This window comes from Bufo bufo, chromosome 1, assembly GCF_905171765.1.
Source record: "Bufo bufo chromosome 1, aBufBuf1.1, whole genome shotgun sequence".
In the NCBI taxonomy this organism is placed as follows: domain Eukaryota; kingdom Metazoa; phylum Chordata; class Amphibia; order Anura; family Bufonidae; genus Bufo; species Bufo bufo.
The window spans coordinates 677,284,237-677,428,415 of record NC_053389.1 but is presented as its reverse complement, the minus strand read 5'-3'; the positions used below and the strand labels follow the sequence as shown (position 1 = coordinate 677,428,415).

The 144,179-nt window shown below is 45.3% G+C and overlaps 2 protein-coding genes across 2 annotated transcripts; both read right to left on the bottom strand.

The window, feature by feature from the left end:
- Window positions 1-9,196: 9,196 nt before the first annotated feature.
- Window positions 9,197-14,611, bottom strand: SERF2 (small EDRK-rich factor 2). Its single transcript, XM_040414106.1, has 3 exons — window positions 14,387-14,611; window positions 11,203-11,305; window positions 9,197-9,689 (listed from the first exon to the last, which is right to left on the bottom strand). The coding sequence occupies exons 1-3, from the start codon at window positions 14,391-14,393 to the stop codon at window positions 9,626-9,628; spliced, it is 174 nt and encodes a 57-aa protein (XP_040270040.1). The 5' UTR covers window positions 14,394-14,611; the 3' UTR covers window positions 9,197-9,625.
- A 51,159-nt stretch (window positions 14,612-65,770) lies between these two features.
- LOC120986680 (peptidyl-prolyl cis-trans isomerase FKBP8-like) lies at window positions 65,771-139,452 on the bottom strand. Its single transcript, XM_040415362.1, has 9 exons — window positions 139,161-139,452; window positions 137,725-137,796; window positions 134,629-134,798; window positions 128,092-128,180; window positions 116,071-116,288; window positions 113,487-113,659; window positions 112,312-112,389; window positions 98,991-99,137; window positions 65,771-66,037 (listed from the first exon to the last, which is right to left on the bottom strand). Exons 1-9 carry the CDS (start codon window positions 139,450-139,452, stop codon window positions 65,951-65,953), a joined length of 1,326 nt encoding a protein of 441 aa, XP_040271296.1. The 3' UTR covers window positions 65,771-65,950.
- Window positions 139,453-144,179: the final 4,727 nt, after the last annotated feature.

Sequence of the window (144,179 nt, the reverse complement as noted above, 5' to 3'; positions counted from 1 at the left end):
TCCTGGTTGAACAGGAAGCCTTTTCCTCTGCCTCTGGATGTCTGCCAGCGGTGCGTACTTTCTTTTTTTTCTTGCCTGCCCCTCCTTTGCGTATAAAAGGATCGACGCTGAAAAAAATATTTTGATTCCATGGGAAAACCCTTTTTCCTGTCTCGCATGGGATGCTGCACAGTCTGGATTTGGATGTTGCATCCCCAGACCAGGATCTTAGCCATATTGTTCTTCTGGCTGAGTTAGACAAAGCAGCTGATCTAGCCGCCAGTTTAACCACATCTGCAGAGGCGTCAGCAATAAAATTTGAAGCCTGTTTTAGGACCGGTAAAGAAGCCAGAATATTTTCCCTTGGGGTACCTGAGGTTATGTGCTTTTCCAATTGAGATAACCAAAGGGACAAGGTTCAAGCTGTATAGGTTGCGGCAATCCCTTGTCTAAGAATAGCCGTGTTTGCCTCCCAGAAACTTTTCAAGATGGACTCACATTTCTTATCCATAGACTCTCTCAAATGTCCTACGTCCTCAAAGGGTAAAGCGGATTTGAGATTCTTGCTACTGGAGCATCAACTTTAGGAGTTTTGTCCCAGAGAGCAGAATCCAGTTCCTCAAATGGCTATTTTCTCTTGAACAATTTAGAAATCCCTGATCTTTTTTCTGGATCTTGCCATTCATTATTTATTAACTTCTTAGGGCTCTTTCACACTTGCGTTGTCCGGATCCGGCACGTACTCCACTTGCCGGAATTACACTCCGGATCCGGAAAAACGCAAGTGTACTGAAAGCATTTGAAGACGGAACCGTCTTCAAAATGCTTTCAGTGTTACTATGGCACCCAGGACGCTATTAAAGTCCTGGGTGCCATAGTAGGAGCGGGGAGCGGTATACTTACAGTCCGTGCGGCTCCCGGGGCGCTCCAGAATGACGTCAGAGCGCCCCATGCGCATGGATGACATGTCCAATGCGATCACATGATCCATGCGCTTGGGGCGCCCTGACGTCACTCTGGAGCGCCCCGGGAGCCGCACGGACGGTAAGTATGCTGCTCCCCGCTACACTTTACCATGGCTGCCAGGACTTTAGCGTCCTGGAAGCCATGGTAACCATTCAGAAAAAGCTAAACGTCGGATCCGGCAATGCGCCGAAACGACGTTTAGCTTAAGGCCGGATCCGGATCAATGCCTTTCAATGGGCATTAATTCCGGATCCGGCATTGCGGCAAGTGTTCCGGATTTTTGGCCGGAGCAAAAAGCGCAGCATGCTGCGGTATTTTCTCCGGCCAAAAAACGTTCCGTTCCGGAACTGAAGACATCCTGATGCATCCTGAACGGATTTCACTCCATTCAGAATGCATGGGGATAATCCTGATCAGGATTCTTCCGGCATAGAGCCCCGACGACGGAACTCTATGCTGGAAGACAAGAACGCAGGTGTGAAAGAGCCCTTAATTGTGTCATGTACTGGAAACACCCTCCTCTTTTTTTCTCCAAGCCCTTTAAATAATTGATCTTTTTAAATGTCTTCTACATTAATGGTGGCACGTATAGTTTTTAATAAGGCTTCAGTTTCATCCACTGAACACAGCAGCCTTCCAGAATGGTCTTCAGAGGACGCAGAACTGAATAGTCAGTTAATTCCCATTCATCCAGCTCTAAGCCCTCCTCCATAGACTGATGAGGATCTGATTTATAGGTGGAAAGTCTCTGTGGTAGATTAGATAACTTGGTATCTATGGCAGAACTAACCTCTTATTTAATGAGTTCTATAATAAAAGGGCTTTCTTCTGAAACTATCTTCTCTGTGCATCTGACACATATCTGCTTTTTGTATGAGGAAGACAGCAGTTTCTTGCATAAAGCACATTTTTTGCTTTTTAGTAATGGTTCTGCAGATTTCCCAGCGGTCTTGCCCTAAAACAGAGGGAATCCTGATGAAAATAGACTGAGTAAGAACCACCACCAAAGGCAAAAAAAAGAAGAAATACTATTGAAAAAAAACTTCTCAGGCATTGACACCATCACCCAGTGCATTAGCCAAACACATGAGGAGGAAAACAAATTAATCTTATCGGGCTGAGGGCCCTAGGAGGGTCAGAGATATTTTTCCCCACATCTGCCTCAGGAGGGAGAGACATCCTGCGATCACCACGGCAAACACAAGGCTCTGTGTCGGCCTCCATTTTTAAACTGGCCTGCCACGCTATTTCCGGCGTCACGTGATCACGTCACTGCGCCGCTTCCTCCCTGTCCAAAGCAAGAGGAAGGCCCGGCCATAGACTTCCTAAGATGCGGGCCTAATCCTCCTGCCTGCTGATCCCACTCAGCCATAGCAGAGCCTGGGGCTGCCTGAATCCATGCAGGACTTACACCAAAGCACCGGTAGGGAGATAAGATAGCCTCCCTCCCCCGAGTCCTGCGCTCCGCTACAGCCCTCCTGAGAAGTTCTCAGGGCCAACAAACCAAAGGCTGTGTGTCTTTCCAGGGGCAGAGAGGGAAAAAAGAGACCCCTCTGCCTGTGAAGGTCTCCATCCGTCCTGGGGACAGGAAACAACTGGAGGAGGTAAAGGGGCAGGGGCTTTTAAATTATTGGTCTCCATGTTGTTTCCGGTCTCTGGGAGGCGGGATATCCTCCTGCTAATGCCGTTGAGGCGTATGAAAAAAATAGGTATTTCCTGCCTATAGCAAAATAACATGCTTTAAATACATGTCACCATGAAAATGCAGTGTAATCTGACAGCAGCATGGTATAAAACAGGAGGACCTGAGCAGAGCGAGATAGTCTTGTGGGAAAATATTTAGTACAACCTATACTCATTCTGGGCTTTAAAGTCAAAGAGGCGGACCTATCCGTGATTGACAGCTATCTGTATACACAGTCATAGAGGAAAGTCTGTCAATCACTGACAGGATTGCCTCCTGGACCTCAAAGCCCAGAATGAGCACATAGTATATAAGGCCGAAAAAAGACATTTGTCCATCCAGTTCAGCCTGTTATGCTGCAATTTGATCCAGAGGAAGGCAAAAAAATATAAAAAATACTGAGGTACAAGCCAATTTTCCCCACTTCCTTCCCGACTCCAATCAGAATAATTCCCTGGATCAACGACCCCTCTCTAGTAGCTATAGCCTGTAATATTATTACACTCCAGATATACATCCAGGCCCCTCTTGAATTCCTTTATTGTACTCACCATCACCACCTCCTCAGGCAGAGAGTTCCATAGTCTCACTGCTCTTACCGTAAAGAATCCTCTTCTATGTTTGTGTACAAACCTTCTTTCTTCCAGACGCAGAGGATGTCCCCTCCTCACAGTCCTGGGGATAAATAGGGGTCAGTACAGAGATCTCTCCCATCATCTGATATATTTATACATAGTAATTAGATCTCCCCTCAGTTGTCTTTTTTCTAAAGTGAATAACCCTAATGTTGATAATCTTTCAGGGTACTGTAGTTGCCCCATTCCAGTTATTACTTTAGTTGCCCTCCTCTGAACCCTCCAGCTCTGCTATGTCTGCCTTGTTCACAGGAGCCCAGAACTGTACACAGTACTCCATGTGTGGTCTGACTAATGATTTGTAAAGTGGCAGGACTATGTTCTCATCACAGGCATCTATGCCCCTTTTGATGCAACCCATTATCTTATTGGCCTTGGCAGCAGCTGCCTGACACTGGTTTTTACTGCTTAGTTTGCCGTTTATTAAAATTCCTAGATCCTTTTCCAGTGTCACCCAGTGTTTTACCCTTTAGTATGTACTGGTGACTTGCATTATTCCTTCCCATGTGCATAACTTTACATTTGTCAGTGTTAAACCTCATCTGCCACTTATCTACCCAAGCCTCCAATCTATCCAGATCCCTCTGTAGCAGTATATTGTCCTCTTCAGTGTAAATTACTTTACACAGTTTAGTGTAATCTGCAAAAATTGATATTTTACTGTGCAAGATCATTAATAAATATATTGAAGAGAATAGGGCCCAATACTGACCCCTGAGGTACTCCACTAGTGACCCTATCTGAGTGTGTACCATTAATAACCACCCTCTGTTTTCTATCATTGAGCCAGTTACTTACCCACATACAGACATTTTCTCCCAGTCCGAGCATTCTCATTTTATATACTAACCTTTTATGCGGTACAGTGTCAAATGCTTTGGAGAAGTCCAGATATACGACGTCCATTGATTCGCCGCTGTCAAGTCTAGAACTTACCTCCTCATAGAAACTGATTAAATTAGTTTGACATGAGCGATCCCTCATGAAGCCATGCTGATATGGCGTTATTTGCTTGTTTTCATTGAGATCCCCCAAGATAGCATCTCTTAGAAAACCTTCAAACACTTTACCCACAACAGATGTTAAACTTACCGGCCTATAGTTTCCAGGCTCTGTTTTTGGTCCCTTTTTGAATATTGGCACCACATTTGCTATGCACCAATCCTGTGGAACATTCCCTGTCAGTATAGAGTCTGTAAATATCAGAAATAAGGGTCTGGCTATGACATTACCTAATTCCCTTAGGATAAGTGGTTGTATGCCATCCAGTCCTGGCGATTTTGTCTATTTTAATCTTTTTAAGTCGCTGTTGTACTTCTTCCTGGGTCAGACAGGGCACTTTTAATGGGGAATTTAGTTTTACATTCAGCATTTCATCTGACAGTTTATTTTCTTCAGTGAATACAGTGGAGAAAAAAATATTTAATAGCTTTCCTTTCTCCTCATCGCTCTCTGCAACTCCCCCCTCATTGCTCTGTAGGGGGCCGACACCTCCTGATTCATACTTTTTACCATTTATATAATTGAAAAACATTTTAGGGTTAGTTTTGCTGTTTGGCAATGAATCTCTCGGTCTCTGTATTGGTGGCTTTTATTAGTTTTTTTACATATTCTATTTTTTCCTTTTCAGTGCTTCCTCGCCACCCTCCTGTTTTAGTGATTTAAAGTGAACCGGTCACCTGGATTTTGGGCATAGAGCTGAGGACATGGGCTGCTAGATCGCCGCTAGCACATCCGCAATACCCAGTCCCCATAGCTCTGTGTGCTTTTATTGTGTAAAAAAAAACCTGATTTGATACATATGCAAATTAACCTGGGATGAGTCCTGTCCCTGAGATGAGTCAGGGACAGGACTCGTCTCAGGTCAATTTGCATTTGTATCAAATTGGTTTTTTTTTACACAATAAAAGCACACAGAGCTATGGGGACTGGGTATTGCGATCCGCTAGCGCCCATGTCCTCAGCTCTGTACACAAAGTCCCTATAATAGGTTCCCTTTAAATGCTTTGTCATTTAATGCTTTCTTTACAGTTCTATTTATCCACATTGGTTTCTTCTTGTTCCTTAACCCTTTATTCCTATAAGGCAGCGGTGGGGAACCATTTTGCTGCCAAGGGCCATTTGGATATTTGTAACATCATTCGGGGGCCATACAAAATTCTCAATAAAAATTTTTTACTGCTGTATTTGGTCAAACATATAATTGACTTAGGGATAAGTTACAGAAATTGCACTTCAATTAAAATAATCTAGAGGGCTGTATTTTTGCAGCACAAAATAGCGCCTGCACTATATATATACAGTATATTACATACAATACAGGCGCCATATTGACCACACATAGCAGTCTAATTTTTAAGTTCAGAATGTTACTTATTTGACATTAATGGCAGGAAGCTAAACCCAGGGGGTCCAGAGAGGGGTTCACCCAGCTTTCACTCTCCCTGCCTCTTTCTTCGCAACTGTCCCTGCCTTTGTCCATTTCTCAGCAAAATATCTGCCCCCACCTCCATCAGCCTGAAATCAGCCTCCTATCAGACCCCCCAGGCCTACATCAGCCTCAGATCAGACTCCCATCAGACCTCTAAGCCTCAGATTAGACCCCAATCAGACCCTTCCTAGCTTCAGATCAGACCCCCAGCCTCAGACCAGACCCGGATCAGACGCCCAGCCTCAGATCAGCCCCCATCAGACCCCCCCAGGGTCAGATCAGCCCCTATAAGACCCCCCAGCCTCAGATCAGACCTTCATAATACCCTCCCTAGCCTCAGATCAGCCCCCATCAGACCCTCCCCAGCCTCAGATCAGCCCCCATCAGCCCCCCTAGTCTCAGATCAGACCCCTATCAAACCCCAGCCTCAGATCAGACACCCCCAGCCTCAGATCAGACCCTCCCAAGCCTCAGATCAGACCCCCATCAGACCCTCCCCACCCTCCTTTAGCCTCAGATCAGCCCCAATCAGACATCAGATCAGATACTGTATTTAAGATAAACAAATAAACTTACCTCTCCAGCTCCGTACGGCGCTGCCTCTTGGCAGATTCACTTACCCTCCCTGTTCTTCTTCCTGCCGCACTATATTGTCACCTCACACCGCACAGCGTCAGGTCATAGTGCACGTCTACGTGCACTGCGTCCTGACGCTGGATGTGTCAGGACACAGTGTGGGGCTGAAAGAAGACCAGGGAAGGTGAGGACAGCCAGTGCAGTGCTGTTCTCACCTTCCTGTGCCTCCCGTATGCTAATGACCGCTTCCATAATGGAAGGGGTCATAAGCATTTTCACATTATGTTCTGGCAGGGGGCCGGGGGCCACATGAAATGATACCGTGGGCCGCATACGGCCCTCGGGACGGAGGTTCCCCACCCCTGCTATAAGGTATGTACCTCTCACACTTAGATTTTAGGATGCTTTTAAAAATATCCATTTTGTGGCGGTATTTTTATTTTTGAGGACTTTGTCCCAGTTAGTTAGGCCTATGGCCTCTCTTAATTGGCTAAATTTAGCTTTTTTTGAAGTTTGGTATTTTTGTTCCTCCCTGCAGAAACGCTCGTTTGAAGGATAATTGGAAGGTTATTACTTTATGGTCACCATTTCCCAGGTGTCCCCCAACCTGCACGTCTGTTGTTCTGTCAGGTCTATTGGTTCATACTAAGTCCAGTATGGCCGTCCCTCTAGTCGGGTTCTGAACCAGTTGGGAAAGGTAATTGTCTACATACATGCATACAATCAATGGATTATGCAGAAAACTCAATCAAGATGACAGATACGAGCCCTTGCTCCGCCCAAAATTGATGACCAAACTCAGATAATGGTAGTATTGCAACAAAACTTATAAATTATTGGCTTGATATCAAACTAGGGAATACTAGGATTCCCAACAGAGTTTCTCCTATATTATCCCGTTTGTTCAGTTATATGCATCGTAACTGAAATCAGAGAAAATACTGATGTAGCTACTAACGTTAGCCAGATACCCGCTCATTTGCAGATGTGTAAGTATCAAGCCAATTAATTTAGATCAATACTACCTAAAACAAAAATATACATTACCCAAGGGTCAAGTGATGTGCAGAGTCTTGGGGCAGCCAGCTCTCAAGAGTTTTTCCCGATAATCCAAATGATTCTCCAGAGATCTATAATTCAAATGTTTCCTTGTTTTTTTTTTCTCCTGGTAACTGGTTTCTTAACCCAAAACTTATCAGATGAACACACCCTCAGAGTTTGGAACTTTCCAATCATTGTTGGATGGGTGTGTGCATTGATAAGGAGCATGACGTCATAATACTACCCAGAATGCACTTTTGCTACTGATGTAGTATTAACTGCTCATATCTAGGTGGCACTGTTGTATAAGCAATAGGCATCATACAATTAAGGGTTAACTCATACATGCCTGATATTTTCAATACTTCACACCTCTGACATCCGGAGGCCTTGTCTCAGGGCCGAGGGACAAACTTTGATACATGAATGTATACTTTGAGGAACATCTAGACAATTCTCACACTGTGGAATTCATATTCAGATAGGAAAAACAATGAAGCCTCAGAATCTGCAGGTGCGGTGTATCTTCTAACTTTCTAAATGTATAATATATTGTTACTATAACACTAGCTTTTGAACAGCACAGTAATCTTCTCATGGACTTACTTTGGCCTACATGAAAATCCATACAAAACAGTGAATATAAATCAACATTGCTCTTAAAGGCAATGAATACCCATTATAACTAAAATAAGTAGATATAACTGTTTACACTTATGAAAAAGCACAACAAGGCGGACACCCGAACGCAGCTTGCAGCGTTCGGGTGTCCGCGCGGAGCTAAACGGATACGTCCAGACTTACAATGTAAGTCAATGGGGACGGATCCGTTTGAAGTTGACACAATATGGTGCAATTTATTTTCAAACGGATCCGTCCCCAATTGACTTTCAATGCAAAGTCAGGACGGATCCATCTGACTAACTTTTAGACTTAGTTTTTTTTCTGAAATATAATGCAGACGGATCTGTTCTGAACGGATACCATCGTTTGCATTATAGGAGCGGATCCGTCTGTGCAGACACCAGACGGATCCGCACCTAACGCAGGTGTGAAAGTAGCCTTAGTCTGATTAGTTTAAAGCGAACCTTTCACCTGGATTTTACTTAATAAACTATTACCAGTACCTTATAGATTATCCTCATTCTGTTTCAATGCATTCTTGTGCCGCTTTCCTGGGATGTATATTCATGAAAAACTTATAAAGTCCTCGTCTCCAGCTCCTGAAGTCACGCTAGAAGTCAAGGGGGTAGCCCTTCCCTCACTCCGGGCTGTAACTCCCCTGCCCTAACCCCTCCTCTAAGTAGTGTAACTGACACCCGGCTCAGTCGCCGAGACCTCGCTTGTACAGGCGGCGCATGCGCCGTCAGCCTCAGTAGCAGCGCGATCCCGTAACTGAATCGCGCATGCGCCGTCCGTCCCCGATGCCTGCCTGTCTTCTGTTCCTCAGGCGCGTGCCTGAGGAACAGAAGACAGGCAGGCATCGGGGACGGACGGCGCATGCGCGATTCAGTTACAGGATCACGTTCGAGTCCGCGCGATAGGCGGGATCGCGCTGCTACTGAGGCCGACGGCGCATGCGCCGCCTGTACAAGCGCGGTCCCGGCGACTGAGCCGGGTGTCAGTTACACTGCTTAGAGGAGGGGTTAGGGCAGGGGAGTTACAGCCTGGAGTGAGGGAAGGGCTACCCCCTTGACTTCTAGCGTGACCAGGAGCTGGAGACGAGGACTTTATAAGTCGTTTTTTTCATGAATATACATCCCAGGAAAGCGGCACAAGAATGCATTGAAACAGAATGAGGATAATCTATAAAGGTACTGGTAATAGTTTATTAAGTGAAATCCAGGTGAAAGGTTCGCATTAAAAAATAACCACAAGACATCGTCCACGGAAAAGAAGTCACTTTATTAAATATTTGACTGGGTCCACTGTGAATACAAAATGACAATTTACTTCAAATCATGGTGAAGTGCTTGTTCATCTTTGATTTCCATCAGAACACATTTTCTAGAGCTGACTTAACCAATGCTAGATCAGCATGCAGACAAAGCCAGGAGATTAAAAAAATGATGGCCAGAATTTTGTGCAAGGTTGGGATAAAGTGATATATATATATATAATATGTACACAAGGCAGCATCTATGCTACTAATTTATGACAGAAGGAAAAGCCTGGAAATGATGCACAGTGGAAAAAACTCTGCATTGGGGCAAACAAAGCCTTTGGCCAAATGTTCTTGTTCAGGGATTGGGCTATGTATCGTCTCGTCATCGTCGTTTTCATCCACCATCCACCACATGCAATTCTCCAATGCTATTTTGGCTCGTCTTTTTTCTCGGATGCCTTTTTCTGCTTCTCTTGCATTATCTGAGCATCTCTAAAATAAAAAAAAAGTGAAAAATCATGACTGAAAGAACTGTGTTTATGTGCAGAATTAAGGGTTGTCCTTAAAGTGGTCAGGAAGTGGGATAAGGTGTCCGATTGCTGGGGGTAGGGCTGTGTAACTAATCAAATTAATTTGCTTTCTTTCAGCATGACTATGTTCATTTTTTATTGATTTTTTTTGAAATTATGATATAGACCTTTTTACTTCTGGAGCGCCGAATTAGGAGAGTACCTGCAGGTCTTTAAGTCCTTGACGTCCACGTTATTAATCCAGACGAGCCACAGTTCTGCACTCCAAATCACAGCGGGAGCTGGCACTGATGGCGTTTCAAGAACACACTGCTGCAATCCCTACTAGTTACATTGTATACCCTGCTACAGTCCTCCCTGTATATACACCCTCCTCCAGTCCTCCTTGTATATACACTGAACACCCTCCTGCAGTCCTCCCTCTATATACCCTCCTGCAGTCCTCCCTCTATATACCCTCCTGCAGTCCTCCCTCTATATACCCTCCTGCAGTCCTCCCTCTGTATTGGAATGCATTGGCTGTATGAGTAATACTGTGTGTATTACTCATACAGCTTCCTTCTTTAGACATCGCGCGGCCTTCCATGCCATCGGGTCCCCCCCACAGCCGCATGGAGACCCGATGGCACCGCCGACCACCGCACCAGGTAAAAGCCGCAAACCGCAGGTCTGAATTGACCTGCGGTTTGTGGCGATCGCCGATACGGGGGGGGGGGGAATCGCATGACCCCCCCCCCCCGGCGTTGTGACAGGATGCCCGCTGAATGATTTCAGCGGGCATCCTGTCACAATTAAGCCCCGCCGCAATCTACTTTTAAACTTAGGACGTACCGGTACATCCTGAGTCCTTAAGGGGTTAAGACTGTGCCACGGGGCAGTAGTGTGCCACATAGCAAAAATGCAGCGTTTGCCATGGCTTCTTGACCGGTACAGGTGTACTTTACCTGGGCTTGCCATGAAACCACAGCAATCTGCTGTGGTCTTGCAGCGTGGAACACACTACCACCCTGAGGCCACTGCTCGAGTATCCAGCCTAAATGTTCTAACAGGTTATAGGAAATTGACACTGGCAAGTGGAGGGTCTGTTCTAGCCAGTACCCATATAGAAGTGTCCACGGCGCTCCATAAGATATGCTCAAGTGAAAAGTATGCCTTCCTCATGAAAAGTTTCAGGCAATGTCCCACACAGTAGTTGATATATAACTACAGCAGACGTTTCAGGTACATGAGACCTTCTTCAGCGGTAAGAATCTGTGGCGGAAAGCAAAGTGGGCTTTCAGTTTGCATGAATAAAGAACACTTTTCACTTGGGAGTGATTCCTGGAGCGGATATTACATCCAGGGATCACTGCCAGGCGGAAACGCTAAAAGGGTTTCCCCCTGGCAGTGATCCCTTATCTTTTGGCCGTGAAATCAGATATTACATCCACTCATCTGGAGACACTGAATCCTCCCTTTTCACATACACACATTACCTCTCCTTTCGTGCAGCTGCTGACAATCCGTCATCTGGCTTTTTCCCCTTGTCTGTGTTTTTTTTCATGTTCTTTGCTCGGGCAAGTTCACGCTGGTTTCCACCTGCAGAAGCAGAACTTATTACTTCTTCAAATGATGGATCCATGAGAACGGCTTTCTCGGGAGTGTGCGTAAGCTGACACTTGTTCCTATAGCAGTGATGGCTAACCTCCGACACTCCAGCTGTGGTGAAAACTACGACTCCCAGCATGCTCCATTCATTTCTATGGTGTTTTGAGAACAGCCAAGCAAGTGTGCATCTTGGGAGTTGTAGTTTTACCACAGCTGGAGTGTTGGAGGTTAGCCATCACGGTCCTATAGTGTAAGAGCATGCCCACCGATGATGGACTGCACGGTGGTCGTAACACCTGGATATGAGCAGTGTATAATGTGATGTGATGAGGGGGGCCTCCAACAGTAGATGTCATCAAGAATGATTGGGCATAATCCTCTGACTCCATAGGAGATCAGCCGCTCCTATCTTCCATTGGTTTATTCCCCTCTCAATATTTTGCATCTAAATTTTTAATTATAAACTAACAGTATCCTTAACCCCTTCCCGGCCATATATGGCGCTGGCCAGGACATCAAAGATGGCATCCGCTCGCGAGGGAGAGGGTGTACATGATCAGCAGTAACTCCAATTGCAGACTTTTAACCCTTCACATGCTGTGGTCAAATGTGACAACAGCATCCGAGGGGGAAGGGTGTAGGAAACGTGTGCTTCCGGGTGTGATCCAGTGAGGGAGTTTCTGTCCTCCTGAATAAACAGAAGCTGCCAAACATTAGTTCCTATGGAGCCTCTGCCAAATCACCCCCTTTCCCCCAAAATGTAAACAAAAATAGGTAAACAATAAAAAATACACATCATGGGCATCACCGCGTGCGAAAACGCCCGTACTATTAAAATATCCCATATGGCAAACAGCGGAATGGGAAAATATATATATATATATATATATATATATCTCAAAATGGCCAATTCGCAGTTTTTTGGTCGCTTCACCTCCCACAAAAAAATTTGTATAATTGAAAAGTACAGATCACCCCGCAAAAAATGAGCCCTCACACAGCTCCGTACACATAACTACAAAAAAGTTATAGGGGTCAGAATTAGGGATGAACGAATTTCATATTTTAAAATTCGTTTTCGGTTCGGATTGTGGTATAATCTGAATTGCATCATGGATTCCGTTACCACAGACCATAACGCAATTCTGTGACTGAATGTTAGGTTTTAGCACTGCACGTCTCCCATAGAAGTGACTGGAGAGATCTGCACGCCAGCACAGCCACCGCTCCATTCTCCACCTGGATGTTGCTGACTCATTAGAAGGGTTGGGGACGTGCCCACACGTCCGTAAAAATGGGTCCACATCCGTTCCGCAATTTTGCGGAATGGGTGCGGACCCATTCATTCTCTATGGGGACAGAATAGATGCGGAGAGCACACGGTGTGCTGTCCGCATCCGCATTTCGGGAGCACGCCGCCAATCTGCCGGTCCGCGGCTCTGGAAAAAAAATAAAACGTGTCCTATTCTTGTCCGCAATTGAGGACAAGAATAGGCATTTCTATGGGGGTGCCAAACGGGTGTATTGCGGATCTGCAATACACTATGGACATGTGAATGGACCCTCAAAAAACATATTCCTCCGCCGCACTGCAGGGCTGACACAGCCGATCACTGGCCTCAGCAGTATACGTCACTGGACCAGAGAATGGTAAACCTATTTAAAGGGATCTTCCTGTCCTTTTATATATCTGATCAGCAGAGGTCCGTCACCCCGCTAACCAGCTGTACTGTAGTGGTTCCGGGACTACACCGCTCTGTCCACTGCTGCTCCGACTGACGTGAAGACATAGTAGTCACTTCCATCCCCTACGCAACGAACAGAGCTACTCCACTGATCAGATAGTGATGGCCTACCCTCAGGATAGGCCATCAACATAAAAAGGAGTGGACACCCCCTTTAAAGGGAGCCTATCACCTACTTTAATGTTCTAACCCACTCTTATCGCATTATCGCTCAGTTCCCCCTCAGTACCTTTATTGTATATGTCCCGTATAGAGAAGCTTAAAAAAGAAAAAAGTTGATAACGATATGCTAATTAGGTCTCACAAAGGCCCCTCGCCGATATGCCAGCCTAACCAGTCCTTTAGCCTGCCCTGCCCTCCTAGTTCGGCAGTGGACGGCACAGGCCCTAGATCTCAGTGGCAGAGGAGGGGCCTGGGCACAGGGGGAGTGGTTAGGCGGGCACATCGGCGAGGGGCCTAGGCACTTGGGGCCATAACGCCGCCCCTGGGCACTTGTGAGACCTAATCAGCATACCGCTATAAACTTGTTCCTTATGCTCCTCTACGTGGGACATACACAATAAAGGTATTGTTTAAATGAGGGGAACAGCACAATATCGCTAGGATATACCCCCATTGTCTGATAGGTGCGGGGCCCACTGCTGAGACCCGCACCTATATCAGAGCAGGGTAGGTGGTGGCCGGAGGACCCTGGGTTTTCCGGGGTCCGGCCACCACTAAGCGCTCTCCCCAGAGTAGTGAATGGGAGCGCACCACCGCACTTGCACAGCCACCGCTCCCATTCATTTCTATGGGGCTGATAGAAATAGCCACACCAGCGCTTGTCTGCTGTCGGTGGCCCCTAGAGATGAATGGAGGGCAGCTGTGCATGCGTCCACCACCACTTTCAGGGCTCCATTTCTGGCGTAGGTCCCAGCGGTGAGACCCGAACCTATCAGACAATGGGGGCACATCCTAGCGACATGCTCCCATTGTTTGAGATGGGTATACCCCTTTAAGCCTTATCCTGCAGCTGTGCCATCAATGTCTAAGGTAGGAAGACCCCTTTAGTATGTAGAAATGCACTTTGTCTTGGCTCCACTCACTACATAAGAAATCCAGAGGAAGCCGGGGGGACACTACAGAGACTGGCCGCAGCATCTCCTCCCATGCAGTAACGGGACTCGGAGCACCCTCCCAGCCGCCCCCGGGCATCCAGGCCTTGGCGACGTGGCACGCAGGCCGCAGCCTCCGGCCTATAGGCTCTGCGCCCATAACCCATTCTCGCAGCTGCACCTTCTGCGCCCATGTGGTTGCATAACCGTCTTCATTCCCCTCATATACTCACGGGTCATGGCTCCGGTTCTCTGGGACTCGCTTCCCAGTCCAGCACCAACTTCCTTCACAGTCCGCTCGCTGCGGTTCACCGTTTGCCGATCACTGATTGGCTAGCCCACATCACATGACCCAGAGCAACATTCCCGCAAAACAACTATTTCCAATGTGTAACCCAAAGGCCACGCCCCTTAGGAAGGTGAAGCCAGATCAGCGAATGGGAGCGTCCACAGCCAGTGTACGCGTGGTCACGTTGTTATCTCCGGGAGTTTTATGGTTAAACGTAGTCTTCTGGGAAGCGTCACGTGTCACCCTCAGATGGTAGCGTGTGGTGTTCTTGTAGTAGGCGCTAGAGGGCAGCACTGCAGGTGTACTCAGGACTTCATTGTTTCCACACTACCAGCAGTTTGTAGATGGAGGCTCCGTGACCGAATCCCCTGTGTCCATGCAAACCAAATGGCTGTTCTTTTCACAACATCCTAACCATTTATCTCTTACCTGTCTTTTCTCCACAGTCCTCTTAGGGCTCATGCACATGAACGTGTTTTTTATTCTCCATGTCCGTACCACTTTTTTTTTTGCAGCCCATATGGGGGCCACAGAAAAAACGGAAATATGTGCATTCTGTGTTCCCATCAGGGATGGACTGGGACAATAAAGTGGCCCTGGACTTCAGCCAGACCGGCCCACTTTATTTTTCCCAAACACACTAAAAAAAAAACATAAGTAAAAACATTCCACTGTAAGTATAAACAGGTTTTTTATTTTTACTCTTAATTTAGAAAAAAAAAAATGCATGCCAACATTACAGATGCCTTTAGAATGACATGTGTAAGTTACACTCCATGGCACTTTTATGGAGGGGATCTGTGGATGGCACTGTTATGGAGGGGATCTGTGGATGGCACTGTTATGGAGGGGATCTGTGGATGGCACTGTTATGGAGGGGATCTGTGGATGGCACTGTTATGGAGGGGATCTGTGGATGGCACTGTTATGGAGAGGATCTGTGGATGGCACTGTTATGGAGGGGATCTGTGGATGGCACTGTTATGGAGGGGATCTGTGGATGGCACTGTTATGGAGGGGATCTGTGGATGGCACTGTTATGGAGAGGATCTGTGGATGGCACTGTTATGGAGGGGATCTGTGGATGGCACTGTTATGGAGGGGATCTGTGGATGGCACTGTTATGGAGAGGATCTGTGGATGGCACTGTTATGGAGGGGATCTGTGGATGGCACTGTTATGGGGGGATCTGTGGATGGCACTGTTATAGAGGGGGATCTGTGGATGACACATACCGTATATAGCATCTTATGCTATGTGTCATCCACAGATACCCCTCCATAACAGTGCCATTCACAGATACCCTCCATAACAGTGCCATCCACAGATCCCCCCCCATAACAGTCATCCACAGATCCCCCCATAACAGTGTCATCCACAGATCCCCCCATAACAGTGTCATCCACAGATCCCCTCCATAACAGTGTCATCCACAGATCCCCTCCATAACAGTGCCATTCACAGATACCCTCCATAACAGTGCCATCCACAGATCCCCCCCATAACAGTCATCCACAGATCCCCCCATAATAGTGTCATCCACAGATCCCCCCATAACAGTGTCATCCACAGATCCCCTCCATAACAGTGTCATCCACAGATCCCCCTCCATAATGGTGCCATCCACAGATCCCCCCCATAAGTGTCATCCACAGACCCCCCCCCCCATAAGTGTCATCCACATGACAGACCCCCCCCATAACAGTGCCATCCACGGATCCCCCTCCCTATAACAGTGCCGTCATCCATAGATCCCCCTCCCCGCCACTCACAGTAGTATACATTAATAAATCGGTATCCTGCAGGCTGCAGACAGTAACTTTAATTTTAACACAGCGCTCATCTCTTTACTACCTTACATTCAGCTCCCGCCTCCAGCCTCCAGTAACAAGTGCGGGCGGCAGCGCTCACTCACTGACGTCACGCGCCTGCGCCGCCTAGTGGGAGGAGCAGGCGTGTGACGTCAGTGAGTGAGCGCCGCCCCCACACTGCCTGCTGTTACTGGAGCTTTACCCCCCTGATGGCGGCCCTGGCCGGCCCATAATTCGATCGGCCCACCGGGATTCTCCCGGTACTCCCGATGGCCAGTCCATCGCTGGTTCCCATGGTCGTTGCCCAAAAAAATACATTACGGACAAGGACAGAACTGTTCTACTAGGGCAGTGATGGAGATCCTTTTACAGACTGAGCGCCCAAACTGCAACCCAAAACCCACTAAGGCGACTTTCACACTAGCACTAAAGCTCTCCGGTATTGAGTTCCGTCATAGGGGCTCAATACCGGAAAAAAAAACGCTTCAGTTTTGTCCCCATTCATCGTCAGTGGAGAAAAAACTTGACTGAACAGAATTCTCCAAAATGCAGTCCGTTCTGTTTAGTTGCTTTCTATACCAGAGAGAAAACCACAACATGTATTTTTCTTTCCGTCCTGGGATGCGGAGCAAGACGGATCTGGCATGACCCCAATGTAAGTCAAAGGGGACAATCTGCCACAATAGAAAACTTTGCTGTGTTGAAAGTCAATGGGGGACGGATCAGTTTTGGCAGTGTTAAAAATATGTTAAAGATAGTACAACCGGATCCGTTTTTGCTGAACCCTGCCGGATCCAGCAAAAACGCTAGTGTGAAAGTAGCCTCATTTATCACAAAGTGCCAACACAGCAATTTAACCTGAATACCACAGTCCAATATAGAATATCTTCCATGTACTTTATCATTTAGCTATAATATCCTGCCTACATTCAGTGTGCTGCCTGTGCTGTTCATAGTGCGCCCTGCGCTGATGAATGGCAGGAGAAGTCTAAGGCATATTGGTACACCTGAGGGGGAAGGGGGGGGGTCTGCCCCGGGTGCCGACTCTCAGGGGACACAGCATAGTGAAGTGTGCTCGCCTGCCATCACGTGCCTGGACACAGGTGAGTATTTAGCTTTTTTTTTTTTTTTTTTTTTTTTTTTGTGCCAACTTTGGAAATTACAGTGTGGGGGCAAATTACTATGTGGGGGAAAATATAATGGTGGGATACTGTGTGGGGGCAAATTATTATGGGAGATATTACTATGTGGGGGCAAATTACTGTGGGGGAAACTACTGTATGGGGGCAGTGTGGGGGAAATTACTATATGGGGCAGTGTGGGGGAAATTACTATATGGGGCAGTGTGGGGGAAATTACTATATGGGGCAGTGTGGGGGAAATTACTATATGGGGGCAGTGTGGGGGAAATTACTATATGGGGGCCGTGTGGGGGAAATTACTATATGGAGCCGTGTGGGGGAAATTACTATATGGGGAAGTGTGGGGGAAATTACTATATGGGGGCAGTGTGAGGAAATTACTATATGGAGCAGTGTGGGGGAAATTACTATATGGGGGCAGTGTGAGGAAATTACTATATGGAGCAGTGTGGGGGAAATTACTATATGGGGCAGTGTGGGGGAAATTACTATATGGGGGCAGTGTGGGGGAAGTTACTATATGGGGGAAGTGTGGGGGAAATTTCTATATGGGGCAGTGTGGGGGAAATTACTATATGGGGCAGTGTGGGGGAAATTACTATATGGGGCAGTGTGGGGGAAATTACTATATGGGGGCAGTGTGGGGGAAATTACTATATGGGGCAGTGTGGGGGAAATTACTATATGGGGGCAGTGGGGGGGAAATTACTATATGGGGAAGTGTGGGGAAAATTACTATATGGGGAAGTGTGGGGGAAATTACTATATGGGGAAGTGTGGGGGAAATTACTATATGGGGAAGTGTGGGGGAAGTTACTATATGGAGCAGTGTGGGGGAAATTACTGTATGGAGCAGTGTGGGGGAAATTACTATATGGGGAAGTGTGGGGGAAATTACTATATGGAGCAGTGTGGGGGAAATTACTATATGGGGGAAATGTGGGGGAAATTACTATATGGAGCAGTGTGGGGGAAATTACTATATGGGGCAGTGTGGGGGAAATTACTATATGGGGGAAGTGTGGGGGAAATTACTATATGGGGCAGTGTGGGGGAAATTACTATATAGGGGAAGTGTGGGGGAAATTTCTATATGGGGCAGTGTGAGGAAATTACTATATGGGGCAGTGTGGGGGAAATTACTATATGGGGGAAGTGTGGGGGAAATTACTATATGGAGCAGTGTGGGGGAAATTACTATATGGGGCAGTGTGGGGGAAATTACTATATGGGGCAGTGTGGGGGAAATTACTATATGGGGGAAGTGTGGGGGAAATTACTATATGGGGCAGTGTGGGGGAAATTACTATATGGGGCAGTGTGGGGGAAATTACTATATGGGGCAGTGTGGGGGAAATTACTATATGGGGCAGTGTGGGGGAAATTACTATATAGGGGAAGTGTGGGGAAAATTTATATATGGGGCAGTGTGAGGAAATTACTATATGGGGCAGTGTGGGGGAAATTTCTATATGGGGCAGTGTGAGGAAATTACTATATGGGGCAGTGTGGGGGGAAATTACTATATGGGGGCAGTGTGGGGGAAATTACTATATGGAGCAGTGTGGGGGAAATGACTATATGGAGCAGTGTGGGGGAAATGACTATATGGAGCAGTGTGGGGGGAAATGACTATATGGGGCAGTGTGGGGGAAATTACTATATGGAGCAGTGTGGGGGGAAATTACTATATGGAGCAGTGTGGGGGGAAATTACTATATGGGGCAGTGTGGGGGGAAATTAATATATGGGGCAGTGTGGGGGAAATTACTATATGAGGCAGTGTGGGGGAAATTACTATATGGAGCAGTGTGGGGGAAATTACTATATGGAGCAGTGTGGGGGAAATTACTATATGGAGCAGTGTGGGGGAAATTACTATATGGAGCAGTGTGGGGGAAATTACTATATGGAGCAGTGTGAGGAAATTACTATATGGGGCAGTGTGGGGGAAATTACTATATGGGGGCAGTGTGGGGGAAATTACTATATGGAGCAGTGTGGGGGAAATTTCTATATGGGGCAGTGTGGGGGAAATTACTATATGGGGCAGTGTGGGGGAAATTACTATATGGGGCAGTGTGGGGGAAATTACTATATGGAGCAGTGTGGGGGAAAGTACTATATGGAGCAGTGTGGGGGAAATTACTATATGGGGCAGTGTGGGGGGAAATTACTTTATGGGGCTGTGAGGGGGGAAATTAATATATGGGGCAGTGTGGGGGAAATTACTATATGGAGCAGTGTGGGGGAAATTACTATATGGAGCAGTGTGGGGGAAATTACTATACGGAGCAGTGTGGGGGAAATTACTATATGGGGGAAGTGTGGGGGAAATTACTATATGGGTGCAGTGTGTGGGGAATTACTGTATGGGGGCAGTGTGGGGGGAAACTACTGTATGGGTGCAGTGTGTGGGGAATTACTGTATGAGGGCAGTGTGGGGGAAAGTACTGTATGGGGGCAGTGTGGGGGAAAGTACTGTATGGGGGCAGTGTGGGGGAAAGTACTGTATGGGGGCAGTGTGGGGAAAATTATTGTGGGGGGGCAGTGTGGGGGAAATTAATATTTGGGGCAGTGTGGGGGGAATTACTGTATGGGGCAGTGTGGGGGAAATTGCAGTGTGGGGGAAATTACTGTGTGGGGGCAGTGTGGGGGAACCTACTGTAGGAGGGCAGTGTGGGGGAAATTACTGTATGGGGGCAGTGTGGGGGAAATTACTGTATGGGGGCAATGTGGGAGAAATTACTGTATGGGGGCAATGTGGGAGAAATTACTGTATGGGGGCAGTATGGGGAAAATTACTGTGTGGGAGCAGTGTGGGGAAAATTACTGTGTGGGAGCAGTGTGGGGAAAATTACTATGTGGGGGTGTAACGTTATACTTCCCTACTTCGTGAGATTGCCCTACCCTCGTCACTTCCGGTCGCACCGGACATGACGTGAGGAGGTGTGCAGCGCCGCGCAGGCGCACAACGACGGGTTAGGGAAATTTCACAGCAAAGTGTGCATGCGCTGGGAGCCTCGCCGGCAGTTAGGATAGGGAAAAATTATGGGCCAGTGCGCAGGTGCGGTGATCGGATGGAAGTTCTCAGCTGGACAACGGCCGACACTGCGCATGCGCTGGGAGCCTCACCAGCGGTTAGGGTAGGGAAAAAGCACTGGGCCGTACGTAATTTTTCCCTTCCCTAACCGCTGCATGCGCACTCTGCTGTGAAATTTTCTGAAATTTCCCTAACCCGTCATGTCCGCTGCATACCTCCTCACTTCATGTCCGGTGCGACCGGAAGTGATGAGGGTAGGGAAAGCTCACGAAGTAGGGAAGTATAATGTTACACCGGCAGTGTGGGGGAAATTACTGTGAGAGGGCAGTGTGGGGAAACTACTGTATGGGGCAGTGTGGGGGAAACTACTGTATGGGGCAGTGTGGGGAAAACTACTGTATGGGGCAGTGTGGGGGAAATTACTGTATGAGGGAAGTGTGGGGAAAACTACTGTATGGAGCAGTATGGGGAAATTACTGTGGGGGAAACTACTGTATGGGGGCAACTACTGTATGGGGGCAGTGTGGGGGAAATTACTGTATGGAGGCAGTGTGGGGGAAAACTACTATATGGGGCCAGTGTGGGGGAAATTACTATATGGGGGCAGTGTGGGGGAAACTACTGTGTGGGGGCAGTGTGGGAGAAATTACTGTTGGGGGCAGTGTGGGGGAAACTACTGTGTGGGGGAAATTACTGTGGGGGGGGCAGAGTGGGGGGGAAATACTGCAGGGGAAATTACTGTGTGGGGGCAGTGTGGGGGAAATTACTATATGGAGCAGTGTGGGGGAAATTACTGTGGGAGGCAGTGTAGGGGAAATTACTGTATAGAACAGTATGGAGAAAATACTGTGGGGGAAGTGTGGGGAAAACTACTGTATGGGGGCAGTGTGGGAGAAATTACTGTGGGGGGCAGTGTGGGGGAAATTAATGTGGGGGCAGTGTGGGGGAAACTACTGTATGGGGGCAGTGTGGGGAAATTATTGTGTGGGGGAAATTATTGTGTGGGGGAAATTATTGTGTGGGGGAAATTACTATATGGGGGCAGTGTGGGGGAAATTACTGTGGGGAAAACTACTGTGTGGGGGAAATTGCTGTGTGGGAGAAATTACTGTTGGGGCAGTGTGGGGGAAATTACTGTGGGAGGCAGTGTGGAGGAAATTACTGTGTGTGGGCAGTGTGGGGGAAATTACTATATGGGGCAGTGTGGGGGAAATTACTGTGGGGGAAGTGAGGGGGAAACTACTGTATGGGGGCAGTGTGGGGGAAATTACTACATGGGGCAGTGTGGGGGAAATTACTACATGGGGCAGTGTGGGGGAAATTACTATATGGGGCAGTGTGGGGGAAATTACTGTGGGGGGAAGTGTGGGGGAAACTACTGTATGGGGGCAGTGTGGGGGAAATTACTGTATGGGGCAGTGTGGGAGAAATTACTGTGGGGGCAGTGTGGGGTAAATTACTGTATGGGGCAGTGTGGGGGAAATTACTGTATGGGGGCAGTGTGGGGGAAATTACTTTGAGGGGGTGGCAAATTACTATGGGGCAGTGTGGGGGAAATTACTATATGGGGCAGCGTGGGGGGGCGTTGCTATTGGGGAGGCACTGTAGGGGCAATTCTATTATTTCTGGGGACACTATACAGGGATTATTGGTAAAGACGGCCCTGGGTGGTACTGTAGTAGACTGGCACCCTTCTGGAAGTCCCTGAATGACCTCTATGGCCAGGTCAGCGGCAGTACAGCCAGATGGACTCTAGAAGGGGCGCTGTTTTCTATGTTTCCTGGTTCTAGCTCCACGTTGAAAAAAGGCCTCCTGAGATTCTTTGTGCAAGCCGTTCGCCTGATCATACCTAGATACTGGAAATCCACTTTTTCTCCTCAGTTTAAAGACTGGCTCAACACTTTTGAGACAATTCATAGAATGGAGGAGCTCCTAGCGGAAGATACAGGCGATACTAGAAAATACTTAAAAATTTGGACCCCTTGGATTTTGTTCAAGGGTTCCAGTGAATTTCAATTATGGTTGAGCAGGGTTGATTCCAGTATTTAAAGGGACACTGACAGGCCAAAAAGCATATTTAGGTATATATATGACAGTACAGGTCTTATAAAGTGTATTAGAATCATCTAAGTATCCCCCCTGTCCACCTTATAAATACAGTAAAATGAAGTTTTATAACCTGCTTGAATCGTGTTCAATCTGCCCAAGGGGCAGTGTTTCATCTCAACTTGCGCCCAGCCAGCCTCGCCACAACTGCCGTTTGAAGCGCCGCCCAGCTGATCAATATTCACTTCGCTGGGCGGCGCACTAATCCGCACTAATCATATTGCGCCTGCGCACTAATTAGCCCCTTTTGAGATGTAACAGAGCAGCGCTCTAAAGCGCTGCTATGAACTGTGCCCGGCGCATGCGCATAAAGCAGAGGCTGCATCGGCCTCTGAGAATCAGACTGTGCGCAGGCGCGATGCGATCCCGGCCAGTGAGGGTGCCGGGCTGATGCGCTGAAGGTGAGCCGGAGGCCGATGCTCATAGTATTGTATTGGGCATGCGCCGGATCTTGCGTCGGGGACACTAGTAGCCGCCCAGCAAAGTGAATATTGATGAGCTGGGCGGCGCTTCAAATGGCAGTTGTGGCGAGGCTGGCTGGGCGCAAGTTGAGATGAAACGCCGCCCCTTGGGCAGATTGAACACGATTCAAGCAGGTTATAAAACTTCATTTTACTGTATTTATAAGGTGGACGGGGGATACTTAGATGATTGTAATACACTTTATAAGACTTTATAAGACCTGTACTGTCATATATATACCTAAATATGCTTTTTGGGCCTCAGTGTCCCTTTAAAGGAACCATTTTTCACTACATTGCTTTGTAGGACTCTTTGGATTTTGTTCAAGGGCTCCAGGGAATGCTAATCACGGTTGAGCAGGGTTTATGTCAGTATTTAACCTCTTCAGGACACAGGGCGTACCGGTACGCCCTGATGTCCTGGTACTTAAGGACACAGGGCATACCGGTACGTCCTGAGAATTTCCGATCACCGCAGCATTCGGCAGGCACTCTGTACCAATGCCCAGGGGGGTCTTGTGACCCCCCGATGTCGGCGATCGCAGAAAACCGCAGGTCAATTCAGACCTGCGGTTTTCTGCGTGTCCGGGTTATTCGGGTCTTTAATGACCCGATAACCCAGAAAGGACGGTGATCGGTGGTGTGATTATACACCACCAATCACCGTCCTGCGATCCTGTGAGGTGGTGATCACGCCACCTCTCAGGATCGCCTGCGATTGGTCCCCATGCGGCATGTGGGCGGAGCGCGGCAAGTTTGAATCTCCGCCGCTGCTCTCCTCCCTCATTCCGGTCCGTGGAGCCCACCGACTTGTGAGCTTTTGGTGCCATCAGGCACCTTAGGAGGCAGGGACAGGCAGGGGCAGGCAGGTAGTGGGAGGTGTAGGCAGGGGTAGTTAGGGCAAATTTAGGGATAGATTAGGTAAAAAAATAAAAAAAAAACTTTTTTGGTCTGTGAGCCCCCTGATCGGGTGTCTGGGGTCCACAGCAGTTAGCTGTGTGACCCTAGACCCCCTCCCCCAGGGGTGCTGCAGATTGCACCCCCCCACACACACACACACACACTTTTTGGAGGTGCAAGGTTTTTTTTTTCTTTTTTCTTTGCATGCGCTATCTGTGGCCGGCACTCTTTGCGTCCGGCCACTGTTAGCGCATCGCCCACCCCGCCACACAGCGCATTTGTATGTATTTTATTTTTTTTACCCTTTTTTTACCCTTTTTTTAGTTAGGGATCTTTTTTTTTTTTTTTTTTTATAGCTATAGGGTAAGTGCGTGAATACCCGTGCCCCACACACACGCACACCTAATAAAAATTCACATGCACGCACACGCAGACACACACTCCCCTATGGCCCGCCGGACGTTCTCGGCCGAGGAGGCATACACCCTCCTTGCCTCCGAGTCCGAGAGCCCCAGTGAGAGCCCCAGTGACACGTTCCTGTTGTCATCCGCATCCTCCTTATCATCAAGCGATGATGAGCCCCCAAGGCGGCGGAGATGCCGCCAGGCGGATCGAGGGGACCCCCATGCTAGGGACCCTGTGGCCCAGCCTAGTACGAGCAGCTTTGGAGCTCGTACTAGTTTTCCGGCCCACCAGGTCAGTCCACCTGAGCCCCCTGCAGGTGGACTTGTCTGGTGTACCCCAGAGAACTTTAAGCCCGCAATTCCTGATTTTGTTGGTGAATCAGGAATCCAGATTTACACAGAGGGCTTCACTGAATACGACTTTTTCAGTCTTTTTTTCAGTGAGGAACTGGTAAATCTGATGGTGGAGCAGACGAACCTGTACGCCCAACAGTTCGTCGCTCAACACCATGACTCGTTTTTAGCTAGGCCCGGTGGCTGGACCCCGGTCAGTGAAGCCGAGACGAGGACGTTTTGGGGCCTCGTGCTGCATATGGGCCTAGTCAAAAAGCCCAGTGTCAGGCTGTACTTGGAGTGGGGGCGTCCTCTACCAGACCCCACTCTACAGTATGGCCATGACACGTTCCCGATTTGAGGCCATCTGGAAATGCCAGCATTATGCAGATAATGCAGCATGTCCCCCCCCAAGGTGATCCTGCCTATGATCGCCTGTACAAAATCAGGCCGGTCATCGATCACTTCGGGGCCAAATTCATGGAGTCCTATGTACCTGGAAGGGAGGTCGCGGTTGATGAGTCTCTCATTGCGTTCAAGGGGAGACTCATTTTCCGCCAGTATGTTCCCTCAAAGCGGGCGAGGTATGGCGTGAAGCTATACAAACTTTGTGAGAGTACCTCAGGGTACACTTACAAGTTTCGTGTGTACAAGGGGCGAGATTCCCGTATTGAACCCCCAGAATGTCCACCCACTCTGGGTGTTAGCGAGAAACTTGTGTGGGACCTTATGCACCCACTGCTAGATAAGGGTTACCACCTATACGTGGATAACTTTTATACTAGTATCCCCTTGTTCCAGTCCCTCGCCGCCAGATCCACGTTCGCTTGTGGGACTGTGCGGAAAAATCAGCGCGGCCTCCCTGCCTACCCCCTCCAGGTACCTATGCCCAGGGGTGAGACCCGTGCCCTTACTCAGTGTGACACGTGCCCCGATCATCCGGGCCTCTGCGTTATTGGTTGCTTCAGGGAGTACCACACTTCCATGGAGTTCTAAATTTATAATCCCCTTCACCAATTTAGCCACTGACTATTCAAAAAAACTATGGTTCTCAGACTTGAGACACCCAAAAAAAAAAATTTGTAGAGCAAAAAAAATAAAAAGTAGACTTACTAGATAGCGCAGCTTCAGTAATAATCTCCTCTGCAAATATACCCCTAACCCCCCAGATTAACACAGTAAAAAAATAATAATAATAAAAATAAAAAAAACGGTGCAAAAAAAGATTTTTTTTTGTCACCTTACATAAAAAAAGTGTAATAGCAAGCGATCAAAAGGTAATATAGCCCCCAAAATAGTGCCAATAAAACCGTCCCCTCATCCCGCAAAAAATTAGCCCCTACCTAATACAATCGGCTAAAAAACTAAAAATAAATGACTCTTAGACTATAGAGATACAAAACATTTCTTTTTTTGTATCCAAAAAGATAATATAGTCTAAAACCTTAATAATTGTAAAAAAATAGACTTATTAGGTATTGCCGCGTCCGTAATAATCTCCTCTGTAAAAATACCCCATGACCCAACCCCCCAGATTAACACCGTAAAAAATAAATAAAAAAAAAACGGTGCAAAAATATTTTTTTTTTTGGCACCCTACATAACAAAAAGTGTAATAGCAAGCGATCAAAAAGTCATATAGCCCCCAAAATAGTGCCAATAAAACCGTCCCCTCATCCCCCAAAAAAAGAGCCCCTACCTAATACAATCGGCTAAAAAAATAAAAATAAATGACTCTTAGACTATAGAGATACAAAACATTTCTTTTTTTGTATCCAAAAAGATAATATAGTCTAAAACCTTAATAATTTAAAAAAAAATAGACTTATTAGGTATTGCCGCGTCCATAATAATCTCCTCTGTAAAAATACCCCATAACCCAACCCCCCAGATTAACACGGTCCAAAAAAATGGTGCCAAAACAATTTTTGCCACTTTTCCATTTCAATCCGTCGTTTCCGGTAAAAACCAAGGGTTAACAGCCAAACAAAACTTAATATTTATTACCCTGATACTGCAGTTTACAGAAACGCCACATTTGTGGTCGTAAACTGCTGTATCAGTAAAAGGGAGGCGCAAAAGGAAAGGACCGACATGGTTTCTGGAAGGCAGCTTTTGATTGCCTTTTTTATTGACACCATGTCCCTTTAGATGCCCCCCTAGAGTAGAAACTCCCTAAAAGTGAACCCATCTAAGAAACTACACCCCTTAAGGTATTCAAAACTGATTTTACAAACTTTATTAACCCTTTAGGTGTTCCTCAACAGTTTATGGCAAATGGAGATGAAATTTCAAAATTTCAATTTTTGGTAACCTTACCTCACAAAAATGTAATCTAGAGCAACCAAAAAACATATGTACCCTAAAAATAGTCCCAAAAAAATGCCACCTTATCCCGTAGTTTCCATAATGGGGTCACTTTTAGGGAGTTTCTACTGTAGGGGTGCATCAGGGGGTCTTGAAATAGGACACGGTGTAAATAAACCGGTCCATAAAAATCAGCCCCCCAAAACCCACACGGCGCTCCTTTCCCTCTACACCCCGCCGTGTGGCCGTACAGTAGTGTACGACCACATATGGGGTGTTTCTGTAAACGGCAGAGTCAGAACAATAAAGATACAGTCTTGTTTGACTGTTAACCCTTGATTTGTTAGTGGATAAAATGGGTTGAAAATAAAAAGAAATTGGCAAAAAAATGAGATTCTCAAATTTCATCCCCATTTGCCAATAACTCTTGTGGAGCACCTAAAGGGTTAACATAGTTTATGAGATCAGTTTTGAATACCTTGAGGGGTGTAGTTTCTTAGATGGGGTCACTTTTAGGGAGTTTCTACTGTAGGGGAGCATCAGGGGGCCTTGAAATAGGACACGGTGTAAATAAACCGGTCCATAAAAATCAGCCCCCCAAAACCCACACGGCGCTCCATTCCCTCTACACCCCGCCGTGTGGCCGTACAGTAGTGTACAACCACATATGGGGTGTTTCTGTAAACGGCAGAGTCAGGGCAATAAATATACAGTCTTGTTTGACTGTTAACCCTTGATTTGTTAGTGGAAAAAATGGGTTAAAATGGAAAAATTGGCAACAAAATTTAATTCTCAAATTTCATCCCCATTTGCCAATAACTCTTGTGGAGCACCTAAAGGGCTAACATAGTTTCTGAGATCAGTTTTGAATACCTTGAGGGGTGTAGTTTCTTAGATGGGGTCACTTTTATGGAGTTTCTACTCTAGGGGTGCATCAGGGGGGCTTCAAATGGGACATGGTGTAAATAAACCAGTCCAGCAAAATCTGCCTTCCAAAAACCATATGGCGCACCTTTCCCTCTATGCCCTACTGTGTGGTCGTACAGTAGTGTACGACCGACCACATATGGGGTGTTTCTGTAAACGGCAGAGTCAGGGCAATAAAGATACAGTCTTGTTTGACTTTTGACTGTTAACCCTTGATTTGTTAGTGGTTAAAATGGAAAAATTGGCAAAAAAATTAAATTCTGAAATTTCATCCCCATTTGCCAATAACTCTTGTGGAGCACCTAAAGGGTAAACATAGTTTGTGAGATCAGTTTTGAATACCTTGAGGGGTGTAGTTTCTTAAATGGGGTCACTTTTAGGGAGTTTCTACTGTAGGGGTGAATCAGGGGGGCTTGAAATAGGACACGGTGTAAATAAACCGGTCCATAAAAATCAGCCTTCCAAAACCCACATGGCGCTCCTTTCCCTCTACACCCCGCCGTGTGGCCGTAGAGTAGTGTACAACCACATATGGGATGTTTCTGTAAACGGCAGAGTCAGGGCAATAAAGATACAGTCTTGTTTGGCTGTTAACCCTTGCTTTGTTAGTGGAAAAAATGGGTTGAAATGGAAAAATTTGCAAAAATATGAAATTCTGAAATTTCATCTCCATTTGCCAATAACTCTTGTGGAGCACCTTAAGGGTTAACAATGTTTGTAAAAAATCTGTTTTTAGTACCTTGAGGGGTGTAGTTTCTAAGATGGGGTCATTTTTGGGTGGTTTCTATTATATAAGCCTCACAAAGTGACTTCAAACCTGAACTGGTCCCTAAAAAAATCTGTTTTTGAAAATTTCTGAAAATTTCCAAGATTTGCTTCTAAACTTCTAAGCCTTGTAACGTCCCCCAAAAATAAAATAGCATTCCCCAAATAATCCAAACATGAAGTAGACATATGGGGTATGTAAATTAATAATTTTTCTGGGAGTTATTACTATGTATTGTAGAAGTAGAGAAATTGAAAGTTAGAAATTTGCTAATTTTTCCAAAATTTGGGTAAATTTGGTATTTTTTTATAAATAAAAATGAATTTTTTTTTTACTCCATTTTGACAGTGTCATGAAGTACAATATGTGACTAAAAAACAATCTCAGAATGGCCTGGCTAAGTAAAAGCGTTTTAAAGTTATCACCACATAAAGTGACACTGGTCAGATTTGCAAAAAATGGCCTGGTCCTTAAGGTGAAATAAGGCTGTGTCCTGAAAGGGTTAAAGGAACCATTTTTCACTATATTTCTTATCAGGTATCAGTCCCTACCCCCCCCCCCCCCTTTTTCCTCCTTATGTGTCTCCCGTCTTGTATTTGTGTATCATTGCACCCTGTTGGGGACTCATTACGCATATACACTCACCTAAAGAATTATTTGGAACACCTGTTCTATTTCTCATTAATGCAATTATCTAGTCAACCAATCACATGGCAGTTGCTTCAATGCATTTAGGGGTGTGGTCCTGGTCAAGACAATCTCCTGAACTCCAAACTGAATGTCAGAATGGGAAAGAAAGGTGATTTAAGCAATTTTGAGCGTGGCATGGTTGTTGGTGCCAGACGGGCCGGTCCGAGTATTTCACAATCTGCTCAGTTACTGGGATTTTCACGCACAACCATTTCTAGAGTTTACAAAGAATGGTGTGAAAAGGGAAAAACATCCAGTATGCGGCAGTCCTGTGGGCAAAAATGCCTTGTGGATGCTAGAGGTCAGAGGAGAATGGGCCGACTGATTCAAGCTGATAGAAGAGCAACGTTGACTGAAATAACCACTCGTTACAACCGAGGTATGCAGCAAAGCATTTGTGAAGCCACAACACGCACAACCTTGAGGCGGATGGGCTACAACAGCAGAAGACCCCACCGGGTACTACTCATCTCCACTACAAATAGGAAAAAGAGGCTACAATTTGCACGAGCTCACCAAAATTGGACTGTTGAAGACTGGAAAAATGTTGCCTGGTCTGATGAGTCTCGATTTCTGTTGAGACATTCAAATGGTAGAGTCCGAATTTGGCGTAAACAGAATGAGAACATGTATCCATCCTCTGATGGCTACTTCCAGCAGGATAATGCACCATGTCACAAAGCTCGAATCATTTCAAATTGGTTTCTTGAACATGACAATGAGTTCACTGTACTAAAATGGCCCCCACAGTCACCAGATCTCAACCCAATAGAGCATCTTTGGGATGTGGTGGAACGGGAGCTTCGTGCCCTGGATGTGCATCCCTCAAATCTCCATCAACTGCAAGATGCTAACCTATCAATATGGGCCAACATTTCTAAAGAATGCTATCAGCACCTTGTTGAATCAATGCCACGTAGAATTAAGGTAGTTCTGAAGGCAAAAGGGGGTCCAACACCGTATTAGTATGGTGTTCCTAATAATTCTTTAGGTGAGTGTATATTTAATGCTGTATACTCTTCGCTTGTCCTATTTCTCGACAGTGTACATCATCTCCCAAATGTGAAGTCCTTACAATTGTCTGTTCAGTTATGTATGCAGCCTCGACCTGCAATCAAGGTCTGTTTATGTTGTATCACATCATTTTCTCTGATCTTACTAATAAAAGTAATTGAACAACATATTCGTCTGAAAGAGCGCTAACTGTCTTTTTCTCCACGGTCCTATTTCAAGTGAGCCATATGGAATGTCAGGGTCTGTTGTGACGATTGGATTTGCACATTAAGTTCTGTTAGTTTTGTTTACAATTGCGTTCAGTGTTTCAGTTTTTTCATGCGATCAGTTTTTTATGTGCTTTTCACACGTGTCAAATAGGGCCAGGGCTGTGTGAAAAAACGCACAATACAGAACATGCTGTGATTTACGCAAAGGTAGTTAGTGATAACGCTCATGTGTACAGACTCATTGAAATGAATGGGTCAGGATTCAGTCCGGATGCTATGTGTTCACTTCACGCTTCGCTTCCGGACAGAAAACTCTCTTGTGTGAAAGAGGCCTTTCAGTCTCCCTACTTTCCACAGTCTCCTCTACAGTTCTTTCAATGACTGTCTCTCTCCTCTAAAGTGCTCTCACTCACTGCCCCTCTCTTAGGCCCCTTTCACATGAGCGAGTTTTCCATACGGGTGCAATGCATGCCTTTAGGCGTTCCACAAGAATTAAAGGAAAATGGAGATCAAATTTTTAAATTTCACTTTTTTGGCAGATTTTCCATTTTAATCCAATTTTTTCTTTAACACATCGATGGTTAACAGCCAAACAAAACTCAATATTTATTACCCAGACTCTGCGGTTTACAGAAACACCCCACATGTGGTCATAAACTGCTGTATGGGCACACGGCAGGGCGCAGAAGAAAAGGAGCAGCACATGGTTTTTAGATGCCATGTCCCATTTGAAGTCCCCCTGATGCACCCTTACAGTAGAAACTCCCAAGAAGTGACCCCATTTAGGAAACTAGGGGATAAGATGCCAGTTTTATTGGCACTATTTTTGGGTACATATGATTTTTTCATCATTCATTATAACACTTTATGGGGCAAGGTGACTAAAAAATTGGTTGTTTTAGCACAGTTTTGTTTATTTTTACAGTGTTCACCCGAGGGGTTAGGTCATGTGATATTTTTATAGAGCTGGTTGTTACGGACGTGGCGATACCTAATATGTATACTTATTTTTATTTATTTCACTTTAACACAATAATAGCATTTTTTTAAACAAAAAAAAATGATGTTTTAGTGTCTCCATGTTCTGAGAGCTATATATTTTTTTATTTTTTGACCGATTTTATGTAGGGGCTCATTTTTTGCGGGATGAGGTGACGGTTTTATTGGTACCATTTTGTGGGACATACGCCTTTTTCAGTGGCGTACATACAGGGGTCGCAGTTGCGACCGGGCCCGGCACTCCAGGGGGCCCGGCCGCCTGTGGACCCCTGGCCCCTGCAGTAGTGCGAGTGCGACTCAGGTGGGCCCGCGGCAGCCGTAGGTGACAGGGAGATGAACGCTTCCATTGTGGAAGCGTTCATCTCCATAGTGATCTGTATCGCCGTCCTCAGGACAGCAATACAGATTGCTGTGCTGCGGCCGGGCAGGGGAGGGAGGCGTCTCCCTTCCCTGTTTCTCTGATAGGCTGCCGGCACAAGGCCCGCAGCCTATCAGAGCGGTGCAGGCGGCGCGATGATGTCATCGCGCCACGCGCCGCTTGAGCAGTATAAAGCGGGACACAGGCCAGAAGAGGCCTGCATCGCATCGCTGCTAAGGAGGTAAGTATAAGGGTTTATTATTATTTTTTTAATACCGGACTTTACTTGGGACATGAGGAGACACTTGATACTGGAAAATGGGAGGGGGGGAAGGAAGGTTGGAACTTGATACTGGAAAATGGGGGGGGGAAGGAAGGTTGGCACTACTGGAAAATGGGGGGAAGGAAGGTTGGCACTTGATACTGGAAAATGGGGGAGGGGAGGGAAGGAAGGTTGGCACTTGATACTGGAAAATGGGGAGGGGGGAGGGAAGGAAGCTAAGGAAGGTTGGCACTTGATACTGGAAAATGGGGGGGGGGGGAAGGTTGGCACTAGATACTGGAAAAAGATGGGGGGGGAAGGTTGGCACTTGATACTGGAAAATGGGGGGGGGGAAGGTTGGCACTTGATACTGGAAAATGGGGGGGGGAAAGGTTGGCACTTGATACTGGAAAATGAGGGGGGGGAGTTGGCACTTGATACTGGAAAATGGGGAGGGGGAGGGAAGAAAGGTTGGCACTTGATACTGGAAAATGAGGGGGGGGGGAGTTGGCACTTGATACTGGAAAATGGGGAGGGGGAGGGAAGGAAGGTTGGCACTTGATACTGGAAAATGGGGGGGGAGGAAGGTTGGTACTTGATACTGGAAAAAGATGGGGTGGGGGAAGGTTGGCACTTGATACTGGAAAATGGGGGGGGAAGGTTGGCACTTGATACTGGAAAATGAGGGGGGGGGGGAGTTGGCACTCGATACTGGAAAATGAGGGGGGGGTTGGCACTTGATACTGGCAAAATATTGGGGGCACTATTAGGGACCACAGGGCACAGTATTGGGGTAGTAGGATGTTTTGTCCAGAAGATGGTAGGATGATGGAAAAGTAGTAAACTAAGATTTTTTTTTTGTCAAACTGCAGAGATTAAAAATGGTGGTCTGGTCTGAAAGGAGAAGACGAGGACAGAGAACATCTACATCGAAGCAGACGTCACTGGATGTAAGAGGTACAGGCACGATTTATGGGTGGGGCTGTGTGTGTGTGTGGTTGACACAGGGGCCCCATAATCTCCTATTGCCCGGGGAAATGCCTCTCCCGAGACCGGGGGGGGGCCCATGGATCAGTTTCGCACCGGGGACCCATGGATTGTGTGTACGTCACTGGCCTTTATGATCACTGGTGTTGCACTTTTTGTGATTTGTCTTTTTAATGGTGTTTATCGGACTGGGTCGATCATGTAATATATTTATATAGCCGACCGTCACGAACGCGGCAATACCAAATATGTCTATTTTATTTTATTTTTTCTATTTTTAAATTATTTTTTTTATTCCTTACATGGGGAATTTTTTTTTTTTACGTGTGAAACCTTTTATTTTTATTTTTTTTAACACTTTATTTTTGTATTTTTTATTTTACACTTATACAAGACCTCTGGGGGACATTTACTTCACTTTTTTTTTTTTTCACTGTTGATTTCTCCTGTAACTGGGGCTGACATAGTAGCCCCAGTTACAGGAGAAATGCACCCCCCAGAGAGGCTGTACAGCCTCAGTGCAGGGCTGATCGAGGTCTCTGAAAGACCTCACAGCTCCGGCACTCCCCCGCCTCCAGCGGTCACATGACCGCCGGGCCGGAACAGGAAGCGCATAGCGCTTCCTGCGCTGTGTATACAGCGATCTAGAAGGCAGGGACACCTGGGCACTGTCCCTGCCTTCTCTATGGGTTGCCCTGCTGTCACTGACAGCGGGCAACCCGATCAGCAGCTGCACGAGGTGGTTAAAAAGTGTAAAAAGAGAAAAGTTTTAAAAATATTGAAAAAATAAAAAAAATCAAATAACCCCCATCTCCCCAAAAAATAAACATCATGGGCATCGCTGAGTGAAAAAACGCCTATAGTATTAAAATATTTACCTTATACGGCGAAACCGGAAAACAAAGTCAAAATGGCCGAAGTTGCTGATTTTTGGTCTCTCACAATTTTTTTTATAAAAAGTGAACAAAAAGTCATATACACTTCATTGGTATCAATGAAAAGTACAGATTGCCCCGCAAAAATAAAAAAGTTATGGGTTCAGAATATGGCGATTTATATTTTTTTTTTCAGTATTAAAACACAAGAAAAACTATACATACAGGTGAAACTCGAAAAATTGGAACATCGTGCAAAAGTCCATTTATTTTAGTAATGCAAATTAAAAGGAATTGCATTAAAGGGGTATTCTCATCTTAGACAATGGGGATATATCGCTAGGATATGCCCCCATTGTCTGATAGGTGCGGGTCCCACCGATGGGACCCGCACCTATATCAAGAACGGAGCGGGGAGCGCTGTGGCTGGAGGACCCCAGATTTCCCTGGGTCCGTCCACCACCAAGCGCTAATCCCCGCCTCTCCCATAGAAGTGAATGGGAGCGTGCCGCGCATGCGCCGCCCATGCTCCCATTCATTTCTATAGGGCAGACAGCAATAGCCGAGCCAGCGCTCGGCTATTTTCGGCAGCCCCATAGAAATGAATGGAGGGCGGCTGCGCATGCACAGTGCGCTCTTTTTCACTTTCAGGGCTCCGTTCTTGATATAGATGCGGGTTCCAGCGGTGGGACCCGCACCTATAAGACAATGGGGGCATATCCTAGCGATATGCCCCCATTGTCTGAGATGAGAAAACCCCTTTAATGCAGCTTAAAATTAGAATTTTGTGAAAAGGTTCAATATTCTAGGCTCAAAGTGTCACACTCCAGTCAGCTAATTAATCCATATCCCCTGAGCAAAGGGTACCTCAAAATTGTGACTTTGGGGTTTCATAAGCTGTAAACCATAATCATCCAAATTATAACAAATAAAGGCTTGAAATATCTCGCTTTACATGTAATGAGTCTCATATGTTAGTTTCAACTTTTAAGTTGCATTACTGAAATAAATGAACTTTACATGATATTAAAATTTTTCTAGTTTCACCGGTACATGGTATCGTTGTAATCGTAAAAACCCGGAGAATGAAAGTAACAGGTCAGTTTTACCAGATAGGAAAGGCTGTTAGAACAAAACCCATAAAACTGTGGCGGAATTAACCCATAAAACTGTGGCGGAATTGTATTGTTTTTTTTTTATTCCGCCCCATTCGTATTTTTTTTCCTAATTGCCACTACATTGTATGCAACCGTAAATGGTGCCATTAGAAAGTAAAACTTCTCCCACAAAAAACACTATACAGTTGCAAGAAAAAGTATGTGAACCCTTTGGAATGATATGGATTTCTGCACAAATTGGTCATAAAATGTGATCTGATCTTCATCTAAGTCACAACAATAGACAATCACAGTCTGCTTAAACTAATAACACACAAAGAATTAAATGTTACCATGTTTTTATTGAACACACCATGTAAACATTCACACTGCAGGTGGAAAAAGTATGTGAACCCCTAGACTAATGACATCTCCAAGAGTTAATTGGAGTGAGGTGTCAGCCAACTGGAGTCCTAACAATGAGATGAGATTGGAGGTGTTTTTTACAGCTGCCCTGCCCTATAAAAGACACACACCAGTTCTGGGTTTGCTTTTCACAAGAAGCATTGCCTGATGTGAATGATGCCTTGCACAAAAGAGCTCTCAGAGGACCTACGAATAAGATTTGTTGACTTGCATAAAGCTGGAAAGGGTTATAAAGTATCTCCAAAAGCCTTGCTGTTCATCAGTCCACGGTAAGACAAATTGTCTATAAATGGAGAAAGTTCAGCACTGCTGCTACTCTCCCTAGGAGTGGCTGTCCTGTAAAGATGACTGCAAGAGCACAGCGCAGACTGCTCAATGAGGTGAAGAAGAATCCTAGAGTGTCAGCTAAAGACTTACAAAAGTCTCTGGCATATGCTAACATCCCTGTTAGCGAATCTACGATATGTTAAACACTAAACAAGAATGGATTTCATAGGAGGATACCACAGAGGAAGCCACTGCTGTCCACATTTACAGTTTGCGCAAGAGCACCTGGATGTTCCACAGCAGTACTGGCAAAATATTCTGTGGACAGATGAAACCAAAGTTGAGTTGTTTGGAAGAAACACACAACACTATGGGTGGAGAAAAAGAGGCACAGCACACCAACATCAAAACCTCATCCCAACTGTGAAGTATGGTGGTGGGGGCATCATGGTTTGGGGCTGCTTTGCTGCGTCATGGCATGGACGGATTGCTATCATCGAAGGAAAAATGAATTCCCAAGTTTATCAAGACATTTTGCAGGAGAACTTAAGGCCATCTGTCCACCAGTTGAAGCTCAACAGAAGATGGGTGTTGCAACAGGACAACGACCCAAAGCATAGAAGTAAATCAACAACAGAATGGCTTAAACAGAAGAAAATACGCCTTCTGGAGTGGCCCAGTCAGAGTCCTGACCTCAACCCGATTGAGATGCTGTGGCATGACCTCAAGAAAGCGATTCACACCAGACATGCCAAGAATATTGCTGAACAGAAACAGTTCTGTAAAGAGGAATGGTCAAGAATTACTCCTGACCGTTGTGCATGTCTGATCTGCAACTACAGGAAACGTTTGGTTGAAGTTATTGCTGCCAAAGGCGTTTCAACCAGTTATTAAATCCAAGGGTTCACATACTTTTTCCACCTGCACTGTGAATGTTTACATGGTGTGTTCAATAAAAACATGGTAACATTTAATTCTTTGTGTGTTATTAGTTTAAGCAGACTGTGATTGTCTATTGTTGTGACTTAGATGAAGATCAGATCACATTTTATGACCAATTTGTGCAGAAATCCATATAATTCCAAAGGGTTCACATACTTTTTCTTGCAACTGTATATATATATATATATATATATATATATTTGTCTAAGGGGCTTACGGTAGTACAGTGAAGAGCCCTGGGAAAGCAGGGAATGAGTGCAGTCGGTTGTGGTGTGCCGAAACCGAGGATGAGGTAGGCCTGAGAAAGAAGAGGGCCTACCCAAGGAAAAGATATGGAAGAAATGAGTTGTAAATGAGTGGAGTGGTGGGAGGGTCAAAAGCTCAGACCTCAATGATGCAGGAGCCAGGTAAGGGGAGTGCCCTAAATAGGCTGGAGGCGGACCTCAGCCCCTCCCACAAATCCAGGCAATCTGCCTTAATACTTGTGTAAGGGGCTTACGGTAGTACAGTGAAGAGCCCTGGGAAAGCAGGGAATGAGTGCAGTCGGTTGTGGTGTGCCGAAACCGAGGATGAGGTAGGCCTGAGAAAGAAGAGGGCAAAAATGGAAATAAACCAGTTTATTGTAGCGAATTGATGTATCAATAGCTTGACCCGACATGTTTTGGAAAGCCACTCTTAACTCTTGTGTTGGATTGGGAATGTATTGCGCGTAAGCGGATGACTCCCAGCGCCCCAATTCCCTGATGACATGAGTGAGGATGTTGGCACTGGAGGCCGTGAACGTGGCTCCAATGCGAAAGGAGTGCCCTGAGTAGTTGGCTGCGTTGAGGCCTAGTTGTGTGAGGGATGACCCGGCATGGGTCATGAAGGTGGTGGTGGTGAGTACCGAACCATGTAGTTGAAGTAGCGGTTGAGAGGGTAGAACTTGTGACGCTGATTGTAAGCATCCAGGACCCTGACTGGACACCATCTGTTGTGCGTGGGGTAATATGAAATGTTGACGGGTAAGTGCTGACTATTCTTGGAGTGAGGTAAGAACAGGATGTAGTGACCCATGTGTTTTGACACGTGGGTGACAAGAAGACAAGGTGAGGTTCGGGTCGTGGAGGCTGTAGTGAATTTCCCGGAACTCAGGAATCCGTAGAAGGCCAAGTAAATTGCCGTTTTGATGATGGAGTTGGCATCTGTTTCAAGAGGCGTGGCGTCCAGTAAGTCGGATAATGCTTTGAAGATATGATTGATTATGGGTAGCCTCTGGGCTGGACGTGCGGGTTCCGTTTCCTGAATCCTCTGAGTATGGATTTGATCTGGTGCGAGGACATGAAGCTGATGTTATTGGGGTGTATGATTAGCATATGATGTTGAAATGCCGGTGAGATATAGTTTGATGGTGTTGTATGACATTTGAGTTTGAGGTGGCAAAAGAAGCCAACCCCGGAAGAGACGTCATGACAAAAGGGTGCGTGATGTTGTGTTCCAACAGGAACCTGTTGAATAGTGTGAACGCTCTGTCGTATGTTCTATGTGTATTGTCTGATAGTGCTAAGTGGGACAAAGACTGGCTATGCCGCATGATGCCTTCTAATCCAGAATGAGCTGTTTGAAATGATGGAGTGATGGAGGCCGTGGGTGACGCTGATGGGAGAGCTTGATGAAATGCCTGAAATTTGACGCGAGACAGATTGTCAGCTGCCGTATTGCCCACCCCCCGGGACATGGAAACAATGTAAGAAGAAATTATTGCAAGTGGCCAACCAAGGAAGTCTCCGCAGAAACCTCACGATTGTGAGAGATTTGGAACGATCCTGTTGATGAACTGGCAGGTCGTATGGTTGTCTGAATAGCACCGGACCAACATGTTTGCCCATGAATGACCCCACGCTACGGCAGCCGCCGCGATGGGGTAGATCTTGAAAAGCGCTGAGGCAGTGGAGAATCTCTCCAAACCCCGGACCGCAGGAGGCCAGCTGCCCCACAGCCAATCGTTCCCAAAAAATGGCCGCGAAGCCTGTGGTAGATGCCGCATCTGACCAGATAGAGGAGGAAGAGTCCGACGGCTGAGGGAGAAACAAGCTCCCGCCATTCCAGGTGGACAGAAATCTCCCCCACATGCCCAGACCTGCCGCAGCGTGGGCATCCAGGGACAACCCGTGCGAGTCGTGTAGGAAAAAAGGGGAGAGGTGCAGGAGCCGTGATATAAATGAGCGACCCTGAGGTGGATGCGCATGGCAAAGATCAGGGAGCCCAGCAGGGACTGCCGTTTTTTGCGGCTGCCGGTGCTGAGTTGAAGGTAGTTGTCTATGTGGGCGAGAATGTCCTGGATCTTCCCGGATGGCAAACTGGCTTGCATTGAGGCTGAATCCAACTGGGTACCCAGGAAAGGTGATGACCGTGTCTGGCCCTTCTGTCTTCTTGGTGGCGACGGGTACCCCAGGTTCCTCCTCCGGTATTATGTGCGCCGGGCTGACTTCTTGGTCCTCCAGGCTAACGGTCGACGTGATCACTGGCAATCCGGCCGGCGCCGGTGACGCTGCCGGTGGTGGCCCTGCCAGGGAGAGGGTCGCGGTGACCGATTCCAGCCTCTCCAACCTGGCGTTGACTTTAGACATGGATGACATTTAGAGAGGACAGCATGGTATGTATATCCCCTGTGCTGGACTGGCTAGGTCCTTCCCCTGCCTCCCTGTTATCGATTGGTGTGCGCAGCAGCCGGAAAAGCTCTGCTCTCCTCGCCGTGGCGGGGAAGGGAACAAGCCGTCACCTTAACTACGTCGTTATGCGCGGGATTGTCCAGGATCTGATGGGTGCTGGACTGGCTAGACCGTCTCCCTGGGTAGCAGTGACGGATCTAGCAGGGGTGCCAGGTAGGGAGAAGTTCTCTATCCCTTCCAGAGACATGGTAAAACAAAACAGTTGATTAGCTTGGGGAAACACAGGATCGTGCTGGCAAGCTAGCTAGGCCGGATGGCGAAAAAATGATACTTGCATGGTGACAGATGAGGCCCTGCTAATTTGCCAAGCGGCTTGAGAGGCTCTACCTATGATTTGGCGCGAGGGGTTAATGAGGCCACTTGTGGTAGTGGCAGGAGCGTTGGCCTCTCGGTGACTGTAAGACAGGACTAGGGGAAGGGAGTGACAGGTGAGGCCCTCTCTATGCAACACGCGAGGCGGCTTACTAACGAGGTGGCGCGTTGGGCGGGTGCCTCTGTACGTTTGAGGCGGGGTGTCGGCCTCGCGGGACCACTAACTGCTGGCGAAGCCAAGAAGGGGGTAACCTAGTGGGATGATGGTGCCCCTAAAGCCAGCACACTGACCCTAACGGGATCATTCGAAATGTAAGGAAGACTTTTGTTAAATGAGCAGGTGAACGTACCTGGTGGTAAGAAAATTCTCCGGATACATGGTAGTGCAAAATACAATATAGGTTGACCGCCTGAAAAAGGGGGGAGGGTAGACATAAAATAGTGTGATGAAATGTGACAATGTACATGGTACATATGCATGACCCTGAGGATCATGATGGTTGTTCATGAAATGATAGCTTGCGCCTGGTGTGAGAAGAGACCAGCGCGTGGCGCATGGCCATGCACAAGTGGGAATGTGCGTTTTGCAATCCAATGGAACGTATTGGTCTGTGTCCTTTAATTCGGGTTTTATATATTTTTTTTTTTTTATTGACGGGACCATCCGAAATGTAAGGAGAAAATCGTTTAAGAGCAGGTGTACGTACCTGGTAACAGAAAGTAGTATGACGAGAGTGGACTGTGGTATAAACATTAGCATGACCCGAGAGGATCATAACGTGAATATGCAATAATGCAGCGCCTGTGCGGGTGATGTGCGAAATGAGGCCTGTGATTTATTGCGTGGCGGAGCGTGTGATCGTGCGGACTGTATGGATTTCCCGTTTTTTTTTTTTTTATTAATTAATTAATTAATTTATTTATTTATTTTTATTATTATTATTTTTTTTTTTATCCTGGGGCAAAGTGGTGGGTTTATGTTTATGTGTGGGGGCTGTTTGACCTAATGGCGGTGGGGTGTTTTAACAAGGAGGGTTTGTGTGCAAGGCAAACAGGCTGGTTATTTCTGAAATGACAGCTTGCGCCTGGTGTGAAAGAGACCAGTGCGTGCCGTGTGGCCATGGCCAGGCGGAAAGCGCGTGCCTGCAATTTAATGGAACATTTTGGACCGTGTCCCTGCAATTCCCACCTATTCATTGATTTGATGCAATGAATAGGTGATGACCCATCCGAAGGGTAGATCATCGTTAACAAAAAGGTGAAGAACCACTTTGAGACAGTCACTTTGCCGCTGAGCGCGTATGTGAAATTATGCCCTTCCAGCCAGACGAGCATTTATAAGATCATGCATGATTTTGGACAGGAGGACCTGGCTCATGATCTTCCATGTTTATTCCAAAGGTGTTAGATGGCCTTTCCCTTTCTTTTATTGGGGCTGCTGGGGTGTGTATGACTGGAGGGGCGTGCTGGAAGGCTCCCCTGCCGTCCGACGGCGCCCCCCCCGCAACAGATGCGGCGCGCACGGCCGCCGGGATACCGCGCACGCGCCGACGGAATCGCCGCGCATGCGCAGAACCCCGGCCGCGCACGCGCAGACCAGGCACCAGGACACGGCCGGGCGCCATCGGCCGCGCGGCAGGAGGAGCGGTAACCAGGCAGGCGGTGGTGGGGAGGGGATGTCAGGGCAGCGGTGAGCCCAGTGGAGGTGAAATGAATGGGGGGTGTGCAGGTTGCACCGCCGCTGGCCCCCGTGACTGCGCACGTAAATGACCGGGGGGGGGGGGGGGGCCACGAACGCGTAGGTGAAGTGAAAGTGAATCATGTGGAACATACTTGGAAGATTTGTGACTGTGTGTGAGGAGTGACATTTGGAGCATGTGAAATGAAAGCCATTTATTTGTGAACCCATTCGTCCGGAGTCCCCCCCCCCCCACGGCCGCCGGGACACCGCGCATGCGCCGACGAAATCGCCGCGCATGCGCCGACGAAATCGCCGCGCATGCGCAGAACCCCGGCCGCGCATGCGCAGACCAGGCCACAGGACGCGGCCGGGCGCCATCGGCCGCGCGGCAGGAGGAGCGGCAACAGGCAGGAGGTGGTGGGGAGGGGACGTCCGAAGCAGCGTGCGTGCGAGGGTGTGAGCAGTGTGGCCCTTTCAGCTGCGCAAGGTCATGTGAGCAAGTGTGTGATTTTTTGGGCCCTGCTGTGACATGAAAGGGAGGGGGGGGGCCATGAATGTAAGTGAGTTGCAGGGTGGTTTGCTGAACTGGAATGGGAGGAAACCAAGGAACAATAACCTGGGCTGGCTTGCTGCAGGGTGGTGACTGGAGTAGGGCTGCTGTGGTCGTGTCCCCTGTGCCTCGTAAAAGGCACGACAGACATGAAATGCAAGTGACTTGTGAGCGAGAAACCGTGACATGAGTGAAATGATTGTGAAATGGAATGGTACAGGGGCAGGCACCGGGACGCGGCCGGCAGGAGCAGCGGCGGAACAGGAAGGAGGCGGTGGGGAGGGGATGCTTGTGGCAGCGGTATGCCCAGTGGAGGCGGACATGACTGGAGGGTGTACCAGGTGCACCGCAGCTGGCACCTGTAGCCGTGCACATGAACATGAGTAGGGGGGGGGGCATGAATGTGGATGATGTGGGGTGATATGAACTGACCCAGAAATGGGGAATGAGCCCGGAACCACCAGGGTGCTGACCGGAGTGTTAGTACTGTGGGAAGACGCCAGAATAAGACATGAGAGAAATGAGATGCCGGTGATTGATGCGAGAAGCCGTGACATTGGTGCAGCGTGTATGAGATATAACAAACCGAAATGGGGGATTAACCCAGGAACCATTGGCCGCCTGCTGCAGAGCTGTTGACCGGAATGGTGGTACGGTTGTGAACAAATTGTGCATGAACAGGCGTGACAGAAATGAATACAGGTGACTTGTATGAAAAATCCGTGACATTGGTGCGCGTTTGATGAATGAAATGAACCGGTACAGGGGGCAACCGCGCGCCCCGTCTGTACCGTATGGATGACTCAGAAACCACTGCCCGCATGCCGCAGGGGTGTTGACCGGAGTGGTGATACGGTGCAGATAACTTATGCATGAACAAGACATGACAGAAATGAAATGCTGGTGACTTGTGCGAGAAAGCCATGACATTAGCGCAGCGTTTGGTGAAATGAAATGAACAGAAATGGGGGATTGCCCAAGAAAACGACTGCATGCTTGTCGCAGGGGGGCCGACCGGAATAGTGGTACGGTGTGGACAAATTGTGCATGAACAAGGCGTGACAGAAATGAAATACTGGTGACTGTACGAGAAAACAGTGACATTGGTGCAGCGTTTGGTGAAATGAATTGAACCGGTACAGGGGGCAACCGTGAGGCCCCGGCTGCACCGTATGGATGACTCGCAGTTTAACGGGCAAACGTGACCCACAGTGAACCGGGTGAAGCCGGAAAAAATAGAACCGAAATGCTCCAAATCCAGAACGGATGGCAACGAAAACTCCCAGGAATCCAGCGACTCGCAGGTAACACTCCAGGAACTCCACAAGCGACCTCCTCTCTCAAAAGCTCAGACCTCAATGATGCAGGAGCCAGGTAAGGGGAGTGCCCTAAATAGGCTGGAGGCGGACCTCAGCCCCTCCCACAAATCCAGACAATCTGCCTTAATACATACGTATCCAAAAACGAGGCAACACTCCAAAAATAAAGTTAGATGGGGGACCCTTTATTGACCCCTCTGCAACGTTTCAACCGCTCAATGCAGTCTTTATCAAGCATACAAAATGGTGTCTCACAAAGATATTTATACCCAAAGTGCATAGCAACAAAAAAGGTGGCAATTAAACAATCATGTCATATAATAATGTGTAAAATTACATAAAACCGTATAATAGTGAAAATACAGTCAAAGGTAAGGCGCTAATAAAACGCTGATAAAAAATGTGCAAAGTGTTTTTTACAATCATACTTATTTCATCCATAATACAATAATGTGTATATTACACCCAAATTGATCACCTGTTAATACAGACAACAGAAATATAAATAAAAGAAACTTACATAGCAGGGACAAATATACGGCGCCAAGATCCGCGTCCAATAAATGCGACTGCGCATGCCCAGCAACCTAGCAACCAGCACGCAAACCCACCGGGATCAGGAGACGCCAACACGGTCACGTGATCAATCAAGGCGTGGCGTATCCAGGTAGGTGCCAGTGCTCTTCTCCGCTGGGTCTCGCGATGTCTTCTAGGGTCATGTGGGCAATCGCGTGTTGTCACGTGATTGATCGCGTGACCGTGTTGGCGTCTCCTGATCCCAGTGGGTTTGAGTGCTGGTTGCTAGGTTGCTGGGCATGCCCAGTCGCATTTATTGGATGCGGATCTTGGCGCCGTATATTTGTCCCCGCTGTGTAAGTTTCTTTTATGTATATTTAAAACAGCTGTTGTCTGTATTAAACACTTACCGTATATACTCGAGTATAAGCCGACTCGAATATAAGCCGAGGCCCCTAATTTTACCCCCAAAAAAGGGAAAAATTATTGACTCGAGTATAAGACTAGGGTGGGAAATGCAGCTATAATGCAGAGTGTATGTGTATATAATGCACACACTCTACATTATATACACACATCTGCAAGAGGGTGACTCAGATTGATGGGAGTCTGACTCTGACTCCCTGTATTTAATGCAGAGTGTGTGCATTATATACACACACACTCTGCATTAAATACAGGGAGTCAGACTCCCATCAACTGGGCATTTATTTTTATTTTTTTATTTTTTTTTATATTTATCAGGTTGTTTATTTTATTTTTTTTGTTCCCCCCCTCCCTACTTCATACTTGGCCAGGGAGGGGGGGCTGTCCAGGGGGAGGGGGGGATGTCCAGGGGGAGGGGGTCTGTCCAGGGGGAGGGGAGGCTGTGCAGGGGCCGGTACTTACTGCCGGTGTAAATCTCGCGGTCTGCTCCCAGTGTAAATCTCGCGGCCCGCGTGTCTCGCGAGATTTACACTGGGAGCTTAACAGAGGTGCCGCGCGGACGTGCTGGGAGCTGACCGGAGCAGCTGTAAAGGTAAGTAACAGCTTCTCCGGCCCCCAACATGTCATGGTCTGTATTATGGCAATGTAAGTTGCCATAATACAGACCTAGACTCGAGTATAAGATGAGGGGGCTTTTTGAGCACAAAAATATGTGCCAAAAAACTCGTCTTATACTCGAGTATATACAGTAATTGCACAGGTGATCAATTTGGGTGTAATATACACATTATTGTATTATGGATGAAATAAGTATGATTGTAAAAAACACTTTGCACATTTTTTATCAGCGTTTTATTAGCACCTTACCTTTGACTGTATTTTCACTATTATACGGTTTTATGTAATTTTACACATTATTATATGGCATGATTGTTTAATTGCCACCTTTTTTGTTGCTATGCACTTTGGGTATAAATATCTTTGTGAGACACCATTTTGTATGCTTGATAAAGACTGCATTGAGTGGTTGAAACGTTGCAGAGAGGTCAATAATGGGTCCCCCATCTAATTTTGGAGTGCTGCCTCGTTTTTGGATATGTATTGCCTTAGGCCTCATGCACACGACCGTTGTGTGCATCCGCGGCCGTTGTTCCGTTTTCCATTTTTTTTCGCGGACCCATTGACTTTCAATGGGTCCGTGGAAAAATCGGAAAATGCACCATTTGGCTTCCGCGTCCGTGATCCGTTTTTCCAGTCCGTGAAAAAAATATGACCTGTCCTATTTTTTTCACGGACAACGGTTCACGGACCCATTCAAGTCAATGGGTCCGTGAAAAATCACGGATGCACACAAGATAGTCATCCGCGTCCGTGATCCGTGTCCGTTTTTCCTATCATTTTCAATGCAAACTTGACTTATTTTTTTGTTTCACTTTTCATGTCCGTGGATCCTCCAAAAATCAAGGAAGACCCACGGAAGAAAAAACGGTCACGGAACAACGGAAATCCGTTTTGCGGACCGTAAAAAAAAACGGTCGTGTGCATGAGGCCTTATACTGACTGCTGAGCATGCGGTTTTGAGGATTTGCACCCGAGTTTAATTGGTCTAGTGCTGCAGTTTATTTTTTGGTTTTTATATATATATATATATATATATATATTACAGATCATAGCCTTACCCAGGACCAGATCCTGCCCACCACTCTAGTACTAAGGAACCCAGACAGTGGTCATCCAGACTGTCCCACCGACCGCTCCACAACTCTCTCAGGCCTCATGCACACGGCCGTTGCCCGACCGTGGCCGTATTGCGGCCCGCAAACAGCGGGTCCACAATATGCGGGCACCGGCTGTGTGCTCCCCACATCACGGATGCGGACCCATTCACTTGAATTGGTCTGCAATCCGGAGCTGCGGTGCGGAACGGAGGCACGGAACCCCACAGAAGCACAATTTTTTTTGCAGTGCTGACGGATCACGGACCCATTCAAGTTGAATGGGTCTTGATCCGTCCCGGCCGCCACACGGACGTTGCCCGTGCATTGGGGACCACAAATTGCGGTCTCCAACGCACAGAACGGCCGCACAACGTCCGTGTGCATGAGCCCTCACCCCGACCTTCTGCAGTTGCCCTGGATATTACAACCAACCAGAACCCTATTGGGTTAATTACATAGTAACGTAGTACATAAAGCCGAAAAAAGACATTTGTCCATCCAGTTCGGCCTGTCATCCTGCAAAGTTGATCCAGAGGAAGGCAAAAAACCCCTGTGAGGTAGAAGCCAATTTTCCCCACTTCCTTCCCGACTCCAATCAGAATAACTCCCTGGATCAACGACCCCTCTCTAGTAGCTATAGCCTGTAATATTATTACACTCCAGAAATACATCCAGGTCCCTCTTGAATTCTTTTAGTGAACTCACCATCACCACCTCCTCAGGCAGAGAGTTCCATAGTCTCACTGCTCTTACCGTAAAGAATCCTCTTCTATGTTTGTGTACAAACCTTCTTTCCTCCAGACGCAGAGGATGTCCCCTCGTCACAGTCACAGTCCTGGGGATAAATAGATAATGGGAGAGATCTCTGTACTGACCCTAAGATATATTTATACTAAGTAATTAGATCTCCCCACAGTCGTCTTTTTTCTAAAGTGAATAACCCTAATTTTGATAATCTTTCAGGGTACAGTAGTTGTGCTGTCTTCACTATTGCATACTGTTTATTTGTGTGCCTTCAGCACCATCTAGTGACCTTTATCTGTAAGTGCATCTTTTGCCTTGTTAAGTTATGCATATTCATTAGGTCACCTGACTTCCTGCTCACAGTGCTTTCTGGGAAAGAGACAGGCTCCTGCTTCCTTTTCTCCTCACCTCATGGAAGGAGCAGCTGCACATTGTGTGTCTCTTGCTAAAGCATCGTCGGTAAGGGATTAATTAATGTTTTTGTGTAAGTTTTGTGTACACTGTACTGTATATTCAGTTCTTGTGTGTTCATTTTCTTATAGTTTACCTTATCTACTGCCGGTTAATAAAAACCACAGACTACAGAAACAAGTCTCATCTTATTAACTAGTAGAATGGTGATATCTGCCTGTTGAACTGCATACAGACCCCGGGGGTACATGTTGTGAGAACAGGACAGTAAACGACGACTTATAGCGAGAGAGACGCACCTGACTACACAGAAGTCTGTTACGGTCCACGCAATATCTGCAAACGGACACCACAGCGACTTCTATACAGTCCAGTGCTGCAAGGGGATAGCCGCTTCAAGCAATGTAGACACATTAGATTGCATACTGTGACCTGCTCTCTAAGCACAGCGACCGGCATTCCACAGCACAGTAGTCTCCACGCAGTTAAGTGTCTTCACCAACACCATGTCGCGTAGCACAGTATCAAGCTACAAGACAAGATCAAGGAAGGATGGTTCCACTAAGTCGTCTTCCATTAGCAATGCGGCTGCCATTGCCCGCGCAAAAGCAGAAGCCGCGAAGGTCAAAGCAGCCTTTGCCGAACAAGAAATGAAGATAAAAGAAGAAAAGGCACAGCTAGAGGCTTCAATAGACATGCAGAAGGTCCTCTTAGATGCAAAGCTAGAGAAACTCGCCGTAGAGAAAGAAACGGCAGCCGCCATAGCTGAAGCAGAGTTCTTGGAAGCAATGGAATACAAGAAAACCGGAAGTCACCACAGCGTGCTTAGCCAAGAACTCGGCCAGCAAGATCCCGTACAACGCACTTCAGAGTACGTCCGTCAACACTCTAGACCAAACAGCAATGCTGATCCATTCCCAGGAACCGAAGACGTCACCTATGCCACAAAAGAATCATACCGTCCAAAAGAAAGAGTCACGCTCGGAACCCAGTCTTACAAACAAGAGAGCCCAGAGCCACGTGACAAAACTCCAGCTAACTTCCCTGCACACCAAGGAAGCCAGCTTCCAGTCCAGCCTGCAGAGCCACCTTATCCCACAAGACGGTATGATATGGGCTGGCCTAAGTCAGAGACTCCATACAGGTATGATCGCCCACCACACTCTCACTGTGACTTTCCACCTCCAACCAACCTTAGTAGTAACCAGAGCACAATAGACTTTGCCAGGTTCTTTACTAAACGTGAGCTAGTTACAAAGGGACTGGCGAAGTTCAGTGATCGCCCTGAAAACTATAGAGCATGGCGGGCCTCCTTTTATAACATTACAAAAGACTTGGGTCTGTCACACAGTGAGGAGATAGACTTCCTTGTAGATCGGCTTGGAAAAGACTCTGTAGAACATGCCAAGAGAATCAGGGATATTAATATAAACTACCCAGAGATTGGCCTAAAAATGATCTGGGATAGACTTGATGAATGTTATGGTTCTGCAGAGGTCATAGAGGACGCGTTGTTTAAAAGAATTGACGAATTCCCTAAAATATCTAGCAAAGGGTTCCAGAAACTTAGGGATTTAAGTGACCTACTGATGGAATTACAGGTTGCCAAAGCTGAAGGGGATTTACCTGGGCTTGCTTTCCTCGACACTGCCAGAGGTGTCAAGCCCATTGTATTAAAGCTTCCCCACAACCTGCAGGAGAAATGGGTCTCCCACGGGTCAAGGTACAAACATATCCACAATGTGCCATTCCCTCCCTTCAGTGTGTTTGTTGACTTTGTAAGGCTAGAAGCTAATATTCGTAATGACCCTAGCTTTGATCTATCACAGTCTTGTGCCACTCCCTATGACCACAGACCACACAAAGGATCAGTGGCAGTGCACAAAACTAACATTTCACCTGCAGATTCTTACAGGCATTACAGCTCCGCCAGCCACGAAACAGTCAAAGATCCTGGTAAGCAGTGCCCTCTACACAAGAAGCCTCACCCTCTTCTGAAGTGCAGAGCCTTTAGAGAAATGTCCATAAGAGATCGCAAAGCCTTCCTCAAGGAGAACCGCATTTGCTACAAGTGCTGCTCATCAACATCACATATTGCCAAAGACTGTCAGGTTAGTGTAAAATGCACTGAATGCAACAACTCAGATCACAACACGGCCTTACATCCTGGGCCTTTCCCATGGACCTCATCACAGAGTAACGGTGCCAGAGAGCATGGCGGGGAGGAAAGTAACTCTGAAGCTAACCCACCAGCAGTTACTTCACAATGCACTGAAGTCTGTAAAGGACTCATAGGCAGCAGGTCCTGCTCAAAAATCTGCCTTACAAAAGTATACCCAAAGGGCTGCAGAGACAAAGCCATCAATGTTTACACCATCCTAGATGACCAAAGTAATGCGTCCCTAGCCAAATCTACTTTCTTTGACATTTTCAACATCAAAGGGCCCAACACTCCTTATTCTCTAAAGACTTGTGCGGGTACTGTAGAAACAGCTGGGAGGAGAGCTAGTGGCTACCTAATTGAATCCATAGATGGTAAAACGTGTCTTTCCTTACCAACTATTACTGAATGTAACCAAATCCCTGATAATTGACACGAGATCCCTACACCAGAGGTAGCCATACATCACCCCCATTTACAGCGTATAGCCCATCTCTTACCAAAACTCGATCCTAACGCTCAGATAATCCTACTCCTAGGGAGAGATATCTTACAAGTTCATAAAACTAGAGAACAGATTAATGGCCCACATCATGCTCCTTATGCCCAAAGGCATGACCTAGGATGGGTCATAGTAGGAGATGTCTGCTTAGGAAGCATACACAAACCAACCTCCATTAATAGCATGCTCACAAGCACATTAGATAATGGACGTCCCTCTATTTTCCAACCATGTAAAAACAACTTCCTCATAAAGGAACTGCCACATAGTACTCAACTACCTTGTTCTTTCATAGACTCTGTAGACCACGACATAGCTTGTGACAGTGACGAAGACCACTTAGGTTGCTCAGTGTTCCAAAGGACCAAGGAGGACAATCAGGTAGCAATGTCCCACGAAGACAGATTGTTTTTAGAAACCATGCAAAAGGAAATCACTAAGGATGAAACAAATAGTTGGGTCGCACCCCTTCCCTTCAGGCCTCAAAGACAACGTTTGCCTAACAACAGAGAGCAAGTCTACAGACGTTTTGTTTCTCTAAGACGTAGCTTCCACAAGAAGCCAGAAATGAAAGATCACTTCTTTACTTTCATGAGGAAAATATTTGAGAATGGTCATGCTGAGGTAGCTCCCACCCTTAAAAACTCAGAAGAATGTTGGTATTTACCCATATTTGGGGTTTACCACCCAAAGAAACCAGGTCAAATTAGAGTAGTGTTTGACTCTAGTGCTAAATATGAAGGCGTCTCCCTAAACGACGTCCTGCTCTCAGGTCCAGATCTTAACAACAAGCTCCTAGGAGTACTGCTTCGTTTTCGTAAAGACTCTGTTGCCTTCATGGCGGACATTCAGCAGATGTTTCATTGCTTTCTCGTTAAAGAGGAACATAGAAACTTCTTAAGATTTCTTTGGTTTATTGATAATGACCCCACAAAAGATATCGCGGAGTACCGCATGCGGGTACATATCTTTGGTAACAGCCCCTCCCCTGCAGTTGCAACTTATGGTCTCAGACACTCTGCTCAGGAAGGCGAACTAGAATATGGGTCAGACGTCAGACAATTCGTAGAAAGAGACTTTTATGTAGATGACTGTCTAAAATCACTACCCACTGTTGAGGGCGCAGTAAGTCTCCTTAAGAGAGCTCAAGAAATGCTTGCATGCTCAAACCTGAGACTCCACAAATTAGCCTCCAATAGTAAGCAGCTGATAGAAGCATTTCCCTCTCAAGACCACTCAAACGACCTACAGAGCTTAGACTTAGGGACTGACTCCCGTCCTATACAACGTAGCCTTGGTCTCCTCTGGGATCTAAAATCAGACACGTTCACCTTCCAAGTCAGCCAGGAAGAGAAGCCCTTTACCCGTAGAGGTGTCCTGTCTGCCATAAACAGTCTTTATGATCCCTTGGGTTTCACGGCCCCCGTTACAATCCAGGGCAAATCACTACTGTAGGAGAGTACCTGGGGTGGTGGTAAACGGGAGGTACGTGCCAGCGGGGGTCCTGGCCCCGCTGGAGTAAGAGCCGGAAAAGTGCATTTTGCAGCGGTTACGCTGTTAACAACGGATCCGGGCCGGCTCTTATTGGGAGCAGGCAGATATGCGGGCGGGTGCCTGTCTCCCCACGGTCCAGGCCAGGTTTTGCAGGGAAGGGTTAAAACCTGACCAGCAACAAGGGTGTGGTTCACAGTGTGGAGCTTCTGTGTTCTCTGGCTGTGAGAGTGAGGAGTGGAGGTGAGCTGGGCTGCGTGCTGAGGCCTGTAAAGGAGTGTGCAGGGACCCGCAGCTGAATCCAGGAGGGATCCATGTCCTGTGGCTAGGAGCCGGACCCATGGACTTACTTCCCCAAGGAGAAAAGGTGACATTACTCCTGGCTTTAAATAGACTTTGCTTTATGTGACTGAAACAGGCCTCAAGCAGCCTGCAGCAGGGACTTGCTGTGTTTGAACTATTATTTTGCTGTGTGTGACCACCCTCCCTGTGAACTGCACTGTCTTTCACAAATATGCACCGGGTGAATAAACAAAGCATTGTGTTTTACACTAAGACCGGTCTGTGATGCCTCTATACTGCACTCGCTACCACTGCCTACCAGAGCGGATCCCCACAATTGGTGGCTTCAGCGGGCAAACAGCAATGAGGCCGAAAAATTGTGTTGTTTGAACTGTACGTCATATATTAAGCCGGCAAGTTTTGTGGCTCCAGATAAGATGGAGGAAGCCATTAGACACTTGGTGCAAAGTAATGAGGAGGCTACTCGGAGACATGAGGAAGCCCTGAGAGACCAGCGGCAGTTAAATAGTCTACTGGCCCAGCAACTGGCGACTATGCAGGAATCCATGCGTGTGTTACAACAACAAGCCGTCCCAGGGGGAACCGCAGTCCTACCTGCTGCCCGGGATAAGGTGCGCTCAGCGTTAAGAAAGATGGGCCCCGAGGATGATATTGAGGCGTTCCTGATGGTCTTCGAACGCACTGCGGAACAGGAAAGGTTACCTGCAGAACAGTGGGCCGAAGTAGTAGCACCATTTTTAGTGGGAGACGCACAAAAGGCCTACTTCGACCTCAGTCAGGAGGAAGCCAAGAGCTATAAGAGGCTGAAGGGGGAGGTGTTGGCTCGTCTTGGGGTTAATACCTATGTGCGTGCACATCGAGTCTACCAGTGGGCCCTCTCTGAGTCCCGGCCTGTTCGGTCCCAGGCCTATGACCTGTTACACCTAGTAAAAAAATGGCTGCAGCCTGAGACATTGAGCCCCTCGCAGATGGTGGAACGGGTGGTGGTCGATCGTTTGGTGCGGACCCTGCCAAGGGCCATACAGCGCTGGGTTGGTCAGGGAGACCCCGGCAACCTGGATCAGTTAGTAAGCCTAGTCGAGAGGTATGTCGCGACCCAGGACTTGGTGCGGGACTCAACGCAGGTACGGGAATCCCGTCAGGCTCCCTCACAGGCTAGGGATCCGGAAAAAGGGACCCAACCACAAAGGGGGGGGAAGGCTAGTCCTACTCCAGGGAAGAGAGACCGGGGAGGGACCACGGGGATTCAATGTTGGCACTGCCTGGGACATAGGGCAGCGAACTGTCCTCAAACACCTGAACCCATGGACTGCGGGTTCGCTCACCGGTCCTCTTTCTTTGCCCGGCCTGTATGTACCGCAGATGCCTGGCCGGACGCCGATATGCCACCTCTGTGCCAAGTCTTGATCGATGGGCATCCGATTAATGCTTTGCTGGACTCTGGGAGCCTGGTAACCCTAGTGCATGAGTCCTTAGTGTCTGAGACACTCCCAGAGAAGCAAACCCTGTCCATTGTCTGTATCCATGGGGATCGCCGGGAGTACCCCACTGCCAGGGTTACCATGTCCGTGTTGGGCAAAGAGGTGCAGCATGTCGTCGGAGTGGGACGCCAAATCCCTTATGCCGCCATACTGGGAAGGGATTTTCCTTTATTCTGGACTCTATGGAAGAGCGATATGCCTTCCCTTAGGGACAGACGACAATCTGGCCCAGTGCCCGAGGATCCCGATGCGGGGATACCAGCCGTAGGGGTCACCACATCACCTGTAGAGTGTCATCCCGATAGGTTTCCCCTAGAGGTGTTGGCAGGCGAATCCGTGGAAACCCCGTCCATCCCGGACCTGGAGGTATCCCGTGACACGTTCGGGACCGCCCAGCTCCAGGATCCGACATTATTGCGGGCGAGGGAAGGGGTGACAGTGGTAAATGGGGTGGCTCAGCACCCAGGGGCCGACTCGGTGTTTCCCCATTTAGCTTTTAACCAGGACCTGCTGTATAGGGTGGACAAAGTGCAGCACGAGGTAGTGGAGCAGCTGGTGGTACCCCAGTCATACCGCCGTGTGGTACTGGACTTGGCCCACTCCCACGTGCTGGGAGGACACTTGGGCGTAAAAAAAACCCAAGAGCGGATTCTGCAAAGGTTCTATTGGCCCGGGGTTTATGAGGAGGTCAAAAGGTTTTGCCAATCCTGTCCAGTGTGTCAGATGACGAGCCCCCAACCCCACTATCGCAGTCCCCTAGTACCCATGCCCATCATTGAGGTCCCCTTCGAAAGAATAGGGATGGATCTGGTAGGCCCCATAAACAAGTCGGCCAGAGGGCACCAGCATATCTTGGTGGTCTTAGACTATGCCACCAGATATCCTGAAGCGATCCCACTACGTCATACTTCAGCTAAGCTCATAGCTAAAGAACTCATGGGCATGTTCGCAAGAGTGGGGATTCCAAAAGAGATCCTGACCGACCAGGGGACACCCTTCATGTCTAAGGTGACGAGGGAGCTCTGCAAGCTTTTAGGGGTTAAACGGTTACACACGTCCGTATACCATCCTCAAACCGACAGACTAGTGGAGCGCTTTAACAAAACCCTAAAAACGATGCTTAAAAGAACCGTAGCCAAAGACGGAAAGGATTGGGACTTGTTGCTGCCGTACGTATTGTTCGCAGTGCGAGAAGTGCCCCAGGCCTCTACGGGATTCTCGCCCTTCGAGCTATTGTACGGTCGACGGCCAAGAGGGTTGCTGGACATCGCTAAAGAGGCGTGGGAGCAACAGCCCACCCCACACAAGAGTATTATAGAGCATATAGAAAAGATGCAGGACCGTATCGAGACAGTCCTACCAATCGTCCGGGAACACATGGAGGCCGCCCAACTGGCACAGAGCCGGGTATACAACCGGAGTGCCCAGGTCCGGACATTTAACCCGGGTGACCGGGTACTGGTGCTAGTCCCCACCATTGACAGTAAGTTTTTGGCACGGTGGCAAGGTCCCTACGAGGTGAAAGAGAAGGTAGGGCCAGTGAATTACAAGATATCCCAGCCAGGCCGGCGGAAGCCAGAACAGGTATATCATGTAAATTTACTGAAATCGTGGAGAGATAGGGAGTGTCTCATTGGGGACGGCCCAAGCACTGTCTTGTCTGCGGGGAAGATCCCAGCTCCACCCGAGGTCCCGGAGGGCACCTCCACGGTAAAGATAGCGGGTGGTCTGTTTACCAAACAAGCTCAGGAAGCCAAAGAGTTGGTGAGTCGAAATAGGTACGTGTTCTCTGAGCTTCCTGGTCGAACTTCGGTAGTCCGACATGACATCGTCACCGAGCCCCACGTCAGGGTACGGTTAAAGCCGTATCGTGTACCGGAGGCCCGGCGACAGGCCATTTCAGAAGAAGTAAGGTCGATGTTGAGGTTAGGGGTGATTGAGGAGTCAAGGAGCGAGTGGGCCAGCCCCATAGTCCTCATCCCAAAACCTGACGGTACTCTGCGCTTCTGCAATAACTTTAGAAAGCTCAACGAAGTGTCGAAATTCGATGCCTACCCCATGCCCCGGGTAGACGAGCTCATAGAACGGCTAGGGAAAGCTCGCTATTTCTCGGTCCTCGACCTCACAAAAGGATATTGGCAGGTGCCTCTCACGGAGGCGGCAAAGGAGAAGACTGCCTTTGTCACCTCCGAGGGGTTATTTCAGTACCAAGTTTTGCCCTTTGGCCTGCATGGCGCTCCAGCCACCTTCCAGCGATTGATGGACGTCATACTACGGCCCCATCGTCCATATGCTTCGGCATATCTGGATGACATCATCGTGTTTAGCCAGGACTGGGAGAGTCACCTGCCCAAGGTACAGGCCGTAGTCGATTCACTTAGAAAAGCCGGACTGACGGCCAACCCAAAAAAATGTTCGATCGGGTTCGAGGAGGTCCGGTACCTGGGATACGTGATTGGGCGGGGAGTTGTCAAACCCCAGGTAGACAAGGTTGAGGCGATCAAGAGCTGGCCCAGACCTCTTACCACCAAGCAAGTACGTTCGTTCCTAGGGATGATAGGATATTACAGGCGCTTTATCCCCAACTTTGCCACAGTAGCGGCCCCATTGACAAGACTTTTAAAGGGGAGGAAGACTGTGATGGTCCGCTGGGATGAGCAGGCGGAAGAGGCGTTCTCCCGTTTGAAGTCGGCTCTGTGTGGGTCCCCGGTTTTGGTGACACCAGACTTCACACGGGAATTTGTCGTTCAGACGGACGCCTCTGGAGTGGGCCTAGGGGCAGTACTCTCTCAGGAAATCAGTGGGGAGAACACCCTGTTGTCTTCCTGAGTCGCAAACTCACCCCAGCGGAAACCAGGTACAGCGTGATAGAGAGAGAATGCCTGGCCATTAAGTGGGCCCTCGAGTCCCTTAGGTACTATCTGTTAGGGAGAAGGTTCCGTCTGGTGACCGACCATTCCCCTCTTCAGTGGATGAGCCGGGCCAAGGAGGGGAGTGCCCGGGTCACCAGGTGGTTCTTATCCCTCCAGAATTTGAAGTTCAGTGTCGAACACAGGGCAGGCCGCTTACAGGGGAATGCCGATGCCCTGTCCCGGGTACACTGTTGTACGTGTGTCCAACCGCTCAGGATTGAACAGGGTGTGCAACCCTTCAGGATTGAACAAAGGGGGGGGATATGTAGGAGAGTACCTGGGGTGGTGGTAAACGGGAGGTACGTGCCAGCGGGGGTCCTGGCCCCGCTGGAGTAAGAGCCGGAAAAGTGCATTTTGCAGCGGTTACGCTGTTAACAACGGATCCGGGCCGGCTCTTATTGGGAGCAGGCAGATATGCGGGCGGGTGCCTGTCTCCCCACGGTCCAGGCCAGGTTTTGCAGGGAAGGGTTAAAACCTGACCAGCAACAAGGGTGTGGTTCACAGTGTGGAGCTTCTGTGTTCTCTGGCTGTGAGAGTGAGGAGTGGAGGTGAGCTGGGCTGCGTGCTGAGGCCTGTAAAGGAGTGTGCAGGGACCCGCAGCTGAATCCAGGAGGGATCCATGTCCTGTGGCTAGGAGCCGGACCCATGGACTTACTTCCCCAAGGAGAAAAGGTGACATTACTCCTGGCTTTAAATAGACTTTGCTTTATGTGACTGAAACAGGCCTCAAGCAGTCTGCAGCAGGGACTTGCTGTGTTTGAACTATTATTTTGCTGTGTGTGACCACCCTCCCTGTGAACTGCACCGTCTTTCACAAATATGCACCGGGTGAATAAACAAAGCATTGTGTTTTACACTAAGACCGGTCTGTGATGCCTCTATACTGCACTCGCTACCACTGCCTACCAGAGCGGATCCCCACACTACTTAGAGACTTAACTCAGGAGACATTGGATTGGGATCACCCACTTTCCCCTGAAAAAAGAAACATATGGATAGAGTGGAGAAACTCCCTAAAGACTTTATCTAACCTGCATCTTCCACGTTCTTACGCTCCTGTGCCATCCACAGAAGTAAAAACACAAAGACTTTATGTATTCTCTGACGCGTCCGTCAAAGCAATTGCCGCTGTAGCTTATCTTAAAACTATAGACAACAAAGGTCAGTGCCACACAGGGTTTGTCATGGGCAAAGCAAAACTCGCACCACTTCTCGAACATACAATACCCAGGCTAGAACTCTGTGCCGCTGTACTAGCCGTTGAACTAGCTGAATTAATTACATCAGAGATAAACCTAGAGATTCGAGACACCGAGTTTTATACAGACAGTAAAGTGGTCCTGGGCTACATTTACAACCAAACTAGACGTTTCTATGTTTACGTTAACAACCGAGTGTTAAGAATCAGGAGGTCCACTTTCCCAAAGCAATGGCACTTTGTACCTACTGACCATAACCCAGCAGACTTAGCAACCAGGTCAGTTGCTGCCAGTCACCTTAAGGACACAGTTTGGTTCAGGGGTCCTGCTTTTCTATACAACTCAGAACATTCTTCTGCCTGTGACTCATATGAGTTGTTAGATGCAGATTCTGACAAAGAAATCCGCCCTCAGGTATCTGTGCTACTTACTGTAAATTCGTACAATCAGCTTGGTAGCCACCGTTTCATCAGATTTTCCACCTGCAAGTCACTCGTGCGAGCTATCACCTGCTTAGCACACGTAGCCCGTTCCTTCAAGCATGCCCCATTTGTTATGGAATGTAACTGCAAAGGTTGGCACCATTGTAAGAATGGATACTCAGTAAGTGAGCTAGAACAATCAAAAAATCTAATTATTTGTTCCATGCAACAAGAGACATTCGCCAAGGAACTCTACTGCATCAACAACAAAAAACCTGTGTTAAAAGACAGTGTGTTAGTGAAGCTCGATCCAGTCCTTGACGAGAATGGTCTGCTAAGAGTGGGAGGGCGGCTTAAAGAGGCCAAATTTGGGTTTAATGAGAAACATCCTATCATAATACCTGGTCATCATCATTTAGCTTCCTTGCTTGTTGAGCACTACCACAGTAAGATAAAACACCAGGGCCGACTATTCACCGAAGGAGCATTACGAGCTGCTGGGCTGTGGGTCGTTGGTGCAAAAAGGTGTATTAACAAATGTATATTCAAATGTATCACTTGCCGCAAGCTACGCAGGGGTTTACAAACGCAAAAAATGGCCAATCTCCCATCCGACAGGGTTAGCATGGACCCTCCATTTACTAATGTGGGCCTTGACGTGTTTGGTCCCTGGTCCGTTATCACACGCCAAACAAGAAGTTGCCACGCTAGCTCCAAGCGATGGGCAGTCATTTTCAGTTGTATGTCAATTCGAGCCGTCCACATTGAAGTTATTGAGTCTATGGACACTTCTAGCTTCATAAATGCCCTCAGGCGCTTTATAGCAATCAGAGGTCCTGTAAAACAAATCCGCTCTGACAGAGGCACAAACTTTGTTGGAGCTGCTAATGAGCTAAAGATTCTCTCCAACTTGGATAATAACAGTGTAAAAAGATTCCTTAGTGAGCAAGGATGCACTTGGATTTTCAATTTCCCTCATTCTTCTCACATGGGAGGAGCCTGGGAAAGAATGATTGGCATAGCCCGCAGAATCTTGAACTCTATCTTCCTACAAGTGGGCAATGCTAGACTCTCTCATGAATGCCTTACAACCTTTATGGATCCACAGGATTTACTTTATGCTGTTAAAAACAAAGCAGGGCGCACCATAGGGTAATACCGTTGGTAGACAGATAAAATAAATGGTTCCAGTACAGGGCTCACCTTTTGTGGTTGTGCTATCTGTAGGCACAACTCTAGTAAAAGCTTGTCAATACATGTGATGGAGTCACGATTCGCTGGTGGATCTGCAGCCGCGGAGGGATGACTTCTTGTCGGAGATCCCTGAAGTCTCCAAGAAGTGATAGGATACAGAGGTAAAGAGATAAAATATCCCAGGGCGCAAGAATCCAATCCAGATAGTGGTAGTAAATAGAAAACTTATTTATTGCAGAAGTACAACGCGTTTCGGGGAGTAGTTCCCCTTCATCAGGTACATGCAGTGTTATGTACCTGATGAAGGGGAACTACTCCCCGAAACGCGTTGTACTTCTGCAATAAATACGTTTTTCTATTTACTACCACTATCTGGATTGGATTCTTGCGCCCTGGGATATTTTATCTCTTTACCTCTGTTACAACCTTTATGGCCGAAGTCTCTGCCATTATCAATGCCAGACCCCTGGCTCCGATATCAAATGACCCAGGAGATCCAATACTGCTTACACCTGCCTCTCTACTTACCCAAAAGACTGGAATAGTGAGTGCCCCTTCTGGAGAGTTTGGCTCCAAAGATCTCTACAAACGCCAATGGAGACAAGTGCAAGGTCTTGCCGATACTTTCTGGAATAGGTGGAAGAAGCAATATCTTCCCACCTTACAGACAAGAACCAAATGGCACGCAGTTAAGCCCAACCTAAGACCTGATGACATTGTTCTTGTTAAAGACTCTCAGGCTCAAAGAAATCATTGGCCTTTGGGCCTCATTACTAAAGTGTTTCCAAGTGAAGACGGACATGTCCGTAAAGTTGAGGTCAAGATTTTCAAACAGAATGAGACCAAACTGTTTATCAGACCTACTTCCGAACTAATCCTACTGTTATCTGTTGAGGACTCTAGTAGTGACATCGGCTGATGTCAAGCGGGGAGTGTGCTGTCTTCACTATTGCATACTGTTTATTTGTGTGCCTTCAGCACCATCTAGTGACCTTTATCTGTAAGTGCATCTTTTGCCTTGTTAAGTTATGCATATTCATTAGGTCACCTGACTTCCTGCTCACAGTGCTTTCTGGGAAAGAGACAGGCTCCTGCTTCCTTTTCTCCTCACCTCATGGAAGGAGCAGCTGCACATTGTGTGTCTCTTGCTAAAGCATCGTCGGTAAGGGATTAATTAATGTTTTTGTGTAAGTTTTGTGTACACTGTACTGTATATTCAGTTCTTGTATGTTCATTTTCTTATAGTTTACCTTATCTACTGCCGGTTAATAAAAACCACAGACTACAGAAACAAGTCTCATCTTATTAACTAGTAGAATGGTGATATCTGCCTGTTGAACTGCATACAGACCCCGGGGGTACATGTTGTGAGAACAGGACAGTAGTTGCCCCATTCCAGTTATTACTTTAGTTGCCCTCCTCTGGACCCTCTCCAGCTCTGCTATGTCTGCCTTGTTTACAGGAGCCCAGAACTGTACACAGTACTCCATGTGTGGTCTGACTAGCGATTTGTAAAGTGGTAGGACTATGTTCTCATCACGGGCATCTATGCCCCTTCTGATGCAACCCATTATCTTATTGGCCTTGGCAGCAGCTGCCTGACACTGTTTTTTGCAGCTTAGTTTGCTGTTTATTAAAATTCCTAGATCCTTTTCCATGTCAGTGTTACCGAGTGTTTTACCCTTTAGTATATACGGGTGACTTGCATTATTCCTTCCCATGTGCATAACCTTACATTTGTCAGTGTTAAACCTCATCTGCCACTTATCTGCCCAAGCCTCCAATCTATCCAGATCCCTCTGTAGTAGTATACTGTCCTCTTCAGTATTAATTACTTTACACAGTTTAGGGTCACCTACGAAAATTTATATTTTACTGTGCAAGCCTTCTACAAAATCATTAATAAATATATTGAAGAGAAGAGGGCCCAATACTGACCCCTGAGGTACTCCACTAGTGACAGTGACCCAATCTGAGTGTGTACCATTAATAACCACCCTCTGTTTTCTATCACTCAGCCAGTTACTTACCCACATACAGACATTTTCTCCCAGTCCGAGCATTCTCATTTTATATACTAACCTTTTATGTGGTACAGTGTCAAATGCTTTGGAGAACTCCAGATATACGACGTCCATTGATTCACCACTTTCAAGTCTAGAACTTACCTTATAGAAACTGATTAAATTAGTTTGACATGACCGATCCCTCATGAAGCCATGCTGATATGGCGCTATTTGCTTATTTCCATTGAGATGCTCTAAGATAGCATCTCTTAGAAAACCTTCAAACAGTTTACCCACAACAGATGTTAAACTTACCGGCCTATAGTTTCCAGGCTCTGTTTTTGGACCCTTTTTAAATATTGGCACCACATTTGCCATGCGCCAATCCTGTGGGACATTCCCTGTCAGTATAGAGTCCGCAAATATCAGAAATAAGGGTCTGGCTATGACATTACTTAATTCCCTTAGGATACGGGGGTGTATGCCACCTTGTGCTGGCGATTTGTCTATTTTAATCTTTTTAAGTCGCTGTTGTACTTCTTCCTGGGTCAGACAGGACATTTTTAATGGGGAATTTTTTCATTCAGCATTTCATCTGACAGTTTATTTTCCTCAGTGAATACAGTGGAGAGAAAAATATTTAACAGTTTTGCTTTCTCCTCGTCGCTCTCTGCGACTCCCCCCTCATTACTCTTTAAAGGGCCGACACCTTCAGATTTATACTTTTTAACATTTATATAATTGAAGAACATTTCAGGGTTAGTTTTACTCTCTTTGGCAATTAATCTCTCGGTCTCTAGTTTGGCCGCTTTTATTTGTTTTTTACATGTTCTATTTTTTTCCTTATAGTTTTTCAATGCTTCCTCGCTACCCTCCTGTTTTAGTGCTTTATATGCTTTCTTTTTGTCATTTATTGCTTTCTTTACAGTTCTATTTATCCACATTGGTTTCTTTTTGTTCCTTAACCTTTTATTCCCATGCGGTATGTACCTCTCACAATGAGATTTTAGGATGCTTTTAAAGATATCCCATTTTTTGGCTGTATTTTAATTGTCCTTACCTCTGGTCTCACATTGTACATGCTTTGTGTGTTGCTAAGGCTACGGCCACACAGTCAGGTTTGCTGATGCAGTTATGGAAACCAAAATCAGGAGCAGATCATAAAAGGAGAGAAAGTGTAAAGGACGGATACCAGTGGCGTAGCTAGAAATGACTGGGCCCCACAGCAAATTTTTGAATGGAGCTCTATCCCACAGTAATTTTTAGCGACCCCTTCCTTTCATGCTGCCCTCATTCCTGTGGCTAGTAAAGATCGCTCTCTCAGACCATGGCCGGCAGCTGTTCCATCCATTTTATACACTGTCTATAATGTCACTGTATATACATTCATTGTGTAATACTCTTGAGGGGGCCCTGACCAAATCCTTTAGTCCTCCTCCTCCTGGATGGGCCCCAAAGCTGCAGCTTCCCCTGCTTCCCCTATAGCTATGCCCCTGACGGATACGACTTCTCCTCTTTTTTGAATTAACTCCTGGTTTTGGCTTTCAAAACTGCATCAGGAAACCTGACCGTGTGGCTGTACCCTAAGCTGACTGACGTATATGTGGAGAATGCTTGTTCCATACTCTGTATATAAAACCAGCAAATGATCTGTACAAGTGCTGCTTTGGATAGTATGGATTCCAATACTATCTGTCTATAGTGGAAAGGCGCGCTGCTTGTACCATAAATTCACTTTGTTTACATTGATGTCACCAAGTGTCAAGGCCCGGCTGTCCTTCTAATCTACAGGGACATTTGCCTCTTTATTACTTTTTTCCCTGGAAACTTTTGTCCCTGGGAATGTCTCTATTTTCTTAACATTGACTTGATTTCATCACGATTTTGTCCCTCAGTTCGGTTCCTTGATCCCTTTGTTATGTAAAATGAAATGCAATAGTAACTGAACCAAAGACATTTTCTACATTCTCAAAATTATGTTACATTGTAAGATATATAACATACAATATTTTAATGTGCACATCACCTACACATCTGGAGGAGGGCCCAGAAAAAAACATTATTGTCCCCAGCGTTTGTAACACGTAATGGTTTGACAGGGCTACACACTGATTATTGACGTATTTTCAGCCTCCGTTGAAATGTGGGGACTGATGAGACTCGTTGGATCCCATAGCATTTGCTGTGCGGACAGGACTTCAGTTTCTATATTCATTGCTATAAGAGCCTCAGTGTCAGGGCTCATAGGAATAGACAGTATCCATAACTGATTGATAAGCTATGTACAGTATACCACGTTACACCAAATGAGGGAGTTCCTCTATATCCAACGGACACAGGACAGGAAGTCAGTTACTTCTCTGTTCATTCCTGAGACTGACATTGAGGCTCCCATAGGAATACGTAGAGAGACTGGCTTCCTGTCCACACATCACATGCTGTGTTACTTGGAGAGTCAGAGTGTTGGTCACATGACACAGCTGAGGATCAGAGGGAATAACTCACAAATACGGTTACTGGTAAGAGAATTACACTCACTACAGTTAACATCATGCACCTTTCTAACAGGTCACAGAATAAAAATGGTTGTGGGAGTGCTTCTTTAATTTTTTAAGCGATTTATGTTACAGTAGCACTTCTGCGGGATTGGACAGACAGGCTAGCCTTCACTCCACATGTGCATCAGTGATCCTTGGTCAACCATGACCCTGTCACCCATTCACTAGTTGCCTATTTTTTTGGACCATGATTGGTAGGTACTAACCACTTCATAATGAGAACACCCCTACAAGATCTTGCAGTTTTGAGATACTATAACTCAGTAGCTCTTGTCATCACAATATGTCCCTTCAAATCCTTTTTCTAGCCTATTTTCCTGCGTCTAACCCCTCACTATTAAGAATTGACTGTTGACTTACTGCCTAATATATCCCATCCTTTGACAGGTGCCATTGTCCTAGATCAGGGATCAGCAACCTCAGGCACTCCAGCTGTTTTGAAACTACAACTCCCAGTATGCTCCATTCATTTCTTTGGGAGTTCTTTGGAAGCAAGCGTGCATGCTGGGAAGTCGTAGTTTCATCACAGCTGGAGTGCTGAAGGTTGCTGTTTTTTCGGTACTTAGTAATTGCACAGTGTTCAGAGCCTGAAGCACCAGGTTTCATCAGCTGTGTAGTGGCTGTATCGGGGTCCTGTAGCTCAGCCTCAATTGAAGTGAGTGGGAGCTGAGCTACAGTACACTAGCACCCGAAACTGCACAGTTGATGGAGCACAACCCCTTTAATATTCTAGATGCCTGCAGTCACTAATAAAAGGAGCTTAGTGCATACAAGCTATACATTGAGCTCATTAACCGGTTGAAGGCATACATGTACAACAGATATCTCTCTTCTCTTTAAAGATAGTGCCCACTCTGAAGTTTTACACAGCAGACACCCGGGGGTAATGTTTGCGATCCAAGATAATGCTAATTGCAGTCATTTAACCCCTCAGATGCCATGGTCGGTTGTGACCACGTCATCTGAGGTGGGTTTCACCAAGAGCGCTTTTCTCCTTGGGGCCGGAATGTCTTCCCCGTGCCGAAATCCAGCCTATTATAGCTGTAGTTCTTATGGAGGCCTGCAGGTGGCAGGGCTCCATAAGAACATAGTGAATCTGCCGTACACTGCAATGGTAATTTATCTAAAGATCGCATATCAAAAATATATAAAAATTCACACAACCCCCTTTCCCCATAATAGAAATAAAAAAATAAAAATAAACATCATAGGCATCGCCGCGTCCCAAAATGCCTGAATTATTAAAATATAAACATATTTATCCTGCACAGTGAACGTTGTAACGGAAAAAATCTAAATGGACAATTTTCAGTTTTTTCATTGCTTCACCTCCTAAAAAAATGTAATAAAAAGTAATCAAAAAGTCATATACAATCCTTCAATAAAATCTACAGATTGTCCCACAAAAAATGAACCCTCACACAGCTCTGTAGATGAAAATATAAAAAGTTATGGACGTCCGAATATGGTGATGCAAATGAAACATTTTTCCAAAGGTTTTTTTAGTATTAAAACACAAGAAAAACTATATAAATGTGGTATCACTCAGTCAGTTTTACAGCACAGGTAACGCCGAAAAACTGAAACCCAAAACATTATAGTTTTTTTCCCCAATTTCACCTCATTTGGAATTTTTTTCCAGCTACCCACTACATTGTATGCAATGTTAAATGGTGACATTAAAAAGTGCAACTTGCCCTGCAAAAAACAAGTGCTCAAAATTTTCCATTCAGAGCTATGGCTCTGGGAAGGCAGGGAGTAAAAAAACTAAATGCTAAATTTTAAAATTGCTGGGTCCTCTATGGGTTAATATAAGGGATGAGCGAGCTTCGGATCCCAGATCCAAAGTTGCTTCACTCAAAACTTTGGTTTAATGCTGTATGGAAATCAGTCTCTGTACAGCATTAAAATGTACGGCCTCCGACGAGGCGAAGTCAGTTATTCCCAAAGTCTCGTGAGACTTCAATCAATAACTTCGGTATTTGATTTTTGAACTAGAAACCCATTTTAAAACTTGGATCCAAACTGGGCTTCGGTTCCGATTGTTACCTTGGAACTGAAGCCGAGTTCGCTCATCACTAGTTAATATATCTCTATGCAGTTGGCTCCCTCTAGTGGAGGTTGTGGTGGAGACAGAATGTTGTGTTTTATTCCTATGTAGCTGATTTAGAGCTCAGTATCCAAATAACACAGCTCCAACCACTATAAAGATTTATTAGAAAAAAATCTGCAAATAATTTTGTACCTAAAAACATCTTGGTGTTAAAAGGTGGACAATAAAACCCGCATAAATGATTACACTGCTAGGAATGTTGATAGCAGAATATAATTCTTTCCATTCAGTACTTTCATGAATACGATGAACAAAAAGAAAATTGCCTGAATTTCAACTACACAGAAGTCAGTCCTTCCTCTGCTGATGAGTACGGAGAGCATGGCCTGTTTGGTCCATTTGTGGTGGCAGAGGTGGTCACTGGGAATGCACTGCTACACAGAGCTTCAATAATAGAAAAGTATATCATCAGTTACAATTACAACTGAACATTGTCCTGCAGGCATCAATATTCAGGTGTCCCGCGCAAGGATGAAAGTTGCCAGTAAACTTAGTAATGCCGCAGCCAGGGCTCCAATCAGCAGCATTCCTTTGGTTACCTGAGAACGCAGGAAATACAGAGGTTAGACACACAGGACAGCAGAGTACATGCACCCCATTCTTGCTGCTTGACAGTTATCACCAATACCAATATCTACTCATTCTCAACAGAACCCGAGGAAATTACTCAGTTAATAAAATCTCTAGAATCAGTGTTCAGCCCAGGCAAGCTGCCACCATTTTTATTATACAAAATAGCATTTAAAGGGGTTGGTAAATTGGAAGATGAGCGGCTCCTATTGGCGGAACAACAAAAAGAAAACTATGTGAGGGACAACTATATATATGCCCATATACCTCGAAAAAAAACTAGCGGCATTGGTGGCGACCTCAGAAAAAAAAAAAACTATATCCATAGTCTATCAGATAAAACAGGACACAAAATTACTGAACAAGCTACTAAAATAGAATTGATTAGAGAATACTTTGAAGATATGTATGGCAGTAGGACAAAAAAGAATGCGGGCCAAATACATCAGTTTCTGGAGGGAATAAATATTACTAGGTTAACAATAGATCAACAAGGGAATTTGGAAGCCCCTATAAAGTCCTTGGAAGTGGAAGAAATATTATCTAGGATTGCAAAAAATAAGACCCCAGGAATAGATGGCATCCCGTTCGAGTTTTACGCCCAATATAAAGAGATACTAATACCAAAATTATTGAATATGTGGGACGACTCGATGAAGAGGGGAAAACTGCCAGACTCACTGAGAGAAGCCTTAATCACACTAAGGCCTCATGCACACGACCGTTGTGTGCATCCGTGGCCGTTGTGCCGTTTTCCTTTTTTTTCGCGGACCCATTGACTTTCAATGGGTCCGTGGAAAAATCGGAAAATGCACCGTTTTGCAGCCGAGACCATGATCCGTGTATCCTGTCCGTCAAAAAAATATGACCTGTCCTATTTTTTTGACGGACAACGGTTCACGGACCCATTCAAGTCAATGGGTCCGTGAAAGAACACGGATGCACACAAGATTGGCATCCGTGTCCGTGATTGGCATCCGTGTCCGTCCGTAGGTTACTTTTATACAGACGGATCCGAAGATCCGTCTGCATAAAATCTTTTTCAGAGCTGAGTTTTCACTTTGTGAAAACTCAGAACCGACAGTATATTCTAACACAGAGGCGTTCCCATGGTGATGGGGACGCTTCAGGTTAGAATATACTAAAAGAACTGTGTACATGACTGCCCCCTGCTGCCTGGCAGGTGCTGCCAGGCAGCAGGGGGCAGCCCCCCCCCTGTAGTTAACACATTGGTGGCCAGTGGGCCCCCCCTCCCTCCCCTGTAGTTGACTCGTTGGTGGCCAGTGCGGCCGCCCCCCCCCCTCCCTCCCCTGTAGTTAACTCTTTGTTATCCAGTGCGGCCGGCCCCCCTCCCTCCCCTGTAGTTAACTCGTTGGTGGCCAGTGGGCCCCCCTCCCTCCCCTGTAGTTAACTCTTTGTTGTCCAGTGCGGCCGGCCCCCCTCCCTCCCCTGTAGTTAACTCGTTGGTGGCCAGTGCGGCCGGCCCCCCTCCCTCCCCTGTAGTTAACTCGTTGGTGGCCAGTGGGCCCCCCCCCCTCCCTCCCCTGTAGTTAACTCGTTGGTGGCCAGTGGGCCCTCTCCCCTTCCTCCCCCTCCTAATTAAAATCTCCCCCCCTATCATTGGTGGCAGCGGAGAGTACCGATCGGAGTAGCAATTTGTAGAAGCATTATTCTTACCTGCGAGCTCCGATGTCTGCATCCGGCCGGGAGCTCCTCCTACTGGTAAGTGACAGGTCATTAAGCAATGCGCCGCACAGACCTGTCACTTACCAGTAGGAGGAGCTCCCGGCCGGACGCAGACATCGGAGCTCGCAGGTAAGTATAATGCTTCTACAAATTGCTAAGTAACCATGGCAACCGGGACTGCAGTAGCGTCCTGGTTGCCATGGTTACCGATCGGAGCCCCAGCGATTAAACTGGGACTCCGATCGGTACTCTCCGCTGCCACCAATGATAGGGGGGAGATTTTAATTAGGAGGGGGAGGGAGGGGAGAGGGCCCACTGGCCACCAACGAGTTAACTACAGGGGAGGGAGGGGGGGCCCACTGGCCACCAACGAGTTAACTACAGGGGAGGGAGGGGGGGCCCACTGGCCACCAACGAGTTAACTACAGGGGAGGGAGGGGGGCCCACTGGCCACCAATGAGTTAACTACAGGGGAGGGGGGGGCCCACTGGCCACCAATGAGTTAACTACAGGGGAGGGGGGGGTGGCCGCACTGGCCACCAATGTGTTAACTACAGGGGGGGGGCTGCCCCTACCAGGCAGCAGGGGGCAGTCATGTACACAGTTCTTTTAGTGTATTCTAACCTGAAGCGTCCCCATCACCATGGGAACGCCTCTGTGTTAGAATATACTGTCGGATTTGAGTTTCAGATCTAACTCATATCCGACAGTATATTCTAACGTAGAGGCGTTCCCATGGTGATGGGGACGCTTCAAGTTAAAATATACCATCGGATTGGAGAAAACTCAGATCCGATGGTATATTAACTCCTGACTTTACATTGAAAGTCAATGGGGGACGGATCCGTTTGAAATTGCACCATATTGTGTCAACGTCAAACGGATCCGTCCCCATTGACTTGCATTGTAATTCAGGACGGATCCGTTTGGCTCCGCACGGCCAGGCGGACACCAAAACGACTTTTTTTTCATGTCCATGGATCCTCCAAAAATCAAGGAAGACCCACGGCCAAAAAAATCGGTCACGGATCACGGAAAAACGGAACCCGTTTTTGCGGACCGCAAAAAAATACGGTCGTGTGCATGAGGCCTAATCCTAAAACCAGATAAAGATCCAACTCTGCCGGATTCCTAGCGACCTATTTCATTGATTAACACTGATAATAAAATATTGGCTGGGATCCTGGCAGCTAGACTTAGAAGTGTGGTTTCTGGACTTGTTCATGAGGATCAGACGGGATTTATGTCAGGTAAAACTACAACTGATAATATTATGCGCTAATTTGTGAACACCCAGCTTGAACCTACAAATTGTGGTGAAAGACTGATTGTCACTATAGATGCCTCAAAGGCATTTGATACGATAGAGTGGCCTTTCCTGATTGCAACATTGAAGAAGATGGGCTTCGGTGACAACTTTATCTCATGGGTAAGGTTGTTATACACGGAAATAACAGCAAAAGTGATAATAAATGGGGAATATTCCGATAAAATACACATAGGTAGAGGGGTGAGACAGGGATGCCCACTTTCCCCGCTACTTTTTGCTATAGCCATGGAGCAGTTAGCTGATATGATTAGGCAAGATAAAGAATGTGTAGGATTTAGATACGATGAACATAAGGAAAAGATTGCTCTATATGCAGATGACATTATGTTATTTGTAGGCTCACATGGATCGCTTACAAAAAATTTCAGGTATTTGATCAATATGGCAAACATGCGGGGTTAAATATAAACTGGTCTAAATCGGCCTGCGTCCCGATTGATTCTCTGAACAATTTTATACCAGGACCACTGGAAATTAAGAGAATGGAGGAACCCGTCAAATATCTGGGTATTCAAATAACTCCAAACCCCAATGGATATGTTAAACTGAATGTGATCCCTAAAATACAAGAGATTAGGAAAAAAATAGAGGTGTGGAAAAGATTATATGTCTCGATGGCAGGTCGCATATCTCTAGTAAAAATGTGTCTATTACCCTCCCTGAATTATATTCTATGGAATTCACCTGTAATAATCCCCCAAAAAATATTTAAAATACTAGCCAGTCTCTTAATGGATCTGATATGGCGAGGGAAAAAACCAAGGATAAAAGCAGAAATATTGTGTATTCATGAGAAGGAGGGTGGATTATCAGTGCCAGACCTGGAACTCTACTTTATGTCTGGACATATAAAAAACATGATAACGTGGAGTAATACGCAAAGATATAAGGCTATGATTGAAGGGATAAATCCTAGGCTAAAGAACTGTACTATCAGAACTATCCAGCTGGGAGACTCTCTCACGATAAATTTGAGTGGTATGGCGGCTCTTCGCATAAAAACCCGTAACCGGGCCTAATTTTGTCACTGATTAATGCTATTTGGAGCTATATGACTTACCTTCTCTACCTTAGTGGCTATCAGCTTTGCTTTCTCTGCTACTATAGTTCTGTACTAGAGGTGTTTTTTGTACGCTTCTTGTGGACCTGCAGTCTCAAGCTTGTGCCTATGCCAATCAATTGTCTTTACCTGTTACAAAAATTACTGTAACCCAGGTCTTATTTATGCTCACATTGTCTTCATGTTTGTTTTGGGGGGCGTGTTGCCCTACTTTGTTTACACTTGATATCTTTTGCTTGCAATAAACAAAGATTTGAAAAAAAGAAAAAGAACTGTACTATCTTCCAAATACTAGAAGCAGGTATTCTGACACAACAGGGTAGTAAGATACCGCTATTTCAGCTGATGGACAGAGTCTGGAGGCAGGCAAGAGCACTATGGAATCAATCCGGACTCCATGCTGATACTTTGTTGTGGGGGAATACCCAACTCTTAGAACTCAAGCTAATTGAACAGAAAATATGGTGGAAACATGGAGTTTATAAATTAGGGCAAGTATGGAGACAGGGGAATGTAAGACTATATGAGGATCTTAAAAAGGAGCATGAATTCAGCAATATAGACCTGAGGTTATATTACCTTCAATTAAAAAATGCACTACGAGTAGTGCTAGGAAAAGATACTCAAATTGACATTTCTCCACAGCCGTAAATATCTCTAAATTGACACCAGGGGGAAGATTAGTATCTAAAATATATCAATGCTTATTAAGACTAAGAAGAGAGCAGCTATTAGTTTAATGCATAAATGGAAAGATGATATAAGCTCTCAGCGAGAAGAGTTTTGGGGTATGGCTATACAAGAAAAAAATAGGATTTCAAAGAACTTTTCATATAGGATTACTCAATTCAATATACTATACCGCTTATATTACTACCCAAGGATATTAATGAAGTGCTATAAACCTAAAATCTTTAGCTGTCCAAAATGTGGGAAAGTTGGGGTGGACGATGTTCACATACTTTGGTTATGTATAAAAACCCAAGAGTTTTGGGCAAAGGTAAATGATAGGATAGAACAATATCACAGGATTAAATTCCCCAGGAATTTTGAGATATATATATTGGGGGTGATGGAAAAAATTGACACCCCTCAACATCGAGAAGACATTTCCAAACTTTTGTTTCAAGCAAGGAAATGCATTGTTCGGCATTGGGGAGGTAGTGCTGTGCCCACGGTCAGGGAATGGGAGAGGTCCACTAGAATCTCACTTGCCATAGAGGAGTTTCACCTGGCAAATATTAAGAAAAAACTGAAATTCACTAGAATATGGCAGAAATGGTTAATAAAGTGATCTCCATATGTGAAAACGGCACGAGGTGCGCTGGTGCTGTTGGGGAGTTGGAGAGAGAGGAGGAATTTATTTTCTTATTTTTAATTTTATTTTTTTTATTTTTTTTTCTCTACCATGTGGGAAAAGATTCGGGGTGGAGGGAGGGGGGGGCAATAAAAAATGTTTTCAAAATGATAATTACAATGTTACGAAATTAAAAGAGTGTTACAATTAATTGTATTATGGAAAATAAAATAAAGAAATATTTATAAAAAAAAAAGGGGTTGCCCCACGAAAAATATTCTACAGTTTAGAACCCAGCACCTGGACCTGAATACTTTTACAATTGCATGTAATTAAACATTTTGTATAGCTACTGAGTTATTCAATAAAATTTATCTGTATAGTGCCACTTAATTTCTTAATTCTTTGACCTGCTCACTAAGAAGGCCGCACATGCTCAGTTTCATCCTTCAACTGCCTCCTGATCTGTGATAGGGAGATTGAGACACGCCTCCTGAGCTGTGATAGGGAGAGCTGAGACACACCTCCTGAGCTGTGATAGGGAGAGCTGAGACACGCCCCCTGAGCTGTGATAGGGAGAGCTGAGACACGCCCCCTGAGCTGCAGCAGAAAAGACACTCCCCTTGAGCTATCAGCTTGTTATAAATCTAGCAGAGCAATGAATGGGGACATCTCTGGATCCATGTGAGGTACAGGGCTGGTTCTAGCTTTGTTAGAAAGAGACTGGCATGTGCTAAATGATGTCTGATTTTCATTTTTGACATCATTCATGGGATAACCCCTTTAAGGACTCAGAGTAATCGGTTTTCTAATTACAGCCGAACAGTACCCATCCAATTTATGAACATCATGCAAATCTGGGCGTTTTGACAGGATTGATTGACCGCTGTGGTGTATTGGTTTTATTGACTCTCCCTTGCCAGCAGCAGAAAGGAGGATCAGGCATGTTGGATTTCAGCATGCCTGATCCTTTATTCATAAGGGAGATAAGCCTCTATCAGAGGTGTCTATCAGTGGCGTATTCACCTCTCCCTAATGAGAACATGCTAACGAGCTTCTGACAGAGCCTTCGGCAGACCATCAGTCTAAAGGTCCTTTAGATGGGACAATTCTGCAGATGATTGTCAGGAAGGAAGCGTTCCTTCCCGGAAATTGCCTGCTTGTCAGTGGAGGAGAGCGCTGCTCTGACATGCAGCGATCTCCTCCACATTATGGAATGGAGCGATCGCTAATACCATCACTCGTTCCCATACAGACTCATGGTTTGCCGGCAGCAAAGTGCTGATTACACAGCACGATCTGCTGCCGGCAAATTACAATTTAGGTGCCTTCACAAATGAGCCAATTACCCGATGAACGAGCGTTTCACTCGTTCATCAGGTAATCAGAGACACCTCTACACCTCCAGATGATTTCTAACAAGCGTTCCTATAAATGCTTGCTAGCGAATATCTGTCAGATTCTCTGCCAGTGTAGAGGGCCCTTAAGGCCGCTTTCACATAGTGTTTGGTCAGTTTTTAATCAGTGATTTCCATCAGTGATTGTGAGCCAAAATCATGAGTGAAGCCTAAACAGAGATAAGGTTAAATGGAAAGATTTGCACCTGTTCTGTGTTTTTTGACCTGCTCCTAGTTTTGGCTCACAATGACTGATGAAAATCACTGACCAAACACTGACAATGTGAAAGCAGTATGCCACCTTAAAGAGGTTGTCCCACCAAAAATATTCTATACTTTTCAAACCAATAGCTGGATCTAAAAGCTTTTATAAATAAATGGAAGTAAAAATGTAGTATAGCCCTGAGCTATTCAATAAAATTTATCAGTATAGCACCACCTGCTGCTTGTTCTTTTCCTTATTTTTCCGTCCACCTCACTGAGGAGGATGCACACGCTCAGTTTAAATCTTACACTGCCACCAGCCATACCTACTGTTAGAAGCTGTGACAGGTACAGGGAAAGAGCTGCAGCAGAGAGCCCTATTTTTTTTTATTTTTTGGGCAATTGATTGGTACCATTTTGGGGTACATAAGACTTTTTGATCACTTGGTATTATCTTTTTGTGAGGCAAGGTGAAAAATGGCTGTTTTGGCATAAATTTTATTTATTTATTTTTTCACAGCATTCACCTGAGGGGGCATATAATGTGATATTTTTATAGAGCAGGTTGTTACGGACATGGCGATATCTAATATGTCTATCATTTTTATTTTTGTTAAAGGGGTATTCCCATCCTGCTACTTCATCCTCAATTGCTGCCAGCTATCTGTTCACTTCCTGGTTTTCTGCTGCTAAGGCTGGGCGGGCTTAGGCAGTTTGAGTGAAGGCCGGCCACGCCTCATTATGACATCACACTGATAACTCAGTCCTTGCGTGCTAGTTCATGTGAAGAGTATGACTCATCAGTCTGGCAGCCTGCAGTGTCTGTGAGGCCCCTCCCCCCTGCTGGGGAAAACAGAGAGCCATGTGAAGTGATCTCAGTGTACAGTAACACGTGGCTGTTCTGCAGTTTTACTCACAAAATATCAGTCTGATCTTTTACAAACCCATTCTGTGCATCAAAAACTATAATTCCATATTATACATTAGCTCAAAAGCTTGACCAACCCCCACCCACCAGCACTGATGCAGATTTGTTTCCATTACAGCTGTTCTCCAGTTGTGTATAAACCTTACACTATGTATCTTTATAGATGCATATACAGCTCAGCTACATGTGTCTTCTCCAGTCCCCTAACATCACTTTTGCTGAATGGCTTCCTATGCAGCCCTGCTACATCTTTATTCTACTCCCCCACTAGCACTGTGTCTGAAAACTTTATATACAGCTCTGCTACATCTGTCTGTTTATCTCTTCAACCAGCACTGTGTCAGAACAGCCACATATACAGCTCTGCTACATCTGTCTATTCCCTTCCCCATTAGAACTGTGTCTGAACAGCAGCGTATTCAGCTCTGCTACATCAGTTTCTCTCTTCCACCAGCATATGCCTCAAACAGCCCCCATATGCCTCAAACAGCCCCCATATGCCTCAAACAGCCCCCATTGTGCCTCAAACAGCCCCCATTGTGCCTCCATCAGTCTCCATTGTGCCTCCATTAGCCCCCATCAGCCCAAGTGCCTCCATCAGCCCCCATTGTGCCTCCATCAGCACCCATATGCCTACATCAGCCCCCCATATGCCTCCATCAGCCCCCCAAGTGCCTCCATCAGCCCCCCCAAGTGCCTCTATATACTTACATGCGCTGTGGCCGCCCAACGCTCCTTCTTCTTGTAACTCACCAGTTTGTGCGGCGCATTGTTTATGCTTATAGCAATGCGCCGCACAGACCTGTGACGAGTTACAAGAAGAAGGAGCGCCGGGCGGCCACAGCGCAGGTAAGTATATTGCTGCAGAGTAAATGACCATGGCAGCCAGGACTTTAGTAGCGTCCTGGCTGCCATGGTAACCGATTGGAGCCCCAGCATTACACTGCTGGGACTCCGATCGGAACTGCCACTGCCCACCAATGATTTCGCCCCAAGAATTTTATTTTTAATCAATACTCGGCCATCCTGAAATTGAAGGAGGGGAGAGGCCTGCACAGTTATACACAGCAGCGCAGCCCCGATCTCCTCACCATTCACTGAGGAGATCCGGGCTGTGCTGCTGAACGCTGAAAGCCTGGACAGCTCCCCTCCTCCTCCGCTGATAGGACAACATTTCCCCCCCCCCCTACGCCTTCTCCTTCTGGCGACGTGCCGGCCACAGGGAAACATCTGCGCAAGCGCGGCCCATGGATGCGGCAGGCAAGCGGTGGCCGTATTCATGGGCAGCGAATATAAGCAATGGAGTAGGAGAATTGAATTTTAGAGAGAACAGTAGTTTTTTTAATGCAATATATTTAGTCAAATGTTCACTGGGGGGTATATAATTAAATACAATATGATCATGAAGATAGGAATACCCCTTTAAGTTTTACCCAGTGAAATCATTTTTGAACAGAATAAAATCTTGTTTTTGTGTTGCCATTTTCTGAGAGCCCTATTTTTTTAAATTTTTGGGCGATTGTCTTAGGTAGGGGCTCATTTTTTTGCAGGATGAGGTGACGGTTTGATTGGTACCATTTTGGGGTACATAAGACTTTTTGATCCCCTATTTTTTACAATTTTTTTCTTACTTTATTTTGGGAAAAGGACGCTTTTATTTTTACTTGGAACTTTTAATTTATTTGTAAAACTTTATTTTTTTAACTTCTTTTTTTCACTTTATTTTTTTTTCCCACTCTGGGACTTTAACTTTTGGGGGTCTGATGCCCTTTACAATGCATTACAATATTTCTGTATTGTAATCAGTGGCATACACACAATCCATGGGGCCCCATCGCCGCCCCCCCAACCTCCCTCCACCCCCAAACCGCCTAAATTTGTACTTCCCCCAGGTCTAGAGAGCCACAGGCTGAAGACTAATGCAAGAACAAGAAGGTATACCCCAATGTGCGCAGTCTGTTCATCCCTTTATAAGCAGATGTAGCAGAGTTAACAAATGGCCTCAACCATAACTATGTACTTTTACTCAGAACTGCAGGTGTCAGCATCAGGTACCAGCAATGCATTTCCCACGTAAAACCAGCTACATTATGTAGCAGAGCTGGTTTTGTCATGCATTTCTTTTGCCTTCATATGGTAAAATACTCCATTGGCCCATCAATGGCTTTATAACTAAGGCTACTTTCACACCTGCGTTAGGTGCGGATCAGTCTGGTATCTGCACAGACGGATCCGCCCCTATAATGCAAACGCTTGTGTCCGTTCAGAACGGATCCGTTTGCATTATTCTTAAAAAAAAAAAGTCTAAGTCAAAACGGATCCGTCCTGACTTACATTGAAAGTAACGGCTGGGCCAAACTGAACAGAGCCAAACTGATGCATTCTGAACGGATCCTTATCCATTCAGAATGCATTGGGGCTGAACTGATCCGTTTTGAACCGTTTGTGAGAGCCCTGAAACGGATCTCACAAATGGAATTCAAATCGCCAGTGTGAAAGTAGCCTTAGGCTATTTTCACACTGGCGTTTCTGGGTCCGCTTGTGAGATCCGTTTCAGGGATGTCACAAACGATTCAAAACGGATCAGTTCAGCCCCAATGCATTCTGAATGGATAAGGATCCGTTCAGAATGCATCAGTTTGGCTCCGTTCCACCTCCATTCCTCTCTGGAGACGGACACCAAAACGCTGCTTGCAGCGTTTTAGTGTCCGCCTGGTGATGTGGAGCCAAACGGATCCGTCCTGACTTACAAAGTCAATGGGGATGGATCCATTTTCACTGACACAATATGGTGCAATTGAAAACTGATCCGTCCCCTATTGACTTTCAATGTAAGTCAGGACGGATCCGTTTTTAAAAAGAATAATGTAAACGGATCCGTTCTGAACGGATACAAGCGTTTGCATTTGCATTATAGGTGCGGATCCGTCTGTGCAGATACGGATCCGCACCTAACGCAGGTGTGAAAGTAGCCTAACTCTGCTATATTTCTGTAGCCTGCAACCTCTGACTGCCCAGTTGGGCTGAAACTACTACACCCAACATGTTCTGGCAGTAATAGTAAATGGATATTGGTGCAATTCTGAGCTACTAGTCTATATAATACATTATATGTATTATATAGACTAGTAGCTCAGAATTGCACCAATATCCATTTACTATTACTGCCAGAACATGTTGGGTGTAGTAGTTTCAGCCCAACGGGGCAGTCAGAGGTTGCATGCTACAGAAATATAGCAGAGTTAAAAGCCATTGATAGGCCAATGAAGTATCTAATTTTACCATACCATATGAAGGCAATACAGACAGTAACATTGCCCAGTCAGACTCCACTCTGAGTCTGAACTCAGTGACCAATTTTTTAAAATTTTACAAATCTCAATAATCTTATCTAGTTCCAATCCGGACGGTCGGCACCGGCTTCTTTGCGCGCTCCCTTCTCCCTGCTGCGTCTCGGGTCTCGGCGTCGTTGTGCGCCTGCGCAGCCTAGGGAAATGTCATGTCCGGTGCCTAACAGGAAATGACGAGGCACGCCGCACCCACACGGGGAGGAGACTGATGGGGGGAGGAGACTGATGGGGGGAGGAGACTGATGGGAGGAGGAGACTCAAGGGAGGGTAGGCCTGGCTCTACAGCGAAACACTGGGCGGTGGGCCCCGGGCCGGCCGCCCAGGTTATTATACTGGCAGGCGCAGCGCCAGCACACACAGTACTACTGCAGGGCGGGGCCAGGGGTCCACAGGCGGCCGGGCCCCCTGGAGTGCCGGGCCCGGTCGCAACTGCGACCCCTATATGTACGCCACTGATTGTAATGCATTGGCTGTAAGAGTATTACAAACTGTAATATACTTACAGCTTCCTGCCTGTGAGATCCAGGGGTCTGGATCTCATAGGCTCTCACGGAAGGCAGCCACGATGCCTAGGGAAGGCATCGGGCTGCCTTCCCTGCCATCTTGTCCCCATCACAGCAGCGTGCGGACCCGATGGACATCCCACACCCAGCAGGATACCGCACGTGCCGCGGTCAGCGCTGACTGCGGCAGTGCAAGGGTTAATGCGCCGAAATCTGCGTTTTCACTGATGCCGGCACATACATCAAGGGTCCGGCTATCAGTGACTGCCGGACCCCTGCAGCTGCTCCCTGTGGCCACCTGATCAGAGCGCATAGCTATACGGCGCTGGGATACCTGTGCCAGTTTCCAGCGCCGTACATGTACGGCGCTGGTATCCTACAGGTTAAGGCTCTGTGCAGGGAGTAGGTTATATGATACTGATGCCTGGTTCTGTTTTCTTTTCACAGATAAAAAAAGGGCACAATGCTTAGAGCTGATCTAACCTCCAGCAGTGCAATAGTAGGGAATTTACTAAAGCCTATATAATGATAGCCGTCATGAGTGCAAAGTCAGCTAAATACCCGAATTACCTAGAAAAAAATGAAATGCTGCAATAGAATGACTGAGCCTCAAATGACCCTTCCAAACTATAATACTGTAATTATTAAAAATCTGTAAAATACAATCAGGTCTAATAAGGCCTCATGCACACGACCGTTGTGTGCATCCGTGGCCGTTGTGCCGTTTTCCGTTTTTTTTCGCGGACCCATTGACTTTCAATGGGTCCGTGGAAAAAACGGAAAATGCACCGTTTGGCAGCCGCATCCGTGAGCCGTGTTTCCTGGCCGTGAAAAAAATATGACCTGTCCTATTTTTTTCACGGCCAACGGTTCACGGACCCATTCAAGTCAATGGGTCCGTGAAAGAACACGGATGCACACAAGATTGGCATCCGTGTCCGTGATCCGTGGCCGTAGGTTCGTTTTTATACAGACGGATCCGAAGATCCGTCTGCATAAAAGCTTTTTCAAAGCTGAGTTTTCACTTCGTGAAAACTCAGAACCGACAGTATATTCTAACACAGAAGCGTTCCCATGGTGATGGGGACGCTTCTAGTTAGAATACACTACAAACTGTGTACAAGACTGCCCCCTGCTGCCTGGCAGCACCCTATCTCTTACAGGGGGCCGTGATCAGCACAATTAACCCCTTCAGGTGCGGCACCTGAAGGGGTTAATTGTGCTCATCACGGCCCCCTGTAAGAGATCAGGGCTGCCAGGCAGCAGGGGGCAGACCCTCCCCCCCCCTCCCCAGTTTGAATATCATTGGTGGCCAGTGCGGCCCCCCCCCCTCCCTCTATTGTAATAATTCGTTGGTGGCACAGTGTGCGCCCCCCCCCTCCCTCCCGCTATTGTAATAATTCGTTGGTGGCACAGTGTGCGCCCCCCATCAGCCCCCCCTCCCTCTATAGCATTAAGAACATTGGTGGCCAGTGTGCGGCCTCCCATCTCTCCCCCCCCCCCCCCCCCATCATTGGTGGCAGCGGAGTTCCGATCGGAGTCCCAGTTTAATCGCTGGGGCTCCGATCGGTAACCATGGCAACCGGGACGCTACTACAGTCCTGGTTGCCATGGTTACTTAGCAATAGGACAATAGTAGAAGATTCATACTTACCTGCTCCAGGCTGCTGCTGCGATGTTCGTGTCCGGCCGGGAGCTCCACCTACTGGTAAGTGACAGGTCTGTGCGGCGCATTGCTAAATGAACTGTCACTTACTAGTAGGAGGAGCTCCCGGCCGGACACGAACCTCGCAGCTCCCAGGTAAAGTATGAATCTTTTACTATTGTACTATTGCTAGTAACCCGCTGCCACCAATGATCGGGGGGGGGGGGGGGGGGGGCGGGGGGGAGATGGGAGGCCGCACACTAGCCACCAATGTTGTTAATGCTATAGAGGGAGGGGGGGCCAATGGGGGGCGCACACTGTGCCACCAACGATTTATTACAATAGAAGGAGGAAGGGGGGGGGGCACACTGTGCCACCAACGAATTATTACAATAGAGGGAGGAGGGGGGGGGGGCCGCACTGGCCACCAATGATATTCAAACTGGGGAGGGGGGGGTCTGCCCCCTGCTGCCTGGCAGCCCTGATCTCTTACAGGGGGATATGATAGTACAATTAACCCCTTCAGGTGCGGCACCTAAGGGGTTAATTGTGCTGATCACGGCCCCCTGTAAGAGATCGGATGCTGCTAGGCAGCAGGGGGCAGTCATGTACACAGTTTGTAGTATATTCTAACTAGAAGCGTCCCCATCACCATGGGAACGCCTCTGTGTTAGAATATACTGTCGGAAATGAGGTTTCACGATCTCACTCATATCCGACAGTATATTCTAACATAGGGGCGTTCCCATGGTGATGGGGACGCTTCAAGTTAAAATATACCATCGGATTGGAGAAAACTCCGATCTGATGGTATAAAAGGGACTCCAGACTTTACATTGAAAGTTAATGGGGACGGATCCGTTTGAAATGGCACCATATTGTGTCAACGTCAAACGGATCCGTCCCCATTGACTTGCATTGTAATTCAGGACGGATCTGTTTGGCTCCGCACGGCCAGGCGGACACCAAAACGACTTTTTTTTCATGTCCGTGGATCCTCCAAAAATCAAGGAAGACCCACGGACGAAAAAACGGTCACGGATCACGGGAAAACGGAACCCCGTTTTGCGGACCGCAAAAAAATACGGTCGTGTGCATGAGGCCTAACCCTAAGAAGCTTTAATAAAATTCTTAGCAATATGCAAGATCCTGGTCCTGATTTAACCTTGGCAAGTCTTAAAAATAAAAGTCATAACCTGAAGGTGTCAGTTGCTATCCTCTGGATAGGTCACCAGTATCTGATCGGTTGGGGTCTGACGCCTGGGACAAGTGATGGACAAACATCGGCTGGGACGTTTCGCGAACGCGCGTTGGGGATCAAATGTTCGCGAACAACTTGTTCGCGGTGTGCCCCATTCACTTTAATGGCAGGCAAACCTGAAAAACCTTCAGGTCATATTTGCAGCCACTAAATACTTACTAAAAGTGCACAAATAGTCCCACAACATGAACAGTCACATACCAGAGGGGGATCAATGGCAAAAATTCCCACAAAAAATATGTATTTTAATCAGGGGCCATTTTTATGCATCTTAAAGGAAAACTCTCAAAAATGTGCCCTGCTGGAGCCTAGAAAAATGTTGTTTTAGGCCATGGGAGTACGGGCCCCAAAAATTGTGCATTTACCTGACAGAAAATAACAAGTGATTATGTGGCTGGAGGTATATAGGTGAAACTCATAAAATTAGAATATCGTGAAAAAGTCTAATTTATTTCAGTAATGCAAATTAAAAGGAATTGCATTAATGCAGCTTAAAATTAGAATTTTGTGAAAAGGTTCAATATTCTAGGTTCAAAGTGTCACACTCTAGTCAGCTAATTAATCCATATCCCCTGAGCAAAGGGTACCTCAAAATTGGGACTTTGGGGTTTCATAAACTATAAGCCATAATCATCCAAATTATAACAAATTAAGGCTTGAAATATCTCGCTTTGCATGTAATGAGTCTATCTCATATGTTAGTTTCACCTTTTAAGTTGCATTACTGAATTAAATGAACTTTGCACAATATTCAAATTTCTTTAAGTTTCACCTGTATCAGACGGTCAATGTATAACAATTTTACTGTAGGCTAATGGAGTACAGGCCCCAAAAATTATGCATTCACTGGACAGAAAAGAACAAGCGATTATGTGGCTGGAGGTATATTAGACGGCCAGTGGATAACAATTTTACTGTAGGCCAGTACAGGTCCCAAAAATTACTCATTCACCTGACAGAAAAGAACAAGTGATTATGTGGCTAGAGGTACATTAGGCGGTCACTGAATAACAATTTTACTGTAGGCCGGTGGAGTACAGGCCCCCAAAATTAGGCATTCACCTGACAGAAAAGAATAAATAATTATGTGGCTGGAGGTATATTAGATGGTCAGTGGATAACAATTTTACTGTAAGCCAGTACAGGCCCCAAAAATTAGGCATTCACCTGACAGAAAAGAACAAGTGATTATGTGGCTGGAGGTACATTAGGCGGTCACTGAAACAATTTACTGTAGGCCAGGGGAGTACAGGCCCCAATGCATTCACCTGACAGAAAAGAACAAGTGATTATGTGGATGGAGGTATATTAGGCGGTCAGTGGATAACAATTTTACTGCAGGCCAGTGGAGTACAGGCCCCAACAATTATGCATTCACAGGACAGAAAAGAACAAGTGCTTATGTGGCTGGAGGTATATTAGACAGTCAGTGAATAAGAATTTTACTGCAGGCCAGTGGAGTACAGGCCCCAAACATTAGGCATTCACAAGACAGCAAAGAACAGGCCCCAGACAGTACAGGCCCCAGTCAGTGAATAAGAATTTTACTGCAGGCCAGTGGAGTACAGGCCCCAAACATTACTCATTCACCTGACAGAAAAGAACAAGTGATTATGTGGCTGGAGGAACATTAGGCGGTCACTGAATAACAATTTTACTGTAGGCCGGTGGAGTACAGGCCCCCAAAATTAGGCATTCACCTGACAGAAAAGAACAAGTGATTATGTGGCTGGAGGTATATTAGGCAGTCACTGAAACAATTTACTGTAGGCCAGTGGAGTACAGGCCCCAATGCATTCACCTGACAGAAAAGAACAAGTGATTATGTGGCTGGAGGTACATTAGGCGGTCACTGAATAACAATTTTACTGTAGGCCGGTGGAGTACAGGCCCCCAAAATTAGGCATACACCTGACAAAAAAGAACAAGTTATTATGTGGCTGGAGGTATATTAGGCGGTCACTGAAACAATTTACTGTAGGCCAGTGGAGTACAGGCCCCAATGCATTAACCTGACAGAAAAGAACAAGTGATTATGTGGCTGGAGGTACATCAGGCGGTCACTGAATAACAATTTTACTGTAGGCCGGTGGAGTACAGGCACCCAAAATTAGGCATTCACCTGACAGAAAAGAACAAATGATTATGTGGCTGGAGGTATATTAGATGGTCAGTGGATAACAATTTTACTGTAGGCCAGTACAGGCCCCAAAAATAAGGCATTCACTGGACAGAAAAGAACAAGTGATTATGTGGCTGGAGGTATATTAGATGGTCAGTGGATAACAATTTTACTGTAGGCCAGTACAGGCCCCAAAAATTACTCATTCACCTGACAGAAAAGAACAAGTGATTATGTGGCTGGAGGTACATCAGGCGGTCACTGAATAACAATTTTACTGTGGGCCGGTGGAGTACAGGCCCCCAAAATTAGGCATTCACCTGACAGAAAAGAACAAGTGATTATGTGGCTGGAGGTACATTAGGTGGTCACTGAAACAATTTTACTGTAGGCCAGTGGAGTACAGGCCCCAAGGCATTCACCTGACAGAAAAGAACAAGTGATTATGTGGCTGGAGGTATGTTAGACGGTCAGTGGATAAGAATTTTACTGTAGGCCAGTACAGGCCTCAAAAATTAGGCATTCACTTGACAGAAAAGAGCAAGTGATTATGTGGCTGGAGGTACATTAGGCGGTCACTGAATAAAATTTTTACTGTAGGCCAGTGGTGTATAGGCCCCAAAAATTAGGCATTCACCTGACAGAAAAGAACTTGTAATGATGTGGCTGGAGGTAGAATAGGCGGTCACTGTAGGCCAGTACAGGCCCCAAAAGTTAGGCATTCACCTGACAGAAAAGAACAAGTGATTATGTGACTGGAGGTACATTAGGCGGTCACTGAATAAAATTTTTACTGTAGGCCAGTGGTGTATAGGCCCCAAAAATTAGGCATTCACCTGACAGAAAAGAACTTGTAATGATGTGGCTGGAGGTACAATAGGCGGTCACTGTAGGCCAGTACAGGCCTCAAAAGTTAGGCATTCACCTGACAGAAAAGAACAAGTGATTATGTGACTGGAGGTATATTAGACGGTCAGTGGATAACAATTTTACTGTAGGCGAGTACAGGCCCCAAACATTAGGCATTCACCTGCCAGAAAAGAACAAGTGATTATGTGGCTAGAGGTATATTAGACGGTCAGTGGATAACAATTTTACTGTAGGCCAGTACAGGCCCCAAAAATTAGGCATTCACTTGACAGAAAAGAACAAGTGATTATGTGGCTGGAGGTACATCAGGCGGTCACTGAATAACAATTTTACTGTAGGCCGGTGGAGTACAGGCACCCAAAATTAGGCATTCACCTGACAGAAAAGAACAAATGATTATGTGGCTGGAGGTATATTAGATGGTCAGTGGATAACAATTTTACTGTAGCCCAGTACAGGCCCCACAAATAAGGCATTCACTGGACAGAAAAGAACAAGTGATTATGTGGCTGGAGGTACATTAGGCGGTCACTGAATAAAATTTTTACTGTAGGCCAGTGGTGTATAGGCCCCAAAAATTAGGCATTCACCTGACAGAAAAGAACTTGTAATGATGTGGCTGGAGGTACAATAGGCGGTCACTGTAGGCCAGTACAGGCCCCAAAAATTAGGCATTCACCTGACAGAAAAGAACAAGTGATTATGTGACTGGAGGTATATTAGACGGTCAGTGGATAACAATTTTACTGTAGGCCAGTACAGGCCCCAAACATTAGGCATTCACCTGACAGAAAAGAACTTGCGATTATGTGGCTGGAGGTACAATAGGCGGTCACAGCTAAAAATTTTACTGTAGGCCAGTACAGGACCTAAAAATTAGGCATTCACCTGACAGAAAAGAACAAGTAATTATGTGGCTGGAGGTATATTAGACGGTCAGTGGATACAAATTTTACTGTAGGCCAGTACAGGCCCCAAAAATTAGGCATTCACCCGACAGAAAAGAACTTGTGATGATGTGTCTGGAGGTACAATAGGCGGTCACCGGCTAAAAATTTTACTGTAGGCCAGTACAGGCCCCAAAAATTAGGCATTCACTTGACAGAAAAGAACAAGTGATTATGTGGCTGGAGGTATATTAGACGATCAGCGGATAGCAATTTTACTGTAGGCCAGTATAGGCCCCAAAAATTAGGCATTTATCTAACAGAAAAGAACTAGTGATTATGTGTCTGGAGGTACATTAGGTAGTCACTGGATTAAATTTTTACTGTTGGCCAGTGGAGTAGAGGCCACAAAAATTTGGCATTCACCTGACAGAAAGGGCCTTTAATGCTGCTGTATATACATAAGACAAGGACCATTCTTTGTTCTGGGTGGTGACGGATATGCCAGGGCTGACATGAGGAAATTCAATTACACGTGGTCGTCACAGGTGTTGAACTCCTCCGAGATCCATGCCTCATTCATTTTTAGAAATGTGAGGTAGTCCACACTGTCATGAGCTAGGCGAGTGCGCTTATCAGTCATGATCCCCCCTGCTGCGCTAAACGTCCTTTCAGACAGAGTTCCATGGCAAATTGTGCCAGCTCTGGCCACATGTAAAGCCTGCACACCAAGTAGTCCAGGGGTTCCTCGCTTCTCAGAGCGTCCACATCGGACACCTGTCGGTCTAGACGTTCCCTGAGGCTGGATCCGGAGGGCGGCTCTCGATGAGTTGGCTGCCAGAATGATCTCATATCCAAAGTGACCAACACATCTTCAAACCACCCTCTTTTTGCAGGCACGGTAGGATTGGTACCCGCACCTGTTTCGCTGTGGGTGGAAATTCCTCTGCCAGAGCCCGCAACAGCAGAATGCAGCATCTCTCGCAGCAAGGCCTGGAAATGCTGCATTCTGACAGCCCTCTGTGATGCTGGTAACATGTCAGCTATTTTGTGTTTGTACCGGGGGTCTAAGTACGTTGCCACCCAGTACTGGTCCTTGCCCTTTATGCTTTTTATACGGGGGTCCCTCTTCGAACACTGGAGCATGAAGGCCCCCATTTGCACTAAATTGGTAGCAGTGGAGCACCCTGGCTCCTGCTCATCGCCCAGGAGAATGTCGTCCTTGGTCTCCTCCCCCCAGCCACGGACAACACCAGGAATCTCCGAAAAGTTTAACCCCTTCAGGACCCTGGGATTTTTTATTTTTTCACTTCCCGCCTTCCCATAGTCCTAACTTTTTTATTTTTCCAATTCACATAGCCTTATAGGGGCTTATTTTTTGCGGGACAGGTTGTACTTTCTAATGACATCATTTACGGTTGCATACCATGTAGTAGGGAGCGGGGGGAAAATTCCAAATGGGGTAGAATTGGGAAAAAACGCAATTCTGATAAAGGTTTTTATTTATTTATTTTTTACACTGTACACTATGCTGTAAAATTGACCTGTTATCTTCATTCTTCAGGTCAGTACGGTTCCAACGATACCACACTTGAATTATTTTTCTTTTGTTTTAATACTGAAAAAAAAAGTAAACCTTTGAGGATTTTTTTTTTTAGCTATGTGTATGGGGCTGTGTGAGAGCAAATTTTCTTTTGCGGGACGATCTGTTCTTTTCAGTGATACCAATTTTAATTGTGTGCGACTTTTTATTAAAAAATTATTGGGCTGAAGTGACAAAAAATGGCAAATTGGCGTTATTTTTTTTTTCCCGCTACGCCATTTGCCCTATGCCATTAATGTTGTTATATTTTAATATTATGGGCATTTTTGCACGCGGCGATGCCCAAGTATTTTCCTTTTAATTTTAAGGAAAGGGGGGTGATTTGAACTTTTTTTTTTTTATATTTGTAAACTTTTTTTACTTTTTTATTTTACTTTTTTTTAAATCATCTTGGGTGACAATAACTGGCAATCATTCGATTGCCCATAGTATTCAGTGATGGCTAAATAGCCATCATTGAAGACTTCAATCGCATATATCAATACAAGGCTGCCACCTAGTGGCCTGTATTGATATATACATCTAATTGACTTGGAAGCCGGCTTGGGGCTTGGGTCAATTATATCGATTTAACTGGTCCCCCTATCTCAGCCGGGGAACGCTGTTACCGGACCGGAAGCGGGTGACTTCCGGTTCTGGTCTGCGCAGATGCCGTGGTCACATTTGACCACGGCATCTGAAAGGTAAGATGTATGCGATCAGCCTTATGTCTGATCCAGTGGCGTCGCCAGGGGGGGGCCAGAGGGGGCCACGGCCCCCCCTACATCATGCTGTGCCCCCCCATGTGCCCCCCCAACTAAAATGACCCCCCCACAAGTGAGCAGCCGCCGCCGGGCACAGGGAGATTTGCGCTTCCATTGCGCTCATCTCCATTGTAAACTGCCTATGCCAGCGGAGGTGCAGGGGAGGGAGAGGCGTGTCCCTTCCCTTTCCTCTGATAGGCTGCAGGCAGGCACCGAAGTGGAGGAGAGGCCCCGCCCCCTAATTACTCCTGTTTACCTTTCTAAAGCTAAAGGACCTTTGATGATGTCATCACAGGTCCTGTAAGGGAACTGCACAGTGTAAAGTGTAGTTCCCAGGTTAGAACAGTGCATCTGCCAGGACCTGTGATGACATCATCTTCAACATCACAGGTCCTGCAGAATCTAGCAAAGGAACTGCACCAAAAATGGTGTAGTTCCTAGGTTTCAAAAGTACATCTGCCAGGACCTGTGATGACATCATCACAGGTCCTTCAACCCCTAACAGCAAGTATTAAAAGTTCACAAGCAGCTCTGCATTGATCCATACAGACTGGAATGGAGAGGTAAGAGGAGGTCCTCCACTTTTCATCATTTACCTCCCCTCCATGCCCTGTTTTTACTCATTGCTCACTCATGTATACTACTTCAGACAGTTACCACTACCTCATGTACCTCACACACACAGTGACCATAATGTATAACTGACCACATATTTCTATAAACACTGCATCTACAGTATTATACCTTCTATGTGTCACATCAATACACTGCTCTGTATATATATATATATATATATATATACACACACATACATGCACACACACTGCATATATTACACAGTATTATACATGCAATATGTACAGATATATAGTATATACCGCAGTGCACTGATATGTGAGGTACAAGGTATAATAGATGCTGTGTGTACAGATATCAGTACACTTCTGTATATACTATATATGTGAGGTACGAGGTATAATAGATGCAGTGTGTACAGATATATAGTATATACAGCGGTGTACTGATATCTGAGGCACGAGGTGTCAATACACTGCTGTATTTACTATATATCTGTACACACTGCATCTATTATACCTCGTACCTCACATATTACACTACTGTATATACTGTATACACTGCATATATTATACCCCGTACCTCACATATCAGTACACTGCTGTATATACTATATACCTGTACACACTGCATCTATTATACCCTGTACCTCACATATCAGAACACTAGGGAATATACTATATACCTGTACACACTGCATCTATTATACCGCGTACCTCACATAACTGTACACTGCTGTATATAATATACATCTGCATCTATTATACCTCTTTTGTGTGCCAGGGCTGTTTTGTAATCCCATTCCGGCCCTGATGGCATAAATTATAAAACGCAGCAGCAAGAATAGTTCATGGAACAAAGGGAGGGGCTATAAAAGGGGAATGGGGGCCCAATTTAGATTCCTGCTATGGGGCCCAGTGATTTTTATGTACGCCCCTGCCTGCAGGCACTAGGCCAGCAGCCTATCCGAGGCCGGCGCAATGACGTCATCGTGCCGCCTGAGCCTTACATTACAGCGTGGGACACAGGAAGAGGCTGCATCGCATCGCTGACACTTAGGTAAGTATAAGTGTTTTTTTTTGTTTGTTTTTTACAATAGTGTTACTGGCACATTGGGGGGGCTTATTACAAAACTGGCACATGATGATGGGGGGGACTTTATACTGGCACATGATGATGGGGGGGACTTTATACTGGCACATGATGATGGGGGGGAACTTTATACTGGCACATGATGATGGGGGGGACTTTATACTGGCACATGATGATGGGGGGACTTTATACTGGCACATGATGATGGGGGGACTTAATACTAGCACATGATGATGGGGGGACTTAATACTGGCACATGATGATGGGGGGACTTAATACTGGCACATGATGGGGGGGACTTAATACTGGCACATGATGGGGGGGACTTAATACTGGCACATGATGGGGGGGACTTAATACTGGCACATGATGGGGGAGACTTAATACTGGCACATGATGATGGGGGGGACTTAATACTGGCACATGATGATGGGGGGAGACTTAATACTGGCACATGATGATGGGGGGGGACTTAATACTGGCACATGATGATGGGGGACTTAATACTGGCACATGATGATGGGGGGACTTAATACTGGCACATGATGATGGGGGACTTAATACTGGCACATGATGATGGGTGGACTTAATACTCGCACATGATGATGGGGGGACTTAATACTGGAACATGGGGGGGCTTAATACTGGCACGTGATGGGGGGATTATTACTGGCACGTGATGGGGGGCTTATTACTGGCACGTGATGGGGGGCTTATTACTGGCACGTGATGGGGGGCTCATTACTGCCACGTGATGGGGGCTCTTGTTACTGCCACGTGATGGGGCTTATTACTGGCACATTGGGGGGCTCTTGTTACTGGCACGTTATTGAGGGCACTTATTACTGGCACATTATTGGTGGGCACTATAGGGGCATCTACTGAGGCCACAAAGAAGGGGTGTTTTATATGGGGGGCTCTGTACAGTAGCATTTTATACTGGGACACATTATGGTGGGTACTATGGAGAAGGGGAGAGAGGAGTACTATGGAGTCATCTACGGGGGGCACTAAGAAGGGGTATTTTATACTTGCAAATTATGGGGGACACTGAGGGCATCTACTGGGGCACGATATATGGGACATTTTATACTGGTACATTATGGGGGGCACTAGCAGGAAGGGGGGAGAGGAGCACTATGGAGGCATTTACTGGTGCACTATATAGGGGTATTTTATACTGGCACATTATGGGGGAAATTAGCTCAACTGGGGGCATAAGGGGGTATGTTTTGCACATTATAAGGAGAATTATTTCTACTGGGGGGCATTATGGTGGGTTTTATTACTCCCCCATGGTATGACCCCCTAGTAGCAGCACCAGCCTCTCCCTGCTCTGCTATCCCTCTGCCCCTTCTCCAAATCCTTATTATGAAATCTTTCTCATTAGGATAAAACACAACATCAGCTCCGCCGAGCCCCCGGCCAAGTGTTGAAGTGGTGTCCGAGATCCCCAAGGGCCAAGCCAAGTAACTGTACGTTTTCATGTGAAATATGTTTATTTTATATATGTACACTCCTGTGAGAGGCGGGGAGAGAGATCTGTGGATGACACTGTTATAGGGAGGGAGATCTGTGGATGACGCTGTTATGGAGGGGGAAATGGGGATGACACTGTCATGGGGTGGATCTGTGGATGACACATATAGCATAAGATGCTATATACGGTATGTGGCATCCACAGATCCCCCCCATAACAGTGTCATCCACAGATCCCCCTCTCTATAAAAGTGTCATCCACAGACAGCTGGACTTTTCTTCCCTGTTGCGGTTTTAGGTATTGGGTAAAGTATTGCAGCATTTCTAAGCGTACTTGTGTAAATGTATCGTTGTTATAGCTGCCCCCCCCTACTTTTGTCCTGGCCTCCAGTGTGCCCCCCCAAAATTTGAAAGCTAGAGACGCCACTGGTCTGATCGCATACATGTGCCGCGGGTCTCTGCTATTTAAAAAAGCAGAGACCCCGCGGCTAAGGCGCCCGCTGCACGTGCGAGCGAGTGCCATGTTTAGGGATCGGACCCATGACGTACAGCTACGTCATGGGTCCTTAAGGGGTTAAAGTCCCCCTCAAAGCCTGCTCTTCTTGCTCCTCCTCCCCCTAGTCACCATCCTCCTCTGACCCCTCTTCAGACTCCTGCTGACTTGTCTCAGATGGAGTAGCCCCCCCCCCCCCCCCCCCCCCCCCGGGAATTCATTGAGCATTTCGACTTCCTCATCTTCCAGCTCCTGCTCCTCGACGGCTTGATCAATGACACTACGCAATGCACGCTCCAGAATGAAGGCGTAAGGTATGATGTCACTGATTTTGCCCTGGCTGCGACTGACCAGTTTGGTGATCTCATCAAATGGCCGCAGAAGTCTGCATGCGTCGCGCATTAGCAGCCACTGACGCGGTGAAAAGAAACCAAGCTCACAGGTAGTTGCTAACAGCACGTTGCTGCTGGAGCAGCCCATCAAGCATATACAAGGTGGAGTTCCAGCGCGTCGGGCAGTCACAAATCAGACGTCTGACGGGCAGGTGGTGTCGCCGCTGAACATCAGCAAGGCAAGCCATGGCCGTGTAAGATCTTCTAAAATGGCCAGAGATTTTCCTGGCCTGCCGCAAGACGTCCTGGACCCCTGGGTATTTGGCAACGAATCGCTGCGCAACTAAGTTCAGGACGTGTGCCATGCAATGGCACGTGTGTCATTTTGCCCTGTTTCAGCGCGCTCAGCAGATTGGCACTGTTGTCGCACACCACTTTAACAACTGTCAAATTGAGCGGGGTTAGCCACTGATCTGTGACCGCAGAGCTGAAAGCAGTGCAGGACCGGTGTGGCTCTTGGCTTCCAGCCACAACAGCCGCAGCACAGCATGGCAACGTCTCACCTGGCAAGTCAAATAGGTTCTGGGGAGCTTAGGGGGTTCAGTGAAAGAGGTGGTAGCAGTGGAAAAGGAGGAGTCAGCAGAGGAGGAGACAGAGAATGGAGTAGGAGGAGGAGAAGAAGAAGCAGGCCTGCATGCAATCCGTGGCGGTAACACCAAATCCACATGGGTGCCACGGGTTACATGCTTGACGGCCGTCAGTAGGTTCACCCAGTGGGCAGTAAAAGTTATGTACCTTCCCTGCCCGTGTTTGACCACGTGTCTGTGGTCAGATGTATCTTGGCACCGACACTGTGTGCCAGAGATATATTCAATTGCTGCTGAACGTGGCCATATGGCTCTGGGATGCCCTTCTGGGAGAAATATTTCCTTCCTGGGACCTTCCATTGTGGTGTGCCAATGGCCACTAATTTTCTAAAGGCCTCCAAGTCCACCAGTTTATATGGCAGTAGTTGGCGGGCTAGCAGTTCCGACAAGCCAGCGGTCAGCCGTTGGGCAAGAGGGTTATCCGGCGACATCAACTTTTTACACTCGAACATTTGGGCCACAGAAACATAGAAACATAGAAACATAGAATGTGTCGGCAGATAAGAACCATTTGGCCCATCTAGTCTGCCCAATATACTGAATACTATGGATAGCCCCCGGCCCTATCTTATATGAAGGATGGCCTTATGCCTATCCCATGCATGCTTAAACCCCTTCACTGTATTTGCAGCTACCACTTCTGCAGGAAGGCTATTCCATGCATCCACTACTCTCTCAGTAAAGTAATACTTCCTTATATTACTTTTAAACCTTTGCCCCTCTAATTTAAAACTGTGTCCTCTTGTGGTAGTTTTTCTTCTTTTAAATATGCTCTCTTCCTTTACCGAGTTGATTCCCTTTATGTATTTAAAAGTTTCTATCATATCCCCTCTGTCTCTTCTTTCTTCCAAGCTATACATATTAAGGTCCTTTAACCTTTCCTGGTAAGTTTTATCCTGCAATCCATGTACTAGTTTAGTAGCTCTTCTCTGAACTCTCTCTAGAGTATCTATATCCTTCTGGAGATATGGCCTCCAGTACTGCGCACAATACTCCAAGTGAGGTCTCACCAGTGTTCTGTACAGCGGCATAAGCACTTCACTCTTTCTACTGCTTATACCTCTCCCTATACATCCAAGCATTCTGCTGGCATTTCGTGCTGCTCTATTACATTGTCTTCCCACCTTTAAGTCTTCTGAAATAATTACTCCTAAATCCCTTTCCTCAGATACTGCCTTCCTGCCTTCTGCCAGATGAAAGCGACGACGGCACGGTGGAAGGTGGAGTAGAGGACAAAAGGGAGGAGAGAGGAGAAAAGGCAAGACGTGGAGCGCCGGGAGTGTGGCTTTGTGGGTTCTCATGGCGTTGCTCCCATTGGGCTTGGTGATGGGAGGCCAGGTGCCTTGTTAAGGCGGTCGTCCCTAGGTGAGTGTTGGGATTACCGCGACTTATGCGTTAACAGCACAGGCTGCAGATGGCAACACTATTGTCAGCAGCTGACGCGTTAAAAAATGCCCACACTGCGGAGACATGTGTCGGAGTCCTGGGAGCGCAAGATGTGACCGTGCATTTGTAGTCTGCTTTTTGCCTCCTGTGCACTGCAAGTTTTGCCTGCTTCTCCTCCCTATTTGCTCTTCCGTCTCTCCCTCTGAACTCCCCGCCTCTTCCTCTCTTGTGGGCACCCATGTGACGTCCATCGATACGTTATCATCGTCACCTTCACCACCACTGACATTAGAGATCTCCGAGTTGGCAGCAACAGTGGGGACAACCCTCCTTGGGCTGATCTGAGTACTGTCGTCAGACCGCTGGGTGGCGGCCATTGCTATCTCCTCTTCCTCATCCGATGCCAAGAATGGCTGCGCATCGGTAAGGTCTGGGAATGGATGGGAAAATAATTCCTCTGACTCGAATGGAGGGGCTATGGTGGTGGTGTCTTTGGGGGTGCACACAGCAGAGGGTGAGGAGGGTGCAGATACAGAGGATGAGGAGGGTGCAGAAGCGGAAGGCTGAGTGAGCCACTCAACTAACTCTGGTGCGTCCTTTGACGTAATCACACACACCTTCTCCAACTTCCCACTTAGGCTCCGGCCTTGTGCACATGCCCGACCCCTACCACCCCTGCAGAACGGCCTGCCTCTTCCTCTGCCTGTCATTTTCAAAATGACCCTGTGCCAAAGTCCCTGGAGAAGAGCAGTATTTGTGGAAGCCGGTATATCGCACACCTCAATCAGTATTTGGTGGAAGCCGGTATATCGCACCCCTCAATCACTATTTGGTGGAAGCTGGTATATCGCACCCCTCAATCAGTATTTTGTGGAAACAGGTATATAGAACACCTGAATCAATATTTGGTGGAAGCAGGCATATCGCACCCCTCAATCAGTATTTTGTGGAAGCAAGTATATCACACCCCTCAATTAGTATTTTGTGGAAACAGGTATATAGAACACCTGAATCAATATTTGGTGGAAGGAGGTATATTGCACCCCTCAATCTGTATTTTGTGGAAGCAGGTAGATCAACCCCTTAATCAGTATTTGGTGGAAGCAGGTATATCGCACCCCTCAATCAGTATTTTGTGTAAGCAGGTATATAGAACCCCGTAATCAGTATTTTGTAGAAGCAGGTATATCCCACCCCTCAATCAGTATTTTGTGGAAACAGGTATAGAGAACACCTGAATCAATATTTGGTGAAAGCAGGAATATCGAACCCCTTAATCAGTATTTTGTGGAAGCCGGTATATCGCACCCCTCAATCAGTATTTTGTGGAAGCAGATATATAGAACCCCTAAATTAGTATTTTGTAGAAGCAGGTATATCACACCCCTCAATCAGTATTTTGTGGAAACATGTATATAGAACACCTGAATCAATATTTGGTGGAAGCAGGTATATAGAACCCCTTAATCAGTATTTTGTAGAAGCGGGTATATCCCACCCCTCAAACAGTATTTTGTGGAAACAGGTATAAAGAACACCTGAATCAATATTTGGTGGAAGCAGGTATATCGAACCCCTTAATTAGTATTTTGTGAAAGCAGGTATATCACACCCCTCAATCAGTATTTTGTGGAAGCAGGTATATAGAACCCCTTAATTAGTATTTTGTAGAAGCAGGTATATCACACCCCTCAATCAGTATTTTGTGGAAGCAGGTATATAGAACACCTGAATCAATATTTGGCGGAAGCAGGTATATTGCACCCCTCAATCTGTATTTTGTGGAAGCAGGTATATCAAACCCTTTAATCAGTATTTTGTGGAAGCAGGTATATCGTACCCCTCAATCAGTATTTTGTAGAAGCAGGTATATAGAACCCCTTAATCAGTATTTTGTAGAAGCAGTTATATCGCACCCCTCAATCAGTATTTTGTGGAAGCAGGTATATCGCAACCCTCAATCCGTTTTTTTGGGGGCAACAGGTATATCACACCAGTTGCAATTAGTTATTCCAATAGCGTTTGTCCCTTTATATAGCTGCGGTATCGCAGCAGAACCACACACAACTGCTGCACAATACAAATGCACTATAATATACTTTCTATGTTAGAAAGTATATTATAAGTATATCACACCCCTCAGTACATGACACCTATTGATAGCACACCTATACCAGTCCTTATAAGGTCTTTTTTGGCCCTATTAGCTAGCGTTTGGTGTCCCTAACAGTCTGTCCCTGCTCCACAAAGCAACCTCTCCCTACACTGGCAAAACAAAGAATGTAAAATGGCTGCCAGATCGGGTTCTGTTATAGGGTGGGGGTGTGACCATGTGCTGAAACATCTCAACTGGCTGTCCTGTCCCACCTGATGGATATGTCATAGGTCAAAGTTCGTCGCAATGCAAAATAATATGGCGCATGCGAACATCGCCATATGTTCGGTGAATCGCGAACGAGCAAAGTTCGCCGCAAAACGACCGCCGGGCTACCCCAAGGCCATCTCTACCCGGGACACCTGTCAATCAGCTGAGGGCCAGCTTCTATGGCCAGTCCGCCTCTGCCAGGGGTAAGATGCAGATCCTGGAACAGGCACTGTGCTTATACACTATTAAGATGTATCATGAATATGAATAAACTTCTCCATACGTCATACATTCTATAGCGGCTGTGCTTGGTATCGCGCTAAGCCCCATTCACATGAATGTGGCTGGTGAACATGGTGGCTGGTGAACGCACATAAAATCTGTGCAAATTTCTGTATGGATTTATGTCAGTTTCTGCAGCATTTCTGCACCAAAATCCGCAATGTCTAATTGCGGGTTTTGTTGCAGATTAGGCCGGGTTCACATCAGCGTTATGAATTCTGTTATTTCTTTCCCATGTTATAACGGAAAATAACGGAATTCGGAAGACGGAATTCAAAACGGAAACCTTTAGAGACATTCAGTTTTGATCTGTCATAATAGAGGTCTATTGGTAAGAATAACGGATCTGTCTGGATTCCGTTATGCAGGACGGAAAAGAAAGTCCTGTCGACAGGTTCTCCTTTTCTATCCTGCATAACTGAAACCAGATAGATCCCTTATGCTTGCCCATAGACTTCTATTATGACGGATCAAAACGAAATGTCTCTAAATGCCTGAAATTTAGGCATATTTCGGATTAGTAAATGAGCCTCAAAGTGTACATGAGATTTGTGTGATCTCATACACTTTGTTGGTACTGTAATATGTTCCGGTTTTTCCGAGCGTAAATCCGCGCAGAAAAATCTCATATATTTCGCAACGTGTGCAGGTGGCCTAGCGGGTAAGAAGTGCTAAAGCAACACTGCTCCACCTCTCCACCTAACCTAACGATCAGAGGTGGAGCAGGTGGTCCTGGCAGTCGGACCCCACTGATCACAGAGTGATGGCATATTCCAGCGATATTGTATTGTAGACAATCTGATATTGATGATCTATCCTGAGGATAGGTCATCAATATTAAAATCTTGGGAAACCCCTTTATGGTCACGTTCACACAGTCAGTATTTTTATCAGTATTTGTAAGTAGGTATGAGCGAACCCGCATCCAAACCCAGACTTTTTCACTGAAGTCCGGGTTCCGTTCTAACATGGTTATATCGGAAAATAATAGCATTCTTAAGACAGGATGCAAAAGAATATGGCCATTTACGGGTTAAAAAAACTCACCTTATTTACTTGATCACGCTGCAGCAGTCTCTTCTATCTTCATTCAGCAGGACCTCTGATATGAGCGATGACGTCACCACGTGGGAGAGAGCACAGTGATGTCATCGCGCACATCGCAGATCATTTTTTAGGTCCTGCTGAATGACGATAGAAGAGACTGCTGCAGCGCGATCAACTGGATGAGGTGAGTTGTTGTTTTTTAACCCCTAAATGGCCATATTATTTTGCATTCTGTCTTAAGAATGCTATTATTTTCTGTTATAACCATGTTATAACGGAAAATAATAAAGTGAAGTTTGGGTCTCCATTGACTTCAATGGGGTTTGGGTCCCGAACCTGAACTTTGACCTGTAGTTCGGCCAAACCCGGCGAACCCGAAGTTCCACGGGTCCCCTCATCCCTATTTGTAAGCGAAAACCAGGAGTGGGTCCAGAAGAGACACAAGTCTTTGCATTATATTTTTTCTCTGTAGGTTCCATTCCTGGTTTTGGCTTACAAATAATGATGAATAATACTGACTATGTGAATGTGGCCTAAATGAGAGAGATGCATTTCTACCGTTCTAACTAGTGCAGTGTAATCTATAACTACTCATCTCATTCACTGCACCGCTGCTACGAGCTGGGGGCCCACAAAAAAGTTGCCTGCCTTCAGTGTTCCTTGTTTACGTCTATGTATCTTTGGGCACGTCGGATTATGTTGGCTGATACTGATTGCTGCTGTAACACCCCAGAGTTGTGTTACTACACTCCTCTACCCCGCTACTATCTGTTAAGAGCCTTTACATTTGCCATCTGATATGATTTTGCTCATGTCTTCACAACTGTGCATTTAAAACTTTGTTAAATGTAAATTTCCATGTTCACCAGAAGGTGGCAGCAACGGATTGGTAAGGAATTAGTTTCAGTTTAGTACATTTAAGTTGGAATGGCTCATTCAAGCTTAGCTCCCCCTCTGTAGAGGTGTGGACTGTTCCCACATCCTACAGCATGGGTGGATAAGGAAGTTAGGGCAGTGTGCCAGCCACCCCTGTTGGGGAAGGCTGTGTGATGGCCTTCAGGAGTCCCCCTGTCTAGGGAAGAAAGCCAGGATCTTGTCTCAGCTGAGACATTGATCACCTCCCCAGCCTGAGAACCCTCAGCCTCGGCTGGATGAAGAAAGCAGACAATCTCCAGAGTTCCAGGACGAAAGCATTCCCTGTGAGCCTATCTGTGAGTAAAGTCCAGAGACCTAGGAGAAGCCATATTCCTCCTCAGATAGTCAGTCCCCATACAGCAGAAGATAAAGAGAAGTGCAGAAGCTAAATTACTGCCACAGTTACAGAGCTAACAAGCTCCAGAGGTATAGTGCAGAAGATTTATTCATGCCAAATTGCCAACCATTGTCAAAACCTGTTGGGACCAAAGACCAAAGCTGGATTTTGATTGGATGAAAGTTATCTTCAGTAAAGCCAAGTTTGAATTTCACCTAAAGGTCTGTACATCAATTTACATTGCTGCACAATACCTCTATTACTCCTACTATCACTACACTCAATTTATTGCAAGTGAGCCAGGAGTCCAGCCGTGCCCAGGTAGGAGACACTGTTGACAGCATTATCATCACCATACAGAGACACTATAGGCGATCACACCACTTTGGCATTCCTAACCTGGGGCGTGAGTTATAACATCTTGGAATGGCTCTGTGATAGTACCCTGCGCACGCTGCAATTGGTGTCACGAACAAAACATAGACTATCATCTACACCTGACCCAGTCATTGCATAATTTGGAGTCAGCGTATACCAGTATCCTGCTCATTGAACTGCTTTTCAACAGGGATGCTGCAGAAGAAAAAATATCCTGTTTTTTCCAACAAGATGGAGCAACATGCCACACCTCACGGATCTCACTGGCACGGGTTCATGAGCTGTTCACGAGGAGCAGACTGTGAGGAAGGGGTCATGGCCGCCACGTTCCTAAGACTTGTCCACATGAGATTTTTATCTGTGGGGAAATTTATAACAGAAAGTGTCCGCTAACAATCCACATCCCCTGGATGAACTCAAGGAAAACAATACAAACACCATCCGCAGCATCACAAGCCGTATCAGCCAACATAATCCGACCTGCCCGAAGATGCATAGATGTAAACGGGGACCACTTTCAGCATCTTTTGTGACTTGTGGGTAATTAAAAAAAACAATCCACTTGCTCGTTCATCTTGTCGTACTATCGCTGGAGATGGCTACTTTTCCGTGGACCACCCTGTATAATACAGGCATGAAATGGTATGCAAATACAAGACTATAACATTATTAGAAAAGTGATGTATTACATGAGAGACAGAACTCACCTTCTGTTTTGTGCTGTGACGGATAAGCGGATTTAAGTCATCTCTAAGCTTAAGATGAGCTTTGGGTTTAGTTCTCACCAGGGATTTGGTGACTTCAGGCTGTCCTTTTTGTCTCCTTACCAGCTTGGAAAGCTCTGCATGGATTGCCTTAAAGGAAACAAATCTATTAGCTGCATTCCTTGTATTGTTCATACAGTGCTGTGAAAAAGTATTTGCCCCTTCCCAATTTCTTCTGTTTTTGCATATTTGTGACACTTGAATGTTTTAGATAATCAAACATTAGACAAATGTTGATAAATCAAATATTAGACAAAGATATCCCAAGTAAATGCAAAATGGTTTTTTTAAGTGATCATATAACCCCTTCTAGACACAGCCAATTTTCACCTTCCTGACACTGCCTAATTTTGCAAATCTGGTATGTGGTAATAACTTTAGAATGCTTTTCTTTATCCAGGCTATTCCTAAAAAGTTTTTTAGTGACACATTTTACTTCATGTTAGTGGTAAATTTGGGTCGATATGTTTTACCTTTATTTAAAAAAAATCCCAAATTCACAGAAATATTGGAAACATTTGCATTTTTCTAAATTTGAATTTTGATATTTTTAAGGCAGATAGTGATACCTCATAAAATAGTTATTCATTAAAGGGGTTTTACGAGGCTTTAATACTGATGACCTAGCCTATGGCTCAGGAGTAAAAGAGCACCATGTACATTTTGAGGCCCAATGTGTTGATTTACACCGCTTGTACTGACAACTGTATAGACTCTGGGTGAAATAATAAATGGAACCCTCAAAATGACCACATTTTGGAAACTCTGCCCCTCAAGGTATTTATCAGGTATTTTGTAGAAATTAATGAGCCAGATGACCATGAAAAATGAAAATTGCAAGTTTTCCACAGATTTGGCATTTCAGTCCTCAACATGCTGTGCCGAGCTTTTGCCATCTGAGACACACAATGCCCCTTAAATTGTTAGGCGGGTTTAACTAGGTATAAAAAAGCCATAAATGTGGGTGTAAACTGCTCTTTGGGTATGTTGCAGGGTTCAGAAGGGAAAGATCAACTTTTGGCTTTGCAGCACATATTTTGATGGATTGGTTCACAGGCACCATGTTGCTTTCAAATGTCTCCGAGGTACCAGTACAACTTTTTTCTGCCAAACATAAGTTTTTTTATTTCTCTCTCAATGGAGCTGTATGAGCGCTTATTTTTTGCAGGATGAGTTACCATAATCATTAATACTATTTGGGGGTACATGATACAGTATGACTTTTTGAGTGCTTTTTTGGGAAGCAGAATAAAGAAAAGATGGCAATAGTGAATTGCTTGATGAGGAGAAGATTTTTTTTTATTACACTTAAAACTATTTTCTTATTTTATTTATTTTTATAAAACACATGTTTAACCCCCTCCCGACCTATGACGTACTACTACGTCAAGGGAACCACTGCGTTCCCGCATTTTGACGTAATAGTACGTCATAGTGATTGCGCGGGCACTGGAGCGGTGCGGGCGCGATCACTGCAGGGGCACGGCAGTCCGTGGTAGCCGGGCCCCTGCTGTATCCGCCGGCATCGCTGTAAAAGCCGATGCCGGCGGATTAACCCCTTCTATGCCGCGGTCCGCGCTGACCGCGACATAGAAGGGGTTTGTGTCGGGTGAGTGATCACATCTAGTCCCCGCGCTGCTGTGGCGGGGACTCGATGTGTCACAAGACAGCCCGATGCCGTGCAGAGGCTGCCCAATGCCTTGCACGGCATCGGAAACTGCCTTCTACGAGTGCCGAGGAGATGCAGCCTCAGACTGGGTCTCCTAGGCAACCTGTTTGTGTACTACTCACTGTAGTACACGAACAGGCAATGCATTACAATACTTATGTCTTGCTCCGCACCACATCGCGGACAGAAAAACGCTGCTTGACAATAAATGGGGACAAAACTGAAGCGTTTTCTTCTGCTATTGAGATCCTATGATGGAACTCAATAGCGGAATTGAAAACGCAGATGTGAAAGTAGCCTAATAGTAAATGTATGCCACCCAACAGAAATCACTGTGTTATGTCACTTTCCTCAAATACAGCCATTTATCAGAACTGGCTCTTTCAAACATTTTTAGCCTATCATTGTGCCTTGTGGCAAATCAGTTTCGATTTTAGTTGCTATTGATTACGTCCTGTTTTGGAGCCTTATAAAGTAGGACGTAGGAAACCTCATTGGTAAGAACAAGAGGTGTGGTTAGTGTCACATGATCTGTTGTCATCAGGACACATCTCACTGCCCCAAGGCATGATGGGACAACAGTCACATAACAAACCAGAAAGTAGGATTCAAACATGGGGGATAAGAGAAGACTGCAAATCGGGTAAATATGAAAAAAATATTTAAAAAAACAATACAAAGGAGGAATAAGAGTAATTGATAAAAATACACTTTAGAATGAAAAATTGTTCATGGCACAAACCCTTTAAGACATTAATACATGTATAGTTATTAGTAGAGATAAAAAGAACTTACCGCAATACATAATTTCGGATTTTACAATAAACAGATATATTATAATCTTAACAGAAAACAAGGAAGCATTAAAACAATTAGAGGAGCGCTCTGATCTTATTATAAAAATGGCAGATCAGGGTGGTTCAGTTGTAGTGCTAGACAAAGAGGTTTATTTTCAACAAATGATGGTTCTATTGTCTGATGCCTCTACATATAGGAAACTAGAAGGAAATCCTATTGGAAAATATCAGAATGAATATATACTGATTTTAAATAAAGTTAAAAATAATGGTTATCTAAATGAGAAACAGTTTGATTTCCTACATGTCGAGTCACCAGTCACACCAATTATACATGTACTGCCTAAAACACACAAAAATACGAATCCTCCTCCTTTAAGACCGATAGTTTCAGGAATTGGGTCTCTCCTAGAAAAAATGGCTGGATGCGCTATTACAGCGCTTGGTTAGAAGATTACAAGGGTATATTAAAGATTCATCATATGTGTTACGAGCATTTTATGAAAAACCATGGAGTATCAAATCTACCTGGTTAACCTTGGATGTTTTTTCACTTTATCCCTCTATCCCCCACAATTTAGCTATTTTAGCACTTGACTATCACCTCCACAGATATAGTAGTCATTTTAATAGAATTTATTGACTATATCTTGGAGGTGACTGCTTTTCTTATGACGCACAACTATTTTAGTTTTGATAACAAGTTTTATGTACAAATTGAGGGTGTGTCAAAGGGAGTGAAATTTTCACCATCTCTTGCTAACATAACTATGGCATATTGGGAAGAACGCTTTATTTTCTCTGATGATAACCTCTTTTTCAGATGCAATAGTCTGGTATGGCAGATACATCGACGATTTGCTCCTTGCCTGGGGCACTGATGTGTCTGCCATACCAGACTTTATAAATTATGTTAATAATAATACATGTAATTTATAATTCACCCACCATATGGACACACGATCTGTGTGCTTTTTGGATTTAAAACTGACTGGAATCCCAAATCAGAATATTCACACAGACTTTCCGCAAGGAGGTCTCAGGTAATGCCATAATAAAGGCAAATAGCCATCACCCAATTCACAAGGGCAAGGAGAAACTGTAGTAGTGATATAGCTTTTCAAAAAGAATGCCAACTAATTGGGACACATTTGAAACAGAGAGGGTATGCAAATTAGATGTTATCAAGAGCTCTAGATATAGCAAACAATAAAAAAAGAACAGACCTCCTTTTTAAATCCAAAAGGACAGATATAAATAAAAATACTAATAAAAATAAAAAAGGCACAAAAAAGAAATAGGAGATGACAAAAAACCTATACTTGCCTATACTTGTACTCACATATAGTTGCCAGTTCTCCCTAATACAGAAAGCAATAAGGAAATGTCTCCCAATTCTATATGATGATGACATTCTATATGATTTTTTAAAGAATGGATGTAGGATCGTATCAAGGCGACCCCGCACCATAGCTAATTCTTTGTCTCCATCTCGGTTCACACGTGTCTCTAGTAAACCTAAAAGCACTTGGATGAAATATTTGGGTTTTACCAAGTGTAAAACATGTAAATATGCCCAACCAACTACAACCTTTGATAACGCTACACATACAGAAACCTTTCCGATAAAAAATTACATTAATTGCAATACATCGGGAGTTGTCTATATGATAAAATGCTCAATTTGCGATCTAGTTTATGTGGGAAGTACAAGCAGACAATACAAAACCAGATTACGAGAGCATCTTAACTATATTACCAACCCCCGGGCAGTTGGTACATCGAGTGCAGGGAATCACTTACGAGAGGCCTGGATGGCTTCTGAACATATGCCATTGAGAAATTAACTGTCTCACCCAGGAGTGGAAATATAAAAAAGAAAATACTGTTACGAGAGGCTTACTGGATTTTCAGATTGAATACCCGACATCCATCGGGACTCAATCTGAAAAGGGAGTCAATGTATTTTTATCTATAACAGTGGAGTCTAATATATATGTAAAATAAAATAAAATGGCAAATGAAACTGAAACAGCAGTAACAAAACGCACGAAAATACAACATAAAGGGAATTGCCCGAGATTAAAAATATAATATTGGATAACATCTTAAATACATAAGCCATTATTCAGTCACACTGACTGAGAGAAGATTTCCTGGAGTAGAGGAGGGATTTTTTTTCACAATTTTAACAGTGTGTTTCATTGTGATGTGCACATGATGTGCATGTTCACACCATGCAGTTTTGGTGAACAATTTGTTCAACACCGGGTTTTTCCTCTTTTATTCCTGTTTTTCTCTTTCTATGTGATCCATTGTATGGAAATTAATGCATTTATGGAATGTATAGATTTTATTTATGTAATTGAGAAAAACATTAGTGTTCAACCACTGAAAACAACTATTGGTGTTTGAATATAAGTGTGACAGGTGATTGATTGTTAGGTGTTCAGCCCAGGGTGAATTCCCATCCCCCTTTCCTCATGTTTTTTTCCTTTTTTTCTTCCTTCCCTCCCACTCCCATGTTTTGTTTCCACCCTCCCTATTCTCCTATTGGAGGTTGATGTCCATTTTTACCCCTTAGCTGAACACCACACAGGGTTATGATTAAAAACGTTAGAGTTCGAAACATGTTAACGGGCCGGCGGGGTCTGTGCGAGATTACACAGAGGCAAGTGAAGTGAATAAATTAGCTAGAAGGCGGCGCTGGGTGGGGAGGGGATCTGTGGATGACACTTAGGGGGATATGCGGATGATATTTATGGGATCTGTGGTGGATGACACTTAGGGGGATCTGTGGTGTATGACACTTATGGGGGATCTGTGGATGACACTTATGGGGGATCTGTGGATGACACTTATGGGGGATCTGTGGATGACATTTATGGGGGATCTGTGGATGACACTTATGGGGGATATGTGCATGACACTTATGGGGGATCTGTGGATGACACTTGTGGGGATATAATGGTATAGTGTAGCTGATAGGTTACAGTGCAGGGTGTTAGGTAGTGTGATAGGAATTACTGTTTCTCTGCTGTCCATACATACATGCTACAGACATAGTGCTGTGATGTCACAACAATACTTAGTGCACCAATCAGTAATATCTACTCAGAACTGATAAAATGTAAAGTTGCATGTATCATTAGTGCCGATTTGCGCAATTGCGAAAATAATGACGAGATCACGAATTCTAGAATTAGCAAATTTATTGCAAATATTATGCGAAAAATTCGTGAAATATTGCGAGAATGAATATTGCCTATGCCGCTCATCACTATTAGGCAACACTTAATTTTTATTATTAAATATTGAATATTAAATTTAACCAAAACTTGAAAGAAAGAAAGTAAACTTAAATTCGCCAATATATTATCCCAATCTTCGATGGAAATTCACGGACAATCAATTTGCCAAGCCTTTTGTGCCGGAGAACGTGTATTATTAAATCGTGTTTTAAGCAACACTTTATAAAGTTGAGAAATTTTAACCTTCTGTTCCGTCCCATATTCCCTATAAATTAATAGACGAAGCGGCCACTCTGTGGCCTCCTCATGCTGCTGCCAACTCCACAATGTCTCGTCGTCGTGCCACTCTGTGGCCCCCTCATGCTACTGCCACCTCCAAACTGTGTCACCTTGCCACTCTGTAGCCTCCTGATGCTGCCGCCACTTCCATACTATGTCACCTTGCCACTCAGTGGCCTCCTGATGCTGCCGCCACCTCTACACTATGTCACCTTGCCACTCTGTGGCCTCCTGATGCTGCCGCCACCTTCACAGTATGTCACCTTGCCACTCGGTGGTCTCCTGATGCTGCCGCCACCTCCACACTCGGTCATTGTGCCACCCTGTGGCTTCCTCCTGATGCTGCTGCTGCCGCCACCTCCAGACTCTGTCATTGTGCCACTCGTGGCTTCCTCATACTGCTGCCATCTCCACACTCGGTCATTGTGCCCATCGGTGGCCTCCTCCTACTGCTGCCACCTCTACACTCTGACATTGTGACACTCTGTGACTTCGTCATACTGCTGACTCCAGCTTCTGTCATTGTGCCACTCGGTGGCTTCCTCATGCTGCTGCCACCTCCACACTCGGTCATTGTGCCACTCGGTGGCCTTCTCCTGATGCTGCTACTGCCACCACCTCCACACTCTGTCATTGTGCCACTCGGTGGCTTCCTCATACTGCTGCCACCTCCACAATCTGTCATTGCGCCACTCAGTGGCCTTCTCCTGATGCTGCTACTGCTGCTGCCGCCACCTCCAGACTCTCTCATTGTGCCACTCGGTGGCTTCCTCATATTGCTGCCACCTCCACACTGGGTCATACTGCTGCCACCTCCACACTCGGTCATTGTGCCCATCGGTGGCCTCCTCATACTGCTGCCACCTCCACACTCTGACATTGTGACAATCTGTTACTTCTTCATACTGCTGACTCCAGCTTCTGTCATTGTGCCACTCGGTGGCTTCCTCATGCTGCTGCCACCTCCACACTCGGTCATTGTGCCACTCGGTGGCCTTCTCCTGATGCTGCTACTGCCACCACCTCCACACTCTGTCATTGTGCCACTCGGTGGCTTCCTCATACTGCTGCCACCTCCACACTCTGTCATTGCGCCACTCAGTGGCCTTCTCCTGATGCTGCTACTGCTGCTGCCGCCATCTCCGGACTCTATCATTGTGTCACTCGGTGGCTTCTTCATACTGCTGCCACCTCCACACTCTGTTATTGTGCCACTCGGTGGCCTTCTCCTGATACTGCTTCTGCCACCACCTCCAGACTCTCTCATTGTGCCACTGGGTGGCTTCCTCATACTGCTGCCACCTCCACACTGGGTCATACTGCTGCCACCTCCACACTCTGTTATTGTGCCACTCGGTGGCCTTCTCCTGATACTGCTACTGCTGCTGCCGCCACCTCCAGCTTCTGTCATTGTGCCACTCGGTGGCTTCTGCATACTGCTGCCACCTCCACACCCGGTCATTGTGCTATTCGGTGGCCTCCTCATACTGCTGCCACCTCCACAATCTGTCATTGGGCCACTCTGTGGTCTCCTCATGCTGCTTCCACCTCACCACTATGTCATAGGTCCACTCTGTGGACTTCTCATGCTGTTCCCACTCTCCCCACTTCATGACTGGGCCACTATTTAGCCTTTTTGGCTTGGCTGACATAATCATTTATTTGACCCTTCTTCTGATCTGTCAGAAGGAAGGAAAAATGAGACGCACAACGGATCCTGTCTGTGTAGCAGCTGTAAGGCCTGTATGGTCCCATCAGAATTGGTGTATGATTTGGTAGCCAAAAGCAGGAGTGGGTACAAAACACAGAAGACTTGCAAATATTCCGTTCACGTGTCATCTCTGTTTTAGATCCAGTCCTGTTTTTTTTTTGGCATTAGCAATACTGACAGGATCCGTTTTTTGTGGGTTATTGTTCTGACGGATCAGAGGAAGGGCAAATTAATCAGTGGCGTCAACACAAACTTACTGCTGACACCCTCTCCACTCTGTCGGGGGGCTATACTTGTATAAGCGTTTAATAGAACAGGTTCTGATAACATCTATGGGGAATCAGCTGGCAACGGTGTAAAAGGAGTGCGCTTCTTCTTGGCACTAACATCGACCTGTAAGGTTGAGTTCATATTTCAGTTATTTGGTCAGTTTTGGCCCCGTGACTGCATTAATAAGTGAAGTGTGCAGTGATTCTAAGAGCGACGCCTGTCATCTGCATGTCATACAGACTCACAGTATTATTTCACTACCAAAGCAGACTCCCTATGCGTGTTACTACAAGGCACAGTGTTCTACACCACTATAAAGGCTCTTAGCAGCCAGGAAATAGACGGTGGTTTTTAACGAAATTCGCAGCGAATATATTCAGCTAAACCGGCGAATCAAATTTTAGAAAAATTTGCTCATCTCTACTGCTAATACATCGTATTACAACAGACCTAGACAAATATTTGCAGGTTTAGGAGCGAGCAATGAAATGCTGAAGGACTGGATCCAAATTGCAACGGGGGGTGTGCCAGCCTGGTCTTACATGGCCCTTGAACTTTTTCCTTACCCCTCAGCAGTCAGAATAGATCTCTCCCAGGTTTAGTAGAGCTCCCCCTCTCTTCTAATGGTAAACATTGTGCCCCACATTAATGCAACAGCCAGCTCCTTGCATTCATCATCGGGTTGAACCACCGGCATGATGGACAGAAAATTAAACCCAGTCAACCAGAACAAATTTTTAAATCGGCATAGCAAACTGCCCAGCCCCAGCAGAAAACTATATGAACTAGCAGATGGAATTCTTTGCTTCAGATTCACTTTATGGCTATAGCTACGTGGAAACTATAGGAGTCAATGTTTGGAACTAGAGATGAGCGAATCGATTCTAACAAATAAATTTGTCATCACTAGGGCTTCTTCACCTGTAGGGGGCTGTCCCCCGCAGGTGAAGAAGTGCCCACCTGCAGCCCTGACAATTTCCTGCCTGCGTTGCTGCTCATATTAGCAGAGCCTGTGCCCTTGCTCTGTAATTGGAGCAACGGTGCAGGCAGTAAATTGTCAGGACTGGACCAAATGACCAGACTTCTCAATCTTGCAGGAGATGGGAGCTTCTTCACCTGCGGGGACAATTCACCACAGATGAAGAAGCCCTGCTGATGGGATGAATCGATTCACTCATCTGTATTTGGAACCCTTATATATTATTAACGAATATAAACTCCCTTCTACCACAGACTACAGACTGCTTCTTGCAGACAGACTACAGACTACTAATGCAGTGGCAGATCACTGTTAAAGAGTCAATGCTATGATTTACACTTTAAAAGTTGTTAAAATGTTTACTGAAAAGAAATGTACACTATATAGCCCAAAAGGTTATATATAGGTGAGTATCTGTCACTAGTGACCTCCCGATCCAACTATTTGCATGGACACATAGCTGTGGTTCACTTGGTACAATGAGGGCATCACCATTGGTCTTGTTGCACCTAAACTCTACTGTTTTCTGTGGCCAGCCCCTCCCTCACTGTTTTGCCACTGCCTGGCCTGTCAATCAAAGCAGCAAGGGAGGGGCTTGTCACAGAAAGGAGAGGAGCTTGGATGCAACAAGAGCAATGTTGACACCCTCGCGTCAAAGGAGTAGTTTGCATATTAAGAAAAATTATCATAACTCAGGAATTTGAGCTTCAGTACACAAAAGAAAAACATCAATTTAAATCAGGTGAACTACAGCTATGTGCAAACAATATGATAGGGAGGTCGCTGCCGACAGATTCCCTTTAAAACTACTGGTTATTTAGTGTAGTGAGACACTTTACTGGAGTGAGACAGTAAGGTAAACACACGTTTATGGCAATAGACTTCACTGCATGTGGCAAGGGTTAACTGCTTCTGGCGAACATCGGACTTCTGAGACAGAGTGGCCATCCGATCTAGGATTGCATCCTACCACTGACTACAGCAGAAAGTATATTGAGAGTGATTGCATGCCAAGATTGCCAGTAGCTAAGGACCGTTATTACAACCACCTCCTATGTACTGCCTTTTGGAAAAGCCTACTCTGTACAATATCTCAGAACTACGCTCTATTTATTCAAAACAAACGGGCCTGGCCATTGTTTCCACCATCCACCGGCACTTCTCCTGCTCTCCTACCTTGCATTTTACTTCTCATTCTAACATCAAGGGCACCCCAGCTACCACCAGCAGGAGACACCAAAAGTCTTAGAGTGTGCTCATAGGGGAGCAAACGGTGTGCCCCTCCATTCACTGCTGACACTGGAGCCGGGATTAGCCACCTTGAGGACTACAACCACCCTCGATGCCTCAGCCACTGCTCCCCCCTGCAGGCCAGTGAGCAGCACTATCTGTCAGCAGATTTGTACCTAAAAAACTGGCTGACCTGTTACATATGCTCTTGGCAGCTGAAGGCATCTGTGTTGGTCCCATGTTCATATGTGCCTGCATTGCTGAGAAAAATTATGTTTTAATATATGCAAATGAGCCTCTAGGAGCAACGGGGGCGTTGCCGTTACACCTAGAGGCTCTGCTCTCTCTGAATCTGCCGCACCCTCTCCACTTTGATTGTCAGGGCTATGCTAGTGAAAATGTTATCATTCCTGGCCCTGACTTCTAAAGTCAATCAAATTGTATACTGTATCAACATATTGTACACTGTGGTAATGCAGTTATTAGAAAAAGTTATGTAATTGACTAGTGGCATCCATAAAGGATAAAACCCATGGCAAAGCTACAAATAAGGTCCCTTAGAGGTTCTGCTTGATACCACCACACTGCTGCTACCCGAGACAGGGAGTTATGTTGTTCCCATCTTGTATTCATGGTATAGGTACATTTTCTTCCTTGTTTGCTAGTATTGCTTTAGGATTCTTTCACATTAGCGTTTTTTGCAGATATGTCACCGATCTGCAAAAACGCTTCCGTTACAATAATACAACCGCATGCATACGTCATGAACGGATCCGGTTGTATTATGTCTTCTATAGCCATGACGGATCTGTCATGAACACCATTGAAAGTCGATGGGGGACGGATCCCTTTTCTATTGTGTCAGAGAAAACGGATCCGTCCCACTTGACTTACATTGTGTGTCAGGATGGATCCGTTTTGCTCCGCACCACATGGCGGACAGAAAAATGCTGCAGGCAGCGTTTTTTTTGTGTCCGCCTCCAGAGCAGAATGGTGACTGACCAGAGGCAAACTGATGCATACTGAGCGGAACCTTTTCCATTCAGAATGCATTAGGGCGAAACTGATCCGTTTTGGACTGCTTGTGAGAGCCCATGACGGATATCAGAAACGGAAAGCCTAAATGCTAGTTTGAAAATACCTGTTGTGCAAATTATGACTCCAAATTCCAAATGGGATGAGATTGACCTGAAATGGGACCTCTCTTGCTAGGGGTCACATAGCAGTTGCATGGGTTGCTTCTATGGTAAATACACCCTTGTGTTTGACCCTTGTCCCAGCTTTCAAAAATTAAATCAGTTTTGTTCTTGAATATACATGAATGTGAATAATATATACCGGTATATATTTTCCTTACATTCTACAGTATCATAAAATTGTGATTCTTGATTTACAGTCAGGTCCATAAATATTAGGACATCAACACAATTCTAACATTTTTGGCTCTATACACCACCACAATGGATTTGAAATGAAACGAACAAGATGTGCTTTACCTGCAGACTGTCAGCTTTAATTTGAGGGTATTTACATCCAAATCAGGTGAACGGTGTAGGAATTACAACAGTTTGCATATGTGCCTCCCACTTGTTAATGGACCAAAAATAATGGGACAGAATAATAATCATAAATCAAACTTTCACTTTTTAATACTTGGTTGCAAATCCTTTGCAGTCAATTACAGCCTGAAGTCTGAAATGCATAGACATCACCAGACGCTGGGTTTCATCCCTGGTGATGCTCTGCCAGGCCTCTACTGCAACTGTCTTCAGTTCCTGCTTGTTCTTGGGGCATTTTCCCTTCAGTTTTGTCTTCAGCAAGTGAAATGCATGCTCAATCATATTCAGGTCAGGTGATTGACTTGGCCATTGCATAACATTCCACTTCTTTCCCTTAAAAAAACCTCTTTGGTTGCTTTTGCAGTATACTTTGGGACATTGTCCATTTGCACTGTGAAGCGCCGTCCAATGAGTTCTGAAGCATTTGGCTGAATATGAGCAGATAATATTGCCCGAAACACTTCAGAATTCATCCTGCTGCTTTTGTCAGCAGTCACATCATCAATAAATATAAGAGAACCAGTTCCATTGGCAGCCATACATGCCCACGCCATGACACTACCACCACCATGCTTCATTGATGAGGTGTTATGGTTAGGATCATGAGCAGTTCCTTTCCTTCTCCATACTCTTCTCTTAACATCACTCTGGTACAAGTTGATCTTGGTCTCATCTGTCCATAGGATGTTGTTCCAGAACTGTGAAGGCTTTTTTGAATGTCGTTTGGCAAACTCTAATCTGGTCTTCCTGTTTTTGAGGCTCACCAATGGTTTACATCTTGTAGTGAACCCTCTGTATTTACTCTGGTGAAGTCTTCTCTTGATTGTTGACTTTGACACACATACACCTACCTCCTGGAGGGTGTTCTTGATCTGGCCAACTGTTGTGAAGGGTGTTTTCTTCACCAGGGAAAGAATTCTTCGGTCATCCACCACAGTTGTTTTTCGTGGTCTTCCGGGTCTTTTGGTGTTGCTGAGCTCACCGGTGCGTTCCTTCTTTTTAAGAATGTTCCAAACAGTTGTTTTGGCCACGCCTAATGTTTTTGCTATCTCTCTGATGGGTTTGTTTTGTTTTTTCAGCCTAATGATGGCTTGCTTCACTGATAGTGACAGCTCTTTGGATCTCATCTTGAGAGTTGACAGCAACAGATTCCAAATGTAAATAGCACACTTGAAATGAACTCTGGACCTTTTATCTGCTCATTGTAATTGGGATAATGAGGGAATAACACACACCTGGCCGTGGAACAGCTGAGAAGTCAATTGTCCTATTACTTTTGGTCCCTTAACAAGTAAGAGGCACATATGCAAACTGTTGTAATTCCTACACCGTTCACCTGATTTGGATGTAAATACCCTCAAATTAAAGCTGACAGTCTGCAGTTCAAGCACATCTTGTTCGTTTTATTTCAAATCCATTGTTAGTATAGAGCCAAAAATGTTAGAATTGTGTTGATGTCCCAATATTTATGGACCTGACTGTATGTTTCTGCTCTTTCATTTCATTTCATAGAGCTTACCTTTGTTGTAGGTTCCAGTTTAAGTGCTTGTTTGAGGACAGACATGGCTTCTTCATAGTTTCCTCTTTCAGATAAGACCTAATGTGGACACAAATAAAGAGTGTATTACAAGATCAGATTTCCTGTCCGAGGATCGCTAATGAGCATTCATATGAACGCTTGTTAGCGATCATCTTGCAGTGAATACTGCCACCGATTACCCAATGAACGGGCAACTGCTCGTTCATCGGTCAATTGTGATTTTTAGGCACTCTTAATAATCGTTTGCTGACGGCAATTACGGTCTGTCGCCGGCAAACCACTAGACAGTATGGGGACAAGCGATGGCATAAGGATCGCTCCTCCCCATGCTACTGAGGAGATCGCTCCATGTAATAGCAGCGCTCTCCTCCACTAGCGAGCAGGTAATTTCTGGGAAGGAACACTTCCCTCCCGACAATCAACTTCCTGATTGGGGTGTCTAATACACCCTTAAGTGGCAGCTGAGCCCAATCTTGTGAAAAGTGTGACCCATTTGTCCAAAGACAATCTTGATGTGTGCCATTTTTACCTATTTCATGGTAATGTCACACAATCAATCCTCTGACATGTCAATGATAAGACAACCTTGCTAACAGGATCTTAGAGTAGCCATTAGGCACCCAACGAATTGCATAATATTCTTCTATCTAGTGGTGCAAAGTGGTATTTCCTTCCCCAATGTGTTGGAACTAAAGTTTTATTGGTAATCATCAGTAATACTGTAGACCAGTGGATGACTCTATCGTACTCATGCACTGGCTCTGTTCCTGGCATAATAGGATGCTCTTGAGCTAACTCAATGAATGTATCATGAATAATTACAATGGGGAACAATGGGGATTTTTTTTTATACAGTTTGAATCTCCTTTTAAATGACTCAACTTGCCACACTAACCCATCACTTTGCAGCGCTGAGTCTCAGCATGATAAATTAAGCCTTATAACAGGAAAAGGGAAATTATAAATTATAAAGGAAATTATTTTAGATATAAGTGCACAGTCACAGTTTATTATTGTAATTAGGACTCTTGAGAACAGGTATCAATGTGCTTTCCCAGAGCTCATGCAGACTTGATTTCATGAATTATGGAAAAAGAAAACATTACTTAGCAGTGTTCATCTCAGTCGTATGTAAACGGGTATGGTGACATTACCTTGCCTTTCCTATAAAGAGCCTTTGCATTGTCTGTATCCATCTCTAGGACTGCATTGCAGGAATTCATGACGTCATCATAGTGATGAAGCTTCAGCTGGGTGGCTGCCAAGTTATTCAGACATTTGATTCGATGCTCACGAATCTCCTCTTCTTCCTCTGAGCTCAGTGGGTCTGAGTAATACAGATAATGGTGAGTCATTATCCAGATTAGGCTGTGAACATCCCGCTGCATGGTTCCATGACAACATAACCAGACGTAATGTTCCATTTTGGAATACCAGCATACAGTGAATAGTGCAAAAAAAAACTAAAAAAAAAAATAGCCGGGCAGTAGCCCTTATAGTATAGTAGCAATATCATGTCTACGGTAGTAACTCCTAGAAATGTAGAAATGTTTTTATTCATCCTGAGCTAAATGACGTAGACAGGATAGTTAATTTAATATGTACAAATACGTTATTGTCCTTGTACGTACAATGCAAGATATTACTCATACAAGTGTCTTACCAAACAGGGATAATAACTAAGATTAGCCTAAAATGCAACATTTACGAAATGTACCCTACCCTACGTAATTCGTCTTTCCAGTGATGGTGCTCTAGTCAATATAGTTATCTTATGAAATGTCAGTGCTCTCTTCATGCCAATAGCTTGACATAATACACCTTTCTGTCGTCATATAGAATCGAAATGGAAAAATCCATTACCTACTGTACGTGATAAAAATATTAGGAGATGGCAAGGGTTACATCAGCCATATTGTATAAAAGCGTGAGGGTGCAAGCATTTTGTACATGTTGCAGAAGTAATATTCTCAGTCATTTATATTAGGGGGGCCTTATTCCTTATTAAACACAATTTAGCTTGCTCAGTAGTGGGTGAGCTTCATGTCAGTCACTGAATAATGTGAATTGACCTCTTCCTTTTGTACAGAAACGGGGGCACAGTCAGTGAGTAACTACAGGAGCACTAAGGTTATTGTTGCTCTTACACTTTAGGATTTAAGCTGACCCAAGACTATTCTCTGTACTGTTCCATTACTATTTATTATCCCCTTACTATTACTTACATGGTCACTGTAAGTTGAACATACGTTGCATAAATCAATTGTATAGGTGAATATAAGAAATTTAGTAATATTTTGTAATAACATTTTCAAAGAAAGATGTTCCTCCAAAACTAACATTCTCTGCTAAGTACATCTCGAGAGACCAGATAGGTTATTGCCTCACTGAAGGATCAGATTACAAGCTGCTCATAGTGGTACATGCAAAATGATGGGTGGAGAAGCTGCTAGAGGGAGAAAGAGGCACTTTTCTCTGATGAGATATATTACAATTAGTGTTGAGCGAATCCAAGTCCACGAAGTGAACTTTGATCCGAATCTCAGGGAAAATTCAATTCGATGTGAAGCCGATTTTCCTCATGCTTCGTGGTACCGAATCGTTTTTCCCTGAATGACGGTAAAAAAACTAAATAAATCATACTTACCTCATCCATTTGAGCGCAAAAGCCAGCTGCCACCATCTTGATTAAAGATCCCGTCGTGAAATTCCGTGCAGTGTGATGTATGATGTCTTTAAGCCGGACGAAACAGTGACATCATCACAGGCCACACAAGATTTCGCACTGGATCTTCAATCAAGATGGAGGCAGTCGGCTATTCGCGATCAAATGAATGAGTTAAGGGTACTTTCACACTTGCAGCAGGACGGATCCGACATGCTGTTCACCATGTCGGATCCGTCCTGCGGCTATTTCGCCGTGCCGCCGGAATGCTGCTCCGTCCCCATTGACTGTAATGGGGATGTGGGTAGAGCTCCGGCGGATCCGTCCTGCCGCAAGTGGTAAAGTAGCCTAAGTATGATTTTGTTTATTTATCTTTTTATTTTACATTATAATGTTAATGTCAGATGCCGCGATCAGCTATTAACATGGCATCTGAGGGGTACAATGACGGGGAGGCGCAATCGCCGCTCCCTGTCACTGCACCCACTACTTACAAAGTAATTCATCACAAAGTGAATTTTTTTGTACAATTCGACAAAGCAGATATAAATAAATAAATAGGAGCAAGGAGGGCGTTGCTGTTACACCTAGAGGCTCTGCTCTCTCTGCAACTGCTGTGTTCTCTGCATTTTGTTTGACAGCGCCAGGCTTTGTAAATCAAAGTGCAGAGGGCATGACAGTTGCAGAGAGGAGGGTCTCTAGGAGTAACGGCAACTCCCCTGTTGCTCCTAGAGGCTCATTTGGATCTCCTAAAACCTTTATTCATACTTCATTCAAACAGAATAGCCATGCAAATTTTAATGCAGATTTCCCTGTGTTTCCACACCAAATCTGCACCAAAAACTGCATGTTACTTGCATGGAAAGTCTTGTGCGACTTTGCGAATAGCTAACTTCGGCTAATCGGAGACCATACATTCTAATACTGTACGGAGACAAATCTCCATGCAGTACTAATCTGAAGTTTTGAACGAAGCAACTTCGGATGTAGCATGTGAAGCTCGCTTCGCTCAACATTAATCAGCATGTTGGTTGTGTTGTACAGTAATGGATATTTCTATTAGTTTCCATTACCTGCAGTGTTAGGTGTGAGGATAGTCAGTGCTTGGCTATAAGAGTGCATGGCACTTCGATATTCTTCACGCTCAAAATGGAAATTTCCACATTCCCTTTTTTGATTTGCGAGAGTGATGCGGTCAGCAGTGGTGAGAGCTATCAGGCTGGGCTTGTCTCTGACTTCCAGTAAAGTCACTTTATATAGTAGCGAGGCATCTGTTGGGATGTCTGGGTCCCTACAATGAGGAGCAGAGCAGTAGACATTAAAACCACTACATAAATATCATATCAGCTAGTTATTTTATTTCCAGTATTATTCTACTATGTTTCATGTGACATTTGACACTATACAAAAAACATTGTCTACACTGTAGTAAAAGCTGGTACCATGGAAATGTCTGTGGTCCAGCACTGCTCCCATTTGTGTTTTATTAATTTTTATTTATTTCCTTTTTGCACAAGTGGAAGCCAGCAAGCGATCTCCCTAAATCCGGCCATATACATTACATTAATGAAAAGGGACATGCCCCCCTGAGCAATGATAAGGAGAGGGCTGCAACAGAAAGGACATTTCCCCTGAGCTGCCAACTTGATATAAATCAAGCAGAGAAACTAGAGCAATGAATGGGTAGATCTCTGTATCCATGTGAGGTACACGGCTGGTTCCAGCTTTGCAGGAAAGAAATTGTCATGTACAATATGTCTGATTTTCAGTTATTACATTAATCATGGGTGCATTTTTATATTTAGTAATGGTAATATTAAAGATTATAATTCTACTCTCGTTTTTATACATTAGAGGGATATTTATCGAATCAGGTACGTCTGTTTTGTGGCTTAAAAAAGTAATGGCCATTGCCTTGTTTTTTTTACGAGATTTGGTAAAGTTTTGCGACATCTGGTGATCCTCTCTACTTTTCACAGTAGTCTATGTTTAAGGTCCAAGGATTCATTCACAGGAACTTAAGGACTCCATGCCCGTGCAATGCACAGGCGCCAGCAGAAAGAATCCTGTATTGCGGTGCGGACCCATTTGTAACACTCCAGAGGTGTTACCACTTCTGCACCTTGCTACTGTCTTTATTGGTCTAACCACATGTCATCTTGTGCATTTTATTCCAGGTCCTCCACACTGTGCATTTCTATTATTGTTATGCAACTGTTTATTTCATGTAATATGCTTGGTTTACCAGCAGGTGGCAGTAAACACGGCAGAGCTGTACTTAGATAGAATGGAACTTACCATTTCATTCTAACTCCCCTCTGGAGAGAAGTGGGCGAGTCCTACTTCCTGCAGGAAGGGTGGGGCAGAAGTTCGAGTTAGTCTAGCTTATCCCCTGCTAGTGGACAGGTGTGCAGGGGCACATCTCTGCTGGACGTGCCCATGCCAGCCAGAGCACCTCAGCTCTGCTGGCCATGGAGGCCGAAGCTTAAAGCCTCAGGAGCCAGGAGGAAAGTTCCCTGGCCTAACCTAGAGTCAGACTACAAAGTGAAGTGCAGCATACAGAAGAAGCTGAGTTATACAGCCAGCCTGTCAGTTCAGCAGAGTCAGAGAGAAACAGATATAGCAGGGTGGAATTTGCCTGCGAGTTTCATGCTAAAGCCTGCTGGAACCGAGACAAAGCCTCCAAACCGTTTTGGAGAACGTTTATGCAAAGGAAAAGCTGCCATTGAATTTCATCTCAAGGTCAGGACTCCAGTTATTCTTTTATCCCTCAATTATTCCCCCTATTTATTGCTTCAGAGTCAAAGCCTGGAGTACAGCTGTATCCAGGTAGGAGCACTGTGGCACACATAAAGAGACATTTTAGGCCGCACTGTACCACTCGGCATTCCTACACCTGGGATGCGCACGACATAGAGGGCCCTAGGGGGAGTCGCCTATTGCACATTGACTTAAATGGGTCTGTGATCCGCAATATATGGCAAAAGATAGGGCATGTGAGGTACTATGTACGACTTTTGCAAAAGTCTCACCTCCTCCCGGCATTCTTAAACACATATAGGTTTAAACAACATTCTATTCCCCCCAAATACATTATTAGGCCTCTTTCACACGAACGTAAGGGCTCCGTGCCCGTGCTACGGACCACAAATTGCAGTCCGCAATGCACAGGCACCAACCATGGGGCAGCCACATGCGGATCGTAGACCCATTCACTTGAATGGGGTTCACGATCCGTCCGTTCCGCAAAAAGATAGAACAAGTTCTATCTTTTTGTGGGATGGAAGCACAGAACGGAACACCACAGAAGCACTCCGTAGTGCTTCCATGGGGTTCCGTTCCGTGCTTCCGTTCCGTTCCGCAACGCATCTCCGAATTTGCGGACCCATTCAAGTGAATGTGTCCGCATCCGTGATGCGGAATACACACGGCTAGTGACCCGTGTATTCCGGAACCGCCGTATGCGGTCCACAGCACAGGTACGGAGCCCTTACGTTCGTGAGAAAGAGGCCTTACTGTGTGCCATTTCATAAATTTGGAGCAGGAACACAAAGCAAAGACAGACTTAAAATTGATACAAAAAAACACAAATGATAAATGTTCCCTTAGCCTTTTTGGCTAGGTTATAGCCAAATGATCCATCTGTAGTCCAGCTGGCCACACGTGGCAGGCCATGGCCACAAGCAGCAGTGAATATGTAATACTTTTGTACTTCACCATATTGAGATCTGCTCAGAAAGCTAATATACATATAACTGCTGTATTCAGAGGCACAATACATGATTACAAAGACACCAGTAATATGCCTGGCATGGAGCTGCGACTTTTGAAAAAGTCTAATCTCAAATTCTAATCTGAAAACCTGACCTACTTTTCACTCCACTTCTAAAAGTGTCGATGATCACCAAATGTTGCAAAATATGACCAAATGTCAGAAATATATGCACCAACACAGGCATCACTTGCAACATTTTTAGGCCACAAAACTGGCCTAGTAGACTTGATGTCCCTCACTGTCTTTCAGCTACAACATCCTACATAGGGCTGTCATGTAGAGGGTCACTAGCAACATTTAAACCATGTACTTTTCTCTCGCGCTCGGCCGCTCCTTCCTCAATGCGCCTGCGCCGGGTGTAGATGTGACGCATCGGCGCAGGCGCATTGAGGATGGAGCGGCCGAGCGAGCGTCCGCCTCTCAGTGCGCCTGCGCCAACTGAAGACAGGTATGGCGCAGGCGCCAGATTTTGAATGCAAACAGGGCCAGCAGAGAAAGATCCCGTTCGCTGGCCCTGTCAATCAACATGCGGAGGGGGCGTCTTTAGGATAGGAGGATGCGGCTACTACCAGCAAGTAGCCGCCCTACTTGCTGGTAGCAAGGTAATTTGCATATTTTAAAAGTACGTTTATAACATAATCTGCTGAACCAAAATGATTAATTACAGTATAGGGATTATAAGTAACCAAAAAAAAAAAACTGTTTAGTGGGGTGACAGAAGCCCTTTAAACCATTTTCTACACCTAAAACAGCTCACAATTTTAGATCTGGCGTGAGCAGGGAGAAGACGCAGATGGCGGCGCAATTAACCGCTGCACCGCCATCTGCACCTGAAATAAGCCTAATATAGGCTTATTTCAGTATAATAAATGACCCCCTTTATCTTTCAAATTTATCCATTTGATAAAAATCTCAGCTAATCAAAGATATATCACATTTATTTATTTTAAAAGTTAAACCAAAGGTCCAATTATAATGATTATTATTATTTTATTGCATTTTTGTATTAACCCAGCAAAGGTCAGTGAGTAAGAGACAATATATTATAGGGCCAATCTATTAGATTAAATGATAATGTTATTTAATGCAAATGGAAGATCTCATGGAAACTTCTAAGAATAATATATTTTTGGAATCTTGATCATTACAAATATATTTTATGTTCAAATATAGAAAACTATTTGAAATGAATAGATGGAAAGTCTTCAGATCCTTCCGATTTAGTAGCTGCTTTTAAATACTGTCATCTAAGACTTGGCAATCCAGGCGTCTGCAATGTGCTAGAAACATGCTCAGCAAATATTCTCTTGATTGCACTTTTCTTGGTTTTACAAAGAACTATTTTGAGTTAATATTCATATTGCTATTTATTGTTAGGGACATCTATTTGTACTGAGAGATGGGTTGAGCAATAGAAAATTTGAGAATTTTATTTCATTCGTGCAATTTGGAGCATCCAGTTTTAGGGCTTGTTCACACGGCCGTTGTGGTTCTGTGGTCGTATTATGGGCCGCATACGGCGGGTCCGCAATACACGGGCACCGGCCCGTGTGCACTCCACATCACGGATGCGGAACCATTAACTACAAAGTCCTTCCGTGGTGTTTTTGTCCGTGCCTCCGCACTGCAAAAAAATTGAACTTGCTCTATTTTTTTTGCGGTGTGGACGCATCACAGACCCATTCAAATTGAATGGGTCTCAATCCGTCCCGGCCGCCGCACGGACGTTGCCCGTGCATTGGGGACCGCAATTTGCAGAACCACCACGGCCGTGTGAATAAGCCCTTAGAAAGGTCCACTGTGCCCAGCTTGCCAAGGAGGCAAGGCTTAGTAGGAAATGGGGCATGGCCTACCAAGTAACATTTTGCACCAAATTATGACACAATTCTGGGGTCAATCTCAGTGACAAAGTAAAGCCTCATGCAGACGTCAGTGGAACACAGTCCGTGAGATACCGGACTGGCATTGCAGGAGCATACGGCGTCATTGGTTGCTATGACGCCGTGCGCTCCTGCAATGCCAGTCCGGTATCTCACAGACCGTGTTCCATGGACGTCTGCATGAGGCTTAACCCTTTCATGACCAAGGGTCATTGATGCCCCAGTGTCCAGGTCAAAATTTACAAATCTGACATGCGTCACTTTATGTGGTAATAGCTTTGGAACACTTAAATTTGAGTCAATATATTTCACCTTTGGAAAAAGTAGTATAGACAAACCGCTCACTCTCCTTACAATTCTGGATTAGGTGCTCTAGTCTCAAATTGATTCACTCAAATCAACAAAGGCGTAATAAAAAGTATATATTATGTAGTGTGAGACTGGCACTCCCTCGCATGGAAATAGAGCAATAGCAATAGTGTTGTTACACAATATTTAATAGGCAAAATATATTAAAATACAACATTACAATACAATATTAAAATAACAATCGCTGCAGCGGAGACAATATCAGTCCCTAAAAATACCTAAAATCTAAAACTTCATTAAAAACTCAAAAAAAGTCCAAAAAGAAGGGGATCAGACGTCCTGAATGTGCAAAAATATCGCAAGCCAAAAGTGTCAGTCTATTCCTTATAATTGTATTGGCATTCCTTTCTTATATGTAATATAACATGCAAAATCCATGCAAGGCACCTTTTAGAATATTCGGAATTGTCCGATATAAACATTCGATAAAGTATCCAATCGGACACCAAGTTTTTACTCACAGGTGAATATCGATTATCCTGCAGTCCCAATATGCAATCCTTTTGATTTTTACTCACGGTATTTATTCACGTGGTTCTCAGTGATTGGCGTCCCACCTGGTTCGTTCGTCTCTGGTCTCTCTCGATCGTTATCCACAAATCTCAGATCCGGTTATACGATCAGGGTGTAATATCGCAAGAGGTGAACTTATACTTGTACTGACCAGTTTGAATCGCAGAAATTCCGGGTCTTTATCTTTGGAGCGCTCCAATTTCTTTGCGTATCTCCGGATATTAGTAGACGAACTTCCAGTGGGGGTCACTTGTTGGGGATGTCTTTGAAAAGCACCAAACGCGTTTCGGGGATCTCCTTTCCCCTTCCTCAGTGGTGAGGAAGGGGAAAGGAGATCCCCGAAACGCGTTTGATGCTTTTTGGTGCTGATCGTATAACCGGATCTGAGATTTGTGGATAACGATCGAGAGAGACCAGAGACGAACGAACCAGGTGGGACGCCAATCACTGAGAACCACGTGAATAAATACCGTGAGTAAAAATCAAAAGGATTGAATATTGGGACTGCAGGATAATCGACATTCACCTTTGAGTAAAAACTTGGTGTCCGATTGGATACTTTATCGAATATTTATATCGGACAATTCAGAATATTTGAAAAGGTGCCTTGCATGGATTTTGCATGTTATATTGCATATAAGAAAGGAATGCCAATACTATTATAAGGAATAGACTGACACTTTTGGCTTGCGATATTTTTGCACATTCAGGACGTATGGTCCCCTTCTTTTTGGACTTTTTTTTTGTTTTTTTTGAACTTTTAGATTTTCGGTATTTTTAGGGACTGATATTGTCTCCGCTGCAGCGATTGTTATTTTAATATTGTATTGTAATGTTGTATTTTAATACATTTTGCCTATTAAATATTGTGTAACAACACTATTACTATTGTTCTATTTCCATGCGAGGGAGTGCCAGTCTCATACTACATAATATTTCACCTTTATTTTAAAAAAAATCCCAAATTTACCAAAAATTTAGAAAAATTTGCAATTTTCAAAATTTCTATTTCTCTTCTTCTAAAACAGAAAGTGATACCTCATAAAATATTTATTAATTAACATTCCCCATATGACTACTTTATGTTGGCATCATTTTGGAAATTTCATTTTATTTTTTTAGGACGTTAGAAGGCTTAGAAGTTTAGAAGCAATTCTTAAGATTTTTAAGAACATTTCCAAAACCCACCTTTTAAGGACCAGTTTAGGTCTGAAGTCACTTTGTGGGGCTTACATAGTGGAAACCCCCCATAAATGATCCCATTGTAGAAACGACACCCCTCAAGTTACTCAAAACAGATTTTACAAACTTTGTTAACCCTTTAGGGGTTCCACAAGAGTTAAAGGAAAATGGAGATGAAATTTCTAAATTTAACTTTTTTGGCAGATTTTCAATTTTATAATTTTTTTTTTTTACCACATTGAGGGTTAACAGCCAAACAAAACGTAATATTTATTACCCTGATTCAGCGGTTTACAGAAACACCCCACATGTGGTCGTAAACTGATATAAGGGCGCATGGCAGGGAGCAGAAGGAAAGGAACGGCACATGGTTTTTGGAAGGCAGATTTTTCTGGACTGGTTTTAGATGCCATGTCCCATTTAAAGCCCCCCTGATGCACCCTTACAGTAGAAACTCCCAAAAACGGACCCTATTTTGGAAACTAGGGGATAAGGTGCCAGTTTTATTGGTACTATTTTGGGGTACATATGATTTTTAATTGCTCTATATTATGTTTTTTTTGTGAGGCTAGGTAACCCAAAAATTGCTGTTTTGGCACCGTGTTGTTATTTTACATTTTTTACAAGATTCATCTGACAGGGTAGATCATGTGCTATTTTTATAGAGCAGTTGTTACGGATGCAATGATATCAAATATGTCTACTTTCTTTGTTTGTTTGTTTCAGTTTTACATAATAAAGCATTTTTAAAAAAGAAATTATGTTTTTGAGTGTCCATTTTCTGAACACCATATTTTATTTATTTTTTCTGCCGATTGTTTTGTGCAGGGGCTCGTTTTTTGCAGAAAGAGTTGAGGTTTTTATTGGTATCATTTTTGGGTACATAGTATTTTTTGTTCATTCATTATTACACTTTATGGGGCAAGGTGACCAAAAAATTGGCTGTTTTGGAACAGTTTTCATTTATTTATTTTTACAGCGTTCATATTAGGGGTTAGGTCATGTGACAGTTTTATTGAGCAGATCGTTATGGACGTGGCAATACCTAATGTGTATACTTATTTTTTTAAGTTTTACACAATAATAGCATTTCTGAAACAAAAAAAATTATGTTTTAGTGTCTCCACTCTGATTGGTCCCTTGCAGGAATTACTGCACTTTATGCTGACAGCAGCAGGGCAGGGGCAGAAGCTTTAATCCAAGCATTTTGCAGCGCTTGGATTAAAGGACTGCCATGCAGTCTATACACTTGCTAGCTGCACGTATATAGCCGTATGGCAGCTGGGAAGGGGTTAAGCCAACCAATAATTTAAAGTAAAATTGCCTAGCCTTGCACCAGATGTATCATCCAGCCTGAGCCACTGTGATAAATGTGGTGAAGGTCTAGACAGCTTATCTAGGGTTACACCTCAATAGGATTAGTAAATCTGCCCCATTCGGTTTAAGATTATGTGATTGTGGTCACACGGGCGCACAGCTCGTCACAGGTACAGGATGGGTATCAGAGCTGTATTTAGTAGTGAGAGTGAACCTGTGTGTCCATCATGTGACCGAGACGCATTGCTGTCCTCTGGAAGTGCTCAATGACTGCAAGCAGAGATTTTGAGAAGAGCGAAGAATTATTACAATCTGAGAGAGATTTCGCAAAACTGGTGCAAAAGAAAACTGGTTTAGTTGCCCATAGCAAACCAATCACATTGATCCGTTTACTTTCCAGAAAGAGCTCTGAAAAATGAAAGGTGGAATCTGATTGGTTGCTATAGCCAACTAAGCCAATATTCCCTTGCACTAGTTTTGATAAATCTGCCCCAATAGGGTCAGTTCACACGGCTGATTTTCAAAATACAAAAATGTGTAAAAAATCTGTGCTGAATCCAAGCAGATTTTTACGCCTCAAAATTATGTGCGTTTTTTATGTGTTTTTTGTAAAGCATTTTTTCAGGCAGATTTTTTACTTGATTAAATTCTATAGTACTTTTTCCACAGTGTTTTGGCGCTCAAATGCGCGTATATGCACATCTCAAATGGTGAGCTTTTTTTTGCTTCCTATTCATTTGAATGGGAAAATCAGCGCTGATTCTGCGCCAAGACAGGGCATGAAGCTTCTTTTTTACACGTGTAATAAGAAACAAGTTGCTGCTTCCCATTGAAATGAATGGGAGGCTGATTTGAGGCATCTTTGGAGCAGAATTGAAGCAGATTTTGAGGCAGAAACGCTCCAAAATCGGCACCAAAATTCTCAGTGTAAACTGACCTTTAGGCCCCTTTCACACTAGCGAGTTTTCAGCACGGGTGCAATGCGTGATGCGAATGCATTGCGCCCTCACGGAATCCGGACCCATTCATTTCAATGTGGCTGCGAACATGTTGCGTTATTTTCACGCATCACTTGTGCGTTGCGTGAAAATCACAGCATGTTTTATATTCTGCGATTTTCACGCAACGCTGGCCCCATAGAAGTGAATGGAGCTGCGTGAAAATCGCATCGCATCCGCAAGCAAGTGCGGATGCGATGCGTTTTTCACGGATGGTTGCTAAGAGATGTTGTTTGTAAACCTTCAGTTTTTTATCACGCGCGTGCAAAAGCATCAAAACGCATTGCCCCCACGATAAAAACTGAACAACTGAACGCGATCGCAGGCAAAACTGAATGACTTTGCCTGCGAAATCGCACATTTTTCACTGAACGCATTCGCAATCCAAACCATTTTCTGCGTGCTAAGGCAGGAGCAGGAGGTATACGCAGTGGGGACCTGGCACCATCAGGATGGCAGCGGCAGGGGATGAGCAAGGTGAATATAAGCTTTATTTTATAAAGTATTTGCAGTTCTTGCCGGGAACAACCTGTTGGATCCGTCCCTGCCGGCACAACCGCGCACTATTGGAATTCCATCCGGCCCCATTCATTATAATGAGGGCTTGCGGAGATCCAGCCACAACCCGGCAAATATGCAGAGGAGTGGCCGGACAATTACCGCTGTGCGGTTGTGCCCGGCGGGAACGGATCCGACAGGCTGTTCCCGGCAAGAAGAGCCTGCTGCATCTGTTTCACGCATATATAAAACAAGCCTAATGCTGGGTTTACATCGTGAACAATTTGCCCTATATTTCCCATAAGCATTTGGAAAAAAAGTATACAAAAGCACAGTGCACTACGCTTTTCCATCTTGCAGAGTCCAGTAAAAAAATATATATATATATTTTTTACAATGGAACTATATGGTGATGGGTGCCACAATGTCATCTGTCTGAGGCATCCTTTTAATGTAAAACGTATCCGTTCAGACAAAAACATGATGTAAACCGAGCCTTAGGCCTCATGCACACGACCGTTGTGTACATCCGTGGCCGTTGTGCCGTTTTCCGTTTTTTTTCGCGGGCCCATTGACTTTCAGTGGGTCCGTGGAAAAATCGGAAAATGCACCGTTTTGCAGTCGCATCCGTGATCCGTGTTTCCTGTCCGTCAAATAAATATGACCTGTCCTATTTTTTTGATGGACAACGGTTCACGGACCCATTCAAGTCAATGGGTCCATGAAAGAACACGGATGCACACAAGATTGGCATCCGCGTCCGTGATCCGTGGCCGTAGGTTACTTTCATACAGACGGATCCGAAGATCCGTCTGCATAAAAGCTTTTTCAGAGCTGAGTTTTCACTTCGTGAAAACTCATATCCAACAGTATATTCTAACACAGAGGCATTCCCATAGTGATGGGGACGCTTCAAGTTAGAATATACTACGAACTGTGTACATGACTGCCCCCTGCTGCCTGGCAGCACCCGATCTCTTACAGGGGGCTGTGATCCGCACAATTAACCCCTCAGGTGCTGCACCTGAGGGGTTAATTGTGCATATCATAGCCCCCTATAAGAGATCAGGGGCTGCCAGGCAGCAGGGGGCAGACCCCCCTCCCTCCCCAGTTTTAATTTCATTGGTGGCCAGTGCGGCCCCCCCGGCCCCCCTCTATTGTATTATTTTCATTGGTACAAAGTGTGCGGCCCCCCCCCCTCCCTCTTTTGTATTATTTTCATTGGTGGCACAGTGTGCAGCCCCCCCGGCCCCCCCTCCCTCCCCAGTTTTAATTTCATTGGTGGCCAGTGCGGCCCCTCCCCGGCCCCCCCTCCCTCCCTCTATTGTATTATTTTCATTGGTGCACAGTGTGCGGCCCCCCTCCCTCCCTCTATTGTATTATTTTCATTGGTGGCCAGTGTGCGGCCTCCCCTTACTTAGCAATATTAGAAGCATCATACTTACCTGCTGCGCTGTCTGTGACCGGCCGGGAGCTCCTCTTACTGGTAAGTGACAGATCATTAAGCAATGCGCCGCACAGACCTGTCACTTACCAGCAGGAGGAGCTCCCGGCCGGTCACAGACAGCGCAGCAGGTAAGTATGATGCTTCTAATATTGCTAAGTAACCATGGCAACCAGGACTGCAGTAGCGTCCTGGTTGCCATGGTTACCGATCGGAGCCCCAGCGATTAAACTGGGACTCCGATCGGAACTCTGCAGCACCTGAGGGGTTAATTGTGCGGATCACAGCCCCCTGTAAGAGATCGGGTGCTGCCAGGCAGCAGGGGGCAGTCATGTACACAGTTCTTAGTATATTCTAACTTGAAGCATCCCCATCACTATGGGAACGCCTCTGTGTTAGAATATACTGTCGGATATGAGTTTCACGATCTAACTCAAATCCGATGGTATATTCTAACATAGAGGCGTTCCCATGGTGATGGGGACGCTTCAAGTTAAAATATACCATCGGATTGGAGAAAAATCCGATCCTATGGTATATTAACTCCTGACTTTACATTGAAAGTCAATGGGGGACGGATCCGTTTGCAATTGCACCATATTGTGTCAACGTCAAACGGATCCGTCCCCATTGACTTGCATTTTAAGTCAGGACGGATCCGTTTGGCTCCGCACAGCCAGGCGGACACCAAAACGACTTTTTTTTTCATGTCCGTGGATCCTACAAAAATCAAGGAAGACCCAAGGACGAAAAAACGGTCACGGATCACGGACCAACGGAACCCCGTTTTGCGGACCGTAAAAAAAAACGGTCATGTGCATGAGGCCTTAAAGACACAACACTATTGGACCATCTATTCAAAATGTCATGTTCAATTTTTTCATCATAACTACAGCAAATAAACATTAGCAAATATGTCATATTAAAGTCAGTTCCCTACTTATTTTCATGCAAAATATCAGTAGAACTTGACAATAAGTATCCAAGCTTTTGCCTAAACTCGTGTGAGGTTTCTTGATAGGAACATTTGTGAAATAGGCCAGTCTCTGGTTATGTGAATGCTGCTTAATAACCCATATTTATTACATGTATTCTATTGTATGCTTTAAACTAAATACCTTCCCAGAAGACCAAAGGCATAAAGACCATTTGTCAGCAGGAATGCCACTTCTCCCAACTGCATCGATCGAACACCCAATTCTAAAGCCTGTGTGCACAAAACATGATCCTAGTCAGACACACAGGATACAAGCATGTAACAGTAAAATACAATGTGAAAGTAGTAAAGTAGTAAACATTTGGGACTTTACAAATCGCTAGTCAGACCACACATGGAGGACTGTGTACAGTTCTGGGCTCCTGTGAACAAGGCAGACATAGCAGAGCTGGAGAGGGTTCAGAGGAGGGCAACTAAAGTAATAACTGGAATGGGGCAACTACAGTACCCTGAAAGATTATCAACATTAGGGTTATTCACTTTAGAAAAAAGACGACTGAGGGGAGATCTAATAACTATGTATAAATATATCAGGGGTCAGTACAGAGATCTCTCCCATCATCTATTTATCCCCAGGACTGTGACGAGGGGACATGCATCTGAAAGAAAGTTTCTACACAAACATAGAAGAGGATTCTTTACGGTAAGAGCAGTGAGACTATGGGACTCTCTGCCTGAGGAGGTGGTGATGGTGAGTTCACTAAAAGAGTTCAAGAGGGGCCTGGATGTATTTCTGGAGTGTAATAATATTACAGGTTATAGTGACTAGAGAGGGGTCGTTGATCCAGAGAATTATTCTCATTGCCTGATTGGAGTAGGGAAGGAAATATTTTCCCCTAAAGTAGGGAAAATTGGTTTCTACCTCACAGGGCTTTTTTGCCTTCCTCTGGATCAACTTGCAGGATAACAGGCTGAACTGGATGGACAAATGTCTTTTTTCAGCCTTATAAACTATGTTACTATGTATCCAGATGTCTGCATGATATTCTTCACCTATAGTTTATGTCCTTGCCTTTCATAATGTCTTAGTATATTATATAAGATAATATACGTCATTAATGTGTTTTATATCCTTCTTCAGATGATGCATCATGACCCATTCTGCACACTGCTCACACAAGGAAGAGCTATCTGCAACCACAACGGTCTCTGAATATCATAGACCTCTTCCAACAGTGACTGACTGTCTCTCAGCCTACTCTGTCAAGAATTCTCCCACTAGTCTTCTTCTGAAGGTGCCCATACACCTTCCGTAGCTGTCGGCCAACAGTTATCTCTCCCGACTCGCACATAAACGCTTGGTTCAGCGGAGCTTGTGTGTCTCCCATGAGAAGAGAAATGAGCTGCCAGACACCTCTGGCATTGACTTGTCTCCCAGTAGAAGTAAAGGATCGGGTACACAAAGTAAAGTTTGCCCAATCCTTCTATACCTGACATTATCTGTAAGTCGCAAGCTCCCCATACACATTACACTGTCAGTCAGTTGGCCAACAGTACACTATTGTGCATGGGGCCTTAAAGGGGTTGTCCACAATTTTTTTAATTCCCTCATACAATGCATTCGGAAAGTCTTCAAACCCGTTCACTTTTTCTCACATTTTGTTATGTTGCTGCCTTGTGCTAAAAATAAATAAATAAATTAGGCATGTGAAATTCAAGCGTTATATACTGCTGTCAAAAAACACCCATTTTGGGCAAAATACTTAATATTGCAGCCTTTACTGCATTTGTGATTGTTAAAAACAAGCTTGAAATACTTCAATAATTTTCTGGCTTTGAAAAAACACAAATTTTTGGCAATACCCTCCACCCTCCTCTACCACATTAGTCAGTGTGCAATTTAAGCTAGTAATACAGCTATAATTTTCTGGGTTTTAAAAAAAACACCCATTTAAGGCAAAATACTTAATTTGCGGCCTTGTCTGCATCTGTCAGTGTGAGATACACGCTTTAGATACTGCTGTGCTATTCTTGTATTAAAAAAACACCCATTTTGGGCAAAATACTTAATTTGCGGCCTTGTCTGCATCTGTACGTGTGAAATTCAAGTGTTATATACTGCTGTCATATTCTGGTATTAAAAAAACACACATTTGGCGCAAAAATCTTAATTTGTGACCTTGTCTGCATCTGTACGTGTTAGATACACCCTTTAGATACTGTTGTTCTATTCTGCTATTAAAAAAACACCCATTTAGGGCAAAAAAAATAATTTTGCAGCCTTTGCTGCATCTGTCATTGTGAGATACACGCGTTAGATACTGTTGTTCTATTCTGTTATTTAAAAAACACCCATTTTGGGCAAGATCCTAAATTTGAGAAATATGAGGAGAGCGTCAAATAAGGGAAGTGGCCCCGGTCGTGGGGCTGCTGGTGGAGCTCCTGTTGCAGGGGGAGGACGTGGTCGATCTGTGCCAGCTACACGCACAAGTGAAACACCTTCCTCAGGTGCGAGTAGGCAACAGAACCTGCAGCAGTATTTGGTCTGACCTAATGCGGCTCTACGAATGGTGAGGCCAGAACAAGTACAGGCGATAGTAGATTGGGTTGCTGACAGTGAATCCAGTTCCTTCACATTGTCTCCCACCCAGTCTCCTGCTGAAAGATCAGAGTTGGCACCTGCAGCCTAGATTGAGTGCACCGATGCCCAACCACTTATGTTTCAAGATGAGTACATGGGAGGACCATCGCAGCACGTCTCGGATGATGACGAAACACAGGTGCCAACTGCTGTGGCTTTCGAAAGTGTGCAGGCCGACAAGGAGGGCAGGGGTGAAGACTGGGTGGAAGATGATGTGGAGGACGATGAGGTCCTCGACCCCACATGGAATCAAGGTCATGCGAGTGACCTGGGTAGTTCGGAGAAAGAGGCAGTGGTCGCACAGAGCCACCAGCACAGCAGAAGAGGGAGCAGGGTGCAAAAGCGGAGCGGTCGTCCCCTAGACAATACGCCTGCTACTGCCCACTGCAGCAAGGGACCGAGCACACCAAGGCCAGCTCCAAGGAGTGGTTTGCACGCTGTGCAATCAGAGCCTGAAGCGAGGCATAAACGTTCTCAACCTGAGCACAACCTGCATGACCAGGCATCGTAGTACAAAGCACGAGCTGCAGTGGAGTAGACACCTCAAAAACCAAGGAAGGTCTCTGGCTCCTCTTGCTTCCTCTTCTGCTGCAGTCTCGGCCTCTTCATCCACCTCTGGAGTGACAGTGCCACCTGGCACCCCACAAACAGAGGATCTGCCAGCAACACCACTATCTGGGTCACCAATCATCTCCACAATGTCCCATGGAAGCGTTCAGCTCTCCATCTCCCAAACACTGGAGCAGAAGAGGAAGTACCCCCCTACCCACCCGCGATCCCTGGTCCTGAATGCCAGCATTTCAAAATTACTGGCCTTTGAAACTGTGTCATTCCGTCTAGGGGAGACGGAGAGTTTTAAAAGCCTTACGGCGGTGGCTGTCCCACAGTACGTCGTGCCCAGACGCCACTACTTTTCCAGGCGTGCCATCCCTTCCCTGCACAACCAAGTGGGGGACAAAATCAGGTGTGCACTGCGCAATGCCATCTGTTGGCAAGGTGCACCTCACTACGGATACATGGACCAGTAAGCACGGTCAGGGATGTTATCTGATGATCTCCATAACAGCACACTGGGTAAATGCAGTGGCGGCTGGGCCTGAGGCAGATAGCAGTTTGTCGCATGTCCTTCCACCAGCGAGGATTGCAGGGCGCTTCAGTTTGCCTCCTGATGCTTCCTCCTCCTACTCCGCTTCCTCATCCTCTGCCGGCTCCTAATCCGGTCAGCGTAACACTTTCACCACCAACTTCAGCACAGCCAGGGGTAAAGAACAGCAGGCAGTTTTAAAACGTATCTGTTTGGGAACAAAACCCACACCGCGCAGGAGCTGTGGACGGGCCTTGAACAACAGACCAATGAGTGGTTGGTGCCAGTCAGCCTCAAGCCCGGTGGTGTGCGATAATGGGCGAAATCTCGTAGCAGCTCTGGGACTAGCTGGTTTGACGCACATCCCATGCCTGGCGCATGTGCTGAATTTGGTGGTGCAGAGATTTCTTAAAAATGACCCCGATATGTCAGAGCTGCTGCAGAAAGTGTGGGCCGTCTGTGCGCCCTTTCAGCGTTCTCACCCTGCTGCTGCTCGCCTGTCAGCGTTGCAGCGTAACTTCGGCCTTCCTGCTCACCGCCTCATATGCGACGTGCCCACAAGGTGGAACTCCACCTTGCACATGCTGGCCAGACTGTGCGAGCAGCAGCAGGCGATAGTGGAGTTTCAGCTGCAGCACGCACGGGTAAGTCGCTCTGCGGAACAGCACCACTTCACCACCAATGACTGGGCCTCCATGCGAGACCTGTGTTCCTTGTTGCGCTGTTTCGAGTACTCCACCAACATAGCCAGTGCCGATAACGCCGTTCTCAGCGTTACTATCACACTTCTATGCCTCCTTGAAAAAACGCTGCTGGCAATGATGGAAGAGGATGTGGCACAGGAGGAGGAAGAGGAATAATTTCATAGGGTTTCCGGCCAGTCATTCACAAGTGGCTCAGAGGGTGGGTTCCTGCACCCACAAACGCCAGGTACACAATTGTTCAGCCAGGGCACAGTTCTGGAGGATGAGGAGGTGGAGGATGAGGAGAAGGAGATGGAGGAAGAGGAACCATGTTCACAGCAGGGTAGCACCCAGACCAGCTCATTGCCATCACTGGTGCATGGCTGGGGGGATACAGAGGACACAGACGATACACCTCCCACAGAGGACAGCTTTTCGTTGCCCCTGGGCAGTCTGGCACACATGAGCGATTACATGCTGCAGTGTCTCCGCAATGACCGCCGAGTTGCTTAGATTCTAACTTGTGCTGATTACTGGGTGGCCACGCTGGATCCCCGTTACAAGGACAACGTACCGTCCTTAATTCCGTCACTGGAGTGTGATCGTAAGATGCACGAGTACAAGCGCACGCTGGTAGACGCGCTGCTGGTGGCATTCCCACCTGACAGGGGGGCACAGTGGAAGCACAAGGCAAAGGCAGAGGACGAGTAAGAGGTCGCCAACGCAGCTAGGGCACCGCCAGCACCTCAGAAGGCAGGGTTAGCATGGCCGAAATGTGGAAAAGCTTTGTCAGCACGCCACAACAACCAGCACCACCAGCTGATATGGAACATCTTAGCAGGAGGCAGCATTTCACCAACATGGTGGAGCAGTATGTGTGCACATGCCTATACACATACTGAATGACTGGTCTGCCTCCTTCAACTTCTGGGTCTCCAAATTGGGCACATGGCCTGAGCTTGACCTTTACGCCTTGGAGGGGCTGGCCTGCCCTGCAGCCAGTGTATTGTCAGAACGTGTGTTTAGCACGACTGGAGGGGGCTATCACAGGTTATATTTCCCAATGTTTTGGGGTGTACCCTAATTAAAAAAAATAATAATAATATTTAAAACCAAAAAGCCGTGTAGGCTACCTCCTCCTCCCCTGCCGCTTCCACCTACACCACCACATCCACTGCCTCCTCAACCTCCTACTCCATATGGACCTCGTCCTCCTAGATCAAGATGTATTTTTATTTTTTTACGTATTTTATGTTATTTAAAGTCATTTCCCTATCCACATTTGTTTGCAGAGCACTTGCCATGCTCTTGACCACATTTTGATGCCATTTGCAGCCCTCTAGTCCTTTCCTTGACATTTTTACAGCCATTTTAGTTCTCAAGAGTTCGGGTCCCCATTGCCTTCAATGGGGTTCGGGTTCGGGGTCAAGTTCGGGTCCCGAACTCGAACTTTTTTGTGAAGTTCGGCCGAACCCGTCGAACCCGAACATCCAGGTGTCCGCTCAACTCTAGTCTCAATAATTTGAGTTTTTAATTTTTAAAAAATTTGCAAAAATTTCTAAAACTCTGTTTTCACATTCTCATTATGGGGGACTGAGTGCAGATTAATGGGAGAAAACTAATTTTTTTTTTATTTTAGGACAAGGCCACAAAATAACAGAGCCGGAACTAAGCAATGGGAAGCAGGTAAGTATAGATTTCTTCACAGTTACCTGTGATGGAACTGACGGTGTACAGGTAAAGCTGGGTTCACACTTCTGTTATTTGATCAGTTATTTCCATCAGTTATTGTAAGCCAAAAACCCTAGTGAAGCCTACTCAGAGATAAAGTATAATTATAAAGTATAAGATCTGAACCTGTTCTGTGTTTTTGACCTGTACCTAGTTTTGGCTCACAATCCCTGATCGAAATAACTGACCAAATAAGCTTAACCTGTCCAGCAAACTGTGCACCCATTGCACTTGTCCTGCAGCAACCCTATAACTACAGTGGAGCTGCCTACAGTGAACTAGACGCTCCTAAAAATCTGAGGCTACCCCTTTAAATTATGTTAGTTATAGACCTTGATTATTCTTATGACATATTGATGCCTGTAAATAATCAAGGTCAGGTAGGTTCTGTTCACACTGGTCACTCTCAACAGGGTTTCAGACATTTTGTAGAGCAAGAAAAGCACACTTGTCAGAAACCTGACAGACCATATTCTGGGTAAATGGAGTGTTTCAAGATTTGTCAGTATCTGTTTGTATATGGCGTAGCTGTCATGGCCCTGTTATAAACAGAGTTTAGTAAATTTCAGATACCTTTACCTGTATAACGTCACCTTCATCCAGAACAAAGGACAGTTTTGGATCTTTCTCCACCAGACTTCCATCTTCCAAAATTCCCATAAGGTAAACAGTTACTTGTTGGCCAGGGAGCGGTCTTGAGTCCTCACCACGGCCCCTCCTCAGAATTTTCTTTCTCAACAGATTGTCTTCTAAAAGACAGAAAAGCATGATAATCTGTGATATATTTTAGAGTAGTTTTGTGCTTATTGTCTTTTATTGTAACTATATCAACACCCAGCAAGTTTATAGACACTCCCCTATCACTGCCACTAACAACACTTAGCTAGTTTATAGCTCCTCCCACCCTGCTAGTTACATAGACACTCCCCTATCACTACCTCTAACAACCCCCAGCTACTTTATAACTCCTCCTACCAGCTAGTTACATAGACACTCCAATATCACTGCCCCTAACAACACCCAGCTAGTTCATAGCTCCTCCCACCCCGCTAGTTACATAGACACTCCCCTATCACTGCCCCTAACACTCAGCTACTTTATAGCTCCTCCCACCAGCTGGTTACATAGACACTCCCCTATTACTGCCCCTAACACTCAGCTAGTTTTTAGTTTCTCCCACCTGCTAGTTACATAGACACTCCCCTATCACTGCCCCTAACAACACCCAGCTAGTTTATAGCTCCTCCCACCCATCTAGTTACATAGGCATACCCCTATCACCGCCCCTAACAACTCCCAGCTAGTTTATAGCTCCTCCCACAAGCTAGTTACATAGACACTCCCCTATTACTGCTCCTAACACTCAGCTATTTTTTAGCTCCTCCCACCCAGCTAGTTACATAGACACTCCCCTATCACTGCCCCTAACACTCAGCTAGTTTATAGCTCCTCCCACCCCACTTGTTACATAGACACTCCCCTATCACCGCCCCTAACAACTCCCAGCTAGTTCATAGCTCCTCCCACCCCATGGTACTGTATATGATGATGCAAACTGAAAAACCCCTTTAAACCTATTCCCAGTCATTCATACAATATATACTCCTTATACTTACTAACAGGGCCAGAATTTACATTTGGAACACAAGTCCTTAACCTACTGGTGGCTCTGTGGAAAATTATGGTGTTTCCTTAGGCTCAGAATATTGACTATCTCCTTGGTGCTAATGTTTTGCCATATTGCAGAGTGTAGGTGTTAACTTCATGACTTGATTTGAGCTATCCTGGTTTTAAGTTTGGGATGACTGTATGTTGGTCTTCTGATTTATAGTGTGTGTTACATAACACTTAAGGTCATATAGTCCATCATAGGGACCATTTTATAATAGCACTATGTATTTGGAAGCTGATTGATAATCAGTCCTGTTTTTCATTAAAAAAAAGTTGAAATCTATGGCGTACCTAAAATTTCATAAAGGCTCTATCACGTACCTAAGATTTCATAAAGGCTTATGTTACTTTGTTGACATAGGGACATTGTGTTACAACCTCAGAGATGTTGCAGACTGACAGCACCTTAGCCAAAATCTCAGAACCCCTGCTCAGTTACTGCAGAATGTCCCCATATCAACACAGGATATTCTGCCTGAAATTGCAGCTATACCTGTAGTTTAGGATTTAATTTATAAAATGAATGATTATATTAGGATTCCACAGACAATCATCAGTCCAGAAGGTGCTTCTCTTCTAAACAGAGAAAAAATTGCTGACTTCTTAGTGGAAAGTGATACTGAGCCCAAGTCAGTCTCCACAGCTGCAACCATAAGGAGGTAAGACTCCATACTTCTGATTTGTGCTTCATGTTCTGCTGGAACTTCTTGCTTTGAGTGAGAGAGAAGGAGCTGCTCCACTTAAAGAGGTTGTTCGCAATTAACTTTTTTGAAAAAAATATTTCTCTCCATCCAATTAGACATGTGATGGAAATTGAAAACTAAACTTAGGCTACTTTCACACTAGCGTTCGGAGCGGATCCGTCTGATGTTTCATCAGACGGATCCGCTCCGATAATGCAGACGTTTGCATCCGTTCAGAACGGATCCGTCTGCATTATAACTTAGAAAATTTTCTAAGTCAGAAAGTAGCCTGAGCGGATCCGTTCAGACTTTACATTGAAAGTCAATGGGGAACGGATCCGCTTGAAGATTGAGCCATATAGTGTCATCTTCAAGCAGATCAATCCCCATTGACTTCCATTATAAGTCTGGACGGATCCGCTCGCCTCCGCACGGCCAGGTGGACACCCGAACGCTGCAAGCAGCGTTCGGGTGTCCGCTCACTGAGCGGAGCGGTGTCACGAGGGTATCAAGAGCCACGTCTGACTCCGTTATACCCGGGGTCAGGAAGTCGCAGCGGGTGGCTGCGCGCTCTATATCTAAAGATCATGGTGTTTCTTAGTTATTGTTTTCTGTGTTTGCCTTGCTATCCTTTTTGTCTCTCTCAGGGATCCGTAGCTTCTCCTCCTCAGCTGTTTCGTGTCTGCCACTCCCTACCTCCTTATATTCTCCCCTCACACTTCTCTAGTTGCCAGTTATAGAGCTTCCTGCCTGGACGTCTATACTGACCCACTGGAGTGGTTAATCCTGGTTGTTGTTCCTGTGTGCTACCCTCCGGATCCCTGTTTGGCTTATTGTTGTCTCCTGTTGTCGCCCACCTGGGAATATATGTTGAGTCTGTGTTGTCTGTCCTCCCCTTGGTGTTTTCCCTTAGAGTTAGTGGTGCGGACTAGTGTTCCCATCGCCCTGTTCACTACCTAGGGCTCAGCTCAGGGAAAGCCAGGGCTTTAGGCACGTGATCGGCGTACGGGTGAGGAACCCGTCTAGGGACGTCAGGGCAGCCAGGTGCCAGCCGCCAGGTGAGTCAGGGGTCACCATCTTCCCTCTCACTTGGGCAGGGCCTTCCTCGTTCCCTCCCTCTGTGTCACGTATGTGATAGCCACGCCGACCGTGATAAGCGGAGGCTGAGCGCTGGCAGGCGGATGCATTCTCAGTGGATCCGCCTCCACTGAGAATGCATTAGGGCCAGACAGATGCGTTCGGGGCCGCTCGTGAGCCCCTTCAAACGGAGCTTACGAGCGGACACCCGAACGCTTGTGTGAAAGTAGCCTTACCTGCTCACCACTGCTCAGTTCTGGCTCTGTGGGTCCTGGTCTGTCTTCACTGAGCTTCCAGTCTTCACATGCATTGGGTACTGGAAGTGCAGCGACGACAGTCTAAGAGACACGGAGCTAGAACTGAGCGGCATGGAGCAGGTAATTATAGCTCCCATCACAGGTCCCACTGACAAAACTACTGACAAAATGACAAAACTACTAGAAATGTTATGTTGTGTTTGTTAAATAAAAAAAAGAGAAGAAAAAACTCAATAAAACAATAGTTAACCCCATATAGACATTCTTCATCAGATTCTGCGTGTTTTACTATATTTTCCTTTTGAAACATCTTTTGGACGATAGCCCCATGCATACATTATCTGTCTAGTCTGTATGGCAGCCACACATGCTTTGGGAGCATCCATGTGCTTTCTTCATTCGTATTTCCACAAAATGCAGACCAAGGACCCATTGAAAAAAACGGGTCCACAAATAAAACGCCAACGGCATATGGACCACATTTGCATTTTGCAGATCCACGATTTAGATACGATCGAGTGCATGAGGCCTAAATGTGAGATCCAAGAAAGTTTAATGGAAAGAAAAACGTTGAAAATGCATTAAATTGCAGATACTAAAATACATTATAATGTATCTGGTACATCTTTGGACAACACCTACTTAAAGGGCATGCACACCTTTAGGGGCAAATTTTTTATTATTGCATTGTACTCATTTTGAGCTAAAAATAGCTATTTTAATTGGTCTTTATTAAAAAATCTGGTGGTCCACAGAAGGCGACACCCCTCCCACTAACCTTCACTCACTTGTCTTGCCACTTTTAAAAAGTCACAAATTATTGTGCAATTATAGCATGCACCATAATTTGTCCCTTGTTGTGTTTTAACAATTACCATTTTTTAATAGTGTTTTTTGTATGCGTTGTGGGTTTTTCTTTGTTTTTTTTGTAGGAAAGTATTTCCCCCCTGTAATAGCATTTCCCCGGTACAGAAGTATGGGGAAAATACATTGGTATAAAAAAACTCCATGCAAAAACACCATTGAAAAATTCAGCCTACACTGGCACTTGGATGGACTTGGATAATGGATGTCTATGGGACAAAAATGCTGGATAATGCACCTCCGGCCAAAAAATACCACTGCAAAAAATGCTTGTGTGTGCTGTGTTCCCATAGACTTCATGGACCTGGTGTGTTTGACTAAATGGCCTTACAGTGCCCAGACAAAGAAAGGCCACAGACACCTTAATGGAATATTAAAATACTTCACAAAGAGGACAAGGACATTTCTCTGTGGAATTGTTTTGAATTATTATAGCTGCATAATCCTAACTTCTAATGTATGATCAGTATCATAGTGAAAACAAAGTAAAATGTTGCGATACCTGTGATATCTATCCACTGGCGTGAGTAGAAAATATCTTTGAAGCTGTAACCTCTACCTCCCAGGACATCTTCCACTGCTTGAAAGAACTGCATCTCCTCCTCTTGGGGTACATTGTCCTCAATGGTTATGGGCGGCAAAAGAAATTTGACTGTCTTTCCAAAACTAGGCGTCCTTTGCAGAAGCCTTTCATTTTCACTGCATTCATCCGTCTGTGGATCTATCTCTTGCACAAATACTGTGGGTATCTTAACGTTTCCATTGTCCTGTAGTTCAAGTGATGTGTCCCACATGGTTCCATGTTCTACAGGATCTGGGATCTTCCCAGGCTGGAGGATATCTTGTGACATTACCTATTTCAAATAATGGTGATGTGATCGTTCAGATGCCCCTACTTCTGCTGTCATAAGCTGTCACATCATCCTTTGCTCTTGACTTGCTTTAGATTCTAATTTATGTTTCTATATATATATTTAAAAGAGAAGGAAACACAAGCTCGGAAGCCTGTCCGTCTTCAAACTGAACCCTGAGTCTTCTAAATGTCTGTAATTCAATTAGTGTTATTAACTGAATGATTAACATAAGCCTCTCTACCCTCTCGCTCAGTCTATTTACATTCATGTAAGGACCTTAAGTCTGTTGACTGAGGGCACGCATGAAGCCTTCATGACATTTGTACAGAGAATTAGTTCTGTAGAAGCCCACATCACTGAGCAAACTGACAAATGTATTCTTCATTTGACAACTTTCATAAAACAATCAGATGTGTTGTGTTTGCTTTATATAATTCCCATGCTTTTGCTCCGGCTTACATCTAGGTGGGTAAGGGAAGGGTATTTTTTTATTTTGCTATTTTCAAAAATAAAATAAAAAAAGTTTTAACAAGCTAATGTACAAATTACATAGTAAAGTACTTTAATTAGCATCAAGAACCACAACAATCACAGCTATTCAGTAACTAGTTCTGTCGGAAATGTCTAAGCTGCGTCATTTGAGGCTTTGCCAAATTTTGTAGGCTTACATTTTCTTTCCCCATACTTGATGCATGGATAGACATTTTTGGTATGGTCCAAGATTTGTACTATGTGCGTTTTAGATACTGTCTACTACTCCTTCCCATCTCATAGGATGCAGTGACAGAAAGAAGCAGCAGCTGCATCCCCTCCTCCTTGTCTGTGTCACTAGAGAAACTCTGAACCTCCTCAGCTTGCAGGATGGGAAAGGGTGCTACAGGCGGGTGAAGGGTAATTAGATATGTTCTTATGTACTTCTGATTTGTAAAACAAAAAGTATGTTTTAATATACATTTTGGTTTTGGTTTAGAATAAATAGGTATTTGATTTCAACTCTAGGAAAGATGGATGAGTGCCTAAGGCTACATTCACATCGGCACAAGTCATTTCTGACAATAAAAGTTACAGAAGTTCCGAATGTGGCACATGACTGATCCAAATGGAGCTGAACAGACCACTTTGACTGTAATGGGGTCCATTTGGTTTGCGTTCGGTTGTCTGCCTCTTCAGTAGAATAAAAGTCATGCATGCAAGACTTTTTGTCCACTCTTTTTGGTTGAATCTGAAATGGAGCCCTTAAACAAGTATTCTCTTCTCCAAAATGGGTAATTGTAAAAGGACATTTTGAGTGTTTGACAGAAGTTTAGTAAACAATTATTTGTTAAAATATGGTTCTTCAGAATCATGAAGACAGATCATTGTCTATAAAAGAGTCATGGCTAAAACAAATGGTTGTGTTTTACATCAACCTTTTTTTGAGCAACAGTGTATGGTTGGGGGAGGGGAGATTAATCTGACCTGTCCATCCTGAATACAGGATTTGGGATTAGGCATTTGAACGTTAGAAACCTCCTAATCAGTCAGGTCTAGACAAGTTCTAAACACGGCGAGTGTGCGAGAAGACAAGCAGAAAATTCCTGCTTTTCCATGTATTATGAAAGCATCAGTAAGATAACATCTTCTTGATATTAGCAGAGAACAATTAAAGTTTACGTTTGAGCAATTTTTATAAGTAAACAAAGAGAATCAGAACAAATTACTTCAGAACAGAAAATGAAAAAGTAAACATTGGACGATAGTAGAGATATGACCCAACAGACAAATTATAAGGAAGCACATGGTATAACATTTCCATGTAAACCCGTAAATAAAAATGTAATTGTAGCGTGAAAGCGCGGTTTAAATCAGGAAACAGAAATAAACTGGAATAGAGCAGATTCCATATAAATTGTGAGCAGTAATGTATCATGGGGGAAGGGGTTAATGGGGAACAGAAAGGAAAAATGTGGAAGGATAAGAAAGGAAGAGAGAGAGAAAAACATAAAAACAAAGGGGTGGTTAAAGTTAGGCTAATATGAAAATCTTGCATTGAAAACCTTGTCTTGATTCATCCAGATAGGCCTGCAATGAGATTGAGGGTTATTTCCAAATATGAGCTTTAGGCTGTTTGGCTGAGAGTTGTATACAATTAAATGAGTTCTTCAGAAATTCATAAGATTACTGAAAATACTTAATTATTACTTAAATATATTCCCAAATACCTTTCATTAGTTATAATGGCTCGTTTTGACTGGGGAGCAATAATTAGGGAAAATAAAATGGCCGCCGACCTATTAGTACACACAGAACCTGTTCTAATCACACAGCAGGACAAGTTACTTCACAACACTGAGCTAAAGAGCTGCCTCATCCTCCTCTCCTACTTGTCAGGGATTATGATCCTGAATACAGTTTAATATGATCTTCAGATGAATCTCTGTGGGAATGGAGTTCATGAGAAGACATGAAGTAACATAGTAACATAGTTTATAAGGCCGAAAAAAGACATCTGTCCATCCAGCTCTGCCTGTTATCCTGCAAGTTGATCCAGAGGAAGGCAAAAAAAAAAAACTGTGAGGTAGAAGCCAATTTTCGCCACTTAAGGGGGAAAAAATCTCTTCCCGAATCCAATCAGGCAATTAGAATAACTCTCTGGATCAACAACCCCTCTCTAGTAACTATAACCTGTAATATCATTACACTACAGAAATACATCCAGGCCCCTCCTGAACTCTTTTAGTGAACTCACCATCACCACCTCCTCAGGCAGAGAGTTCCAAAGTCTCACTGCTCTTACCATAAAGAATCCTCTTCTATGTTTGTGTACAAACCTTCTTTCCTCCAGACACGGAGGATGTCACCTCGTCACAGTCACTGGTGATAAATAGATGATGGGAGAGATCTCTGTACTGACCCCTGATATATTTACACACAGTTATTAGATCTCCCCTCAGTCGTCTTTTTTCTAAAGAGAATAACCCTAATTTTGATAATCTTTCAGGGTACTGTAGTCCCCCCATACCAGTTATTACTTTAGCTGCCCTCCTCTGAACCCTTTCCAGCTCTGCTATGTCTGCCTTGTTCACAGGAGCCCAGAACTGTACACAGTACTCCATGTGTGGTCTGACTAGTGATTTGTAAAGTGGTAGGACTATGTTCTCATCACAGGCACTTATACCCCTTTTGATGCAACCCTTTATCTTATTGGCCTTGGCAGCAGCTGCCTGACACTGGTTTCTACAGCTTAGTTTGCTGTTCACTAAAATTCCTAGGTCCTTTTCCATATCAGTGTTACCCAGTGTTTTACCATTTAGTATGTACGGGTGACTTGCATTATTCCTTCCCATGTGCATAACCTTACAATTGTCAGTGTTAACCCTCATCTTCCACTTATCTGCCCAAGCCTCCAATCTATCCAGATCCCTCTGTAGCAGTATACTGTCCTCTTCCGTGTTAATTACCTTACACAGTTTAGTCATCTGCAAAAATGTATATTTTACTGTGCAAGCCTTCTACAAGATCATTAATAAATATATTGAAGAGAATAGAGCCCAATACTCACCCCTGAGGTACTCCACTAGTGACAGTGACCCAATCTGAGTGTGTACCATTAATAACCACCTTCTGTTTTCTATTACTGAGCCAGTTACTTACCCACATACAGACATGTTCCCCCAGTCCAAGCATTCTCATTTTATATACTAACCTTTCATGCAGTACAGTGTCAAATGCTTTGGAGAAGTCCAGATATATGACATCCATTGATTCGCCGCTGTCAAGTCTAGAACTTACCTCCTCATAGAAACTGATTAAATTAGTTTGACATGACCGATCCCTCATGAAGCCATGCTAATATGGCGTTATTTGCTTATTTTCATTGAGGTACAACAAGATATCATCTCTTAGAAAACCTTCAAACAGTTTACCAAAGACAGATGTTAAACTTAACAGCCTATAGTTTCCGGTCTACTGTTTTTGGACTCTTTTTGAATATTGGCACCACATTTGCTATGCGCCAATCCTGTGGAACACTCCCTGTCAGTATAGAGTCCTTAAATATCAGAAATAAGGGTCTGGCTATGACACTTCTTAACGGGGTATATGCCATCTGGACCTGGCCATTTGTCTATTTTAATCTTTTTAAGACGCTGCTGTACTTCTTCCTGGGTCAGACAGGGCACTTTTAATGGGGAATTTACTTTTACATTCTGAATTTCATCTGACAGTTTATTTTCCTCAGGGAATACAGTGGAGAAAAAAATATTTAATAGCTTTGCAACTCCCCCCTCATTACTCTGTAGAAGGGCCGACACCTTCAGATTTATACTTTTTACCATTTATATAATTGTAGAACATTTTAGGGTTAGTTTTGCTCTCTTTGGCGATTAATCTCTCGGTCTCTAGTTTGAATGCTTTTATTTGTTTTTTACATATTCTATTTTTTTCCTTTCAGTGCTTCCTCGCTACCCTCCTGTTTTAGTGATTTAAATGCTTTCTTTTTGTCATTTATTGCTTTCTTTACATTTCTATTTTTCCACATAGTTTTTTTCTTGTTCCTTAACCTTTTATTCCCATAAGGTATGTACCTCTCACAATTAGATTTTAGGATGCTTTTAAAAATATCCCATTTTGTGGCTGTATTATTATTATTATTATTTTTAGGACTTTGTCCCAGTTAGTTAGGCCTATGGCCTCTCTTAGTTGGCTAAATTTATCTTTTTTAGTGATATGCCCCCATTGTATGT

What these genes read in the sequence shown, in the direction of transcription:
- SERF2 (XM_040414106.1), bottom strand. An exon ending in GCAGCTGCACGAAAGGAGAG is followed by an intron (nt 9,690 to 11,202) that starts GTAATGTGTGTA and finishes TTTTTATTTTAG; the next exon opens with AGATGCTCAGATAATGCAAG.
- LOC120986680 (XM_040415362.1), bottom strand. Translation starts at nt 139,452, where the DNA reads ATGTCACAAGATATCCTCCAGCCTGGGAAGATCCCAGATCCTGTAGAA. An exon ending in AGTGGAAGATGTCCTGGGAG is followed by an intron (nt 137,797 to 139,160) that starts GTAGAGGTTACA and finishes CTGCACTTCCAG; the next exon opens with TACCCAATGCATGTGAAGAC. An exon ending in AGAGCCAGAACTGAGCAGTG is followed by an intron (nt 134,799 to 137,724) that starts GTGAGCAGGTAA and finishes TCTGTCTTTTAG; the next exon opens with AAGACAATCTGTTGAGAAAG.